The following is a 144,179-nucleotide window of genomic DNA, read 5'->3' as shown; positions in this document are numbered from 1 at the left end:
GTACATCTTCCTGAAAGATTTACAACGCTCCTGTGATTATTGTGGTTTTGCAGGAGATTATCAGTGACGGTGATTGCTTATCACCAGGTGCCTAGTGTTCTTGTTTGACGTAGTTTCGATAGAATGTACCATAGCAACAGGAGGCTCGCTTGCACTAGGTAGGCTGCTCAGAATTTTTGAGACTTTCAAGAATCCTGAGCGGCCCTGCATTGTAATAGGCAGGACGTATCAATTACCATCAGCTGAACGTCCTGCTCATCTCGTCCCTTATTTTCCAAAAAAAACGGATGTAGAAGATAGCGTAACCGTCATAATACAAAAACACTAAAATTTAAATAAAAACATATATTATTTCAATAAAATGCCATTCCCTTTTATTTTAATCCATTATTGTACTGGACCAAAAAATGGGAATGTAGATAATACAAAGTTAAAAGTTAAAAATTACTTAATTATAAAATATAATTTTCAAGAAGTGGATACGCTTTCTAATTCAGATTAGATTTATTTACTTTTTTATTTTATCACTTTATTAAAATAAATGAAAAAACAAACAGAAAATATGTGTTGAGTTTAGCAAAACATTTCAAAAATCCTAGTAGGTGCGAATTCGAATGGAAAAGTCACTCCGTTTTATTATTTCGCGTCATTCGAAGTTTCCAGAATTCCAAACGTGTCGTGTTCAGACAGTGTTTGCCTTGTGCTCTAGGTGCGAAATAAATTTGAATGTACGTTTCCTTCACACTTGATGTTTTGTTATTTGCAAATGTATCGGGGGTATTTGTGTTAAAGAAGCCAAACTAGTTTCATTGCATATTCATTTCATATATTTCCTATTTCTGGGACTATAAAGTAACATATAATATAACCATCCTCCTCGTACGTCCCAGTCAAAATAATTATTATGTTATAGTTCCGCGATGATAAAAGTTTTAAAACATAAATGTAATAACGTATGGCACGTGACAATTGGTTATAAACCCGCGCTCTCGCTCTCGCGCTCAGCTGGCATTAGATTAGCCAATCAGATAGCAATGCATCTGTTGTCTATAGGTATCTCTCTATTATCTACAGGAATCTATCTGCACTATAGTTTGCTATATCAAAAATTACAACAAAGAGTATAGACAATTGTGGCGCTACTAACATAATATTATTTACAGTCATATACCGGTAGCTGCAAACATTTATATGATGAATATGAATGTTTGTTTCCGAGTTATGATTAGGATGTTTATATGTATTGTTTAAGTAAGTATATTTTAATGAAGTCATCCGCAGGGCATTTGCCGCTCTACCTGATGTTTTAGAGCCAAATGGTATTATCCGATGCGATGGCAAGCGTCCTGATGGAATGACGCTGGTGGCTTGGGCACGGGGAAGGGCACTGGTGTGGGACGCAATTGCGTTGACACTCTAGCACCTTCTTCTGTCCAAGTTACGTCAGTTGGTGCTGGGGCTGCTGCTTCGACTGCCGAAGACGGCAAGCGTCGCAAATATGTTGGTCTCAGTGAGTCGTCATCTTTGTGCCCTTTGGTGTCGAGACACTTGGCCCCTGGGGCTCAGAGTCGCGGAGAATGTTCAAAATACTATCTTCGCGCCTCAATAAGGCTACTGGAAACCCAAGCGCTGGCAGCTATATCGGTCAACGGATCAGCCTAGCTATCCAACGCAAAAATGCTGCCAGTATTTTGGGTATGCTTCCACGTAATGATAGTTTTAATTTTATGCAGTAATAGTATCGTAAATATAGTTATAAGATTTGTTTTGTTTGAATATTGTATTAAATATTATATCGTTGTCTAGTACCCATGGTACAAGGCAGTGCCTAGTTTGGGCCAAGATAATTTGTGTAAAAGTTTGGCAATAAAAACAAATTCATCATATCATCGGTGAATAGTGTAAATTAGTTAATATCAATAACATGATATTGAAACACTTTATTATTTGTTGATGATTGCTGAGGCTTCTTTACCATTTCGCAGTGTTCCACAATTTTTTCCTTTTTACTAATGAGTCTAAGATATAGACTCTTTGTAATGTGAATAGCATGATGCGGGTTGTTTGTTACGGCTTACCATAAACATGGGAACAAAATGTTTTCAGTTCTTTTGAGTAATAAGAGGAACTTTTAATTAGGAACTGTTTACGCTTTTAATGATTCTATTTTTCGGAATAAAAACGATGAAATATTTGCAACAATAACGCATAATATATTTATTCTATTTCATTTGTATAATTGATAGTAACGCAACGCGTTACGGCGCAGGTCTGTCTGGCTTCCTTTTCACTCACGCTTACGGTAGAGGTAGGGAGCCTCCTCTCTCACTCTAAGTACACACAACTAAGTAACACTCAGAGTTAGTTAGAAATATTTCAACTTAGATTGTTTTTATGGAAAAGGACAAACGAGCGTACGGGTCCTGGTGTTAAGTGATCACCGCCGCCCACACTCTCCTGCAACACCAGAGGAATCACAGGAGCGTTTTCATACCCATGTCGTATCGTCCCGAAAACACCGAGCAAGGAAGTTCATTCCACAGATTTGTTAGAGCCAAATGGTATTATCCGATGCGATGGCAAGCGTCCTGATGGAATGACGCTGGTGGCTTGGGCACGGGGACCCTTCCCCGCTGGTGTGGGACGCAATTGCGTTGACACTCTAGCACCTTCTCCTGTCCAAGTTACGTCAGTTGGTGCTGGGGCTGCTGCTTCGACTGCCGAAGACGGCAAGCGTCGCAAATATGTTGGTCTCAGTGAGTCGTCATCTTTGTGCCCTTTGGTGTCGAGACACTTGGCCCCTGGGGCTCAGAGTCGCGGAGAATGTTCAAAATACTATCTTCGCGCCTCAATAAGGCTACTGGAAACCCAAGCGCTGGCAGCTATATCGGTCAACGGATCAGCCTAGCTATCCAACGCGAAAATGCTGCCAGTATTTTGGGTATGCTTCCACGTAATGATAGTTTTAATTTTATGCAGTCATAGTATCGTAAATATAGTTATAAGATTTGTTTTGTTTGAATATTGTATTAAATATTATATCGTTGTCTAGTATCCATGGTACAAGGCAGTGCCTAGTTTGGGCCAAGATAATTTGTGTAAAAGTTTGGCAATAAAAACAAATTCATCATATCATCGGTGAATAGTGTAAATTAGTTAAAATCAATAACATGATATTGAAACACTTTTATTGTTTGTTGATGATTGCTGAGGCTTCTTTAGCATTTCGCAGTGTTCCACAATTTTTTCCTTTTTACTAATGAGTCTAAGATATAGACTCTTTGTAATGTGAATAGCATGATGCGGGTTGTTTGTTACGGCTTACCATAAACATGGGAACAAAATGTTTTCAGTTCTTTTGAGTAAGAAGAGGAACTTTTAATTAGGAACTGTTTACGCTTTTAATGATTCTATTTTTCGGAATAAAAAACGATGAAATATTTGCAACAATAACGCATAATATATTTATTCTATTTCATTTGTATAATTGATAGTAACGCAACGCGTTACGGCGCAGGTCTGTCTGGCTTCCTTTTCACTCACGCTTACGGTAGAGGTAGGGAGCCTCCTCTCTCACTCTAAGTACACACAACTAAGTAACACTCAGAGTTAGTTAGAAATATTTCAACTTAGATTGTTTTTATGGAAAAGGACAAACGAGCGTACGGGTCCTGGTGTTAAGTGATCACCGCCGCCCACACTCTCCTGCAACACCAGAGGAATCACAGGAGCGTTTTCATACCCATGTCGTATCGTCCCGAAAACACCGAGCAAGGAAGTTCATTCCACAGATTTGTTAGAGCCAAATGGTATTATCCGATGCGATGGCAAGCGTCCTGATGGAATGACGCTGGTGGCTTGGGCACGGGGACCCTTCCCCGCTGGTGTGGGACGCAATTGCGTTGACACTTTAGCACCTTCTCCTGTCCAAGTTACGTCAGTTGGTGCTGGGGCTGCTGCTTCGACTGCCGAAGACGGCAAGCGTCGCAAATATGTTGGTCTCAGTGAGTCGTCATCTTTGTGCCCTTTGGTGTCGAGACACTTGGCCCCTGGGGCTCAGAGTCGCGGAGAATGTTCAAAATACTATCTTCGCGCCTCAATAAGGCTACTGGAAACCCAAGCGCTGGCAGCTATATCGGTCAACGGATCAGCCTAGCTATCCAACGCGAAAATGCTGCCAGTATTTTGGGTATGCTTCCACGTAATGATAGTTTTAATTTTATGCAGTCATAGTATCGTAAATATAGTTATAAGATTTGTTTTGTTTGAATATTGTATTAAATATTATATCGTTGTCTAGTACCCATGGTACAGGCAGTGCCTAGTTTGGGCCAAGATAATTTGTGTAAAAGTTTGGCAATAAAAACAAATTCATCATATCATCGGTGAATAGTGAAAATTAGTTAAAATCAATAACATGATATTGAAACACTTTTATTATTTGTTGATGATTGCTAGCTACAGCGCCCTTCAGGCCGAAACACAGTAGTGTTTACACATTACTGCTTTGCGGCAGAAAAAGGAACCGTTGTGGTAACCATAATCTAGCCAGCATCCTGTGCAAAGTAACGTAAAGTGCCTCCCACTGGTAAATAATAAAGTAATTATTAAATTTAAAATATAAAGTATTAAACATCATTTACTGCAATTAGTTACTTAGAATTGAGTAGCTATTAATAACTATATAATCGAATTTAAATTACAAATAAAAAAAAGTATGAAATAAGATTAATCGATTATCGATTCACTTCATTTATACTAAATCGTACTTTTGTTCAATTTAGATATTATATCTACTTCAAGACTACCATTTGAGGATTATAATTTGAACTGTTTAGTTATTTAATATATATAGATTTTTCAGCTTATTTTTATGCAAAACAACACTAGAGGAGCGACATGTATTGCATGCGTATATTGCCTTTATTTTGAATATCCTGATTCATATGAACTTGGAAAAACCGGGAAAATGTTTTCTTCCTCCATAAAATTAGGGTGATATTTTTACTTATGATTCGAGGATTTACAAACAGCTATCTTAAAACATTTTAACGAATGAATTTGAATTATGAAGTGTTAAAAGCAATTTTATATCCGGCTTACATTGAATCTCAGTAATCCGGTTCTAATTCCATCCTGGTTCATTAAATATTCAAATTGAAAGGATAATGAAATGTTTAACAAACGATTAATTGGGATGAAGCTTGATCTGTTAGAAGTTAACATGAATTTAAACCATGGTATTCTTTGTTTACTGAGAGAGGAATGTATGTAGGCGAGGATTATTCATGTCCCGAATTTGCAATAACCCACACACATCTGTATCACATGATATTTTTCATTACAGTTGTGGGAAATATAAAAAACAATTGCTTTTATTTATTATGACAGGCAGTCGCCTGTCAGCTCTAGTATGTAGCTGTGGTTTTCATTTTACGAACAATCATTATTTCCTACAGCAGGTTGATAATAAACGCATTTCTTACATACAGACATTGACAGTGCTCTAGTGGACAGCAATTGTAATAAAATTCAAAAGTTTTGCAGTGATATCTAAAGCGGGTGGACCTCTGGTGGAGATATGATCCATTTATACATTTTGCGTTTCAGCGAGCGAATTATTTCATTAAGCTCTTTTCAGACTACGCTATAATATAATAACATTTAGTTCATAGCACAAAAATATCACGCACCATACATTATTAAGGACACGTTCACACTTCACTTTACGATATATTATTGTTTTACTATACGTAATAAAATTGATCGTGTGCTGAGTTCATGCTGTGCTATATCGTGAGTCGCCCTCTTCCTCCTTCTTACATCTTCAAAAAGTTTTAAGGCACCACGTTCTCCTCTAAACATCTCAACTTTGTATCATTTGATATACAGGGTCTGGCATTTTTCTTCTTTCGTAGCATTTATGACAAGATAGTGTCAAATTCCGCACTGTCATCATCATTCGGTGAGTTTTCAAGACCATCCAGTATTAAATCCATTGTGTTGATCGTGTGCACACTCTTCAAAGATCGCGGTCAACTGAGCTTGCCAATTAATATAAATACTCGCTATTATATCGCGTAATGTGAACATTAGGTCCTTATTTGCTATACTATATTAATATATCACAATTGTATAGCGTAGTCTGAAAAGAGCTTAAGACTGAGCAAAAATGAACGACCAATCCCGTAAGTTGATCGCACGTAGCTGGATTATTTCACAAAGTCCAACTTTAATTTAGAGCCTCTGTGTAAGGGCGATATCTATTTGGAACCGGGCACTATTACCGACACTATCCTATTGCCATGTTATTGCGGTCCTTGTCGATAAATGGTTTGGGAAGGGTTGGCGAAACTAAATTGAGTGAGGGATATTGTTTGAAGGCTAAATAAACACAACATTATACAAAATAAGAGTTAAGATTTTTTTTTGTGTAAAATATTAAGTTATTCTTGTTGACATGATAATATTTTCGGGGTTGTCGTCTGGGATATACGTATAGTAAAATATTGACTAGTAAATATTGAACTTGAATTATTTATCGAAAATGTGAAATAAAACTTGTGCGTCTCGAGACTTCCAACAGAAGTTTTCCTCCACGTAGTGAAATTACTGGGCAAATGAGACTTAACATCTTATGTCTCAAGGTGACGAGCGCAATTGAAATGCCGCTCATCATTTTTGGGCTTTTCAAGAATCCTGAACGGCACTGCGTTGTGATGGTCAGGTTGTATCAATTACCGTCCTGCTTGTCTCGTCCCTTATTTTCATAAAAAAAAAATACTTTAATAATATGTGCAGTAGGAACAATTTTCCAGTTTTATATATAAACTCTAAATGTATAAAAGTAGCGGCGGTTTCAATCTACAAAGTGAATGAGCTGATAAAAGGAGCAATAGATACTGAACAGCGGTGACGAGATAAAACACCCGCAAGTTTTATAATTAAAGTAAAATTCCGTTCTCCAAGTTTATAAAAGGAAAACGAAACTTTAGTCGCAAGAATAAAGTCTGTTACTTTATCCCAGTATAGTTTCACATCATTTATTTTTCATGTTATATTAGAGCATTCGAACAACTGCGATTAGAAATTTAAACAAATAAACGAGATGGATACCCTTTCATACATTATTGGGCCTAGATGTAAAAGGATGAAATTAAAAGCTTATAAATTAACAAAGCATCACTGAAAATTTGAGGAAATTCGGCAATCTGAAGGCAGAGTTAGAGCAGATTTTGTCAAAGTGAGGTTATGCAATATACTGACAAAACCTATAATATGCAGCTGGATTTTTAAATGGGATTGTTATTTTGTTTTAACGGACAGGTTGTTTATTACAATATTGAAATAGAAAGTAGTGTATTTATTTACCATAGGGAGTGACAATACCATAACATATTACAACAACACATGGTACACGTCATGAAGCTACATCAGTTCGTAAATGGGCATTGTCATGGGGAGAAGAACTGATAGAAACTCGCATGCCACCTGTTAAATCATATAACAACGTAGCCTACTCAATAAAACAACGGGAAACTCAATACGCGCTCGCAAATAAACTTTTTGCTCGTGAAAAAGACATAGATGCATTTTTAATGGTTGACACCTATGCGGTTACAATTATAATAGCAGTCTATTTAAATCGGCTTGCAGTTTAGAACAGTCCAAATTATCTTTGATTGTCATAAAGATTTTATTATCATCGGGATACATGAGGAACTTTGCATAGTGAAAACATTTACTTATATCATAAAGATAGCAAGCATATAAAAGGAGACCCAGAATTGAGCCTTGAGGGACACCCGATGGTGTATGGTATAAAACGAGTGACTGACATTCTAGAGTCTAGACCAGTTAAAAACGTATTCTGTAGCTGTCACTGTCAGCACAGATTTCAAATACAGATCGATAATCAGAATCGACTTTTTGTTCGATCGATTTCTTTATAATGTTGATATTTTTTTTAAACTACAGATAATGTTGTAATTGCAATGTATTTATTTAGGTCCTTTTTGAATCTTTCATCTGGTGCAAGTGGTTTTGGGTTCAATTGTTTAAACTCATTCACATTAATCGATTATAGTAATCGACATCTTAATTTAATCGTGAATTTGAAGATAATGAAAACTTAATTTTAAGGTTTCCCGTCTTCTAGATTGTGGATTAGGCAAATTTTTAATATTTTGAATTAGAAATTATCTCAACTTATTACATTTTTGCCCAGAAATACCCGTCTCCTTTCTACATTTAGGCACTAAGCGTCAGCTAAGGATAGTGTTATTTTCTATTTAGCGTTATAGCCTGGGGCTATAGCTTTAGGGCTGAATTGCTTCTATCAAAATAATCCAGCACTACTAATGAATATTCATGGATAATTTATAGAAATATTATATTTATTTACCATAGGGAGTGACAGTAACATGACATATTGAAACAACACTCGGCAAACGTTATGAAGCTTCATCAGTACTTAACGGAGCTTTGATATGGGGACATGAACTGTTAAGAAACTCCCAGCTCATCTTTTGAATCATATAACAAGTTAGCCTATTTAATCTAATATTATACAATTTAAGGTGGCCTGCGTAGAACCAGACAAGAACCATGCGTCATTATCCTCTATAATATTATAATCTACTATACTATAGTAAGTCTTCCTTGTCAAAGAAGATAAATCTTCTTTAGCACAAATTCGTGCTATTTTTTACGACGTATTCACAGCTGTCACAGTATATCTAGATGTATAAATTATTTAAAAGATTATTTCATACTGAGCTCTATAAGTAATACGTGGCAGATAAGAAAGCTTAACTTACTGACAATAACAGGGGTGTGAAAACTGGTTTGACACGGTTGGCATAAAAGACTTGTAGGCTCTGAACCAAAAATACAAGCGTGCATTCCTGGAGCGACAATTAGACACGATGAATCGCCGAGTAGCTTTCAATATAAAAATAATTTAGAACTAGACTCGTTTCAAAGTATTGTGCATAACATGACCGAAATAAAAAAAGAAAGGTTGTGCCACTCAGAATTCCACTCCAGGAACTGAAGCGTGAAAGATAAGTCTTAGTTTTGAATTTTACTTTTCCAAACGTCCTCATAGATCTAGTTGTTAACAGTTGATGGAGATGAGTAATTGTGAAAGTTACTCGTAGTTTTAGATATGAAACAAGAGCATTTGCTTAAACTAATTGTTTCCCTTATTATATATGTAGTCTAAAATACATAATACATTATCTTTACTGTATAATATCATTGTAATAGATAGAACAGAAAATAGGTCATAAAGATATTTATTTTTCCTTTAAGAGTGAAAGCGCCCTTTAACCACAATTTCCTAAAGCCCTCCAATATATTATATTATACCGAAACATTCTTGAAGATGGGAAGGCCTACACAAATCTGTGGTAGGTACAACCGGAAAAGTAACCGAACACCAGGCTATTTTTCTGAAGCTACATTAACTAGTTTTAACTACAAATAAATTTTAGAACTTTCTTACAACAAGATTCTTTCTACAAAAGGTGGCCAATTACTTGTGAAGTCATACTTCCTCTAATCGCGGTATGAAAAAAATAATGAGAGTGAAATTTTAAGATGCGCGCGCCTCACTAACACAAAAGTGGACAGGACGTTGAAGTTGGTTCCTAAAGTTTTCTGACGTTTTCGTCATTCGTTATTTTTGAAGTTATACTTCTTTAGGCGCGTTATGAAAAAATGATGAAAGTGAAAATTGAAGACGCGCTCGCATCACTGTAACACAAAAGTAACAGGTTGGTTCCTAAAATTTTCTGACGTTTGCGACATTTGGTATGTTTTTGTTTGGTTTCTTCGTCCATTATTAGGATGGGCAAAGGGTACAAACCCGTACAGCCGTATTCATAATTTAATAATTAATTGTCAAACCCATGGTTACAAGATTTTTACAATATTGTTCTTTCTACAAACAAAGAATAGCACGAGGAATAAATAATTTCAAGGATTTTTGCTTTGTTAGGCCAAAGAAGCATAACTTCTTGCGTGCATACATAAGTACACACACACTTTCTTATTTTATTGTATAATTGTTTTAAAAACAAATATTGGCGGAATTAACACTAAAGAAGACTTAAATCATTTGGATTTCCACAAAGTAAAGCCTAATTCAATAAATTTTCTTATTATTTAAATTTTATAATTATTTGTATAAAGTAGTAAAAGTAAAAATTTCGGCATAGCTAGTAAAAGTAAAGGACGTTTATAATCTTATACAGGAATTTTTTTATTCTTTTATTCTAAAATAATTTTGGCGTATAATTTTGTCTTTTACATATTATCGTAGAGAAAATTTACCATTGTATTTTATTATTTTGAAGATATTCTAGCAAAGAGATTATACTAATCAAAAATGCATGAAGGAGTAAAACATTTTACATATTTTATCTTTTGATCTGTTGAGCCACCGACGTACTGTTTTATTCTATGGTTTGAGCACATGAGAGAGGGAGGCCGTGGGGTACGGGTATCAATACTTACATGTCCTCCAATGTAATTTAACGAAAAAAAAATATCTCGTAAAAAACAATTGTACAAATTACCAATTTACCAGTGGGAGCCTCCCACTCCCTAGCACAGGATGCCGTTAAGATTATGGGTACCTTGTGGTAAACGGCGCCTATTTCTGCACTTTTTTTTTCATTAGCATAACTGTATTTTAGTCTGAAAGGCGCTGTAGCTAGTGTAATTACTGGGAAAATGAGACTTTACATCTAAGATAAGATCTATGATCATCTATGATCTCTTTACATTTACGTAAGTCGGTACTGGCAAGGAGCCGATCTAATTCTTAGCCAACAGATATGTTTGAAGCGTTTTAGCAAGAAGCAATCATATATCGTAACTATAATGTCAAATGTCAAGATGTTAGGTGACGAGCGCAATTGTAGTATCGCTCAGAATTTTTGGGTTTTTCAAGAATCCTGGGTGGCACTGCATTGTAATTGGCAGTGGGTATCAATTACCATCAGCTGAACGTCGTGCTCCTATGGTGCCATATTTTCATAAAAAATACCAACAACTAGCTGTAATATCGATTGACAACGTGAACTTCCCAAATTATCTATCGGCAACTGCCAGTGTTGACGAAAGACAAATTATTTTCGATTATTACTACTGAATATGACGGGAGCATCAGGTGTTTGAAATATCAAACACTTAGATTAAGGATTAGTCTCCACTGTCCTCCAACTAGATACCGCACTAGCTAAGAACAATAGCTTCTTTATCGCGGAAATTTATAGATGCTTATGTGCGTGGCATCTTGACAATCAATGGCATCTTTAAAATTTTGTAACATACGTTTCGTGTTATTTTACATTGAAATTAATAAAATACAAAAACTTTCTGATGATATGTGATACCAGTGTATTTCTTATTTCTTGTAGTATTATTTTTACAAAATTTTACGACGCAACCCGGCATTTTATTTTCAATTATAAGCAAAGTTTAACAGCAACATGTGGCACGTCAACGTCACATATTATTCTAGACTGGCTTGAGTACGCTCACTTGGGCGTAGTAATTAACACATTGCGACTACGCCTGCGGTATCTAGTTGGAGCGCAACTGAGACCAATCCTTAATGTAAGATCAACAATTATAGTTTGAATAGAAAAGGCATTTCCAGTCAAGTTCTGGATTATGTAACGTCAACGGATCTCCGAACATTTGGACGTTTTCACATGCCCAGTCACCGCTCCTGGCTTCATTCCAACTCTGATGTTGGATTCGTCCCTCCGAAGTGTGTAGATAATATTGAAAAAATATTTGGAAGATATTAAATATATTGCTTGAAGTAGGAAAATGTTGTTGTTATAATATATTATTAAATGCCATAGTTATAAGCTACTTATATGTACACAGCAGTTGGCGTTACGTAGAGACATCGCTGCATTGTGTGTCTCTGTAGCGAGAGAACCTGGTGTTAAGTGATCAACGTCGCTCACATTTTCTTGCAACATCAGAGGAATCACAGGAGCGTTGCCGGCCCTTAAGGAAGGTGTACGTGCTTTTTTTTTAAAGGTACCCATGTCGTATCGTCCCGAAAACACCGCACAAAGAAGCTTATTCCACAACTTTCTAGTACGTGGAAGAAAGCTCCTTGAAAACCGCACTGAGAAGGATCACCATACATCCAGACGGTGGGGATGATATTCTTATTTGTGGCGTGTCATGCAAAGGTTAAATTCTGCGGCAGGAATCAGGTGAAACAGCTCTTCATAATACTCCCCGTGATAAATGCGGTAGAAGACACACAATAAAGCGATGTCTCTACACAACGCCAAGTGATCCAGCCGTTCACAGAGCAGTAGGTCCCCGACAAGTCGAGCTGCTCTTTGCGCGCGGTCTAATGTACCGAGCTGATAGAGATGACAGCAATACTTCATATGTGGCCAGACCTGGGCTTTGTAGAGCGCTAGAATGTGGGCCGGCTTGAAGAATTGCCGTGCTCTATTAATGACACCCAGCTTCTTCGAATCCAATTTGGCTTTGTCCTCCTGATGACCACAGAATTAGCAATAGCTTGAAATTTCGAGACTCAGTATCCCGATACTAGGCGAGGCTTTAAGGGAAGTTTGGAAGGGTTGAGAGCGGTGATACGAAAAATGTGAACATAATATACCACCTACCAAAGACTGACCTACTCAGCCCTAAGTCAAACTATACTTACCCTAAGTATATACTTAATTAACTAAACTGCTGTCAGTAGTATCTAGATTCACTTTTTTTATTGACTCTTTTCCTTGAAGTATGGGGATGTATGTTGTCTTAGGCAGTCTCGTGCATAATGCATTCACAATATCAATGAGAGTGAAACGATTGTTCGCAGATACCGATTCCTTATTTGTTACCAACTAATTAAACTAATTTCGCTTGGAAAACTTTATTTAAGGCAAATTCGTTTCATTCTATCTCTATAGTCCAAGTTGCTTTCTTTTTATTTTAATAATAGAAGAGTTATTTGTGAAAAGTTCACTGAATGCTTGATTGTATTAAAACAGAATACAAAATTTTCATTCTTGGAATTACTCCGTCGCTAAGTAAAAATAAAATGAATGTTTACCAATTAGCAAATATATATTGTGTCCATTCTAAAGAAACAATTATTGAGAGTACGAGAATTATATACACTCGTTTTGGCAAAGCAGCTTATCAGTATTGGTATAACGATAACAAAGTCTCTGGCGCTGAGCCACAATCAACTCTTCGTTGGTAATATGGTTTGCAAAACAACTGAGGTTTCCTTCTTTGTAGGAAATATATTGTTCCATTTCAATTTCTTAAATTGATTGTTGGCGCGACATACTGAGACGCTTTACCTATTCATTACATTATTTTCAACATACATTATTAATGTTCTATTCTTATTTTGCAGTCCTATTGCAAATTAAAATAACTTTACCAATGGTTGGCTTCTTTGCTAAGGATGCCGGCTAGATGAGGCCGGATACGCAGTAGCGCAGTAATGTGTACGCATTATTGTGTTTCGGTTTGAAGGGCGCCGTAGCTAGTGAAATTATTGGTCACTTTTATTTCTCAAGGTAACGAGCGCAATTATAGTGCTGCTCAGAATTATTGGGTTTTACAATAATCCTGAGCGGCATTGCTCATGTCATCCCTTATTGTCAAAACTTAGTTATACAAATAATCTTACAAATTTCTATATAACCATATCAAAGAACTAATAAATACAAAATTAATTCAATATAATGAATTTAAAAGGCAAGGGAGTAGAAGTGATCACCTTCTTTTTTCATAATATAACCATGATTGCTTCCCCCTATTCCATAAACCTCAAAATAATACTAGAAAAAGTTCAACAACAGATACCGTTCGGACAATGAAAGTTAAATAATAAAAATAATAATTTTATGCATTTTAAGTAGGAATAAAAAAAACGTATAAATATAATAATAAAATTTAAGAGCCACCTCAATTACTCATTAGATCAATGGAGATGTACTCTTTCAAGAAATATTCCTAATCGTTCCACAAGTTCTGAGATAACAGACATTAAACGTACACATGACTTGATAAAGGTCTCTTTTATTAAAGTCCGCTAAAAGCTAATACCCTCAGTTCACATTTTGTTCAATTTGTAATATATTATTTACCCATAACCAGTTTTTTAAGACAGTAGAAAGGGAACTCGTCGATACTGAAGGCCAAAAATTATACCGGCCTTACAAATAAACTTGGTATAAAGTTATAACTGACGATATACAAAGAAAATGCAAAATGTTTACAATATCGTTGACAACACTGTCAATACAATGATAATTCTGAAGTTTTCCGAATGACAAGCTGCCTTGCAAATAAACGCGGGAAACGATACACGTCCGAACAAACCATTCGTAAGCAAAATGTTTATTGTCTATTATGCTTTCTTCCACGTACCACAAAGCTGTGGAATGATTTTCCTTGTGCGGTGTTTCCGGGATGATATTACATGGGTACTTTCTAAAAAGCGCGTACACCTTCCTTAAAGGCCGGCAACTCTCCTGTGATTCCTCTGGTGTTGCAAGAGATTGTGGGCGGCGGTGATCACTTAACAACAGGTGACCTGTACGCCCGTTTGTCCTCCTATTCCAAAAAACAAAAAAAAATGTTTATTTGTAAACATTTTACACATTCATGGTTAATGATTAGTTATAGCTTTATGCTAATTTTATTTGTAAGGCCGTAAGAGTTTATCATTAGAGTATGCATAAATTAATCTTGTAACCCTTTTCGGTTACAAAATACAAACTGGCAGTTGATTTTGACAGGTGACAGTAGAAAGACGACGGTCGACAAGATTGAAGCTTTGTATTATGAACACGTTATTAATTGTGATTTTAATTAACAAGTGAGAAATTATCACAATCATAGATATTGTAATTAGTTTTGAGACATTCTATTTACAACTTCAAATATTACAATTTCAAATATTTTTATTCATTAAACTTACACTTTTTGGACGTCAAAAACTACAACGCTTTTTCAAATGTATGCCTTACGACTTTTTTTAATTACATTTGGTTACATCATTAAGAGTGTAATTTATGTTAAAAATTAAAACAATTTTTTTTAACTGTTGTATTGCGTAACAAATAGCTATGTATTTTTTTCTGGGATCATAATATTGTAAAAGCATAATTTTAGATCACCCAACAAAAGAATTACTTACTTGAATTAACCGAGCAGTAGGCATAACAAGTCTATGCTTTGTGCAGATTCATTATGATTATCACAGTTTCTAGAAAATTTGCTTATGTGCTTATATACATTATATATACATTACATTATCTAGAATATATTGATTGGAATATATTGAGTAATTATTTAAATTTTACTCTAAATAATTAGTCTCTCACTTTGTTACTTTTATACATAATACATGAAACATAATATTATCCCCACGGATTGAAAATGAACTAGCGAGCGTGTCGCCGCTTGGCAAGAGGAGGGGACAGAGTCCGGGGGTAATCTAATATCAAGAGACATTAATGATTTCGGGGCGGAAGAGGAGGTTGAATTCTCCTGGGTCGCGATGCGCTTTGACTAGCGCTTCTTCCTGGATTGAAACAGTTCGAATGAATCGTCAGAGCGACGATAGGAACGGAGGGAGGTATTAACTACGGAATCGGTGAGTGTTCAGTTATCAGAGTCCTTCGAGGAGGAATGGACTGGCCGCTTGCGGCTGCAGGAGGTGGAGTCTGAAAACTCCATGTCCGCAGGGACTAGGGCATGAGCAAAGGGCTCGTCGAGGGACGCGGGGGAGTCAGCGACAGCCTAACTGGGAATGATGGCCGAGCGGAAGTTGTTCTCGTCAAATTGGAAGTTGTGCGACTTTAATACAGATATAAAGTCAAATAACATGGAGTGCAATAAATCCGTTGATGGATTCATTGTGAAGGGAGCCTCCCCGCTGAGGGCAGGGAGCAACAGGGGTCGGAACCGTCACCCTTGGGAAAGCCCAAGTGCAATGGGATCGGGTCGTCCGGTTTCTCTCAGGCCTGGAGGCCTGAGAAACGCACCGGGTAAACGTTAGCTGAGTTAGTTGACACCGTTAGGTATCCTTCAGCTCGAACGTGATGACACGCAACTCACTACAATAAAAATTGCAGCAAACAAGCTGCGGGCCGGTACGATTCGACGTAACCAGTCGAACTTTACGGAGAATACTTCGTAGCACACTTAGCGGAGCTGCGTAGCATAGCACTGGGCATAGCTTGGCGGCGTAGCGGAGTGAGCACAGGCAGTTGTAGGTGACTGTTTGGCGCGGGGGCCGAGACAGGAATACCACGCACGATATAACGTGGGAGAAAATGAGATATAAACATTATACAGTGTTTTTGGAACCAGGTGATCATAGTTTAAGAAGAGATTGTCTTATTTATGACGTGCGTATACCTGAATACATGAACATAAGTATAGTAGCGGTGATAGTTATGTCTTTCATAGCGATTGAAATCATGTACCAGGACTTCATATGCAGTTACAGGTTCATGTACAATGCGGGTTTCTCTTCTAAGATGTTTTTTTTGTACGCACCCAATGTTTTTTTTATTTTAGCATCGATCAATATTTTAAGAAACTGGAGTAAATGCGGCAATGTCTTATGTCGGCTCATTGGCTTACTTAATAAAACACTAACGGTGTTTTTACAAAAATATTATATAAACATGGCTTAGACACGTGTTTTGTTAGAAACAATAACGACATCTAAAATGGAGTTTATCTTTTTCCATTAGCTTGTGTTTTACAAAAATAAAGGAACACACGTTATTTTTGTCAGCTGTCATCATATAATCTAAATCTTTCAAGAATATAATATACCCGCTAGACACACCTTAGACAAGCTTCGACTCGTGTTTAAATATAAGAAGCGTCTAAAGATGCTGAATGCTAAATAACAGAAAGAGATAGATTTGTCATAGAACTTTTTTAAAAGTAATATTCAACACATGTTTAACTTTTTTATAATAACACATAAATATTTTAAAGCAATTAATATATTCTAGCACAAAGCGAGGAGGATTCGATTATAGTTTATGCCTTTACATTTCAGCTTAAAGAGTATTTTATACAAAAGCGTTGTAAATAGGACCTTTTTATTAAACTGGAATATTGTACTGATAAGAAATAATGAAAGAACCTTTTTTGATGAAACCTCGATATTATGTCAAAAACCCATAAAGGATCTACTGAATATAGCAATCGAGGAGATTGAATCGCGAGTCTTTTGATGCTATTTATTATCTCAAGAAAAACTAACTTGACTCTCTCTCTCTCAGACATCTTTTTCAAAGTATACGTACCTCAGAGTGAAATACTGTCGTCTGTTAAGATGACTGATGACTAACGCGAGTGTTACACATTTTAATAAAATTCTTTTTAAGAGATTAAAATGCACAAATTATTTAAATCAATTAATTATACCAGAAGTGAGAATGATCTCTTTAAAAAATAACAAATTGTTGAGATTTGCAAGAGCGACATCTTGAATAATACAATGCAAATGCTATGCAAATATTGGAGATGAGCAGGTTATCAACTGTAAAGTAGATCCCGTAAATCAAGCCATAACGTGAGAGCTGGACAAGACATATAAAAGATTTATCAACGATACGTCACTCGAACGGTTTGCTCAGTGGAAGAGTTCTCGCACGGAACGCGAGAGGTCGCGGCTTCAAGTCCCGCATCGTTCATAAATTTTGATTATAAATTTAATTTGTGTTATTAACCTCAGAAGTAACCCTCACTTTAAAAAATAAAAATTGTTTAGACAAAAGATAGTAGGAGATAGTAAAAGATAATAATAGATAAAACGCGTGTATTTGTTACTGCATTTTTACATCTGGGTTTTACGTAAAAGAAAGATTTCAATTATTATTTCAATTTAGTCCCATCACCTTTGTTACGTATCTCTTCCGGAGGTAATACGTCACAACAGCCGACCAATCACAGCGCGTCATTTCACGGACGAGGGTATAAAAGAGCGGCTTCCGGCTCATTTGATTCAGTCTCGTGCCAGATTTTGGCGAGACAATACGTCCTGAGGATGCCTCGTGTAGAGACGAAACACGTGTCGAATTGTTTCGTGACCTTTAAAGAGCACATTTTCAGGGGGAAACAGTGCCAATATAACCATATTGGCTATATAGAATAACCATTCTCAGTAGCCCAGTAATATTCCAGCTACGGCGCCTTTCAGTCACCCAAGTAATGTTAACACTGTTTTAGGCTAGAAAAATCCTGTGCAAAGAAGTCTGGTACTAGCAAGACTTTAAGTAAGCTTTAGTTCATTTTATATTTCTTTCACTTCTACCAAATTTATTGTATTATCGCTCGTGTATAACCGAAGCATAAACAAAAACCGATTTCGTTTGGTTCAGAATTAATTTAGCTTCGCTAAGCCGCACAGCCATTATCTCACTAGTTTTTGTTGATACATTAGCCAGATGGTCGCAAATTGATAGTTTATAGCCGCAGTTAATATGTAATTAGCAAAAGGTTAGTATAATATCATTGCACAAATAAAATTTGAAAACAAAATTTGATGAACGATACGGGGCTCGAACCCACGACCTCTCGCGTTCCGTGTGAGTGCTATTCCAACTGAGTGCATCGTTCCACTGACGCATCGTCATAAAATCTTGTGTGCTTTGTTCAACTCTCAAGTTGTGGCTGTGTCAAGATCTACTTTACAGTTGATAACCTGCTCAACCCCAATATTTGCATATTAGGAAATTGACTTCAGATGTTGCTCTTGCACATCTATACAATTTGTTATGTTTTTTAAAGTGATAAACCTCATTTCTAGGATTAATACCCAAAAAAAATATGAAAACAAAATTGTATGAACGATGCGGGTCTCGAAACCACGACCTCTCGTGCGAGTGCTCTTCCACCTGAGCTAACCGTTCGTATGACGCATGGTCATAAAATCTTATCCTATCTTATCTCTATCTATCTATCTTAGCTATCCACATCTTACTGTGTAAAACTCTGTGGTATAAAATGCTAAGTACATAGAAAAAGTGTTTATATAATACAAAACTAATTGAAATTAAATAGAAATAAATAATGTTCTAAATTATGACTAGTTGGAGTAAATTAAATTTACAACAATTAAACTATTAACAAAAAAAAATGGAAATTATTATCAACAAATATAAACTATATTATGACTATATTTACAATGATATTAACATAAAGTACTTATGATGTTTAGTAGGTATTTAAATGTATGTACGTATATTCCAGTGGGAGGCTCGTTTGCACAGGATGCCGGCTAGATTATGGGTACCACAACAGCACCTATTTCTGCCGTGAAGCAGTAATGTGTAAACATTACTGTGTTTCGGAGTGAATGGCGTCGTAGCTAAAGAAATTACTGGGCAAATGATATTTGACACCTTATATCTCAAGGTGACGAGCGCGGTTGTAGTGCCGCTCAGAATTTTTTGGTTTTTCAAGAATCCTGAGCGGCACTGCATTGTAATGGGTAAGGCGTATCAATTACCATCAGCTGAACGTCCTGCTCGTCTCGTCCCTTATGATCATAGAAAAAATATATAAAATCAGAAATTATCCAGTATTTTTTTTAATTTGGCACTTGAACTGGCTCGAGGATGAATGCAAAATATCACCACTAACAATATCTTGGTAGTAATTGTCAACTAATTGATGCACAGATGATCTTAGTCTTGCATGTGTGCGAAATTTACCATTTCCAGAAAGGATATAAAAAAAAGGTTTAGTGGCTCTTTTTGTTACTTTGACAGTAAATTGTATAAAGTCAGTTTTTCATATTTAAATATTACAAAATTTATTGAAGTAGGCGTTACTTTGCGGAAATCCATAATTATATAAATGATTTGAGTTTTCTTTAGTGTTAATTCCGCCAATATTTGTCTTTAAACAATTTGACACGTATTTCGCCTCTACACGAGGCATCCTCAGGACGTGTTGTCTCGCCTGGCACTGATCTGGCACAAATCTGGCACGAGACTGCCTAAATCATTTATATATTACAAATTTGACTATAAATAATCATATAATTGCGAAATTTTGCACCAGATCTCTCAGAGCACACCATGCGTAGCTTCCCTTTAATTTGGGTCAGTGTTTAGTGTAAAGCCGCTTTGATTTAGTAGATATTAAGCAAATCAGGTCATCTTGAGGTTGAGGCAAGGTGAAGCTTTATCCAAATTAAACAGACATTAAAACAATGAAATACCTTAGAATTAAATTGATTTATGGCGCCTTGTTTTGATATTATTAAGGTTTATGTAAGTTATGAAACGTTGTGATCTGAAAGATGTGACAAAAATTGAGAAAGGTATGCTGAGATGGTTTGGACATCGAGAGAATAAATGAAGAACGATTGACGAAGAAAGTGTATAAGGCCAGTATGAATGCATGCGTTGGAAGGGGTAGACCTAGGCGGATCGGTTTCAAGATCAAATCAGGGACGTCTTGAAAAAAGGCCAGGTCAAGAGTACCCTAAACCGGAGAGCATGTATGAAAGGAATAATGAAAGAGGACGAAGCGAAACAAGTATGTAAGGATCGTAGCAAGTGGAAAGAAGTGGTCTCTACCCCTACGGGAAAGAGGCGTGGTTTTATGTATGTATGTATGTAAATTATGAAGCAGTTACGCGAATTGGTCCATGGCAAATATAATTCGGTAATCTTTGCATATTCCAAGGAGACAAGTATTATTGTATGTATGTGTGTAATTTTTTGTTGATTAAAAGTTTAATATCCTGCTTTGTTTGCTTTGAAGAAATTTATTATAAGCTTTACAAAGCCACGGAAGACTAAAAAAAAGGAGGACTCCGTGTCACCTGACATAACAGTGAAGCACCAAAACAAGCCTGTAAACGAGTAAATACATAGGCCCCACGAATACACTTACACTAATACAAGCCGATCGGCCGCAATTATGAGATTTGCCATCAAAATATCTAAAAATGTCGTTGTGCGTTGTGAAAAAGTGTAAAACGATACTATAAAAGTATTTGTGGCCATTATTTAAGGGAAAAAAAAATTGTAACTGGTATCCCCCGTAACCGCACACACACCAGCATAATATAAGTGCTCCACTTGCTTATATCACGGCGCGGAGTCCTTCTTTTTTTAATTTTCCGTGTACAAATCATGATCATCTCTAACGAGATATTATTCCAGTGTATCTCTCAGTAGTATTGTTTCAAAACAACAGTAGATATTTTCGGAAACTTATTTCATATGTTTGATCGTATATATTATAAATTAATGTAGAAAAGAGATCATAATTATAGCATGTGAAGTAATACATGCTGCTGTACTATTCGGCAAAAGTAGGTAAAATTGCCAGTTTTTTCTTAAATAAATTAATTTATTTAGTGAAATACAAACACATTTATAGTTAATATTATACAATATTTTCATGAAAAATTACATTAAAATTGGTCTTGAAATGTACGTTTACGGGTAAATATGTATCTTATTGGAAACCGTTAAAAATGTCATAGAATAATAACTACTACAACTGAATAGTCAGCGAATAAAAATTCATTCATAGTGGACAAAACGAAAAAAAAAGTATGGATGAAAGTTGATTTTTCTGAGAGATAAACTTTTTAATATAAGAAAATTGTAATAGTTCTGAAGTGTTAATTGTTTTATGTAATTTATATAAATTGTCATTTTTGTGTACGATAGCGCGATAGGTATTTAACTACATAAATGCTAGTACTTTTAAACTGATGGATGTGTGCGAAATAATTCCCTAACCATTCCAAAATATTCAAAAATGCACAATGTTAATGTTCATGTATTCACTCCGGGAGTGCAGGCAAAAGTGACGTATTTTGTGGTGTGACCCGTATTTTTGATCTTCATATGAGTACCTTTACATCAAGTCCTCGTGTATTTTCAGTGTCTCACCGCATGACTGGTGTATAGCTGACCCCACAGACGTTGTTCTGTAAATAATAAATAAAATACAGATTTTTTATGAATTTGTCAATAATATTTCATAACATCACGAATTATTTCGTAAAATACATCCTGTTATTATAATGAAATTGTTTCACAGCAGAACTGTCAAACCGTGCGTCCATAAATTCTGTCATAGAAAATATGTCCATACAAAACAAATATTGGAATTAAAAATAATTATAGGTCTCAAATCGAAATATAAAGTATCCTATCTCTCAAGTTGGACTAAACTGCACTCGATGAAGTAATTCCCATTAAAATCCGTTCATTAGTTTAGGAGTCCAACGCGTACAATCAACGTGTCACGTAATTTATATATATCAAGATATATATACGTACACACTATAACATGTAAATACTATACATCACTATCAATACTATCATCAGTAAATATTATTATCTTATAAATCAAGTCTTATACACAATATTCCATAGTTACATAATCTGACACTTCTGTAATTCCAACAGAGCGTGCAATTATAGCAACAACTCAAAAGCAATAAGGACAACTTTAGTGTGAGCCTTTCACTAAATGGCGTGAAGGATCGTTAAATCTAATGGCGTTATTTTTCCGGCTTTATATCAAACTGGCGACTTTCCGACTGACATTACCGAAAATCGTATTAAGTTTACTTGAAACACTTGTATGAGCTAAAACGGTTTCCAAATGAATTTGTGAAATAGTTGACTTCAATGTAACTGGTATGTTACATACTTGATGTTTTCGTTGTCTGAGGGCTATAAATGCTACGGGTTCCATACCCATTAGGAAACACGTATCTGATGCACGTTACTTTTGTCCACTTTTTGAGGTTTTACATTTTTTAAGTATAAGAAATGTTTCATCAATAAATTTCTAAGACTATACCTCCAGTACCTAATAACAGCTTAAATATAAGTGGAAAAGTCTACTAAAAACTAATGTTATACATAGACAAACACGTAATTTTTTTTAAATTTTCGAGTAAAAGTGATTCTGTAAGTAGGCTATTTTGTTCCAAATATTTCAAATTGTATTTTTTTTAATTTTACGAATTTAGAGCAGCTTCGTTGTTATTTCAGACACTTAATTGTAATTTGGCAAGCAGTTGATGTAAAGTTTTGCTAAACTCTCTCTTTTTTCTTCGCAACTCACGATCTCAGGGGTCGTTTGCTAAAGTAGTATATTTTATATGTATTCTTTATAAACATTGATACGCTACTATACAATTATAGGAAAAATAATGTAGAGATTAATTTACCCGGATGTAAACCGTAATTTAAAGATTGATGATGCGCAGTTTGGTTTTCGTCCCGGACTCTCAACGGATTCTGCTATATTTGCTCTCAAATTGACAGTTAGCCACTACACACGTAGGGACACCGCTGTATACGCATGCTTCTTAGATCTGAGCCGAGCTTTTGATCTGGTAAACTACCAATTACTATGGCAAAAACACACCTGGTCGAATGTACCGCAAAAAACTGTAGATCTGTTGAGATACTGATACCAAAACCAAACAAATTATGTAAAATGGGGCGACGCCATCTCTAATGACTTTAGATTAGAGTGCGGCGTGCGTCAAGGAGGGCTAACCTCTCCGGACCTCTTTAGCCTTTATGTCAATGATCTGATTGTGGAACTTAGGAATGCCGGAGTTGGCTGTCACATAGGGAAAACGTGCGTGAATAACTTCAGCTACGCTGACGATATGGTGCTTCTAAGTCCCTCAATCAGAGGCCTCAGGAAACTGCTGGGTATCTGTGAAAAATATGCAGGGCAGCATGGCCTCAAATATAATGTACAAAAAACACAAATGATGGTGTTTCCGGATAAGAAAGGTCTGGAGATAATTCCAATGGTCTTTTTAGACGGTGTATCCATAGATAGAGTGGACCGATTCAGGTACTTGGGGCATATCCTAACTGAGAATTTGTGTGATAGCGAAAACATAGAACGCGAGCGAAGGGCTCTGGCTGTTTGATGCAATATGCTCGCACGCCGGTTTGCACGGTGCAGTCCTGAGGCGAAGCTGACACTGTTTAGAGCATATTGTCAATGCTTCTACACGTGTCAGCTTTGGGTCAACTGCACTAAAACTGCACGAAGCAGCATCAGAGTGCAGTATAATAATTTATACCGTATTCTGATGAGACTGCCCAAATATTTCAGTGCGTCAGGCATGTTTGCCGACGCCAGAAACCCTGATTATTTTTGGTCTCGCATTCGCGAATCCTATACTCCATTACTGGCTTTCGGTGCTTCATGACATTAACCGGAAATAGTATTATCAGTACATTACTTTTTGTACGAATCCCCCTTTGGGGCAATTTATAGTTTTAAGTTATTTAATTATTAAGTACTGTGATGTATACAATTTTATTTTATTTTAAGTACATCTTATTCTATTTTATTCAATTCACTGTAATGGGTTTAAAATTCCTGAAATAAATATCATATTTTTATTATTATTATTCAGAACAACATAAATTACAAGATGCAACAATTCACTTTACAACACATTTTTCATTCTTTCATCAATACTTTGTGTTCCTTAAAACTTTTACGAAACAATTTGAAATACCGTAGCTGCAGGAAACTTACTTCGAATGAAGTCAAGTGGATATAACAAAAGGGCCGAAATGAAATAAGTTTCCCCCAAAACTTAACTACTTTCGGTTCTATTAAATCTTTTTACTTGCTGTTCATGTTAGTTTGCGTGAATTCTTAAAATCATTACTAATTTCAACTTTTTTCGAAAAGCCTTATTAAAACTATAACTGAATTTATACTATTTTGTGAGTATTAATATTGACTGTATTTAATTACTTTTTTCGTCCCAAGTTTTTTGTCCCAAATTATACCTATTCAATATAATTTCTGTTGAATAATGCCCTGTACTATCCCCGGGGCGTAAAAAAAATAGGGGAGTCCCAGGCCCAAGGGTGTCGTAAGAGGCGACTAAGGGCTTTTTAGAAGTGGGAGAGTCACGCTGCCGTCCTATGACGTCAGCACAATCGGGCCAGACTCGTCCGGGCTACGTCGGTTTTTGCAATGTCAGGGGAATTTATTCCAATTTAAACGCCTCGTAGTCTTGGGTGATTTCAACGGGCACAATGCCGAATGGCTTGGATCACGTACCACAGACTACGCAGGGCGTTCTGTGCATAGTTTCGCATTGGCGTATGGTCTGTCCCAATTGGTTGAGTGGCCAACGCGGCTCCCGCATGTCCTTGATCCTTATTGGATCTTCTGCTGACTACACATCCCAAAAGTTACCAGGTCTCTGTCGACGCCCCTCTCGGAACGTCCGACCATTGCCTGGTCAGGAGTGTAGTGCCTATCCGTCTATCAGGAGTCAGTGCCCCTGGGCACTAGATTTTTAGATACACCAAACCAAGTGTGCCGTACGGCACCCAATTCCCTCACCAAGATCTGGCCCTTATTTTGTTCATCAGATGGTTTCTTTTGCTTGGTCTTTTAGCTTGTTTCAATAGCTTTTAGATAAATTCACTCAAATCATCCTATTATAAACAATCTATTTATATTTTTTCATAGTATTATGTCCTATGGTATATTGTTATGGGGCAGTGCGGCCGATATTAATACTATCTTTGTGCTGCAGAAGAGGGCTATTCGCGCGATTTATAACCTAGGTCCTAAAGAATCATTAAGAGAAAAATTTAAAGAAATAAACATTTTGACTGTTGCTTCTCAATACATTTTTGATAATGTTTTGTATGTTCATAAGCTCATTGAGGAATTTTCTAGAAACTGTGACATTCATAATGTTAACACGAGGAACAAACATAAACTTGTTATGCCTACTACTCGGTTGGGTCGAGTTAGTAAGTCTTTTATTGGGCGGTGTATATGCTTCTACAATATGATCCCAGAAAATGTACAAAACAAATGTGTTACGAAATTAAAAAGAATTGTTAAAAAACGTTTGTGTGGGTAAGGTTATTATAGCATAAACGATTTTCTTAATGACACCACGGACTGGGATTAAAGCGAACACCCTCAGGCTCTTTAATTATAAATGTTTATTGTACGATATTACATTGTAATCCATATTTTATATAAAAAAAAAAGCCCGATGAGTTTCTTGCGCCCATCCTTCTCAGGTCTGAGGCAGTCTCTTTCAATGGGTGGTAGATTTTGACGTTCAATAAGTGATTATAAATCCTATTTTGAATAAAAATATTTGAATTTGAATTTGAATTACTACACTTAAAATAATACGCATCGACAGAACGCTGCACGAGCGCCAAAATCGCGCAGTTCTACATACCGCGCGCCGCGCGCGGTTCAGACCTGTTCAGCCTGCAGCCGATTCGCTTAGGTTAGTCGACTCGAGCTCACCTTATCCAAACGAGCGTTGCATAAACGAACGTGACAGCTGAGTCTCATTAAATGAACCAACAAAAGTGCTCAGTAAGCGAAAAGAAGTATTGTAGTACCATTTCATAAATCGGGCATGTTTCAAGGTACTCTCACCGTGGTTAAATTTTAAATCCATGAAAAATAGTTTGCTTTGCTGTTTTCATATATTTAACCATTGGGAGGCTCCTTTGCACAGGATACCGACTATATTATGGGTACTATAACGGCGTCTATTTCTACCGTGAAGCAGTAATGTGTAAACATTATCGTGTTTCGGTCTGAAGAGCATTGTAGCTAGTGAAATTACTGGGCAAATGAAACTTAACATCTTATGTCTCAAGTTGACATGCGCAATTTTAGTGTCACATAGGGAAAACGTGCGTGAATAACTTCAGCTATGCTGACGATATGGTGCTTCTAAGTCCCTCAATCAGAGGCCTCAGGAAACTGCTGGGTATCTGTGAAAAATATGCAGGGCAGCATGGCCTCAAATATAATGTAAAAAAAACACAAATGATGGTGTTTCCGGATAAGAAAGGTCTGGAGATAATTCCAATGGTCTTTTTAGACGGTGTATCCATAGATAGAGTGGACCGATTCAGGTAGGTCCGACCATTGCCTGGTCAGGAGTGTAGTGCCTATCCGCCTATCAGGAGTCAGTGCCCCTGGGCACTAGATTTTTAGATACACCAAAACCAAGTGTGCCGTACGGCACCCAATTCCCTCACCAAGATCTGGCCCTTATTTTGTTCATAAGATGGTTTCTTTTGCTTGGTCTTTTAGCTTGTTTCAATAGCTTTTAGATAAATTCACTCAAATCATCCTATTATAAAAAATCTATTTATATTTTTTCATAGTATTATGTCCTATGGTATATTGTTATGGGGCAGTGCGGCCGATATTAATACTATCTTTGTGCTGCAGAAGAGGGCTATTCGTGCGATTTATAACCTAGGTCCTAAAGAATCATTAAGAGAAAAATTTAAAGAAATAAACATTTTGACTGTTGCTTCTCAATATATTTTTGATAATGTTTTGTATGTTCATAAGCTCATTGAGGAATTTTCTAGAAACTGTGACATTCATAATGTTAACACGAGGAACAAACATAAACTTGTTATGCCTACTACTCGGTTGGGTCGAGTTAGTAAGTCTTTTATTGGGCGGTGTATATGCTTCTACAATATGATCCCAGAAAATGTACAAAACTAATGTGTTACGAAATTAAAAAGAATTGTTAAAAAACGTTTGTGTGGGTAAGGTTATTATAGCATAAACGATTTTCTTAATGACACCACGGACTGGGATTAAAGCGAACACCCTCAGGCTCTTTAATTATAAATGTTTATTGTACGATATTACATTGTAATCCATATTTTATATTAAAAAAAAAGCCCGCTGAGTTTCTTGCGCCCATTCTTCTCAGGTCTGAGGCAGTCTCTTTCAATTTTGGAGGTGGTAGATTTTGACGTTCAATAAGTGATTATAAATCCTATTTTGAATAAAAATATTTGAATTTGAATATGAATTACTACACTTAAAATAATACGCATCGACAGAACGCTGCACGAGCGCCAAAATCGCGCAGTTCTACATACCGCGCGCCGCGCGCGGTTCAGACCGCCTGCAGCCGATTCGCTTAGGTTAGTCGACTCGAGCTCACCTTATCCAAACGAGCGTTGCATAAACGAACGTGACAGGTGAGTCTCATTAAATGAACCAACAAAAGTGCTCAGTAAGCGAAAATAGCAGCATAAAAGCATTTCATAAATCGGGCATGTTTCAAGGTACTCTCACCGTGGTTAAATTTTAAATCCATGAAAAATAGTTTGCTTTGCTGTTTTCATATATTTAACCATTGGGAGGCTCCTTTGCACAGGATACCGACTATATTATGGGTACTACAACGGCGTCTATTTCTACCGTGAAGCAGTAATGTGTAAACATTATCGTGTTTCGGTCTGAAGAGCATTGTAGCTAGTGAAATTACTGGGCAAATGAAACTTAACATCTTATGTCTCAAGTTGACGTGCGCAATTTTAGTGTCGCTCAGAATATTTGGGTTTTTCAAGAATCCTGAGTGGCACTGCATTATTAAAAGGCAGGGCGTATCAATTACCATCAGCTGAACGTCCAGCGCATTCTGTTCTTTATTTTCATGAAATTTAAATTAACTAATCTAAGTCACAAACAGACAGACACACAGACATGGTGAAAATAAGGATCCCTTGTTATTTACGTCACCTCATTATTGATTCTATAATTGAATAGGATGTTTCGGAAGTGACGCATTTTTATGTAAAAGCTGGCCCGGAATCTCATTGTAGAGAGTTGGAGAAATGTGGAGGCCAACAGGAAAATATAGTTAGGCATGTCGCCAGTGTAACGTTACAGATTTATGAACCATTTCATTAGAGAACTATGTGGCTGTATGTTACACCGTATGCAAATAAAATTATTTAAGAAATGGATACTGTCAGGAGAAACTAAAAAAACACTTTCTAAATAGATCGTTTGTTATTTTTCCGTGCAAGCATTTATATGATGAATATGGATGTTTGTTTCCGAGTCATGGATGTTTAAATGTATTTATGTATGTTTATATGAATTTATGTATGCTTAAGTAAGTATATGGTATTAAATATATCATTGTCTTGTAACCCATAACACAGGCTATATATGCTTAACTTGGGGCAAGATAATTTGTGTAAAAAGTGTGTCAATATTATTTTTATTATTATTTTGCAAGTGATATCCCTCAGTTCTAGTAACTTACTATTAAGTAGATCCTGTAGATGGAGCCACAACCTGAGAGTTGAACAAAACATACCAACATTAAGGAACCATACGTAACTTGAATTAGCTCAGTTGGAAGGACGCTAGGACGGAATCCGAAAGGTGGTGGTGGGTTCGAATCCAGCATTGTTCATAAATTTTGGTTACAGATTTAAATTACTTAATAACTATACTAGATCTACACTTATAATAATAAATCGTCTTTACACTTTTTAATCTATCACATGTTCGGAATAAATTGAGCTCGATGAGACGAATACACGAGAAATTCATTGGCCTCTATTTAGTATTATAATGTTCAACTATTTTAATAATTTTAGTGTGAGCACATTTGTAGTAAGGTTGTATATATTATATTGGATATTTAAACAGATTTACACATTAATTTTAATGTTAGTGTCAAGTTAAACATAAAATTTAGGACATTTAATGTTAAAACAGTCGACGGCACAGTAAATAGAACCGTTGGCTCTCTCTACAGTGTCCCCGGTTCGATCCTCGCTGGCCATGTACCAATGTGTTAGTTGTCTACGTTTATTCGACGTTTCCCGATTCGTTTGGTGTAAGAAGAGATTATTTGCCACAGTAATCATAAAACATCTGTTGATCCGATCCGTATTATCATATACTGTTTGCTCTACATCTTCCACAAAAAATATTGTTATGTATGTATGTATTGCTAATGCGATATAATATATTGGTTTCAGGTAGTCGTAGAAGAAATATTGAAATATTTTAGAGAAAATTTTGTTGTTATAATTTTTTTACCATGTTTTAAATGTTTATAATATAATTTTATTACATTTAAATCTTAATTAATTATAATTTAATTATAGAGTACCAAATAATATTGTTTGGTACTATATAATAATTAATATGATAAAGAAAAGCATGAAATAATATGACTCAAATAAAACTATCAAAATTATAGCGAGAGATAGTTACTACATCTACATCCGTCATCTTCTAATCTGATCTGATAGCACAATCTCATTAAAAGTCCGTTAATTGCGTTGGTTGAAGTACTTGTAGTGTGGTTATCTAGTCGTGACGCGGAAAAAAATTTAAGGGAGAAGTTTAATGGCCATTTTCGGTTTTCTCATAAGCTTCACATGTTTCAAAATGCTTTTTGGAATGAAAAAGTAAGACAGTAAAAAGAGACAGACACAATATAAATTCATAAGTGGGAGAATAGGAGATAGGAAGCATTATACAGTGTTGTGGCACCAGTCAATCACAGTTGAAGAAGAGAATGTCATATATATGTCTCGAGTATACCTATATTCTGACGTCATGCGCACGATGTATTTCTACGTAGACCAGGAGAACATAAATATGGTAGCAGTGATAGATATGTCTTTCATAGCGGTTGAAATCATGTGTCATCCTAGCAACATGTACCGTGCCAGGTTCTTGAACAAAGCAGTTTTGACTTCTCGCATGAGTACTTTGTACGCACGCATTTTTTTTCTTGCAGATGCTTGGTTTGTTGTTGGAAATCTTGTAACCGTTTTAATATATATTCCTTCAATTTCATAGATGTCATCTTCAAATCAATTAAGAAATAATTTAATCAAAAAGGTCAATATGTTATGACAATTATTAGTGTCAAAGCTATACATATTAGATACTAGCTGACACAGCAAACGTTGTTTTGCCACAATTGTATTGATCTTTTGCTTGCTAGTTGATAAGAGATGGCGCTAGTTGTATTCATTAGCAACAATCACACTTCTTTTATATTTTGTATAATTCAAACTATAGTTTTATAAATTATAGCCTATTTGTTATTCTGGTGTGTAAGCTATATTATTGTAAAGTTTCATCAAAATCTATTCAGTAGATTTTGCGTTAAAGAAGTTCAAAAATACATCCAGACATACAAACTTTCACATTTATAATATTACTAGGATTAATACCATTTCAGAAAGTTTGAGCTTTAATGAGTAGTTTCAACGTCGAAGCTCCAGCTACTTAAAGCGTCGATAACCTAATTTCATGCATATTACATTATATATATATATATATATATATGGAAAAGGAGGACAAACGAGCATACGGGTCATCTGGTGTTAAGTGATCACCGCTGCACATATTCTCTTGCAACACCATGGAATCACAGGAGCGTTGCCGGTCTTTAAGGAAGTTGTACGCGCATTTTATGAAGATATCCATGTCGTATCGTCCTTGGAACACCGCACAAGGAAGTTAGTTCATTCCACAGCTTTGTAGCACGTGGAAGAAAGCTCCTTGAAAACCGCAATGTGGACGACGGCCACACATCCATATCGTGGGGATGATACCCTAACTTGTGGCGTGTCGTGCGAGGGTGGAATTCAGCGGTAGGAATAAAGTGAAACAGCTCTTCGAAACACTCCCCGTGTAAAATGCGATAGAAGATACACAATGAAGTGCGTCTCTACGCAACGCTTAGTGATTCATCCAAGGGATATATTTATTTGGATAAATAATGGATTGGCTAGACGGCCTACTATTATTAGGTGATACTATCTACCCATTGCAGTGACAATAACATGATCTAAATAGCGTACGATAGTCTAGTCTAGTCATGTTGCCCTACGTCTGACACTCTGACACCTACACACCCTGATCTTAATATTATTATTATTACAAAGATTATTCCAAAGACTATTCCGAACTACAAGTTTATTGTCAACAGAAATCGATACATTAAAATTGAATTATGCAGTTTGCATTAAACTTTGTTACGCCTCTGTGTACCAGGCGGCTTCGACACAGTAATTGGCAGTCTCGTGCATAATGCATGCGCTATGTTTCTGCGGGAAGTTTGTAGTGACTGAGTCATCACTTACCGCAACCCATACGGGCCTACATTGGTGTTAGCGTCGAACGCGTTATTCATATTATATGGGATATTTGAGCCAATTATATTTGGGAAAACTTGGTGCGTGTAATTTCATTATAATTTGTTCTGAGATTTAACGTTGGGACTGGTAATATACATGCATGCATGCATGTTATTAGGTTACGGTTATGTTTATGTTACCAGTGGGAGGCTCCTTGACACAGGAAGCCGGCTAGATTATGGGTACCACAATTTCTGCCGTGAAGCAGTAATGTGTAAGCATTATTGTGGTTCGGTCTGAAGGGCGCCGTAGCTAGTGAAATTACTGGGCAAATGATACTTAACATCTTGTGTCTCAAGGAGATGAGCGCTATTGTGCTAGTGCGCTCAGAATTTTTGGGTTTTTCGAGAATCCTGAGCGGCAATGCATTGTAATGGGTAGGGCGTATCAATTACCATCAGCTGAACGTCCTGCTCGTCTCGTCCCTTATTGTCATATTTTTTTTTGCAAAATAGAGTCTTGTCTTTGTAAAATCTTTGTACATAGTATTATACGAGGTATGTATAGTTCATGTATAAGTTTTAGGTTGTTTTTGATAAAAATTCCCTCTCAATCCACAGAAGCAAATTAGATGTTTTTTTTTAATGTCTGAGTTTGATGATTTAGAATTTAGATTAAATACAACTACTTGGGTGTATTCGATTCAAAATTGGATGTGGTAGATAACAATAGAACAATTGTATATTATTTCTTTGACTCTTCGCATATCTCCATTACCATTTTTACTTTGTTTGCTAATATACGTCACTCAGTTCGTTTTATCTAAGAATAATTCAGTGAATTTAAGCCACCAATAGTCAGTTATAATCAGATTTCATCCAATTTATTTTAAATTAAAGTGCGTAAAAGTACGGTGTCAAACTAGTTTTTAAATGAAAAGGTCAGCATAAAATTACCTTGATAAATCAAATTCAGGTAAGTTAGTCGTATTTAGGTCACAGGGCAGAGATGAGGGAGGAATCATAATTTTAATTTAAAACTTGAGTGTTTTATCTGATCGCTGCCACAATCTGTGATTGAATCCTGAACTCTGAGGAAACAATGGGATTTTCTCCTGCGACCAAGATATATTATATTCACCATTTTTTTAAATAACATAACTTCATTTTTATAATCTATACTAATATTACAAAAAAAATATCAATTAAAACCAACCGACTTCAAAATACTATTTCAAAACAATAAAATAATATAATATTCACTAATAAGTAAAAAATTATTGTGTATTCTTATACAATTTAATTAATTAATCATTAGATTAACTAGTTAAGATTTTTGTTATTTTTGGAAGTGGTGTCCTCCCGCCGCGGCCCTGCTCTCGCCTCTCGCCTAGTCACGTCGTGCGACTCAAGCACATCTCATCTATAATGTAGTTACAAAACTACCTTGGCTGACACCGACTTACGCAACCTTACTGTATGTCGTTAAGAAGTTCCATTGATCATTATATTCGTCTACGACAATTACTTGACCATAACGACGTTACGACATAAATATCCGGATAGCGTAAAAAAGATTCGGCCGAGTATCGTTAATTTGCTCCTAAGAAGTGAAGAGTTCCGTTACTTTTCCATGGATCACACGGGAAGTACCAGCATTCAAATAAAAAAAAAACTATTGAAATCAGTTCACCCAGTCGAAACTTCTGAGGTAACAAACATAAAAAAAACACACCGACAAACTGAGAGCCTCCTCCTTTTTTGAAATCAGTTCAAATTAAAAGATTTGATTGTTTGTTTGCATTGAATAGACTACGAAAGTACTGAACCGATTTGAGAAATTAGTTCACTGTTGGGAAACTTCACTACCCCAGGGTGACATAGGCTATAATATTATATTTTCAATAAAATTAGGGATCCTCATTAAAACTCCCAATAATGAAACTCAATGTGTAATAAAATGACCTAAAATATTATTTACATCACGTGCGCTGCGAAAACTATTTATGCTAGAATAAAATAATGTACGACGACTTTGTAGAATACATCATTGATTACAAAAAGTGTCGCGACAGTATGTGTTATACGAGTTGTTTTATTATAGATAAATTTTAATTGAAATGTCGCTACTACAGGCACAGTTACAAAGTTTTTCCGGCTAGATTATGGGCACCACCGTGAATCAGTTACAGGCGTTGGAGCTAGTGAAATTACTGGGCAAATGAGACTGAACATATGTCTCAAGGGATTTTCAAAACTCCTGAGCGGTATTGCATTGTAACGGGCATCAATTACCATCAGCTGAACGTCCTGCTCGTCTCGTCCTTTTTTTTCATAATAAAAAAAGTCCTGTGTGAACGCGGATAAATTGTAACATTTTAATAACTAAGGAAAAACACCTCATGACTAGCAGGAATAGTTTAATTTTACCGAAAGTATTTTCCTGCCCATTCACTTAATACCTACATACCCTAATAAAAGTTGACAATAAGCTTAATAAATTACGGTCTGTTGGAAAACAACTTTAGGTATTACGCCTCATTAACGCCACGTTAAATTACGTTAAATTTTTAGTTTTCTGTATTTATAACGGTTGAATTTTATATTTATACAAAAGTCAAAACATTGTTATATTGTTATTCTTATAATAATAATAATAATAGCCTTTAATAACAATCTTTACATAGTTTTCGATTTACATTTAGTTTGCAGTAGACATCGGCACAGATTGTTTTGCTTTCGCATAGGCCTCCCCCAGGCTCTTCCACTGTTCTCGGTCATGACATGATCTGCTCCACGTCACACCAGCGGCATCTTTTAAATCGTCGCTCCATCTACGACTCGGTCTCCCTCTCTGTCTTTTTCCTTCTCTAGGATACCATTCTGTTACTATTTTGGCCCATTTTTCTTGTTTGCCTCGTATTAGGTGTCCTGCCCATTGCCATTTGAGTTTACTAATAGTTTGTGATACGTCTGCAATGTTTGTCCTTTTTCTTATTTCTTTTAAGTTTATTGTTATTCTTACGTTATCTAAATAAGTATTGTTTTTATAATATTTTGATACTATATTTTATTTGAAAATTCCAAAGGTTATAAGTTTTCACTGTTGTCAATGGTCCCCATAATTTTGCCTTTGTATTTTTTATTTTTAATATTCCAAACTGTTTTATAACCTAAGTTTTTAAGTACAACATCACTCGAAGATTTGGTATCTATAACTCATAAAACTTATCTTAAGATTTAATTGAATGGAACTGTATAGTTTAAACTTGCATAATTTGATAAAAGTTTTGAATTCATAATATTTTCTGCATCTCCAACCCCAAGGGTGTGAAACTGCATATAAATTGTTACGTTGAGATAGCTAAATTACGTAAGGGATTTAAGAGTGTGAAATGTTAGTTGAAATATTGTTGAATGAATTAAAATGTGATACAACTTCCAATAAAATATAAAATATGTCAATTAGTGGATTTTTCAGTATAGTTTTATTGTTAAAAACTATGAAATTTCATATTATGTCTAACTATGGCAAATCAGCGCTTGCTGTCCCATCCCAGCCTCAGAAAGTGGTGCTGCATCGGTACAAGTGTTGGTGTGTCGGTGTGGCTACCCATCACAATGTTTTAGGATAGTATATTTCCTAAGTATTTTTGTCCTGTTAATATAGTTGCTAAGGTATTTATTGTTTTCAGATTTGTCTTCTGCACATAGCAACGCGCAGTTCGTGTCATTCGCGGACCAATAGTTGAGCTTGTGTGTGAAGTGACTGTTAAATGGACCAATAGTGAATAGTGAATTAATGAGTGAAAATAATCAAAACATAAACAATGTTTGTAGCCAAGCCAGTGATCTTGTGAAATGTGACCTATGCTCTCCTACATGTTATTTTAGAGGTGCAAGAGGCTTAAAAATTCACACCGGTAAAAAGCACAGTTCCGCGTTAGTTTCGGCTATACATCATAGCACCTTGCCCTCGACAAATAACGCATATCATGTTGCAACAAATTTTTCGGAATTATTAGGAAAATTAAAGAATTCGGTTCCAGTAGTAAAGCGAATTCCAAAAGGGGCTCGCATTACTGTTGCAACTACACTCTCCAAAGTCATTTAATCTACAGTAAACCAAAATTCAAAAGATAGTTGGGAGCATTTGTTCATGTTCGCATATTCAACTTTACATGCAAAAAAAAATGACCACAGTTCACTCACACAGAAAATAAAATCAAATTGTTCTGACCCAAATATCTTTGGTAATATTTTAAATAGTAACCAAAATTCAAAATTCAACATTTTTCGAAAAGTAGAACAGAAAGTTAATGACGGTGACGTTAAAGGTGCTGCATCTATACGTTTTTCAAATGATCCTGGCACCCGACTCAAATGAAACACTTTTGGCTTTACAAAGTAAACACCCATCACCAGATGCTAATTGTGTTATTCCGGAACCATCTTTTTCCGATAATCATCTACGGGCTAATGACGGTGATGTAGTAAAAGCAATAATGTCCTTCAAGGCTGGTCCTGCCGGCGGCCCCGATGGACTGACACCCCAGCATCTTAAAGATCTGGTATGTCCTTCCACAGGGGATGCGGGTAGAGCGTTGCTTGAGGATATTGTTCTCTTAGTAAATCTCATGCTTTCTGGAAAAGTTAAAACCGAAATTACCGAAATTTTATATGGTGCGAATATATGTGCTCTTAAAAAAAAATATGGTGGTATTCGTCCTATAGCCGTGGGCTGCACATTTCGACGCCTTGTTTCTAAAATTTGTTGTAAACATATTTTTCCTTTCCTATCAACTTAATTCATTCCAACTCAGTTGGGTTTCGGCTGCAAAAGTGGTTGCGAAGCTGCAGTCCACGCTGCGCGAACTTTTTTGGAGAGGAACTCTGGTGATGTCTTTCTAAAATTAGATGTGAAGAATGCTTTTAATTCTGTTGATAGGGGAGCTCTGCTGAGAGAAGTTAAAAATTCAATTCCTTCAATCTATCATTATATTTGGCAATGTTATAGTAAACCATCCAAATTATTATTCAAAAATCATAATATTTGGTCTTCCGTTGGCTGTCAGCAAGGCGACCCTCTTGGTCCGGCAATATTTAGTCTTGTCATTCATTCCGCCATAACAAAACTAAAATCAAAATTTAATGTTTGGTACTTGGATGATGGTACTTTGGGTGGTGAAGTGGACTCTGTTTAAGATGATTTGAAAGTTGTAATAGAAAGTTTTAGCTCAATCGGCCTTGAGTTAAATTTTTCGAAATGCGAGCTTTTTATCGGCGAAAATTTCCAAATTTCAGACCGGGTTGATATTACCAATAATTTTAATGTTCTGGCCCCCAATATTAAAGTTTTGGATAAGAATTCATTTCACCTTCTTGGAGCTCCATTATTTCCTGTTTCAATTCCAACGATCTAAAACGATCATATTAAAAAAAAAATAATAATTAACAGATTATTGAAAATTAATTCTCATATGGCCTTAACTATTATTCGGTCTTGTTTATTTGTTCCAAAATTTACGTACCTCTTAAAGTCTAGCCCGTTATGGAAATTTCCAAATTTGCTTGATGTGATTGATATTACACTTAAAAATATTTTAGAAACCGTTTTGAATTGCGCGTTTACAGATCGTGCATGGTCTCAAGCCTCTTTACCGATACGATTGGGTGGTTTGGGTACTCGCAAAGTTTCGGGCGTTGCCTTACCAGCATTTCTGTCTTCAGTTCATAGTGCGCAGCCTTTGGTTACTAGAATTGTAAATCATGTACCAGATAACTCAGAGATTGTGTATTTGAACGAAGCTAAGAATGTTTGGCTAAATATTGCAAACATTCAAAATTTTCCAGACGATTTAAAGTGTCAAAAAGCATGGGACGCATTTCTTTGTAAGTCAGCCTTTGATGATCTTTTGATCGCATCTACTAACATAACAGAGCGTGCTCGTCTTTTGGCCGTGACACACAATGAGTCGGGCTTTTCGTTACAAGCCTTGCCTTCTGCGCCGATTGGAACGCAACTTGACAATATGACATTGTCAATATGCGTATCACTCCGGCTAGGTATAAAACTGAATGAACCACATCAATGTAGATGTGGCGTTCGGGTAGATACTCTTGGACGCCACGGGTTATCCTGCCTAAAATCGGCAGGCCGTATCAGTCGTCACGCCAGCATTAATGAAGTCATCCGCAGGGCATTTGCCGCTCTTAATATACCAGCTGTTTTTGAGCCAAATGGTATTACCCGCCGCGATGGCAAGCGTCCTGATGGAATGACGCTGGTGGCTTGGGCACGGGGTAGGGCGCTGGTGTGGGACGCTACTTGCGTCGACACTCTGGCTCCTTCTCATGTCCAAGTTACGTCAGTTGGTGCTGGGGCTGCTGCTTCGACTGTCGAAGACAGCAAGCGTCGCAAATATGTTGGTCTCAGTGAGTCATACATCTTTGTGCCGTTTGGTGTCGAGACACTTGGCCCGTGGGGCCCAGAGGCGCGAAGAATGTTCAAAATACTATCTTCAATAAGGCTACTGGAAGCCCAAGCGCTGGCTGGCAGCTATTTCGGTCAACGGATCAGTCTTGCTATCCAACGCGGTAATGCTGCCAGTATTCTTGGTACGCTTCCACGTAATGATAGTTTTAATTTTATGTAGTCGTAGTATTGTAAATATAGTTATAAGATTTGTTTTGATTAAATAAATTCTAATGTCTAACTTCATTTCAAACTATTAATGAGGTCAGAAATGTCAGATACTGACATTTCGAACACTGACGTAAAGTTAATGTCAGTGTGTTGTCACCAATGGTTGCGACCTGTATAAATGCCACTGGACAGGCTGTTCCATATCTTTGACAGCAAATATTTTGTGCCTTTTTGAAGCGCCACGCTCGCGCGTCCTGAGAACTAATTTTGACGTATAATACAAATGGCTGCGAAGGAACGTACAATACTCTGAAGTATTTTTATATTTTGAATTAACTTCGTTTGTTTTCCATTTAACTTATACTTCAAGAATCAACGTAATAGAGTACACAATTTCGTTTTCTAAATAGTTTCCCGCCAGATGGTTCTTTCAGTTCATTCATCTATCGATGTTGGCTGAGGTTGTCTTCAGTAGTTTTAGTACCGCAGACTCTCGCTACATGGCCAACAGCGCCAAAATGGCGAATATCAAACAGGCACAAAAGCACTTTGACAGCTGCCAGTCCTGTGATATATAGAAGAGTTTAGTGGGTTGTGTACTTCTAACATGTTAATGTTTTTAGCAGTGTGCTGAATGTGACAAGAACACTGCAAAAATATTACCGGGTTTAGTTTACATAAGTAAATGTACATACAGATCCAATTTATGCCAAATTGAATGATAAATACCGAAATATTCTCAGCAACTCATTGATCATGAAGCGAGCGAAACTGCAACGAATTTATGAAAAATGAATCTTTACCAGGGGAAAGCTGCTTTTGTGGAAAAGGATTATGGGTACATGTGGCACATATTTGTACCGTGAAGCAGTAATGTGTAAACATTACTGTGTTTCGGTCTGAAGGGCGCCGTAGCTAGTGAAATTACTGTGAAAATGAGACTTAACATCTTAATTATGTCTCAAGGTGACGAGCGCAATTGTAGTGCAGCGCAGAATTTTTGAGTTTTTCAAGAATCCTGAGTGGCAATGCAATGTGCAGGGTGTATCCATGACTATCAGCTGAACGTCTCGTCCCTTTATTTTCATAAAAAAGTCTCATAATCACCTTTTATTACAAATAAAGTTGATTCTGAAAGTAAAGAATCGATTGCAAATGAGCCACTAAATACGGAAAGCAAATACAAGATACTAGTTGGGATCTTAAAGAAAACGTGACCAGAGGAATTCAGAAACTTTCTAAGCGAACTACTAATTACTATTGAGCATTCTCTGAAATACTTTTTTGCTTCATGTTATAATTATTCGTATTGTAAATGTAGTTTTAGGAAGCATTGTTGAATTATTTGTATATTAAAACTAGCTGACCCAGCAAACGTTGTATTGCCGATATTAAAATCGCGATACAAAAGTAACTGTTAACCGTAGATGAGTGAAAATTTGAAGTTGTATGTATTTTTTAATACTGACTCATAATCAAACAAACTTAAAAAAAAATGTAAAAATAAAAACATGTGGACCACCCTTAACATTTAGGGGGATGAAAAATAGATGTTGTCCGATTCTCAAACCTACCCAATATGCACTCAAAATTTCATGAGAATCGGTCAAGCCCTTTCGGAGGACTTCAATGTTTAACACCATGACACGAGAATTTTATATATTAGATTTTAATTTCAGTTTAGTAAAACACTCGATAGTTTGGCTTGGTGACGTACCAACAGGAGAGTCCTAAACTCCCCGTTATAGTAACAATAATGGCATAGATACTACAAAAACATGGACAGGAGTTGGCCATTCAACCAAATAAGCTTTACTAGAGCCGTTAATGAATTGCGTCACAAATAATTGCAGCGGAAGCGGCTAATCCTTGTCCGCAGTGTTGGCTTCTAGGGTTGACACTTTATTTTAATAAAATAAGTAAATTATTTTAAATAATAACTGTTTTACCGTTTTCGCATACCAACATTTATCAATTTTTTAACCATATGCAGTAGACACATGAAAGGCAGTGGAAACATGGACTGTCAAAGAACGAGAGAGACAAAGGATTGACGCACTAGAAATGTGGTGTTGGAGACGAATGCTACGAGTATCTTGGACACAACGCCGCACAAACGTCTCGATACTTGAAGAGCTCAAGGTGAAAGAAAGGCTTTCATCTATAGTCAGAGATACGGGCTCTGACTATAGATGAAAGCCTCAGATACTTCGGACATACCACGCGACGTGGAGAGCATGCCATAGAGAGACTTGTTGTTCAGGGACGGGTCAACGGCAGTAGGTCAAGAGGACCCTATGCGCTGGACAGACCAGATCAAAGCCCTAACCAATACTCCCCTCAACACATGTGCCAGAGAAGCAACAGCCAGGGATAACTGGCGTAGAATCGTTCGTCGTTCGACGTGATCACGACTGCTCTGTCAAGAGTAATCCGACGAAGAAGAAGAAGAAGTAGACAGTTCAAGGATGGTACATTTACAATAATCCAGGTGTAATCTTTAAGTGTGACCAGGGGATTATGCCGTACTTTTTTTGTTATGAAAATAAGGGACAAGATGAGCAGGACGTTCAGCACTGCCCATTACAATGCAGTGCCGCTCAGGATTCTTGAAAAACCCCAAAAATTTTGAGTGGCACTACAACTGCGCTCATCACCTTGAGACATAAGATGTTAAGTCTCATTTGCCACTGGGCGCCGTAGCTAGTGAAACTACTGAGTTTCACTAGCTACGGCGCCCTTCAGACCGAAACGCAGTAATGTCTAGTCATTACTGCTTCACGACAGAAATAGGCGCCGATGTGGTATCCATAATCTAGCCGGCATCCTGTGCAAAGAAACCTTCTACTGGTACTGTTACAGATATCAAAAAACATTAAATGATTTAATTTTAAATGATCAATAACTTTTTAAAAAATCATACATATTAGTATGAGATTGGTCATCTGAATTGGAATCTTAACGATAACATCCCGTATAGTACATAATGTCTGCAACATTCTAAACGTCAATGTTTACGGAAAGAGTAATACATAATTTTTTTTGTGTGTGAATATTTGCAGTCTAATCTTTCAAATGCGATTATAAAGTACTAGCTGACCCGACAGACGTTGTTTTGTACATAATAAATAAAATACTGATTTTTTATGAATTTCTCAATAATATTTCATAACATCAAGAATTATTATATCGTAAAATATGCTTCCAGATCTTATAATGAAATTGTGTCACAGCAGAACTGTCAAACCGTGCGTCAATAAATTCTCTTATAGAAAATATGTCCATACAAAACAAATATTGGAAATATACGTGGAAATCTCTTATATATATATAGATTTCATTTCTAAGATATTTATATTGAATTACCTGTTCCATGTTCGTAACACAGCCCTGACACTCCAGTGTCGTCTGGCTCAACATTTCAAAGAGCTTTACAGTAATTTAAACTGAAGAGGTTATATTGTATAAATCTGTTTATTTGTCAGCACGTAGCATTGTTTCGTTAACATTACATAGAAGGTTGAGATGTAACTCAAGCAAGAAAAAAACTGCAATTTGGCTGTCTTTTTTGAGGAATATTTAAACAATACGACAGCAAAAGCTTATACACTACAAAAATATTCAGACAGGGAAATTATTTTAAAAATATTCACGCTTTTAATTCTAATGTAGGCCATGTTTAGAATATGCTTCGACTGCTTGGAACCCCGACATATTTCATATCATATATTTTATGCAATAGAACATAGTCAAAATGTAAAGATTAAATTATAAGTTTTAAAATTGCAATACTCAATTTCAAATTTCAATTAAATTATTAATCTTTAAAACAGCTTAGAGAATATGGAAGTCAAGTTTTCCTTTTCAATATATTACATAGCTTAATGGATTTATATCGTATTTTCAGTAACATTAAACTTAACTGTCCAAAACATTATACGCGTTCTAAAGATATATTCTTTATTACTTTTTATAGAACTAATTACACGGGCAATTGTTTTATTAAATGAGCAGCAACATTCATAATAATATATAAAAATTAATTGCTGTTCGTTAGTCTCGCTAAAACCCGAGAACGGCTGGACCGATTTGGCTAATTTTGGTCTTGAATTATTTGTGGAAGTCCAGAGAAGGTTTAAAAGTTGAATTAATATGAAAATGCATGGAATTAAATAAAAACAACAATTTCATTTTTCAATAAAAAAACAAAAAGAAACTTAATTTTAACTAACTTTAGTTGGTAGATTACTTACAGTTGTTAACTATCTATCAGATTATTTTTATATAAATTGATATTTTTTTTTATGGACTAGGAGGATAAACGAGCGTACGGGTCAGCTGGTGTTAAGTGATCACCGCCGCCCACATTCTCTTGCAACACCAGAGGAATCACAAGAGCGTTGCGGGTCTTTATGACGATATTTTCATTTAATATAAAGTTAATAAAGTTTTAGGAAATAAACATTTTTATAAGTACTACGTGCTTAGTCATGTGTGTACGTTGACGAAGTCGCGGGTGACAGCTAGTTCATAATAATTATTTACAGACAATATCTTGAACAACCTTTTAATATGTTAAACCGGTAAATTTGGTAACTTTTGTTTCACTTGTATCTCTGTTTTGTTTTTTAGCCTTATGTTTATTTGTATAACATCAAATTATATTTAAGGAATTACTCTTGCTTTGTTTCAATCTATTAGCATGTGTTTTAAATTATGTGATACTCACTAAGTAAGTTACTTAACAAAAGTTGTTTGTTTTCCAATATATAAATAAATATAAGGAACTAAGCGGACCTCTATGTGTTTGTAAATAAAATTATGTTTCAATGATTTTAATTTTTGTAACGAAACACATTATTTTAGTTCAAGTCTTAATCGTGGGCGTCCAGTGATAAATTCTCTAGGACTGCTTAGTTTTGTACCAGGATGGAGTAGAATTTTCTGTTAGTGTTGTCATTTGTGTATGGAATAGGCCTCCAGATAGCCCACAGACCAAACGTGATACAGCGGCTTGGCCGCTGATGTTTTTAAATTTTAAATGGGGACTGGTACCTATGTAGTGTGACGACTCAATTCTGTTGTATCTAACACAACGGTGGGCAGTGGGCAGGGCACATAGTTTGACGAACAAATGGCCGGTGAAGCAGAAAAGTTCGCGAATGGCGACCACGTACCGGAAGACGAAGTGTTGGTAGGCCCCCCACAAGATGAACCGACGATCTGGTCAAAATCGCCGGAATACGTTGGATTAGGGCTGTGCAGGACCAATCGTCGTGGAGATCTTTGGGTGATGATGATTGACACAACATAGCACTGCCACTCATGAACTTAATTCCGCTCATTAGCTCTTATATTCTAGGAATTCAGAATTAGGAACATAAGCGCTGCCGGCCAGTGAAAATAAAAAAGATAATCTACCGTAAAATGCAGCACACCAGATAACTGTCGAGGATTAAAGGATGAAAGTAACTCACGGATCGATAGTTCAAAACACTTGAACATCTCAGCTAAAGCGTAAATAATAAACTTTCAATCCTCCGCAGCTAGTTCCCTCCGCCGGCGTTGTATCTCTGAATAATAAGCATCTGTTTGAATAATAACTGAGCTCAGCGCACAGATCGCAGCGTCTGTCTGGATATTATACAGTAACAAGTTGCCAAGCCAGCAATCAGTTATTACGTTGGATATTATTTGTGAACACTTCTCATGGTTCCGCACGTAGAGGGTAACCGAAGGCATACCATCTCTCTACATGCTGTATTTTTTTCTAGTGTTACTAGCTGACCCGACAGACGTTGTTCTGTACATAATGAATAAATAGTATGTTACGCCCCTAGGGAGAAAAGAAGATTATTCTCATCCTCCGCGGATGAGTATAATCTTAATCTAAAATTCTTCGCGAGTACAATAAGTTAAACGTTGCCAATTCAGAACTTGATATATTCGGTAGTGGGCTGGTCAGGTTTAAAGAAAGTGTTGTTAGACACTTAGCTGGTACTCAGTCTGCATTTGTGAAATAAGTAGTTTTTCTTTTTTTTTCGACTTCATTATTTTAATAAGTTAAAGTTAGAATTTGTACTTTCATTTTTTTTGTTTATATTATAGCTTAGATAGTATTAGTTCTATTTTTCAGAAGTAATTAGGGAGTATTGTTTGTATTTTTTGTAATTTTTATGTTCACCATAATTGTCGTATACTTTAGAACTACTAATTGTAACATTAGATTAAGAAAATTGTATTGTATATGATGTGGTGTGCTTTAATAAATAAATCACAGAGGTAGGAAAAAATACTGTTTTTCTGAATTTGTCAATACTATTTCATAACATCAAGAATTATCTCGTAAAATATGCTCCCTGTTGTTATAGTAAAATTGTTTTACTGCAGAACTGTCAAATAGTGCATCAATAAATTATCTCATAGAAAATATGTCCATATAAAAGAAATATTGGAAATAAAAATAATTATGGGTCCCAGATCGAAACAAAACTGTTCTATCTCTCAGGATGGATGTAACTGCACTCTATGAAGAAATCCCCATTAAAATCCATTCATTAGTTTAGGAGTTCACTGGAAACAAACATCATGACGCTGGAATTATATATATATATATATGTATCATAATTTATAAAGTACATTCAGGCTATGTCTAGTTTAGGGCAAGATACTTTATGTAAGTGATAACTGATAAATTTTCGTGTTTGAGTTCCTTTCATACTAGCATAGACTGGCTGAATTGGAATCAAAAGATGTTCTGCATCACATGCACACGTGACAGCGCTTCCTCACCTCCCCATATACCGGTTACGCTGGAAAAGCTGTATTAATCTACCAGCCAGATTAACGTTTTAAAAGATATTCCTTCAATTACTCATAGAATTCATCATATTCAAATCAAATCGATTCATCTATAATCTAATCAAAAAGTTCAATATATTATGACACTTATTAGTTTCAAAGCTATACATATTATAAGATATTTATACCATTTCGGAAAGATTGGGCTTTAATGAGTAGTGACAACGTCGAAGCTCCAGCTACTTAAAACGTCGATAACCTATTTGCATATTACATTACATATCTCGGAGATTTATTTGGATTTACAATCGGGCGTCACGGTGTTGGTATCCACCATGTTGTATTAAGTCGATCGGTGCGCACAACCGGCGCGGGCGCTAGCTTGAAGACGAATGCGACTTCTCAATGAGCGCTCTACTGATGGACAATAATAACTAACTTCAATCCCGTCACCGACAGTGACGTACACAGTGACAACTTCAAACACACTTTGAAAGATGACGTTCGCCATCAGTTCAGCCCAATACACAGAGTAGAATATAATCATACAGGCCATATTACTTTTATATTCTAATTCTCCGACAAAATATATATATATATATATATATATATATATATATATATTTTGTCGGAGATATATATATATATATATTTTGTTTTTTATGGAAAAAGAGGACAAACGACCGTACGGGTAACCAGGTGTTAAGTGATCACCGCCGCCCACATTCTCTTACAACACCAGAGGAATTGCAGGAGCGTTGCTGGCCGTTAAGGAAGGTGTACGCGCTTTTTTTAAGGGTACCCATGTCGCAACGTCCCGGAAACACTGCACAAGGAAGCTCATTCCACAGCTTTGTAGTACGTGGAAGAAGCTCCTTGAAAAGCGAACAGTGCAAGACCGCGTTCAGAATCAGTATGTGTTAGGTATACCTGAAGATGACCTGCCGATCGACCTTGGCGAAAACCGTACTGTCGGTCGTTGATCAACTGGTGAGCCTCTAGGTATACCAAGAGCTGGCGGTTAATTATGGTCTCCATGATTTTGCAAGGGAGGTAATAGCTATAGGCCTGTAGTTTACCGGATCCCAACTGTCACCTTTTTTTGGATAGGATGGACAAGAGCTGACTTCCATGAGTCAGGGACTACGCCTTTTGTATATGAGTGCCGGAATAAACACGTTAGCACCGGCGTCAACTCAGGGGCACACGTTATAAGCACGATTGGAGAAATGCCATCAGGCCCGCTTGACTTCCTGACGTCCAACGAAAACAGAGCTCGCCTAACAGTTTTCTGTCTGAACTGTATTTCAGGCATAGAGCTCTGACACCGCGGGATGGTCGACGGTGTTTTTCTGTTGTCGTCAAGAGTCGAGTTGGAGGCAAAAAGAGCGCACAGAAGATCGATTTTCTCTTTTACCGTATGGGCCAGGGTGTCATTCCTCATGTGCAACGGCGGCAGGGACGGCTCGTTGAAGTTACCAAGAGCAGCTTTCGACAACGACCAGAACTTGTGAGTTCCGGTCGGGTAACTGGAAAGCTGCTCGCCGATTTTGACGGCGTGCTTCGACTTCGCACGGGGGATTTGCTGCTTAAAAAATCTGAAGGCACGGTTATATTTCCTCTTGAGAACTTTGCAGTTCGGATCCTTTGAGCCCAGCGCCGCAACCCAAGTTCGATACTTTATATATTTTTTTTTATATTTTGCAGTCAGATGCTGCTTTAACTGACGCATCGAACCAGGGCTGTGATCTGCCACCGATCGATACTACAACACGCATCCAGATGGTGGGTATGGTTTTAACAATTGAAAGGTAATTATTTATCGAAATGATTAATAACCTCATGTGACGTACACAATTTTGTTAATTTACAGGGGAACTTACTTGTAATACGACACTCCATCATTTTAAAGTTTGGATATGCTGTTATTTGGACAGTTTTTCACTGAACACTGTTGTGTTTGCGCGGCTTTGCATTCAAAGCGCGGTCGTAACACAACTGAATGAAAACTCTGATTAATAGACGGGTAGGCAGAGTCTTGCTTCAGACGTTATTTAACGTGATTGTGGTCTAGTAATAATTTATTATAATAATTAATAAATTTTGATCTGACTACTTCCATGCATAGCTCACCTCTGTATTGTCAGCCCTGTCCATAACCCTCCTTAGGTGTAACTCAAGCGCAGCCGCTTTCTCGTCAACCATCCGCTGTTCCCTCTCCAGTGCTTCCACCTCGCTTGATATGTAGCTGCTATGAGCACCAATCTGGAACCGATTTTCTACTTTAATATGCACTTTTACTAACAAACACGGTTCCAGCCGGGTCGTCCCCTTCCTTAAAATATGTGCGAAGGCAACGATGGCTGGTCCATGCGTTAAATAGTGAACTGGTGCTGCTTTGGTGCCAGGTCAACCTGTTATAATAAAACAAACCATCGCATTTGTTGGATGCAATTACTGATTATGACAGTAACCACGAGCATCGTGTTCGGAATTGTGTGTGAATTCGGAATCGTGGAATTCGCCGGTGAATCAGATCAAACAGCTCTTTGGAAAACTGCCCATGATAAATGCGGTAGAAGATGCGCAATGAAGCGACATCTCTACGCAACGCCTTGTGATCCAGCCGTTCACAGAGCACTGAGTCGCCGACATATTTAAATAATCCAAATCTCTGCTCATTACCATTAGGCCACAAGATCACACATAATCTGTCTCAGTTATTTAGACGTCAAGCAACAGGAAGTCTCCATGAATAATGTATGGCGGGCTGATTGTTAAATTCTGCTGACGTGATAACGTCATCAACTTTCGCGTAGTATGGTACTACGCTGTACGTAATTTGACTTATATGAATAGATAAGCTTTATACCTTTTTGATATATTTCATCGTATGAATTAGAAGTATGGTTATAATTTTGAATAACAAATTTGTTTCTTGTATTAGAATTTCTCAGAAATATTAACAAATATAATTTAATATTAAATATTTTAAAGTGTAACTCTTCGAGCTCAAAACAACACAAATAGTAGATATAAAAGAGTTAGCTGTTCTTTGTTTTTGAGCTCCTCGGCCACAAAATTCTGGTAAAGCAAACGCAGTTTTTTTAACCTCATAAAAAATCTTTGAGTTTCAATTGATTGAACTCTTAATGTCGAAGTAATTCCGAAAAAACACATTTTTCGGTTTTCTTTCGTCAACGATAACTCACGAATGAATCAATCGATTTTGACCGGCTTGGAGGCGATCGACGTGGTTTTGTTGATTTTAAGAGCTGATTTGGATTTTTGAAATCGATTGGTAACGCAGTTTAAAAGTTATTCCAATAAGGCAACATGAAAAAAAAATTCGTAGTTTTTTTGAGATTTCTTTAAATCTACCAAATAGTCCGAATCGGACCGAATTGAATTCAAAATCTAAGTTTGGCCGAGCCGTTCAAAAATTATAAGAATTATTAAAAAATTAACAAAAAAACAACCGACTTCAAAAACACTATTCCAAAACAATAGATATAATATGCACTAAAATAATAAATATAATACATAATGTAGCATTACTTGAAACACCCTGGATCTTTACAAATTGAAATTATAATATTTTTTCCCATGCAAACATATTGTACAAACCGACTATTATTATTTAAAATTATTCTGAAAATATTGGAAAATAAATTAATATTACCTTTTTGTTATGGCCAAATAACGTGTCTATTGCCAATTTATTTTTTATTTTTTTCTTTCTTCTTATTCTCTTTATATCCTGTGTCCGCGAAGTTTACATTTTTCAACAATAAACTATGACTGTAGTTGTGTTATAAAAATTTATTATTTATTTTGCTAATATAGTTATAAAGTTTTGCTTTTAGTGTAGAAATTAAATTGTAATTTAAGATGTAGGAAGTATTTGTATACCGCAGTCGCTGTCCGTGCTGCGTAACACGGTGCCTACTGAAAATCAGTGTCGAGTCTCTGAAGGCTCGACGTATACTGAGTGGGCCTCCGATTGGCAATACTAAAGTGATTGCACTGCTCCTCAATCTAATTGTTTTATTTATTTTAATTTTACTAGGTCTGTTTTAATTATTTTTTAGTGGTTTTTATAGTTTAAGTTCATAATTTTGTTAACTTATAATTTTAACCTAAATATTTTACGTTAAAATTACTTGTTTGTTAAAGTTATTATATTATAAACTATGACCTATTTTAGCAGTGTAAATATGTTGCCAATAAAGTTTATTATTATTATTATTATTATTATTATTATTAAAAAGTCGAAAGTTTTGAGATAACAACATAAAAAAAAATACCGACGAATTGAGAACCTCCTCCTTTTTTGAAGTCGATTAAAAACGGGGTAAAACCAATAACTTCTCAAATTTATTTATTATTTATTCCGAAGTGGTAAAGTAATAAGTAATTAAATGTATTAAGTTGGCAATTATATGTCTATTGAATGCATGTATTTGAATTTTTAAATTTAATCTTCACTAATTTGTCTCATTGGCATAAATCCTCTCATATGACGAAAACTCACGACTCCAATAACGCTTTCACCAAATAGTGTTCGTCTGCCAAAATATTATCGATACAATATATTGTACCGGGAATGTAAGATTGAAATACATACGTCAGAACAAAGTGGTTAGATTTAGGTGTATTTTATAGACAGGTACAAGTCTTACTCATGCTATACCAGTGGGAGGCTCCTTTGCACAGGTTGCCGGCTAGATTATGGGTACCACAACGGCGCATATTTCTGCCGTGAAGCAGTAATGTGTAAACATTACTGTGTTTCGGTCTGAAGGGCGCCGTAGCTACTGAAGTTACGGACGAATAAATTGAATTATTGACGAGCGCATTTGTAGTGCCAATCAAGAATCCTGAGCGACTCCACATTACAATAGGCAGGGTGTAACACTTACCATGAATTGAACGTCAGGCTCATCTTGTGGATTGTTCTTAGAAGAAAATTGCAATCCATTATTTTCTATAATCATTTGACCACACACAAACGCAGTCAATTGGGAATGATATGAACACGTTCAGTTGAGAATGTGGTGTAGAAAGTCGCTCGTCACCTTGAGGCATAAGATGTTAAGTCTCATTTGCCCAGTAATTTCAGTAGCTACGGCGCCCTTCAGACCGAAACACAATAATGTTTACACATAACTGCTGCAGAAATATGCGCCGTTTTAGTACCCACAATCTAGCCCGCAGCCTGTGCAAAGGAGCCTCCCACTCCCACATTAAACAATTTTACAAATTCTGCACAATTTAGACTTCATTTGTTGCAAGAAATCATCTAAAAGTGACATTCTAAGACAATATATATAAAATACGACGAAAATATATTTAATCTAGCAATATATTTAAGCGGGGGATGGCGCCACTGACTTGGACGCGCCGCAACCAATGTGTTTTGGCAGAGGTACCGCATTGATTGTAATACTTGCACGGATTACTTTGAGACTTATATTTTGTATCAAAAGAATGACAGATATGTGTTTATCATTTATGGTATTATTCTAGATAAAAAAAAATATAGTATTACAAAACTTATATTAAAACAAATAGATTTTATCTACTTGAACAACATTGGTAGAGTGAGTAATTAAAAAAAAATATTTAGTACAAATGATTTAAGTTTTCTTTAGTGTTAATGTACCAAATTATGGAAGGAGCTTCCATAGATTGGTACATAAAAAAAAGGATTGTGTGGCTTTATGAAACCGCGGTAAAAGTGAAACTTTTTTTCTCATTATAGACATTTAACTAAAAATTTTTGTTGTCAGCTGCTGCGAACTATATAAGCCGCCCGACGACGACGTCACGCGACATGCAACACACAGATGAAACAGTTTGAGACGATTTAACAAAAGTTTCACTTTAAAACGATTAGTTTAAGCCTAATTGAATAAAGTTTATTTGACTTTGACTTAAAGGTAAGTATTTTGGACTAACTTATTATCCACAAATTTGCTACCTTTTGAACGCGATTTTCAAGGAACTAATTTCTACTTGCAACCAAACTATGATATTGACACACTTTTACACAAATTAACTTACCCCAAATTAGGAATGAGCTTTCACAGAAATGGGTACATTAAAAACATCGCGTATACTTTTCTTAAAGGATGGCAACGCTCCTGTGATCTTCTGGCGTTTGAAGAGATTGTGAGCGGCGGTGATCACTTCCAGTTGTGTGATTTTGCTCATCCATAAATGACAGTCTGAGAAAACACTCCGTCGAATAGATTTGACACTTGCATTAGTCATTATTTGATTTAATATTACGAGTATTACAATGCTGAAAATTATAATATTATAGTCTTCATCGTTATCGTTGTCTATTACGTCGTTAAACATGTTTATAAAATTATAATTATTTCCATTATAGTTTCAAGAATTCAGTACTTTGTAGACAGTTAATTGTAGTAACATCTACAAAAGAAACAAACTTTCCTTTATAGCTATAGATATATGGTATGTTTATTCTTTCACCATTTTTGCGTCAAATGACAGATTTCGATGGTGCCTATTTTTAGTAAAATTCAATGAGATATCATCAATTATACAAATATGCAAGTTAGAAATCAGTGGACCAATAGATAGAACCTTTGACTCTCTCCACAGTGTTTTCGGTTCTATCCCCACCCGCCAGATTTTTAAATTCACATTTCCATTTATTGCAATGCCTCATTTAGTTGATAACGCTCATGTTATTCTTCTGTTGTTACAGTACAAAGTGCTGTTCTATAAGTGTTCCATTTATTATCTATGGAGTTAATTAGATCTCCTGTTTTAGATTCTAGTACAAAGAGTTTTTCATTCAGCATCATTTATACTACATTTTTATATATTTTATAATTATCATTTCATTACTAATAACTTAATATTCGTGACTAATACAGCACTTCAATGTGAATGCATCCTTACCAAGCGGGCAGATGACAATAGCATCTAGGACGAGCCTCGGGCAAAGCTATATCTCAAATTCATTTCGTAAAGAACTTGCAAGATGAAACTCAAACATAATAAAGCAAGGCTTGCTACGTAATGAACGTAGCCCTTGCTACGTAGGTATGCATCGCTACGCGCTACGTTGCATTACGTATTGCTTCACAGATGAGTTGGAAGAGGAACAGTCCACGAGCTTTCAGTACCATTTACGAGCGCTCTGGGTGAAGACGTGTACTACGTAGCGTCCATGCTAAAGTGGCTTACGCGATGTTGTAGAACGCGTTGTGAAGATATTATTGGATAAATCTGTGCAAGTGTGTATTAGTGCAGATGAGTAACTGAAATTAATTTAACCATTAAAATTAATTTTAATTACCAATCGTGTGCAAGATGAGAAGGATCTGCCACCTAGCTTACTTTATGCTGGTTCTCCTCGACGGTGAGTTCTTAAACAATATTAAAAATTAAGAATCATTGTAATATTAATAATAAAATGTTTTGAAATTGTAAAATCAAATGAGATTTATTTAATTCGATCAACAATGACACTTATTAATAGCAAAATTCATACGTTTTACCATTTACCAGCGCTTTAATGAGAAGAAGTAGCAAGAAACTCATTGCCACTCTCTTAAATCAATATTAACAGCTCCATCAAAATTAATTTTAATCACAATCTATGTGAAAATATAAAATATTTAAGAGTATAAGAACCCACAACACTTATTGAGTGATAAAATATATTTTATTATAACAATGAGTATTTATACTTATTAAAATTTATTATAAAATAAAATTCTTGCTACTATTTATAACAATTATTAAATTTTAAAATAAACAGTATTTAGCAGAGTATTTGATGGCAAAATACTTTAATAAGTAATAATTTAATACAATATTATACAGCGCATTTACTAGTGGGAGGCTCCTTTGTACAGGATGCTGGCTAGATTATGGTTACCATAAGGGCGCCTTTTTCAGTTGTGAAGAAGTAATGTGTAAACATTGTTGTGTCTCGGTCTGAAGGGCGCCGTAGCTAGTAAAATTACTGGGTAAATGAGACTTAACATCTTATGTCTCAAGGTGACGAGCGCAATTGTAGTGCCGCTCAGAATTTGTGTGTTTTTTCAAGAATCCTGAGTGGCACTGCATTGTAATGGACAACAGTGATTTGAGATGTTGCTCTTTGCAAATATTGGGGTTGAGTAGGTTTTCAAATGTAAAGTAGATCCTTCAGATGAAGCCACAACCTGAGAGTTGAACAAAGCCCACAAGATTTTATGACAATACGTCACTCGAACGGTTAGCTCAGTTGGAAGAGCACTCGCATGGAACGTGAGAGGTCACGCCCGGGTTCGAGTCTCGCATCGTTTATAAGATTTTGTTTTCAAATTTTATTTGTGTACTAATCCCAGAAGTGAGAGTTATCACTTTAAAACATAACAAATTGCTTAGAGACAATTGTGGTAATTCTAGGTTTTGAACATCCTATCTTGCATCACTATACTTAGTGATATCCTTGATAATGTTATATATGTATATAGGCACGTTAGTGATTTTGATAGATGTTGTTAACATAAGGATTAAACATAAACTTATTATGCCTACTGCTCGGCTAAGTAGAGTTGGTAAGACTTTTGTGGAGCGATTTATATGCTTTTACAACAGGAGCCCAGAAGATGTTCAAAACAAATGTATTACGAAATTTAAAATAATTGTTCTAAAATGTTTGTGTGGTAAAGGTTACTATAAAATTAATAACTTTCTTAATAATACCACACATTGGGAATGGACCGACCGCCCTCAGGCTATTAAATAATAGATTTTATTGTATCACTACACTGAAATGATATTATTATGAAGAAATTGGAAGCATAGGCATATTTTTTCGTATGTGGTTTTTGACTTTCAATAAGTGATTTTATGTCCTATTTAAAATAAAAATATTTGAATTTGAATTGTATTAAGGTTATCAATATTGTAGGTTTTGGGCATCATTTCTTGCATGACTATACTGAGATACATACTTCCTTTAACAGTGTGTCTAAATTATTTCCAAAAGCCGACATCCACCTTATACGTCACATTTCGCTGGTGTTGCCCTCGAGCTTGGGCATCAGTAATTATTCAACAGAACAGCCCTTCCATAACTTAAATTTCGTGCTGTGTGGGCAAGACTTCCGTTAATAGGAATTTAAGATACAAGCAATAAGATATTTGGAGAATAAAATAGGTTGTTAAATTCCTATTTTATACTAGCTGACCTGGCAAACGTTGTTATATAAATGATTTATGTAAACCTTCCTTGAGCTTCAACGAATCTATTACAAAAGATTTCATTGAGATTGGTCGAATAGTTTGGGAGTTATTAGGGTACATACAAACATACATTCTCTTTTATGTATATAGATATACGCCCTCTTAATCCCTGTTTTAAATTTGTGTGTAAAAAGTTACACTTAACTCCATTATTATGCGAGTATATTTTGTACATCACATCAAGTTTTAACTTTAATTCTATAGCGAATATTGTTAAGAAAATTCACGCAATTTGGTATAAAAATATGAATAAACATGAAAATGTTTAATGGTTTTGAAGTTTAACCATTTTCAAATTACTACCCAGAAAGTTTTCATGGTTCATCAAGTTGGATGTACCGTGATGTATTTTACCAGTTAGTGTTCATTTATACATTATTAATAATTATATATTTATAAAATATAATTTAAATATATTAATATAGATAAAAAAACATATCAATTATTCGTATTATTAGCCTTTCGTATTAGTAAAGAATATATTTATAATTAATTGTATTTAAAATTGGAAATCTTAGGAAAGGATTATTATTTTTTGCATTCTATATACTTACTATGCCTGTATTACCAAAATTCAAACAGAATATACTTGCATCTTTCTGCAAAAAAATATTTCTTGAAATATAATTTTAAATAAATTTACTAGTAAACATAATTAAGCTTTGGAATAAGTTAAGTACAGATTACTGTACTCTACCATCTATCATGATTCTATTCTATTATTTCTATTGTGGCTTCTTTGGAAAGGGTATCATACTTCAGATCTGATCATATACCATCCCAATAAATAAACACTTGACATTGACAAATAACAAGAGCAAACATGTGAACCCTGACACATTTATCAAACTCACATCGGTTAATCAAGCGACTCAAATGAGTTTCAGAATTCTCATTTGATAAAACATAATTCTTCGCCAGTAAAACAACCCCCTCGTTCAAAATGAAAAGGACAATGACAATAAATCCACCCACATTATAACAATTAACACTCCGCGTCTGTTCTCCCGCCGCTTGCGAGAGACAGTTACAAATGAAACGAATCCACTCCGTTATGTTTTCATTTCCTCTCACAAACGAAACATTTCTGTTAAGCACTTAACAAGTTTGTATGTCATTGTGGATCGTGACTCACTTGTTAACGAAATGTATTAACTTGTTAGTATCAGTTTTCTTTGCAGTGTTAGCTTTGAATGAAAAACTTTGTTTATAGTTTGGCTGCACAAAGAATCATGGCAAAATCGTACTAAATGACGTGATTTCAATAACGTATCATACATTATTCTTTCTTATAGATTTTTAAGTGTACACTTTTTATTCCACCAAGTCACAATTATTAAAAACATGATTCAGAATTTCATTATTTTGATATTACACAAATGAAACTGAAAAACATTTTTTATGAACAACGTGGGACTCGAACTCGCGACCGCGTTCCGTGCGATTGCTCTTACCAACTGAGCAAATCGTTCGAGTGACGTATCGCTTATTAAATCTTGTATGCTTTGGTTGCAACTCTCAAGTTGTGGCTCTCTCGGGTGTAATTAATCACAGAAGTGAAGGTTTACACTTTGAAAAATAACAGCATATTATATTTCAGCATATTTATAAGCTTTTTTAAACATTTATAACTTTTCATGAAAAAAGGAAAAGTATTTTTTACTGCATATTTTTTATTTTATTGACATGCTTTTGCCCTTGACATCTGTTTTTTTTAGAAATAAAATTGAAACTCAGTATTAATTCAAGCTGGATTCACTCGTTTTGTATAAGTGAAGACGTAAAATAAAATTTACTCATCGGGTTTATAGAAAAATCTTTATAAAAATATAACATTTAACTAACTCCCCTTAAAAGTTAATTACCCAAAACTCATTGAGAACATAGTAAGTGAGGAAAAAACTTCAAACACATGTGTCGAATATAATTCAATTGAACTGATAATAATGATTCAAATTGATGATGATTTATGTTATCAAACGGCAAACGAGTGAAAATTAATATAAGTGCTCCCGTCATGAAATAATCCTAGAGTATTTCAAAAATCATTTTCAAAATAGTAATTGCGATAATATCATAATATTCAATGTACAATAATTATTGAAATCATTTTAATCACAGATAAAGTTTCAATAGAAAGTTTGTCAATCTGTTATGTTCTCCATTTGGACTCTACCAGTGGGAGGCTCCTTTGCACAGGTTGCCGGCTAGATTATGGATACCACAACGGTGCCTATTTCTGCCGTGAAGTAGTAATGTGTGAGCATTACTGTTTTTCGACCTGAATGGCGCCGTAGCTAGGGAAATTTCTGGGCAAATGAGACTAAACATCTTATGTCTCAAGGTGACGAGCGCAGTTGTAGTGTCCCTCAGAATTTTTAGGTTTTTCAAGAATACTGAGCAGCACTGCATTGTAATGGGCAGGGGGTATCAATTACCATCAGCTGAACGTCCTGCTCGTCTCATCCCTTAGTTTTATTAAAAATTGGTATGTTGGGTTCCTGTTTCCGAATTTTATCTAGTAGATGCTCAGTTATTGATATGTGCCCTGTGTACTACCCACTAATAGAATACCAGACCATACTCAAATTCAAATTCAAATTCAAATATTTTTATTCAAAATAGGATGTGAAGTCACTTATTGAAAGTAAAAAAAAAAACCACCCATTCCAAAATGAATGCCTCAGGCCTGAGAAGAATGGGCGCAACAAACTCAGCGGGCTTTTTTTTCATCAAAAATATGTTTTACAACTAAAGTAACATTTACAAAGTAACATAGTACAATTAAAGTTATTATTTAATAGCCTGAGGGCGGTCGCTCCATTCCCAATCTGTGGTATCATTAAGAAAGTCATTTATGTTGTAGTAACCTTTACCACACAAACGTTTTTTAACAATTCTTTTGAATAACGCAATACTTTTGTTTTGAACATTTTCTGGGATCTTGTTGTAAAAGCATATACATCGCCCCACAAAAGACTTACTAACTCGACTTAGCCGAGTAGTAGGCATCACCAGTTTATGTCTGTTCCTGGTGTTAACATTATGGTTATGACAGTTTCTGGCAAATTCACTTATGTGCCTATGAACATACATTACATTATCAAGAATATATTGAGAAGCAACAGTCAAGATGTTAATTTCTTTGAATTTTGCTCTCAATGATTATCTAGGACCTAGGTTATAAATAGCGCGAATAGCCCTCTTCTGCAGCACAAATATTGTATTAATAACGGCAGCGTTGCCCCATAACAATATACCATAGGACATAATACTATGGAAATAACTAAAGTATACTAGTCGCGCCGTATCTGTGTCAGCTAATTGACTATCAGGAAACACTCACAAAATTTCAGCTATTGAATTATTTATGTATTGGTTCCCGTCCATTATCCTTCAGGTTGATAAAAATAATCAATGTAGTTTATATTTATTTACAATAATATATGTTTATCAATTCTATTAATTACTACCTAGTTGCCTAAACAAAGGAGGCGCCCCGTTGGGAAAACCGGGCCTATTCGTTTTCAACGCTCTCTCTGACTTTCATCATCATGTCATCTTTCATAATAATGTCTATAATGTATATAAATTGAAATTTTGTATCAAACAAAGGCTCAATATATTAAAATATTGTATAATATGGTCTAACTCTACTTTCATAAATCACTCGAGATAACTAAGTACATTTTATGAAGTTGTTAAGGAGCTGAGGTCAAGGTGATTTGAGAGTCGGAATTACTGACGAGAATTGAAAAAATTGCTTGATCTGAGCGGATCAGTTCTGTTCCACTTTATGTAAGCTGTTAATAGTTGAATCTAACACAATAACACCTTTTATATATTAAATGGTAAATTTCATTGTCATGTATATCTCAGACTGTATGATAAAGTTATATTATAAGAGTTGTTAGTAGGTTTAGTTGATAGTTTTAACTATGTATTTGAATTTCACAAATATAACTCCGATTTTGGATGTTTCTGAACTTAATAATAGTATTAATCTGTTATTTTGTAATAAGTCAAAGGAAACTTGTATTATTTAACATTTCAGAAAATGAAAGAAATTATTAGTTTTTAAAAATTTATTTTAATAAAAGATAAATTATTGTTTCATGCAGGCGCGGTAATCTCATTCCTACTCGTCCCAATTATTGAAGTGCGCCTTCGGCTTGGTTGAAGGAGGAGATATAACAAAATTTCTACAATGTACTACTGAAAGTAGACCTTAGGCTCTAAGGAATTACGTCCCTTTGAGAGTAAACCTATTATGATAACGCTCAATAATAAGTATCATCATCAGCTGGAAGACATCAACTGCAGGACAAAGGCCTCCCCCAAAGATCGCAATGACGAACGGTCTTGCGCTGACCTCATCCAACGTATTCCGGCGATCTTGACCAGAACGTCGGTCCATCTTGGCCATCAATAATTATTAAATAAATATTATTATAAAAAATTAGGTATATTGAAAATACATAAAAAAATACATATTAAATCGTTGCTGCTATATGATATCATAATCTAAACTGGAAGATATGAAATATAAATTGTGGACTTGATTTTTTTTTCGAAATACGTAGTATTGTAATACAATTTTTTTTTCTCTTATGCAAGCATAACAAGCCTTCCTTTTCTCTGACAATAATATAAATTTTTAATTACTGAGCGTCAAATAACTGTTTATCATAGTTAACTTTTTTAACAGAATATGTTTCGTTATTGTATATCTAATAATATATAAAATTCTCATGTCGCGGTGTTTGTAGTTATATAAATTTTGAGTGCATATTGGGTAGGTCTGAGAATCGGACAACATAAATGTTAAGGGTGGTCCACGCAAATTTTTATTTTTTATTAATTTGTTTGATTATGAGTCAGCATTAAAAAATACATACAACTTCAAATTTTCACCCATCTACGATCAACAGTTACTTTTGTATCGCGATTACAATATCGGCAATACAACGTTTGCTGGGTCAGCTAGTAAAAATATAAAAAAGATAACGAAATGTAAACACTTTATATATTACATTGGATAATGAACTGACGATGTGACATTGAACTTTATTAGAGATAAAATCACACTACCAATAATTATTTTTGAGTTATCATTATGAAATTTGGTGACGCAACTATGCGATGTTTTTTTTTAAATTTGCGAGATTTGTTACCAAAGTTTGGGAAACGGTGATAGTGATTCAACTAAAGTCATAATGGTTGGAGTTTTAAATATTCAAGAGAAAACTGATCAAGATAATCTGATGCTTTGTTAATGTATTCAACTGAGTTAAGAGTTGAATTAGTTATTCACAATTTCCTGTAAATGTCTTAGCTTTGCTATTAGTTTAACAGTAATGTATTTTATTATTTACACAAAACAAACTTTACATCATATTTACAATACTATGATTACATTAAATTAAAACTATCATTACGTGGAAGAGTACTTAGAATACTGGCATTACCGCGTTCGATAGCTAGGCTGATCCTTTGGGTTTCCTTTTGGGTAGCCTTATTAAGGCGCGTAGATACTGTACATTCTCCGTGCCTCTGGGCCGCACGAGCCAAGTGCCTCGACACCAAACGGCACAAAATGTATGACTCACTGAGACAACAGCTGAGACCGAGATATTTGCGACGCTTGCTGTCTTCGGCACTCAAAGCTGCAGCCCCAGCACCAACTGAAGTAACTTGGACATGACATGACATGGCAATGTTATGTATTTTTTATTAAATAATATTATATCGTATCAGGAGCCCAGGAAATACGAAGTTTCGGTTAACGGATCGTCGATTTTCCTATTACGAAAGTTTTTCGAATCCAAAGATCGATATGAACTTCGCGATAAGACATTTTGTCTTTCGTTTACTGATTACGTTATTTAATTCGAAGTTATTAGTTCTTTCGTTTAGGACCGAAACTTCGGCTTTCTTTACAGGCTATGCCTAGTTTAGAGCTAGATAATTTAAGTGAAAGCAGTCAGTTATTATTATTTATTATATATCTAGACCAACTATAAAGGTCATGAGTTCTTATTTATGTCATTCGGCATTGTTGCTATCTACAATATTATTTATTGCATTGTTCGAACCACTAAGCTATTACGATAAGCAAGCCGGAACAAACTGCTGACTAAACAGTAGTTCGTTGTTATGAGATAAGCACGTTTTCTTTGTTATCGCGGCATGATTCTCTTCAACTCGACTGATTAACAGAACAGATTATGAATTTATTCAGGGAAAGAACCTTATCTGTATTTATGGCGACGAAATTAAACTAAAACATATAAACGAAGTTTGTAATTCTTTATTTTTAGCATTATTTTGTATCCACGTGCTATATTCGGCTTTGGGATAAAACAAATCTGAAATTTTGTTTATTTTAAACATAATTGTACTTAAATCATCTTAACGGTGTTAAATGAATATCTGTGATTGTGAGTTCCCAAGCCATTTCTGCCCAATACGTTTTATAATGATATGCCGTCCAGAGATCTTTCTTCCACGTACTACATAGCTGTGGAAAGAGCTTCCTTGTGCGGTGTCTCCAGGACGATACGACATAGGTACCTTCAAAAAATCGCGTACACCTTCTTTAAAGGCCAGCAACGCTCCTATTATTCTTGTGGTGTTGCAAGAGAATGTGGGTGCGGTGATCACTTAACACCAAGTGACCCGTATACTCGTTGCGCGCGCAGCGTTTACTTTTGCGCATTTATTTTACGTGTATTAATCGATTGCTTATAATAACGATGGTATGAGAGAATATATTATAAAACTATTGAAAAATATATTATCTTATCAACAAAATGAGAGTCAAAACTTGGTCAGAGCGTAGTGTGCCGAACGGCACTTCCGATTTTTGTGTAAATGAAAGATGTAGTGCCAAATGGCACTGGTCGATTTCCCGTATCGGTAATCCCTATATTGGGCTGTTTTTTGTTATTTATTTGTCACTTCTATTGGTATATCTCTATAGTATTGGAGTGTTTTTTGTTATTCTACTCGTACAGTTCTAAGTTTTTACTTCTTTCGACAATTCATACGTTGGCACGTTTTTATGTTATTTTATAATTTTATGTTTTCAGTGCTATTAGCAGTGCAATATTTCAAGGCACTTTCTTCTGCGTACTATGAAACTATAGGTTAATGAACCCTTTAATAATCTGTTCCTTCTGTTACTCGTATAAAAATGAAAAGAAATCCACAAAATAACATTGGTTATTACAAATCACGGCTATTAAATTTTCAATTAAAAAAAAACAAAATCGCAGGCAATAAATAGTAGAATATAAAAGTTTCTTAACGTAACGAAACAATTTATTAGACAAACTTCGAGAAGAAATGAAGCAAATAACCCAGATAGACTTAATACTGTTATTGTAACAGTTACGTAAGTTACTCTTGCAAGACGTGACGAGGGTTTCGCTAATCGCCCTCATTCAATCAAGGGAAGCGTAATGCGTGTTGATCGACAAGCTACTTCATGGAAACTAAAACACCATGTTGGTACTGTATTAGCGCGTGCGTAGGAAAACATATTATAATATTAATACACTTGCAAACCCATTATGGCTAAGTAATAGGCCTACGTACCTGAGATTCAGAGGCTCAATGGTCTGCAGCTTGGGTCCCCGCTAATCCTCTAGGAACTCCTCGTGTTAAGGTGCGTGTTACTTCCTCTCATTACTTACTCGTTACTTGCACTGGATTCTGGCTAGATTATGAGTACCACAACGGCACCTATTTCTCCCTTGAAGCAGTAATGTGTAAGCATTATTTTGTTGCGCTCTGAAGGGCGCCGTAGCTTAGTAGCGTAGTGAAATTGCTGGGCAAATGAGACTTAACATGAGTACCACAACGGCACCTATTTCTCCCATGAAGCAGTAATGTGAAAGCATTATTTTGTTGGCGCCGTAGCTAGTGAAATTACTGGGCAAATGAGACTTAACATGTTATGTCTCAAGGTGACGAGCGCAACTGTAGTGTCGCTAAGCATTTGGGTTTCTCAAGAATCTTGAGCGTCACTGCATTATAATGATCAGGGCCTATCTATTACCATCAGCTGAACATCCTGCTCGTCTCGTCCCTTTCTGTCATAAAAAAAAACTTTTGGTACCAAACATAACCTAGAAAACACTGATAGGTAGGATACACAAATAGGTTTTAAAACTAGCAGCAACTATTAAGTACATAAGTGCTAGGTGAGGCAGATTAAAACTGGGATGGCTGACTAGACTGACCTAGACTGCCGACAGTTTTAATTGAAACCCAACACCAGTTAACATTTAAATACTGGTTCCTTTGTAGGTACAGTTGTAAACTTGTAGTTTCCTTTTTATTTCTGCTTTGAATTTATTCACGCTGATGTTAATCAAGAATCGACATAGAGATGACTTCATGGCATTGCTTGCGACCATCTCCTTCCCTTAATTCTTTTTTATGAAAATGACGACGAGCAGGACGTTCAGCTGATGGTAATTTATACGCCCTGCCCATTACAATGCAGTGCCGCTCAGGATGTATGAAAAACCCGAATATTCTGAGTCACTACAATAGCGCTCGTCTCCTTGAGACGTAAGATGTTAAGTCTCATTTGCCCAGTAAGTTAACTAGCTACGGCGCCCTTCAGACCGAAACACGGTAATGCATACACATCACTGCTTCATGGCCGAAATAGGCGCCGTTGTGGTACCCATTATCTAGCAGTGCAAAGGCACAGGATGCCTCCAACTGGTAAGGTGCTGCTTGTGGTGCCAGGTCACCTGGTCGACCTGTCATAGTTATTAAATCATTGAATTTGTTGGATACAATTACTAATTATGACTGTCATCACGACCATCATGAAGCATCCTTACACAGACAACAAATTCAAGATATAAAGGATGAAGCATCCAACATACGATAATTTATATTTACACAGTTTATACTTTATTATATGATGCAGCACCTTACAAACAATTTTATTATGTTTAATAGCCATTGTAAAATACACTATATAATTGAAAAGAGTGCCATTGAGTTTCTTGTATGTTTTTCTCACGAGCTCTACTTTGTCCGAAGATATATAGATTCAGTTATTCAAAGTAGTTAAATATTTTCAAAAGCGCTTAGTTTAAGCCTAATTGAATAAAGTTTATTTAACTTTGAGTTTGACTAAGTGTGTTTTGTCAAGACGTTCTCCTGCTGGTTAGAGATACGCCCCACAGATTACAATGTAGTGCCGCTTAGGATGGCGGATTAGTATAATGAGTGGCATCCCGTCAATTTGAAACGAAATGGCTAGCAACGGTGATTTTAAAACTCAAACAATAGCTTACATATTACTGCTCCACTGCAGAAGAACGCGTCGCTTTTGTATTTTGCCTAGCATCATGTGCAAAGAAGCCTTCCACTGGTACGAACTGTATTTAAAAGAGGCAAAATATACACACAGAGACGCCCAGTTTGCCAAAATAATATAAGCCTTAGTATATTCCCCGTGCCAATATAATATTATTAGCTTTCATTTATTATCATTAAATTCCTGTATCCCCTAGCTGGGGCAGGGGGCATCCACAGTGCATTTCCATCGCTATCGGTCGTGACCATCTCTCTTAATTTCACTCCAGGTCTTTCCAATGTCCTTCGCTTTGTCAATGACAGTCCGCCACCAGGTTTGCTTTGGACGGCCACGTTGCGTTTTCCTTGAAGGTTCCAATCTACGGCTTGCCTCGGTATATGGTTGGGATCCCTCCGGAGTGTGTGGCCTATCCAGCTCCATTTGCGGCGTTTTATTTGTTGGTCGATTGGGACTTCATGACAGCGTTGCCAAAGATGATCGTTGAAAATTTTGTCGAGCCAGTGAATACCGAGGATATTTCGAAGGCATCGGTTAGCAAAGACCTGAAGTTGATGAGAGATGGGCTTGGTGACCTTCCGCGTCTCACACCCATACATCAATACGGTCTTAACGTTAGACCGGAATATTTTGAGCTTAATAATTACCTTTGGGCGTTAGAAAATAGTAACAATGACAGATATTATGCGCTATGCGACGTGGTGATCCTAAATTTTGATTTTCCAACAATGTATGGCTTGCCGTTACTTCTTAGTACCCCTGACCCTGACTACTAAGCTAGGATCCCGGGTTCTAATCCCGGTAAGCAAAAATGTGTGTCAATAATATTATTATACCTAAAAAATCTGAATAAACCATTTCAAGCTGTATAATGAATTCTATCTATTATTTACGACCATCTTTAACATTGATTATGTCACAAATAATTTGAACATAATCAATATTATATATATTATGTATTTGTTCAATATTATATTATGTTCGTACGGTACTAATGAAAACCGGTACGTTTAACTAACACAGAAAGGTTCAGAATAATTTAGAAACTTCCTGCAAGCCCGCCAACCGGGTCACGTATATTATTAAGAGCAATTCGTACTAACATTATGAATAATACACTAAAATGTCAGCTGCAATGCGTGACTTTATTTAAGCTGTAGCTTTATGTCACTCAAATTTTACAAAAAGTGTGTTTTGGAATCTCGTATGCAAAATATTTGGCAAAGAGAAAATATTCAAAACTATTTTTGGAACAATTTCAAGTTATGGAATGTGTCAGGTTAGATACAGATGCTTGTAACATGTGAGCCAAGTCCTTGATAATTTCTCGGTGGCACGTTCACATTAACTATATTTATTCTGGTGACATTAATTAAGAGTAACTCTTATCCACTGAAAGAATGCGAAACGGATGATTTTTATATTTTATGTAAATGCATTATGACGATCATTAATTATCATGATAATGATAGAAATATCAATATTTAATCATCTAATGCTTTTGGCATTTCAATAACTAATAGAATATGTAGAACGTTTTGGGGTTAATTATTTTCAAGTCAAATATGGGACAACGTCCTTGTATTTTTGAACTGGAGTACAAATTATCATAAATTAATAATTATTAACGTTAATTAACGTAAAAAAAAATTTATTGAATTAGGCGTTACTTTGCGGAAGTCCATAATTATACAAATTATTTAAGTTTTCTTCAGTGTTAATTCCGCCAATATTTGTCTTTAAAACAATTCGACACGTGTTTCGCCTCTACACGAGGCATCCTCAGGACGTGTTGTCTCGCCAAAATCTGGCACGAGACTGAATCAAATGAGCCGGAAGCCGCTCTTTTATACCCTCGTCCCATGAAATGACGCGCTGTGATTGGTCGGCTGTTGTGACGTATTACCCCCGGAAGAGACACGTAACAAAGGTGATGGGACTAAATTTGTTTGTTCATTCAACAATGTAAACATATTGTTATTTTTGTGTTTTATTATTTCTAATTGCTCTAACACATTTAAGCGAAATCCCTTTTCACATGTATGCAAAATATTAAAATTATTATTGTTTCCGAGTGAGTGACCTGTATCAATTAAATGTTTCGCGAAGTTTGATTTTTCGGGATGATTATTCGTAAATGCGGCAATATGTTCCTTTAATCTAATTTCGAAATTTCGACCTGTTTGACCTATATATACCCCTGAGGATGCCTCGTGTAGAGGCGAAACACGTGTCGAATTGTTTTAAAGACAAATATTGGCGGAATTAACACTGAAGAAAACTTAAATAATTTGTTAATTAACGTATTTTGGAGACCATCTGCTATAAACGATATGCTGTCACCGAGTCGCAGTACGTGAACCATGAAATCGTTTCCAGATTCCGAATAGATTTCATTTTTATTCTTAGCATGATAGCAAAAGTGCCATCTAGCCCGCTCAAATTCAATTCAAAACGTCCGAGGAAAACAGACCTCGCCCAATAGTTTTCTGTTTGAATTGTATTTGTGGCATAGCGTTGAATTGGAGGCAAATAGTACTCAGGTGATCAGTTGTTTCTTATGCCGTCTGGGCCAGGGCATAAGAAACAACTGATGTTGATTGAAACAACTGAAACAAATGATTCCCTACGTGCAGCAACGGCTGGGAAGACTAGTTGTAGTTTTTAAGGGCAGCTTTTAACAACGACCAACACTTGCATGTTACATAGGTCATTTGAAAGCTGCTTGACAAGTTTTGATGACGGGATAAAACGGTGCACGGGTGATTTATAAAAGGATCTGGAGGACGGTTTTATGTTTGCCCCTTGCCAGCCTAGGTTTGAAATGGCTTTTTTTGCAGTTAGATGCTGCTTAAACTGACACATATCTAGTACTGTGATCTACCACTGATTGCCACTACAAACAATGGTTTGGAAATATCTATACCCTATATTATCATGTCGAAATTGACCTGGTAACTACCGGAATGTATAGTCAACATAAGATCCAATTAAAACAGAATGTGGCTTGACATGTTTGGGAGCCGTGTAGGCGACTCAATCAATTGGGACAGACCATACGTCTATGCAAAATTATGCGCAAATCACCCTACGTAGTGAGTGCGTGTCTCAAGTCATTCGGTATCATGCCCATTAAAGACACTCAAGATAATAATTTCAGCGAAGGGAAACTGTGCAATTACGTCGTTAATTGCCGATTGACTGCTTCAGAAGTGAAGAGATGACAGGTCTCTCAAAATTGCCAAGATTGCGATACCAGATAACCTCTATAGCAAACACACATAACCCGCAAAAATTAGGCTCAACTATGTCGTTGGGTCGCGTCAAGGATCATGTTATTCATGGACGGCGTTTAAGTTGGAGTGGATTGGGGTGCCGTAATGTAATTGCCTCATCTGTCATCGGTAAAAGGCGGTTATTTGCCGTCCTCAGAATATAACGGGCAGCTCGAGCGAGAATTCTCTAGGATCCCTGGTACTGGAAGAGCCGAAATCCCTCCTTGGTTAATATTCCTTGAAAGACCACTGACATATTCTGGTGGAGCAATTGGGGGCAACATAGTGGCACCTGGTCACTTCCCGCCGGTATTCAGTGAGTTAATCCGGTAGAATCTGGCACGTTCGTGCTGTCGTCATAGAGCGGCGTGGCTGTACCACATCGAAAAGCCCTTAGTCGCCTTATACGACACCCTTAGGCCTGGGCCTCCCCTTTTCTTACTATCCCATGAGAAAACAAGGGGCTGTTATATTACTGAGACTAAAATAAATTAATAATTAAATAAAGAATAATAAAATTAAGTTAAAATTACATTACGTCATAGATTTTTTTTTATTTCTAACAGAACTTATCAGAATAGGTTAAACTAGGTATAATAGAATTAATAGAACCTCTTGTGTTTGATCACTTACAGATATTGAATCAAACAAATCAATACTTCGGTAAATAGAGACTCGAATAAGCAAAGTCAACAAATGGATACCGCAAAGGAATTGTACAACAAAAATATTGCTGCCTTTGTTTCGTAAACAATCCAATTAGTGTTTGAGAAAAGACGTCGTTGTGGAGAAAAGTATTGGCGAAAGGAGAAGGCTGAACGGGATGGAAGGGGATGAGGTGGGTGACGATCAAACTGTGAATTGTAATATTATTATGGCAAAACTAAGTGCTTGTCCAGCTACAGGTTATTAATGAAATTAAATGTGTGTTGAGAGAAAAGTTCTTTAAATGCATTGAGCAGATTCATTACTGAAAACAAACTTTACATTTATATATAATATCTTTGGCCAAAACTATTACTGGACTTTTAACGGGTCCTTAATGTAAATACGAATACTCTAAAAAAGATTGTAATGACAATCTCATCAAGGCGAAGTTATATGTAATAAAGCTATGCTCAACAAGCGTGTCTTCCTTAGTTGCCTCGAACTGACTTTATCCGTACGCGCGTCACATATCTTAGATTTAGATTAGAGTTACGATTATAATTAGTACGAATGTCACTATTTTATAAGATAATCTGCGTCCTATCTTCTGGTCTCATATTTAAATAATAGGATTTAGAGGATCGATTTGAATGGCAAGAGTCCTCCTGGTACTCTTCTCTGTATGGTGGTACCACAAGGGTCTATTTTCGGACCCTTCCTCTTCCTTATTGATAGAAATGATTCTTGTAGAAAAAAGCACAAGGTAGTATTGTTTGCGGATGACACTTCACACATATTCAAAGTGAAAAGAAGCCAAGTTTATATGACGAAGTAAACAATGCTCTATCTGGCATTGTGTACTAGTTTAGCGCTAATAAATTTTGTTAAATAGTCATAAGACTAAAAATAATAAATTTACCGTTCCAAACGTCAAAAATGTAGACGCTGATATTATTATTATTAAATTTATTAAGTGGACAGGTGGTAAAACCAGTTGAATCAGCAATATTTCTTGGCATTACTCTTGATTCCAAATTGAAAAACAGAAAAAAGGGTAAACAATTTCTTAATGATACCACAGACTGGGAATGAAGCGAACACCCTCAGGCTCTTTAATTATAAATGTTCATTGTACGTTATTACATTGTAATCCATATTTTTATTAAAAAAAAAGCCCGCTGAGTTTCTTGCGCCTGTTCTTCTCAGGCCTGAGCGAGTCTATTTTAATGGGTGGTAGTTTTTACGTTCAGTAAGTGATTTTTAATCCTATTTTGAATAATAATATTTGAATTTGAATGTTATAATATATCATGACTGTTGAATTTCGTGCAGTCCACAAAGATATAATTTATCGGTCAATTTCAGCATTATAATTCTGATTGAGGATAGTCTGCTTAGCTTAGCGTCATAGTTACGTATTAATACCATTTCTCACAGGTATCGTCGCTAATAGCCTATTTCCAGCATGATGAGACTAAGGGTGCAAATTAGTCTCTGTCTATTGCGTGTTTAGGAGACTCAAATACCTATTTAACAATACTAATGCTAAATATATAATATTATATTATGATTAGCTGATCCAGCAAACGTTGTATTGCCTATATTAAAATCGCGATACAAAAGTAACTGTTGATCGTATATGGGTGAAAATTTGAAGTTATATGTATTTTTTAATGCTGACTCATAATCAAACAAATTAAAAAAAAATTAAAAAAAAAATCGTGTGGACCACCCTTAACATTTAAGGGGATAAAAAATAGATGTTGGCCGATTCTCAGACCTATCTAATATGCACTCCAAATTTCATGAGAATCGGTCAAGCCGTTTCGGAGGAGTTCAAAGTTTAACACCATGACACGAGAATTTTATATATTAGAATTTACGTAAAGCTATTGCATAACCTCAATTTACGCATGAAATTGAGACAGTATTTTAATATATTCCTCCAAATTTTGACTTAAAACTGTGGAATGGGTTTCATTGCATGGTGTTTCCAGGACGATACCGAATGTGAGCGGCGGTGATCACTTAACTCCAAGGGGCTTGAATGCTTGTTATCTTCCACTTTCATAAAAAAAATCTATAAACTCAAATCAAAAGTCCATATATTTATTGTGGTCATATATGAAGTTTAAAGTGATAGATATATTTTGCCACCACTTTGGAGTAGTTGAGCATCAATGAGCACAATTGGCAACAAAATCATAACCATTCTTAGATTTAGGATTGGTCTCCACTGCGCTCCAACTAGATCAGGACGTATCAATTACCATCAGATGAACGTCTGGCTCCTTCAGTTATGTTACAAATAATTTTAGCAGATTTGTACTGCATTGTACGAAAACTGTAAAAAAAATGTAAAAACGCATTTTTCCAGCCCCTTGACTGTTTCGCTCATTCGAAAGCCCTATGTTTTATATACATATCTTTCTAAAACAAATCCTATAGCTATATTAAATACACAATTATGATTATATAAATTAAAACTATCGTTACGAGGAAGTATAATAAATACTGGCAGCATTTCCGCATTGGATACCGAGGCTGATCCGTTGATCGAAACAGCTGCCAGCACTTGGGTTTCCGGTAGCCTTATTGAGGCACGTAGATAGTACTTTGTACATTCTACGCGCCTATGGGCCCCACGGTCCAAGTATCTCGACAACAAACGGCACAAAGATGTAAGACCGATATACATACGACGTTTGCTGTGTTCGGCAGTCGAAGCAGCAGAACCAGTAAATCCCTTTTGTTAGGAAGGTTACCACGCGTTTAGGCGTACGTCTGTACTGCTTCAATATGTTTTGAATGTATGTCGTAGGTATTTAAAATTGTAAAAAAATAATAAGAACATTATATCGTTGCCTTGCTATTATTTTGACAAATATTGTCTGTAAAAAATCTCACTAAGAAGTTTTTACGGTAAAGCTGCTTTGAATAGCCCTAATGAAGGAGGGGAGAATATATTAAGAAAATTTTTTGTTATAAACTTTTTTGAAGCAGGAAAGTCTCAAGTATTTTCAGGAGAGTGTTTGGTTTTCGCTGAAAATAAATATAATAAATGTTAATTTGAATGATTGTTCTTAAAAAATTTAAACGTATTGTTAGTGTTTGACGTTGGCTGGCATGATCCTCGTAAAAAGCATCTGTTACTCGTAAATAGATATTTTATTTTATTAAAGCTACACGTCTTAATTTTATTTATTTGGCACTTCGACATATTACAAACTTACACGTTTACCAACAAAATTTGACTTTACATAGTTTTTTGTATAGATTAAAAAGGTAATTGTAATAACCTTAGGTAATAACCTTATGGTAAGTAATCTCTACTTTCCACACTCGTATCAGGGAAAAACGAGAACAGGAGAGTTGCTGGCCTTTTAGGAAGGCTTACATTTTTTGTTAAACACCATGCAAGAAAATCAAGATCAAGAATCTCTTCTATTTTCCATGCAAGAAAGTTCAAAACAGCAAGTAGGTATGATATGACATCTAGATGGTGAGAACTAAATTTAAGTTGTGGCGTGTAGCTCGGTGTTGAAGTCGGTGGTAGGAGCAGGGGCGTGCATATCATATAGGCAATTAGGCAGTGTTAAAGTTAATTAAGTTTATGTTTCGTTATTTTATAACCAAAGTTCTATTGAACACCTACTAATAGGAAATTTATAGAACAATACATACTAAATACCTACGGTAAACAATTTACAGGTTTCATATTCCAAAGCTCAACTACGACTAGTTAAATCTACAGTACCTACCTTGTTAGAAAACCAATGGACACCACTGGGTAGGAGTTAGGTCTAAAAATCAAGCCGTGCATGGAATCCTCCGATCCGAAAATTCTCGATGATTCGAGCATCAGCTGTATAAGTGCTGTCGAAAAGCGATGATATGCCAACTAGCTGATCTGATAAGCGTAGTTTTGACAGTCAAACTATGATGTTAAGTAAATTATTAAACATCAAACGCTATAAAATATAAGGCTGCAAAATATATTCGAATCGAATTCGACTTTTTTTCTCTTCCTTCGAGTTTTTTCTCAAATCAGCAAGCTTTTGCTACAAATAAATGTAATTTACTTTTATTCTGTATATGTATAGATTCGTTAATTCCTCAGTGGATTTTATATCGATTAAGTAAATTCCGAGGCCCGGAACTGAGAACAAACGGAGCCTTTTGGAATTTGATTTCCGTGATTGATGCAAACTTTTACGAGCTACATATAATATTATATTATATTTTAGTTCAGTCACACAAAACAAATCTTATAACTATATTTACAATACCTCGACTACATAAAATTAAAACTATCATTACGTGGAAGCGTACCAAGAATATTGGCAGCATTACCGCTTTGGATAGCAAGGCTGATCCGTTGACCGAAATAGCTGCCAGCGCTTGGGTTTCCAGTAGCCTTATTGAGGCGCGAAGATAGTATTTTGAACATTCTCCACGCCTCTGGGCCCCACGGGCCAAGTGTCTCGACACCACACGGCCCAAAGATGTGTGACTCACTGAGACCAACATATTTGCGACGCTTGCTGTCTTCGGCAGTCGAAGCGGCAGCCCCAGCACCGACTGACGTACACTTGCACCGACAGAGTGTCGACGCAAGTAGCGTCCCACACCAGCGCCCTTCCCCGTGCTCAAAGTTAAAGCTTAGTTCAGTTGTATGCAAGTGTCTTATTATATTAAAAACCAGTATAGTACGATATTCACTTCATCACTCAGGGTCAGATTCTATGGCACTAATGAAAAGTATGTTATAAAATATATATTTTTTTAAATATTTTACCCTGTTTTTTTATGTAAATAAAGGACGAGACGAGCGTCCTGTTCAGGTAATGTTAATTGATACGCCCTGCCCATAACAATTCAGTGCCGCTCAGGATTCTAGAAAAACTCCAATGTTCTGAGCGGCACTATAACTGCGCTCGTCACCTTGAGACATAAGATGTTAAGTCTCATTTGCCCAGTAATTTCACTTGCTACGGCGCCCTTCAGACCGAAACACAGAAATGCTTACACATTACTGCTTCACAGCAGAAACAGGCGCTGTTTTGTTAGTCTGTATTATAACTTAATCACTCATTTATTTATAATAACGCAAATAAAAATTTACTTATTGGTTTACAAAATTAAAATGGAAAATATATCTGTACTACGAAATTAATTTGAATTTAAATGTGATAACCATAAGTAGAGGGAGCCCCTAGCTTTTCTTGTAACTGAGTCTAGGCTGTTTACAAAAGAGAACAGTACAACAAAGACTTCAAAATATTGACCTAATTGTATATGACGGCGCGACACATGACATTTGACGTCGACGACGTCGGAACAGAATGGCACCATGACAGATGTCAGCTGTCAGCTGCCACTCTTGCGGAACGTCACACCGGTGGGAGCGGGGCGGCCATCTTGGTCACTTGTGGATCGAGAACCGCCAACGCACCACGCGCTCGACGAATCGCTTATTTCCGACGCCATGTTTAACAGTTTCTGATTTGATTTAATAGAGTATCATTATCTGTACCTAATTAAAGTGTTTTAGAGTTATATTATTTTGTTAATCTGTGAAGTTAAGAAGAAATAAATCACTGGAGAACTAATTTGTGACTTTGTACGATTTTCTGATCCACGTGAAACATGGAAGATTCAGATATAGGCCATCCTAAGTCTATATATATAATAATATAATATTATGTGTTTGTGAGTTTATTCGTTTGTCACGCCTCCACATCTTTCCTAAAGAACCAAACATAAAATTTTGCTCTTAATTTTCTTTCCTTCTGGAAGGAAAAGAGGGTACATTTTATACCGAAATTTAAGAGTACGACCTCGTTACGATTTCAATGAAACGGACAATTTGGCAAAAAAAAAATAGGCTTATTATAAAGAATAACTACAATATTCGTTTTTCTACATTCAAATTTATAATTCCTAATTCCTGTACTTTTTAAAACAAAATTCTAATATAGATACGAAAACGAAACATCCATTTGAACTTGGGGGATATTAAGGAAGTAAGGACACAACTGTGAAAATCGAAATACGTAACATAGGGATGGCACCTCTTTAGAGAGGATATCGGAAAATAACTTAGCTTAAATAATATTAAATCTTCTAGAAAATCTGTTAGTATGATGTTCATATATTAGCCTAACTACGACACGCCACAAGTTATGATACCATCTTCACTATCTGGATGTGTGGCGGTCCTCCACAGTGCGGTTTTCAAGGAGCTTTCTTCCACGTACTACAAAGCTGTGGAATGAGCTTCCTTGTGCGGTGGTTCCGGGATGATACGACATGGGTAACCTTAAAAAAAGCGCATACACCTTCCTTAAACCCCGGCAACGCTCCTGTGATTTCTCTGGTGTTGCAAGAGAATGTGTGCGGTGGTGATCACCTAACACCAGGTGACCAGTTTGTACTACTTTTTCATAAAAAAAATACTCCTGAAACAAACTTCTAACTACCATGTCTTTGTAGTCAATAAAACAAATGATAATGATTTATAATATCAGTACTAACAAAGTGAACATTCAGTAAAATGAATTAATATCAACAGATGTCGCTGTCGTCGCAAGTGACAACATCCTACAATATAATATAATATCGTGATCATAGTATCTTTTGCCTTTTTATAATGATAAATGCAAACATTTATTTTGTATGTCAAAGTATATTAATTTTATTGAAGTATTTACCCTCGTAACATGTCTGTCACCTCATAAGAACTTCATTTATATCTAGACGGTAGACCCCTAGGGACCTGGTTTCAAAAAACTCCTTGAAGGCATATTGTATTGATATTTGAGAAGAAATTTTTTGCCATGTAAGAAATTATCTTAATTCAGTAATAAATAGTAGTCGGTTGGGGCCACTTCTAGCAAATACGAAGGATGCCAGAGGGTATCTAAATGTACATAATATAGAGTACAAACGGTTTTTCGAGCGGTGTGAGGTGTTGCGTTACCATGGAGTACGAGCGGTGAAGATCGGCTAACGGGTCGGGGCTGTCTCACAAAGAGTTTGACCAAAAAGCTTGATATGGTTCTAGGTGCTATCTTCATCTCCCGAGATTAGAACTTTTGCTTTCGGACAGGATTTCTTTGAATTCTTCCCCTTACTGCTTTGACCACCTTTTTCGTACGAACACTGCGTGGACGGCCAGATCTTTTTCTGTCACAAGCAGAGGAGGTTGTACCTATTAATAGACCGGTATACAAAAATTTTACTAATACCAAGCGTATGGAAGGTTTTGATTTGTGTAATGCAATCAGTGATTCGGTTCTGTTTATCACCCTACTCCATTTTAATATTGCAAAACTTGTACAATGTATTGGCGCCAAAATGAGAAAACTCAATGAACAGTCATATAAAAATGACAGATTCCAAATTCAAATGTAATAAATTATCTATTATAAATACGGCTTTACTCACGTTCTTGTCGGTGTCGGTACCGACTAGTTTCGGACCATTCGGACGTTCTTCATCAGGGTGACTGTGGTGGGTTCGCGATAACGTCCCACCTCTTACTGCGGACTTGAGCTCGTAGTGAGCGGCTGGACAGAGCGGGGGGTGCGGGGGGCACGGGGTGCGCCGGTGATGACGAGCACGGTATCACTAACACTGTGTCACTATTGGTGTCCACGGGTTCACAGAATGTACTCACAATGTCTACTACGTGATCATCGGCGCTGTGGGTCTTATTGCGAGACGCGTTTTGTAACACAGGCTTCCAACTTGGTGGCAGAGCCAAACCCTTGTCTCTGTTAAAATTAGGTCGACAGTCAATTTCTATGGCTTCTAGCAGCTTGCGAGACACAAAGTTTTTATTGCGAGCCAATACTTTCATCTTATCGAACCTAATATAATGTGACGTGTCGAAGTTTAGAGCGTGCTCTGCCACTGCCGAGGTATTGCTATCGAACTTATGTACTCTGCGGACGTGCTCGGTGAGTCTGGTTTTTATGTTGCGTCCCGTTTCACAATGTAGCTTTTGCCGCACTCACATGGAATTTCGTAGACGCCAGGGCTCTTCAGAGGGTCCCGATCCTTAGGAGATCGTAGAAGACTACCAATCTGCATCAGGGGGCGAAAAATTGTCCTAATACTATATCTACGGCGTAATAGGTGTCCAATTTGATCCCTTACCCCTCTCATATATGCTAGATATGCCAGGACCCGCTCCACATGTTAAGGCCGCTGTTTGATGGTCGGGTTTGCCAGTCGATAACAATGTCGCCGGATGTAACCATTGCTCTCCAACACTTGCCGCACGTGTCTCAATTCTGACTCAATGAATTGCGAACCGCATAAACGAAGGGCGTTATTAATGAGAGTGCGTGGTACAGACGACAAGTGCGATGGATGGTGATGGGAATCCGCTTTTAGGTACTGATCGGTGGTGGTATGTGTGGGTTTTCTAAATACCGAAAGCACCAGACTACCACTGGATTCGAGTTTCACCAGTACATCCAAAAATGGGAGGGTTCCATCTTTTTCTTCCTCTATAGTAAAACCTATCTTCGGATGCATTTTGTTCAGGTGGTCCAGTAGTGTCCTTAAGCCTTTCCTGGGAACTAGTCAGTACCGATACCGACAAAAACGTGAGTAAAGCCGTATTAATAGATAATTTAATAACGAGTCACGAAAATTTCAATAATTCAAATGTAATATTTTGTTTATTTTTAATTGTAACAGTATTTATGGGCAGACTGAGCACAACGTGAGAAAAAATAAAATATGTAAGCGAAATAATAAAATAAATGTTAGTTATTATAACGTATAATTGGTAACCCTATATTTACCTCTATCTCCCTCGCAGCCGTTACCTCAACGCTCTCAACACCCTTTTGTAAAATAAACTGAAAAATCTGAACATGACCGCTCGCTACGGACTTTATTTTAAAACGAATTCTAGCTGAGTGTTCGTAAATAAACGGCTTTTTACTCCAGACTGTGAGGTTTGTTTTTGTATTGGAAATAGACGTGTGAAAGTAGCGTGACCTTATCTTAATATATATAAATTACGTGACACGTTGTTTGTCCGCGATGGACTCCTAAACTAATGAATGGATTTTAATGGGGATTACTTCATCGATGCAGTTTGGTGCAATTTGAGAGAAAGGATAGGTTTTATTTCGATTTGGGACCCATAATTATTTTTATTTTCAATGTTTGTTTTGTGTGGACATATTTTCTATGAGAGAATTTAGTGACGCACGGTTTGACAGTTCTGCTGTGAAACAATTTCATTATAACAATAGGGAGCATTATGAAATATTAATGATAAATTCATAAAAACAGTATTTTATTTATTATGAACAGAACAGCGTCTATTGATTCAGCTAGTATTCATATATAATATGACATTGATTTCGGATTAGCTGAACGTGGAAAGAAAAACAAAATCCAAATTTTTGAAGTGACACGCTTAGGGAATAACAGTGTATGTATACTTATGTTTTCCGTTCTCATATTAATTTGTACGTTTATTAAACGCTTTATAATGTCGGCAACTTATATATTACATGTCATCAGGTGAACCGTATGTGTGCTTGTTTCTGCTCAATGAAAAAAAAAACATGGAGCGCTTTTATTTGCCAGAATAATAATAGAAGCATTTGTGAACTGGCCATACAACATTTTAACTTATATACTATTCATATAAAACATAGGTAGCCTAAATTCTGCATTTCCATATTAACCTTTGGTCAAACCGTGGGTTAAAACATAAGAAAATATTTCATCTAATGGTCTTGTTCAGAACAATAGTATGATTAACACAAACACATAACACAAAGAACATTAAATGAATGTGCAGTCACTGAAGAATTTCATACTCAGAGGCGTCGTGTATTTGAAATTAACCTGATTTGAATCACGGGCCCCGGTTTTTGATAAAGACAAACTATAATTGTGGTGCGGTCATTGTTTTAGCAAAACCACCACTACTAGATTATATTTTGTTGGTTTTATTATCAGACAGTGCTGTATAACACGACAGGATTGCAAAATCTAAAAAGAAAATCGAATTAGTGACTTCTGTATATTATGTATATATGACGACCTATATAGCCGAGTGGCTAGCGACCCTTCCTACTAAGCTAGAGGTCCCGGGTTCTAATCCCGGTAGGTGCAAGCATTTATATGATGAATATGGATGTTTGTTGCCGAGTCATGGATGTTTATTCATAACACAGGCTATGCCTAATTTGGGGCAAAATAATTTGTGTAAAAGTGTCAATATAATTACTATTATGTTGTATTTCGGCGTTTAAAATTTTCGTTTATTCATCAAATATACTTTGCAACATAACAAAACTTTTATTTTAGGATTCCTTCATAATTTCTATATTTCATTATTTTACGGATAAGTTTTGTATAGTTTTACTTGCGTGTTTAAATATTATTATTAAAGATTCGAATCATTAGTTTTATAGAACTGGAGCTAACGAAATTACTGGGCAAATTATCATTTGCCTCTAGAAGACTGTACTGCCGCTCAGAATTTTGGGTTTTCCAAGAACTGCACTTTGGCACTGTATTGTAATGGGCAGGGCGTATCAATTACCATCAGTTGAACGTCCTGATCGTCTCGTCGCTTACTTTCATAAAGAAACTTTTCATGCAGAAATATAAAACCTTAAACAATTGTACGATATTAATGTAAATAGTTTTTACTAAAGTTAGTTATGACAAGATATTAGTTCTGAAAAACACTTTAAAACAAATACAGTACAAATGATATTGGACTAAAACATTATTATAATAAAATATTACTATTAATATTCGTATTTTTCGTTCGTTTGTAAGGTTAATGTTTGTTTTATTCGTTCCGAAGTAGAGATAATTCGAAATAAAGTGCAGTTCATTTTATAACAATGAAACAAAGAGATAAAAAATAATCTTTGATAAACGAGATGTATTTTTCACAATTTCTGGGCACTAGAAAAAAAAGAAGGACTCCGCGCCGTGATATTAGCAAGTGAAGCACCTTTATGCTAGTGTGTGTGCGGTTACGGGGTATACCAGTTACACAATTTTTTCTCCCTTAAATAATCATATATCCACAAATACTTTTATATTATTGTTTTTACACGTTTTCACAACGCACGACGGCATTTTTAAAATATTTTATTGCGACGCAAACTGATGTGTCACAGACGATGGCAAATCTCATAATGGCGGCCGATCGGCTTGTTTTAGTGTAAGTGTATGCGTGGGGCTATGTATTTGCACGTTTACTGGCTTGGTTTGGTGCCTCGCTGTTATGTAAGCTGACACGGAGTCCTTATTTTTTTATTCGTCCGTGTTTCTGGGATCCTTTTGTTAAAACATACCGAAAAAATAATCACTAAGTTGTCTTTACTTGTTACATGGCAAGTTTATATATTATTATTTTGCCGGCCAAACCCAATTTTAGGACAAACTAGTTTTTCCTAGGCCAAACAAGTTCTTCCTGTGTCTTATGAATAATAAATAATGAGAGGCAAAAATAAATATTTAATTAGTTTAATTATATGTAAGTCTTAATATCGGCTGTATTGCCCCATAATAATAAATTATATCGTATAACATAACACTATGAAAATATTTAAAGATAACTAGGCGAGCCGTGTCTTATTGTATCTATTCTGAAGAAATATAATGCCAAGAAATGTAGTATATTTTACAGTTTTTCTTTTCGCTAAGCTAAAAGCACTGTCGTTGTAAATTTAATGTGGTATTTTTCGTGATATTTTACATCAGTGAGAATTGTTTACTTTTTCATAAGTAACTTGGTTTCTTTTCAATTTTTTTATATGTGTGAAATATGCTTTTATACCTGCAAACTATATTCTTTTTTCTACTAGTTTAGTTAGATTATCATTGTTAGGAAAATGGAACGGTTCGAGAATAGACCCTTGTTGTACGCCAATATTGAGAGGAGTCACAGGTGATCTTCAGCCATTCACATCAACTTTCTGATTACTGTTGTGTAAGTATGAAATTAGAAAATCAAGCGGAGTCCCTTTTAATCCACAGTGGCATAATTTCCTGACCAACACTGAACATTAATCACTATCAAAAGCTTTAGATAAATCACAGAAGTTACAAAAAGCATCCTGTCCTTTCTAAAGACTTCAAAAGTATTTTTGACTTGCTCAACACTTACATAGATAGTTGATATAAATTTTTCATGCAAAGCAAATCATGAGAGTTGTATAGCTATAGAAGCATTAGGTTTAAAATGCTTTTTCGTTTTTTTTTTATTATGGGTTCGTAACACCATAGAGTAGGGACGGATACTTGTGTTTTAAGTTATACTGAAACAAGACGGATCTGAACCGCTTTCCGACTTAAATATAATTATTATTTTACCATGCTATGAAGTTAAGAGTAGGATAAGCTTGAAACTCATCCTAGATGGTTGCACTGGCTTGTTTATCACATTTAACACTCACCCTACATTTGTTTTGATACGATGAAAACCTTTTTAATTTTAACTTTAACTATATTGGCCGGATATAGTTACCGAAATACACCATTTAGCAGTAATTTTCGTGTTAAACGCTGTTACCTGACTTTTGTGATAAAAGAACAACTGAGTTGACTGTCTTACTGTAACAAGTAAATGTGTGAACGAAATTGATTATTATTAATTTGTACAATATTTAATAAAACGCTTTGGTGTTGATATTATAAATAAAATACAAATTTCAGAGTTAAAACTCTCTGACAGAGACAAACCCAATTTGCCTATTACATGAACGAACCTTTTTTTGTGTTAACTCAGTTATAAAACTATATTACTATATTTAACAGGGAAATAAGCTTGTAAATCAATATTAAATCAAAAAGTAATATCAGAATATTAGTGGACTCTGAGGATTATTATTATATTAATTAAATATATTATAATAGTATGAATTTAACAAAGATCTGTATCTACTGGTCGTGGATTGGTCTTATAAATTAATAACAATTTATTCTTCTTAGGTTCAGATAATTTTAGTAATGTTTGTCTTCATACACCCTCAAATAATAATACTTTTATTTCATTTGGGGGTAAAAAGATGTTCTTTAAAATTAAAAATTTTTTGCTTTCGATGACATTCTGTAGTAAGCATATTACATACGGATTTGTACGCTAGTCATTTCTCCTTTTTCATAAAAAACTATTATTTTATATGGATCGATATTTATTCGTTAAAAACAATTTAATTTCATAATATGATAGGTATTAATAAGATTATAATGACTACTACTCGGCTAAGTGTAGTTAGTAAGTCTTTTGTGGGGCGATGTATATGCTTTTACAACAAGATCCCTGAAAATGTTCATAACAAAAGTATAACGTTATTCAAAAGAATTGTTAAAAAACGTTTATGTGGTAAAGGTTACTATAACATAAATAACATAATGATACCACAGATTGGGAATGGAGTGACCACCCTCAAGCTATTATATAATAAGTTTAATTGTACAATATTACATTGTAAACATATTTTTTGATGGAAAAAAAGCCCGCTGAGTTTGTTGCGCCCACATTGTTTGTTCTCATGCCTGAGTCGTTCATTTTGGAATGAGTGGTACTTTTTTTTACTTTTAATAAGTGATATCACATCCTATTTTGAATATAATTTTTTGGATTTGAATAATAAAATTGATTGTCATAATGATCCCACTACAAGTATAAATAAAAATTAGACATAAATTATCAATTATAAGTTTTAAAAGGTACAACACAAGTAATTAAAGCTGTGGAATGAACTTCCTTGTGCGGAGTTTCCGGGACGATACGATATGGGTACCTTCAAAAAAAGCGCGTACACCTTCCTTAAAGGCCGGCAACGCTCCTGTGATTCTCCTGTGACTCCTGTGATGGTGTTGCAAGTGATTGTGGGCGGCGGTGATCACTTAACAACAGGTGACCCGTACGCTCGTTTATCCTCCTATTCCATAAAAAAAAAATCTTAGGGTAAGGAATTTGAAAGTATAAAACGGGTAATACATGTTTCAAGTTTCCCTCGGGGATTGAGCTCGATATGTAAATGGTTTTCTTTGATATTGTTCTAACTTTGTCTTCTTATTTTATGAGATTTTCCAACGTCCATTTTCTCTGCAACCTTTTCTGCCTCATACTATAGATGTGTTATATTTGGATAAAGTTTTCCCGCATAACTGAACCACAACAAGAAGCATGAAATTACTAATTCCACGTACTTGATGAAATATGTTTGAAGCTTCACAAACTTAACGGAGTTGCAGCTGTGAGGTCTTCATAACTTTTGTTCGTCTAGTATAATATTATGTTATATTAATTTAATATTGTTTAAAATCAAAAGAAAATGTTTAATGAAATATGCGGCAGTTCATATGGATAGTTATATTTTAATACGTAAAATTTTATTATATGTAACTTATTTGTATTGTATTAATAATACTTGTAAAATGGAATAAAAGACATTATTGAAACTTAAATCATCAGAAAGAACAATTCTTCCAAATGTTTGTTACATTTAACAAAGTAAAACTACTAGAAATAATACAATTTTATGAATGAATAACACTTAATAAATTGCTCAAAATGCCAGACAATGCAGCTTCTTTTAAACCCCCAAAAAATTACTATATTGATTAGTAATCATTGAAATGTAATCTGTAGGTAAATCTAAAAAAATCATAAAAAATGCATGACCCTACTTTAAACGAAATTTGTTTATGTTATCTAACAAAGCGCTAGCTTGTTTAATAACAGAAGCATTGACGTTCGTTTTTATAAACAAGCCGAAACACTTCAAAAGCAATAAATTTTATTGTGTAACCCGAGCCCGTTGACCTTGGCGTCGGTAACGCGCGGCGGCTTAAGACTGGCCATGGCGCCATGCGCTTTGTGGCATAGGCTGCCCAACGGACGGGTTAAATAAATTCTGCAATTATAAATTCCAGTACAATATAAAACTTTTAGAAAAATATTTTTGTCAATTAAATCAAAATTATACGAGTTTAATAATAATAACTACGACCCAAATATTATATTTATCAGAAGCTTGCACTATGAGGCTGTTCAGTAAAGGCAAGCAGTATTTCATGAGAGAGAGAGAGAGAGAGACTTGAATCCCATGACTATTTATCAAGCAAATGCAGAAAATTCTTTTAAGAGTCAGCATTTGGTTGATCTGATCGTCTAATTGATTATTCCTCAAATATGGGGATAAAATACTTTTCAAGTGATACATAAATAAATCTTTATATGATATAATTTGGAGATACATTAAATATATTTTATTCTTCGGTCATTTCGCTTAATTTGCATAATTGCATATAAAACAATTACACACATTTCAAGCAAATTAAAATATATTTTTAAATATTCGTAATCATGTTTACAAAAGAACAAAAAATATATGGCAATAGCAAAAAATATATTATATCAATATAATATATAAGATGTAACGGATTCGAGATTAGTTACGTCAACAAATAGTGCAGTACTACAATAGTTGCTACACACCGAAAAATTTCAGTGAAATTCAATAATGTTCGAGAAATTTATAATCTATAAAAATATGTACCTAATTATCAAATAAAAAACAAGTCATTCACATAAATAAAGTTGATTGTCAATCACAATTCTATAAAATAACAGAAATAGCTAACAACGAAGAGGGTGAAACATTCATGAGCACATTGTTATTCTAGTCCGCGAGTGGCAAATGCGACACCGACACCTTGATAAAGGAAAAATTGTGAATTCACTCGAGATTCTTATTTTATTGTGAATCTGAGACCGCAATATTGACGAAGCGACCGGAAGCGACCGCGACACACAGCCATAGAATTGGAAACATCAATACGAAGTCTATGCCATTTTCACGTAGCAAAGGTGACTTCAATCAAAGCTTTAAGCTTAAATTGTATTTTTTTTATTTGACTTCATTCGGAATTGAGTTTTCGTCAATGCTTAAATCTAATTGAGTAAAGTAAATTGAAATTCTGTTAATATTATGTGATAACAAATCTAATGTCAAAAGAATCTTATTATGTTATAATGCCATATCCTCGAAGCGTGGCACAGTAAGTAGAACCGGTGACCCTTTTCACGTTCGATTTTCGAATTCATACATCCGTTATTCGATTCAAATTCAAATATTTTTATTCAAAATAGAATTAAAATCACTTATTGAACGTCAAAACTACCACCCATTCGAAGGAGACTGCCTCAGACCTGAGAAGAATGGGCGCAAGAAACTGAGCGGGCTTTTTTTTTAAATTATTTTATTATAATTAGCTTATAAAATATGGATTACAATGTGATATCGTACAATAAACATTTAATATTAAAGAGCCTGACGATGTTCGCTTTATTCCCAGTCCGTGGTGTCATTAAGAAAATCGCTTATGCTATAATAACCTTTCCCACACAAAGGTTTTTTAACAATTCTTTTAAATTTCGTAACACATTTGTTTTGTACATTTTCTGGGATCATATTTTAGAAGCATATACATCGCCCAAAAGACTTACTAACTCGACCCAACCGAGTAGTAGGCATAACAAGTTTATGTTTGTTCCTCGTGCTAACATTATGAATGTCACAGTTTCTAGAGAATTCCTCAATGTGCTTATGAACATACAGAACATTTTCAAAAATGTATTGAGAAGCAACAGTCAAAATGTTTATTTCTTTAAATTTTTCTCTTAATGATTCTCTAGGACCTAGGTTATAAATCGCGCGAATAGCCCTCTTCTGCAGCACAAAGATGGTATTAATATCGGCCGCACTGCCCCATAACGATGCGATATAAGGTCAGCAACACTGTTGTGATCCCTATGGTTTCACCAGTGATATATCACATACCATCACGTGATCCGTATGTATGCTTGTATGTCCTCCTTTTCCAAAAAAAATTAAGTTTAGTTAACAGCTCTATAAAGTATTCTAATTACAATTGATTCTTACTTGCTTGCCCATTACTATTTGAGACAAACAATTGTCTAGCTACTAATATCAACATTACAGCTACTTGTATGTTATAATAATTGCTGGTTGCACCGAACTGTCTATTCTATTTGTTCTAATTTTTTATTATGGCAAACTATAGTGCAGATAGTTCCTAAGAATTACACAGATACCTATAGACAAAAGACGCATTGGTATATGATTGGCTAATCTAATACCAATTTACTCTCGCTCCGGTTAATAACCAATATTCACCGAGCACCGGCACAGTTCGCACACATATTCATTCATCAGTGGTCAACGGCCTAATCGCATCGTATCAAAGTACTCGTTGTAACACAATTCATTCACTAAACGCCGAACGAACATAGTAACACACAGTCACACACTCTCAGGAGCGTCCATTGGTTTTCTAGCAGGGTAGGCACTGTAGATCCAACTAGTCGTAGTTGTGTTTTAGTCCGACAGTACGACATAAGTTGTATGAAACGCTACTTGCTTCGTATATGCAATATGTATACTGCCTACCGTAGGCAGTATTTTAACCTTAAAACTAGTTCTAAATTTATTTAGGTTCATAACGTAGTAGGCACTGCCTAATTGCCTATATGATATGCACGCCCTTGCACTCTTCAGACCATCGACAGACGCAGACCATCTCTTCCTCGAACCTCAGGTATGTCTGTATATCGTTTTGCCATAACTCATTTTAATTTTTAATATCATATGTTTTTGTATGCATGCGCACACGCTTATACAGTTGCCATAATTGAATATTTTACATGGATTATGGTAAGAGTCCTTATATTATTCATCTTCATCTATTTTAATTATAAAAAAAGACGTGTGGCACTCGGGGACTGCCGCGGTAAAGTTAATTATAATTGCATAGCATTTTTTATCAACTTATGCAATTATAATTATTTATTTATGCAGTATTTTTCTTTTGATAAAATTAATTTTAAAAAAAGCAAACGGGAAGTGAGTAAAATTTAACTTGCAAGACTTTATTACAGACAGACAACGGGACAGGTGAAACTAAATAAAAATGCTTGTCATAATAATAAAAATTTAAAAACGTGATAAAAAAAATAAAGAAATATAAAAAATCGAGATGAACCCCAGGCTCGAACCTGGTACCTTCTGCACAAAAGGCATACGTGATAACCGCTGTTCCACGACAACGGTAATGACCGTGCCGAAATATCTATATACATCTAGTAAGTTAGTGTTAGGTTATTTTCGTTACGGAATTTTTGGATTCGGTCTCCACGCTCAAGGCCCGTGAAAGAAGTTATGCAATAGCTTAATAATATTATCTTTTATGGAAGAATAATACACATTTATGATTATCGAACAAAGCTGGTTGCGTTGAGTTAATTTGCTTTACGATGGTATAGAGATTACTCTCGGTCGGTGGTCGCACTAATTGTATGGGAGATACTACGACGGGTCTTCTAAAGCTATATGTACTATAGTTATTATGTAGAAATCTGAATAATAATAATAAATTTGTTACCAAAATTAAGATACATGCAAATTAATTAAAGTTAACACGATACACTTGATCTTAATTGTGAATTATTGAGTATATTAAAAATCTATACAGAAACAAAAATTATGACAATCAGACAATTATACACACACACTACATGCTTACTCATTTACAAGGTTTCAAATAAAAAAAAACACACTAACACATCCTTCTTTAAAAAAAGGAATTTAACCAGAACTGTTACACGAAGAGCTAGTCATATTGAGCTGCCAATGGTGAGAAGTAATTATGGAAAATAGACAATAACCTTTGAGGGAATTCAGATATATAACAACCTGCCCTCAGAAATAAGAAATGCTAATACTTTGACTTCTTTTAAGGCGAGCCTTCAAAGGCACATACTCAATAATTATGAAATCTTTCAATAACATAATATGTAGGTTGTTTTATGTCTTATCTGTTTGCCTAACATTGAATTGCATTCTGTACCTACCAAAATCATTGTTGGTAAGTACCTACTTTAATTTGTAAAATATTAATTTCTCATGTAAGTGACAATAGGTCTTAATGAGAATAAAGTTTTTTAAAGCTATATTGAAGTCTGTTTGACTTACAGGTGGCTCTGCACTGAACAAGGAGCATGTAACACAGAAGCAGGGAAATACAGTTACTAAAAAAATAGTTACTTCTATTTGACTCGCGGAACATAGCATGGAGATAGTAGAAAAATAATAGTAAATGTAAAATAATAGTAAAATAAATGAAATAAAATTACTAACAAACAATAATATTACTCTCTCTAATTTCATGAAACAAGCTCCTGAACCTTTCTCTTTCGTACCTTTTACTGAAAGTGATGTCAGGAATAACTTACTATCTATTTCCTCAAGAGCCATAGGAAGCGACTGTGTAGGCCGAAACATGATTATTCCAATTATTGACATTCTTCTTCCTATAATAACCCACATCCTTAATTTTTCGATTAAATCTAATACTTTCCCAGAAACATGGAAAGAAGCTCACTTAATTCCTTTACCAAAAATTTCAAACCCTCTGACTTTTCGCGACTATCGCCCAATATCTATACTCCCTTTCCTTTCTAAATTACTGGAACGGTTAGTTTATAAACAACTTAGTTATTTCCTTAATAAATACTGTCTTCTAAGCCCCGTGCAGTCAGGTTTTCGTCCTGGACACAGCACAGAGACCGCTTTGGTCAAAGTTGCGGACGATATTCGTCTCGCTATGGATAACCAACAGCTTACTATCTTAACCTTACTTGATTTTAGTAACGCATTTGGTTCTGTCGATTTCGACATCTTAGTGAAATCATTATCTTCTTTAAATTTATCAGCAGATGCCGAGAGTTGGTTCCATAGCTATTTGATAGGGCGACGACAGCGTATTAAAGTTGCGGATATACAATCATCCTGGGTTCAGGTTTCTGCCGGTGTTCCACAGGGAGGTGTCCTTTCTCCCTTGCTTTTTTCAATATTTATAAACTCTATCACTAGCAATCTAAATTCTTCTTTCCACTTATATGCTGATGATGTTCAAATTTATAGGCACTCCACGTTATCTGATTTACAATCTACAGTTCATAGTCTTAATAAGGATCTCGCTACCATATGCGAGTGGTGTAAAAATTATGGTGTAGTGATAAATCCAGGAAAAACGCAGGCAATTATCATAGGCAGGCAACATCTGATCTCTAAAATTGACTGGGATGTACTGCCTAGACCTCGTATCAATGATGTTTTAATCCCTTTTAGTAGTAATGTCAAAAATCTAGGCTTACATATAGATTCAAATTTTTCTTGGCAGACGCAACTGAATGAATTAAGTAAAAAAGTTTTCTCCGCACATGGATCCCTGCGCCGGTTACGTAATCTTCTCCCAGTACCTAGTAAAATATGTCTTGCGCAGACTTGCCTGCTCTCCATTCGAGGCTCAGCTGGATAAACTCGAACGCCTACAAAATTTATGTATTCGCTTCATTTTTAACCTACGTAAATACGATCATGTCTCCTCCTACCGAAAAAAACTCAACTGGCTTCCTATACGTCTACGTCGCAATTCCCACATTCTACACCTTCTTTACTCCATAATTTTTCACCAAAACACTCCTCTTTACCTTAAAGACAGATTTGTGCTACTAGGGTCTCAGCATGAGCTTTCGTTGCGCTCTGCTGCGAAACAAATACTAAATGTTCCTTTCCATAAATCTGATAGCTATCACTCTTCTTTCACCATTAATGCCATCACTCTTTGGAATCAACTGCCGCTTACTATCCGACAAGCACAATCATTAGCATCCTTTAAAAATCAACTAAAAAAACATTATCTGTCCTCTATTTGATAGAATCTATCTGTATGTATATTTTAGTATAGTATATATTATGCGTGTCTATATTTTTGACACTTCTTACCGTTTTAATGTACTGCCGTTCTCTTTTATTGTATTACAAATGGTTGCCTGGAAGAGATCACTATACAGTGATAAGGCCGCCATTTGCACCATATCATGTAATTATGTATGTTAGTAATTAAGTTATATTTTGTTAATGTGGTGTCAAAAAAGTGTAATAAATAAATATATAAATAAAATAATATGTGTGTGTGTGTGTGTTAATGTGTGTGTGGATGTGTTAGTGATTGTGTGTGAGAGTTTCAATCCATGTTATAAAGTTGTCTGAATGATGTTTTCAGTTTCTTGATAATCTAGTCTCATTAAGTATATTTATGCAATATATATATACAATTTTTCGTTTTGAATCGCAGGTGGTAAGTTTTTTTTAGATTTAAAATACGGCAAAGTTTATTGTATATATGTGGCAGATGAAAGTATGGTAATCTTTTGATAAAAGTGCTATTAACTTGGGGGTTAGAGATTTTATGGATTCGTTGTTTGATTAGATCATTGTAATAAATTGTGGTTTTGTATGGGGCTTCATCACCAAATGCAGAAATCATCCGGTCAACACACTGTTTTTGGTGTTAAACCACTTCGAAAGTCATAATAAATCATCGCTCTAGAATTTTCTTGAGTCAATTCCATTTTCTCATCGACTAAACAAGTTTGACAAGACCTTGTGACAAGACCGAGAATCTTTTTTTAAATAAATAAATGGTATTCGATTTTTAAAACCGAGGAGTTTTCAATTAAAAAGATTTTAATATGACAGGAACAGTGGAAATATTCCATTCCCGATACTTTGTATTGCGGAGAATTTAAAACTGTGCTGTGAGTTGTAAGTGTTGCTCTCAGAATGAACAGTTGACGTACGCGAAGAACGTTACTCTCTTTATATAACAAGTCGGTACTGTATCTATACTTTTTACGTAACATTACCATAAAGACTGCCCGTTGTGCTCTTTCCAGATTTATGAAAAGAGTTTGATCGGTACCGATCCAAACACTTGGCGTTGCGTAGAGACGTCGCTTCATTGTGTGTCTTCTACCGCATTTATACGGGGAGTGTTCAGAAAAGTTGTTTAACCTGATTCCTGCCGCCGAATTCCAACTTCGCACGACAGGCCACAAGTTAGGATATCATCCCCACCATCTGGATGTGTGGCGGTCCTCCACAGTGCGGTTTTCAAGGAGCTTTCTTCCACGTACTACAAAGCATGTGTGGAATGAGCTTCCTTGTGCGGTGTTTCCGGGACGATACGACATGGGTACCTTCAAAAATAGTGCGTACACCTTCCTTAAAGGCCGGCAACGCTCTTGTGATTCCTCTGGTGTTGCAAGAGAATGTGGGCAGCGGTGATCACTTAACACCAGGTGACCCGTACGCTCGTTTGTCCTCCTTTACCATAAAAAAACAGTTATGCAGTAAGTATTACTTGGCACAAGGTTTTGTTAACTAAAATTAAAGTATCTTTCCCAGCAGAGTATCTTAGTTTTTTTTACAATCATGATTATTTTTCGAACCCGTCGATGAGAGATTATTTATTATTTGAAAAATTTGATACAGGTGTTCATCTATTCTAATTCCAAGGTACTTTATATTGCTGATTTGGTCTATTGTTTTAAATATATCAAGAGATGTTTTAGTATAAGCTTGAATTGTACCGATGGCTTAAATGACCAAAATAATTTATAACTTATACTTTATTTACGTAACATACTAAGTTAATACCTGTATAATTCTTCTTTTACTTGAATTAATTCATGAAACACTGACAGTAGGTTGACCAAATATACAGCTAGATAGAAAGTAGCGGTAGATGAAATGTTGAAAGACCGTTCTACATCTGATGTTATAATTAATAAAAACTGGCACTGTAGGGGAAGTTACAAAAGAACTTTATATAAAATAAGTCCCAGATCTCATAATTTGAAGAAACTAACAATTGTGCTAATTAGAAAATAAAAAATACAATGATTAAATTATTATTACAATCAGTGGGAGGCTCCTTTGCACAGGGTGTCGGCTAGATTATGGGTACCACAACGGCGCCTATTTCTGCCGTGAATCAGTAATATGTAAACATTAGTAGCTAGTGAAATTACTAGGCAAATGAGACTTAACGCAATTGTAGTGCCACTCAGAATTTTTGGGTTTTCAAGAATCCTGAGTGGCACTGCATTGTAATGGGCAGTATCAATTACAATAAGCTGAACGTCCTGCTCATGTCGTCCCTTATTTTCATTAAAAAAAAAATCAAACTTACTCTATTTTATATAGATACAGGTATACTATTTCAAGAACAGTCTATAGTGGAAGAAAATGTTAAGATAGACTTTTAGAATATACTTCATGAAGTACGCGGAATCAGCAATTTGGTGCTCTTTGTTGTTTGAGTTTACCAGACAAACTTTACCAAATTGAATCACGTCTATGTTTATAGTTGTAAAAACTTATATGGTAGCAGAGTGAACGGTAGTTCTTATCTGTGTGTTTGAAAGTATATAATTACGGACAATTATATTACTAAGCACAATAATTATGGACAAAGTAGAGAAAATAGAAAGAATGGAAAAATTATTCGAAATCAAATAAACTTTATTCAATTAGGCTTAACCTAAGCGCCTTTGAACCACCATTATAAAAAATTTCTTTTAAATAACTGAATTTACCATCACATGTTCGTAAAAAGTTGAGCTTATCACTAAACATACAATAAACTCAACGACCACTCCTTTCAATTAAATAGAGTATTTTACAATGGCTGTGATATACTAGATAGATACAATAGGCGAATGGAGAAATATAGAGGCAATGTTTCAGAAAAACTCTCAAACTTGTATTTGAATTATAACAGTACTCCAAATGAGATGTATGGTAAGTTATTTAAAATAATTAAAACAGAGTTTGCTTCTATATTTACTTCAAAGACAGTCAACTCGGGTGGTCTCTTGTCATTTAACAACTGGGCAACAGCTGGTATTCATAGGAGCAGACAACGGTTATATGAACTATATTGTGAGAGATCATCATGTAATCATGATGCATCTTTCCTTGTATATGTGAAAAATTATTCAAAATTATTTAAGAAAGTATGTACTATTGCTAAGTCAATGCATATTAGAGAAATAATTAAAAATGCTTCAAATAAAATAAAAATGACTTGGAAAGTTATTAACTGGGAATCTGGAAGAGCGAAAGACTGCAAGTTTGAATATAATCTAATAATAAACAATACAAAAATCCACTCTGAGCAGGAAGTAGCTTCTGCTTTTGAGAATTTTTTTTCTGACATTCCAGTTTCCATCTCAAGCACCCTTGTCTCCTCCACCAGTGTTGCCGAGTCACTTCTTTTGGAAAATGTTAAGGAATGTAAACAAAATTTCAAATTCAGTGTTGTTAGCCCAGCAGAAATAATTAAGACTTTCAGATCCTTAGAAATTAAAAAAAACTGCTGATATATGGGGCATATCTGTAAAAATAATAAGTTCTGTTATTGACGTCATAGCACCATATCTAGCACTAGTTTTTAATAGCTGTATTGAACATGGCGTGTTTCCTGACCTTCAGAAGTATAGTTAAATTACACCAATATTTAAATCGGGACTCACTTCTGACCCGAATAACTATCGCCCTGTTTCAGTGTTGCCGACCCTTAGTAGAATTTTTGAAAAAATTATTTTAAGCCAAATGCTTACTCATTTTAACACTTATAAGTTACTTCATATAAAACAATTTGGCTTTACAGATTTTTTTTTTATTTAATTTAAAAGATATAAACATTTAAAGATATAAACATTTTGACTGTTGCTTCTCAATACATTTTTGATAATGTTTTGTATGTTCATAAGCACATTGAGGAGTTTTCTAGAAACTGTGACATTCATAATGTTAACACGAGGAACAAACATAAACTTGTTATGCCTACTACTCAGTTGGGTCGAGTTAGTCATTCTTTTGTTGGGCGATGTATATGCTTCTACAATATAATCCTAGAAAATGTACAAAACAAATGTGTTACGAAATTTAAAAGAATTGTTAAAAAACGTTTGTGTGGGAAAGTAGCATAAACGATTTTCTTAATGACACCACGGACTGGGATTAAAGCGAGCACATTTATATAAAAAAAAGCCCGCTGAGTTTCTTGCGCCCATTCTTCTCAGGTCTGAGGCAGTCTCTTTTGAATGGGTGGTAGATTTTGACGTTCAATAAGTGATTATAAATCCTATTTTGAATAAAAATATTTGAATTTGAATTTGAATATACGTAACCAATTAGTTTGTAAGGTACTGCATCCTATATATGATTCGTGTTTGAATAATATTAATTATTTCATGCAAAGTAATAACGAATTAAATGTATAAATATAAATTATCGAATATTGGATGCATCACCTTTATAGTTTGAACTCATTGTTTGTGTAATGTGATGCTTCGTGAACATGATCGCCGTGATTACTGTCACAATTAGTAATTGCATCCAACAACAAAAGCAAGCACATTAAAGAAAATCATTATCATAAACATCGGTCGAGTGAGTTTGGTATGCTTGTATAAGTAGCTGTTATATCTATTATCTATCGATAAGTGAATAGCGACGAGATAGAAATTACCGATGGATGTGGCAGATGAGGGTCACCCTGAACTCCGAAACTTCATTCATATTAATTTATATTATATCTTTAATTTAAAATGACATTATAAATAAATGATTATAAATCGCTGCAGAACTAATTATTTTAGCCAATCTTTAAATATGTATTTGCAATTCGAAATAGAGTGAAAATATTGCAGATTTCACCAGTTTTACAGTATTTACGTTTGGAACGATAAGTTTTATATTGATGCAAAAGATGTCAAACTATAATAAAAGGATTTTATATGATTTTTTTAATCATTTAAGTATACAATGCGTGAACTCTCAAGATTTAGATTAAGATCGGGACTAGACGACGCCCATACTTCAGCTCTGATGAAGTCCGTAACGTTCATTTCCAACCAAGACTGCGTAGACCGAGCTTTATGACCCGGCGCCGAGTCTTGCTGGAAGGAACATTCTTGGTTATTGAACATGGTTTTGTTAAGAGACATCACTACCTTCTCAAGAATGGTATCTTGATACACTTGTGCCGATGTTTTGATACCTTTTTCACAAAAATATGGCTCTGTCGACTAATTGGAAAGCTTTCACAAAGCATTGAGCATTACGGTCATTTTGCTCAATTGTAAAAAAAATCTCATATGTAAACAATTTTTTTCTGTGACCTCCCCTTGCGTACCGCTTCAGTAGTTGTTTCGATTTTACCACCCTATTATTTTGTAAATTATCAGTTAAGAAATGACAACTCCTAAGTCATCTTTAAAAATAAGCGACGTGGTATTAGGTGCTATCTTTATCTCCTAAGATAAAATCCTTTGCCTTCGGACAGGATTTCTTCGAATTCTTTCCTGCTTTGACTACCTATTTCGTACGAACACTTACGGGACGGCCAGATCTTTTTCTGTCACAAACAGAGGAGGTCTCATTGTACCTATTAATACACGGTACAAGAACATTTTACTAATACCAAGCGTATGGAGAGTTTTAAAAATTGCATTTGGCTCCATACCTACTTTGTGTAATGCAATCACAGCGATTCAGTTCTCTTTATCACCCCACTCCATTTTATTATCGCAAAATATTGTACAATGTATTGGCGCAAAAATGAGGAAATTCAATGAACAATTACATAAAAATGACAGATTCCAAATTCAAATGTAATATTTGAAAAATTTTTAATTGTAACAGTATTAATGGCCAGGCTAAGTATATTCATATGATCCTTTCTATTGGTTCAAACTGTTTTGTGGTCAATTCTCAGTTATTTATCTTTGTTGAAATTGCTGATACGATCTGGCTCAACTATTTTATAAATGGCGTCTATTCTATCGTAATCGTCTAGTCGTAACAGGGCAAGTATAAGAGTGAATGTTTAATATCAAAATTCCGGGATTGAAAACGCTTACGCCAACCTTGTTTTACTAACACTATATTGGGTCCATAAACATCACAATTTTTTTTGACACAAAATGGGAAAATGTGTGCTGCGTAACCGTTTTCCCTTTTTTGTAATAAAACTTTACTAATTAGTTTTTGGAAATGTAACTATTTTTAATGTCATCAAAACCAGCTACCAGATACAAATATTACGACCAAAGAGATTTTTTTACAAGTTAACACTTACTATTATATGCAAAAATACTTTTTCCCCGACCTATTATAAAGCCTGTAAATATATTAGTCCAAGTTTTGGACGTAGTTAGAATCTCCCCAGCGCTTGAGGTTAAGATAAAAGCTACATCGACGGTGCATTATTAATCATTGTGAGCGAAGGCTTATCTCCTTTCAACTGAAAGGCTCAATAACTATTGAGCCTTTGTTTGTCCGTTGTTAACTGATATATAAAAAAACAAGTCAAGTGAGTACGACTTGAACATGAAGGGAACCATATAAGGAAACAAAATTTTAAAGCATTTATATAAAATATAGCGGCCATTACAGTTCGTAGTTCGAAATAGCTATCTAGACTTTTATCAATTATTATAATACTGGCAGTTGATATACATACTTAATGAAATGGACAACAGTACTAAGAAGTAATACAGTTCCCGATCCCTACTCTTCGGGAACGGGCTCCTAGAAACCGGGATAAGTAGAAGACTGCTTATATTACCATATAACTGAAGCGGCTACTGATTTAAAGCCGACGAAGGGATGTGATATATATACACTTGGTGCTGCTGATTTTAATTTGAAATAGAGGCCTTTATAAATTCGATTTAGAACTGGTAGTTGGCTCACGGAGAAGCCATTTAGATCCGTTTAGATCGAGTAAAAAACATGTACTTTTTGTCCAACTCACTTTAGCTCTTTTTAAATGATTCTTCACAGAGTCTTGCTGAGTATAAATTTATATAATTGCAAAATGCCACGATTTTCCGACACCCAGAATATCTTAATTGAATAGAAAATGACACTGCTCAATACGTAACAGGACGTAACTATTGTAGCCAATACTTATAATAATAGTACTCTAGAGTTTTGTATTCAGAATAGTTTTAACATCTCTTGTGGCCACATTGTCGCGATAAGGCGAAGATAAGTGATGTGGCAATACGTTTAGACAAGCATCATGCTTATGTAAAAGTTCTGGAGCTATATTTCGCGTGCGTTTACAAAAATTTTGTGACCATTTGAGTTAATCTTCTACACTGATGTTTAGCTTTCGCAATTAATAATTTTGGCAGACATACAAAGCAAACACAGTCAATAACCAATAGGTTGATGATAATCCTATAAAGACATTAACATAACATTAGTGAGCCAGTAGAACATGGTGCTAATTAACCACTGGGTAACAAATCAATCGAGATTGTTGATTGCGAGTTAATTAGAACATCAAACCAACCGGACGTAACGAGCTGACAATAGACTAGAATGTTACCCGGGCTATACTTATTTGAGCAAAGTTAGGAATTATGCTGCGTTTTTTTTATTTTTGTTTTGTATTTTTCTTTACGTTTTGTAAATAAGTTTATGATTTGAGAGTTAGCGTAGATAGCAACTACAATCGCCTTAACCTAACCTATGCTCTCACGTCCTGCCCCTTGAGATGTTATAGCCACTTGTGTTTACATTAGCCGAGGTATCATTATACGGTTTATTATTTACTAGTTGACCCGACAGACGTTGTTCTGTTCATAATAAAAAAAAAACTTGGACTTTCGTAAAATCCGCTTCTTAGCTGACCTCTACTCGGTGAAAAGAATATTCCTACCAAATTTCAAGTCTTTAGCTCTTATGGTTCCAGAGATATCGCGATGAGTGACTATATACGTGGATATATATCTCTTTTATATATAATATAGATTACTAGATAAACAAGCTTGGTTATTGTAAACAAAAACGTGATTTGTGATAGATTCATGCTGTGATATCAACGCTCTTTCAGAGTGGTACAAGAAATTGTGACTATTTTGCTAAACGCGTCAAAATAAAAATACTGCAATTTAATTCTTTGTATTTTTACTATATTCTACACATTATAAATAAATCTTAGGATTTCTTTCAAAAACATATATTTTTTCCAATAAAAATTTGCAAAAACTAATGTTCCCGATGTATGCCAAACAAAAATGGCCGCCGCCATCTAAATTCAAATAAATACTAAAATATTTTGTCTTCAAAAGAGTTCCGCTTTGTTTTATGGCTTTTAGAACCAAGATCAATATAATATAATACACCCGGTAAAACATACGGTTCTCTACGGTATTTTTTTCTATGGATAAGTAGATATTGGTAGTTTTTTGACGACTGTCTTGCCGTGTCCACGTGGATACGAGAGCAATTGGGAGTATTAATCATTGCCAGTTTTCAGATTCATGTATGCGTTTGTTAGACGTTTTTGAAAATTAAATGAAATAAAAAATGAATAAAAACTGACACTTAATGAGAACAAAATATATGCTTAATCTAATACTTAAACTTTCTTAACTTAATACACTTTTCTTACTTAATATTACAAAAGAAACAAAAGCAAAACTTAATGTGGCAGTGGTCTTCCAAAACTGGAGTCCACTCAGTTATAGTTGTGTCGATACATTATGAGCACAACACTGAATTTCAGTGACCCCATTGTGTGAAGTTTGGAGCTGAACTGACATATTTTAAAAGCAGAATATAATTAATTGTGGCACTAAAATAAATATTATAAAAAAAAAATTACTAACAAAAAAATTTTACTAAAAATAAATAATGACAATAATAAATATAATAAAAAACGTATGTGTGTAAATATATAAGGAAGAAAAAATAATAAATACGAGAAGCTAGTTTATATAATACAATGAAATTTAAACAGTGCTCACCAAGGCAGGAGATGTAGGGAGGTATTGGTCATTAATATGTATTTTTTGTATTTTTTTCTAAAATTCGAGACTGTATATAAACCCCGTAGCGGCGGTGGTAAATTATTCCAGCACTTGCTGGCATTGTACTTGAAACTTCCCCTGAAAGCCGCAGTGTGATGCTTGGGAGGACAAAACTTAGACTTTACAATGTTCCTTGTTATAACATTCAACACCCTGCCCTCATTTGCCCATAACAAATTCGAATAGAGATATGCTGGCGTTTTTGTCTTTATAATTCGTCGTCTTTATAAATCATACAAGCGAAGTGTAGCCGTCTGCGGCTTTCCATGTTCAGAATATTGGCTTCTCTAAGATACGGACTTACATGAGATCTGTGTGGAATATTCCAACAAAACCGGGCGCAGGCATTTTGCACTCGCTGTATAGTACTTTTGGTGCGGGCTCGTAGTCTAGGACCATACGTAGTGTCATTATAATTAATTTTGAGAGTACCAAAGCGTCACACAACCTGATACGAAGATTTGTATTTAAATAGTTCCTAATGCAATAGAGTACTTTCAAACGATAAAAACAGTTCGCAACAGTAGAGTTTATATGTTTCTCAAACCTAATATTCTCTTCAAATATTAATCCTATTTTTTTTAAGGTCCGTAATGCTCTTGTGATTACTCTGATGTGATAAGACAATGTATTTCACTGTGATCGCATACCATCAGGTAACCCGTACGTATTCTTGTTTATCCTCCTTCCATTAAAAAACATAGTTCAACTTCAAGTTTTAACCTTCTGTAATCAGCAAGTGCCCCCGAGCCGTGGTATGCCTTAGATCGGCGCGATTTTGGCGGCCTGTCAATACGTATTATTTTACGTGTATTAATAGATTGCTTGTAATTAGGATGATTTGAGAGAATGTATAAGAAAGCTATTGAAACAAGAAATAAGACCATGCAAAATAAACCATCTTATAAACCAAATGAGGATCAGAACTTGGTCAGGATGTAGTGTGCCGTATGGCACTTCCGATTTTTGTGTATCTGAAAAATCTAGTGACATATTGTACTTCCCGATTTCGGAAGGTGATTCCATTAATTAATTTGATGAGTCATATTAATTGATGACAAAACTAAGGTGGTAATAATTATAGTTATTTTAATTGAAGTAAGTAAAGACCTTATTTATAATAATGAAATTCAGCGTTGTTTGGTAAAGTTTGGATTGAAGAGTCAATTACGTGTGGGGGATTTCATTAAAACTATGAAATGAAGTTGGATAGAATTTGAACACAAAATTTATAGCAGTGAAATTAACTTGGTGGACAATTTGCACAATTTATCTTTTAAGAATGAAATCGAGGTAAAATTTTATATAGATTATATACAATGTATTATAGTTAAAATATACAATAAAAACTGACAAAGGTGCGGTGAAATGCTTCAAAGTGCACATTAAATTTGAACGGACGCTATTTCAATTTAAATTTATTTAATAAAAAAATATATATCAGTAGCTGATCCGACAGACGTTGTTCTTTATATAATAAATAAAATAATGTTTTTAAATGAATTTGTCAATAATATATCATAACATCAACAATTACTTCGTAAAATATGCGCCCTGCTGTCGTAATGAAATTGTTTCACAGGAGAACTGTCAAACCGTGCGTCAATAAATTCTCTCATAGAAATTATGTATGGACACATCAAAGTAAAAACAAATTTGTTGTTTTTATTTAAATATCCGGACGACCGAGCCTTGCTCGGATTTTTTAGAATGTACAAAACTTGAACAAAAAAAAACTAATAGGACATCTGGATTCGAACCGGGGTCTTCTGCTTTCCGGATCACCCAATGTCCCATCTGAGCTATAATAGTCTTGTATATAGTGGCGAAATTTACCTTTGTATTCTAATGTTATTGTAGCTGTTTCTCATTCAAACATGGATAAAACCATTTTTTTTAAATTGAACCCTAGCTAGATCGATTTATCACCCCCGAAATCCCCTGCATACTTAATTTTATGAAAATCGTTGGAGCCGTTTCTGAGATTCAGATTATATATATATATATATATACACAAGAATTGCTCGTTTAAAGATATAAGATTAAGCAGCATTTTCCTATTTATTCACCTTTTAAATCTTTTCTGGACTTCCACAAATAATTCAAGTCCGAAATTAGCCAAATCGGTCCAGACGTTCTCGAGTTTTAGCGAGACTAATGAACAGCAATTCATTTTTATGTATATAGATAGATAGATATCATACAATTAAAATTATGTTAATATCTTTGAAATATACTCTAGATGTATTTAAAAAAATAGCAATTTACAAAATATTGGGTAAAACTATGAAAAAAAAAATCTGCGAACTTCAGTATCACGTCCGTGGTCGATAAAATCTGAAGTTCCCGCACCCTCTTCAAGTAAGTCCGTTAACTTATGTGAGCCAACATCCCAAAGTCTCTATTCATATTTTTACAGAATTTAACGGACTTTTCAAAGTAAAATAGCTATACCTAATAACAAAATAAGGCGAGAAATTGAATGAGGTCGTGTGGCTTTCGTCGTTGAGCCATAATATGTATTATCGGTGTCTCGTTTTCGTTACTACTTTAGTATATATGGCATATTTTATAACTTATACATATTTTATATAACTATTTCACACATAATTTAGCATGCGGTATTCACCTTAAAAGGTAATGCATTTAGTAATAAAACCCTTGTAAATTAGCACAATAATTATAAATGTATTATTGTAATTACCACTGGTGAATCTAAATAAATAAATATTAGTACACGAAAAAGAAAAAAATGTCAAAAAACAGTGTCTTTCCGTCACATGACCATACTCGTTAAAAATCTACGGGTGGCGCTAAACGCTACTATGAGTTTCGTTGAAAATATCGATGTGGTACGTAAAATATCTCGTTTCGTTTTCAGTTCGATGATGAACTACTACATGACTAAGTACAGTCATCGTACGTTCGATCAGGTCAAATTAGGTGTATGCGCATAGACACTGATGGCCCGTGATATGTCCAGAAAGTAGATTTCCACCGTTATCTTAATCGGACACCCATCGCTTATTATTTCAAAGAGCTATCACTAAGCTTCATCGAATCTATTACATTGGTCAGGAACAATAACAAAGTTACATTCACATTTATAGTATTAGTAAGGATGTACTATCAGAACCATCATTATAACTTTTAACTACAGTGTCATCTTCCATAGATGTTACCCGAACTGAAATATGATATATAAATATATATTTTCATCAATTTTACTTTTATTAGTTTATTATTATAAAAAGCATGTGGTTCCATTCCACCTTCGCACGACACGCCTCAAGTTACGATATCATCCCCACCATCTGGATGTGTGGCGGTCCTCCACAGAGCGGTTTTCAAGGAGCTTTCTTCCTCGTACTACGAAGCTGTGGAATGAGCTTCCTTGTGTGGTGTTTCCAGGACGATACGACATGGATACCTTCAAAAAAGCGCTTACACCTTCCTTAAAGGCCGGCAACGCTCTTGTGATCCCTCTGGTGTTGCAAGAGAATGTGGGCGGCGGTGATCACTTAACACCAGGTGACCCGTACGCTCGTTTGTCCTCCTATTCCATAAAAAAGTGGTACATTTACAGATATACTATAAAATAACTACTATTACCAAAGTAAAATTTATATATAAGTAACATCAAGTAAGACAAGTACTATTATTTTTATACAGATAATAACATCTTTTTTACTTCGTAAATTAATTAGCATATTATTAGGAACGTATTTAGCATCAGATTAAAGGACCTATTTACTTTATATTATTAGATATTCTCTCAAAGAAAAATTTAAAGAAATGAATATTATGACTGTTCATTGTCAGTACATTTATGAAAATTTAAAAAATGTTCACAAAAATCATCATGTTTTTGCTCTAAATAGTGATTTTCATTATTATAACACTAGAAATAAGGGACTGCTTGTAACTAAATCTAGTAAGGTAAGTGTATATATAATTTTATAATATAGTCCCAGCTACTATTCATACATTATCCATAAATAAATTTAATGTTTTTTTTTTAAATGACTTTGTCGTAAATCCTACTACTTCAAAGTTGAATATCTATGTGATCCGACAGCCTGGTACAATAGATTATGTTTATTTTATAGCAACAGCAATCACAGTACAATATTGAATATATCATTAAAAAGAGCGCAAAAAAAAAGAATGCTGGAAGAGTTTCTTGCGCTTTCTACTTCTCTCTCTGAGTGCCATTTGTTTCCGAAGCGGTAGTAGTGTCTAGTATATTAGAAATTACATCCAAAGAATTCTAAAAGAATCAATTTTAAGAAAAGAAATCATCATCATCAGCCGGAAGACGTCCACTGCTGGACAAAGGCCTCCCCCAAAGATTTCCACGACGATCGGTCCTGCGCTGCCCTCATCCAACGTATTCCGGCGATCTTGATCAGATCGTCGGTCCATCTTGTGGGGGGCCTACCAACACTACGTCTTCCGTTACGTGGTCGCCGTTCGAGGACTTTACAGCCCCAATGGCCATCTATCCGTCGAACTATGTGCCCTGCCCACTGCCACTTCAGTTTCACAATCATTTGATCTATATTTTGTATTTATTACACAAATAGTAATAGGGTCCCAAATGGGTTCCCTACAGGTAATAATGGTACTCTAAAAAGCGAGGGTTTTAAATATGTTGAATAACGAGCGTAAAGCGTAGGATGTAATATGATCCACGTCACGAGAAGATGCTATGAAAAATATAATAAGGAAGAAAGTATTTATATGACTGGAAGTATATGTGAGATGTTTTGGCATCATTATATATAATGAGAGCACATTATTCATTGTGTTGAGTGTATTGTTGGTAGACGTGTAAATTGACGGCTACACATTGGCTTGAGAATATGTGAAATTTTAGCTGAGGAAATACTGTGCTGTATAATATTTGTTTTAACGATATTAATGTGTTCATGCTATACCTACGTTATGGACCACTAATATAAATTATTCAAATAAGGCTGATATTTATGTGGAATAGATAGAATCACCGCCGCCAAGCATACTTGTAGTTTACTTTTGTTTTTGGAGTCGGTGGCAAGGTAGGTATGTAACTACATACATAGTTATAGGTGAGATGTGCTTGTTTCGTACGCGTGACGCGACAAGGTGAGAGGCGAGCGCGGGGCCGCGGCGGTAGGACACCAATTGCAAAAATAATAATTGTAACTACATTATATTGATTATTAAGTTCTAGAAGAATACGCAATTATTTTTTTACTTTTAAGTGCATATTATATTGTTTTGGACGGGATGATTAGAGGGTATTGGAAAGGTTTACTGGAGGCCTTAGCCGTTTTGCCTCAACTACTACTTAATTTACTTATCATAGTTAATTCAGTAATAATTAATATTAAATATTATATCTAAGTTAATCTTAAGTATTTTTTTTTGTCAAAATTGGAAAGTATTAGAAACAAAATCTTTTCTTTTTTTCTTTATGTATTTTTTTCTCTATTAAAACCTTGAATTTATGAAAGAAAACAAACATGATTTGTGAACAAAATCCGATTCAGTTATCAAATTTAAACGAACTTCACGCCGGTGAAGTCTCGCGCTGCTACTAGTATTTCATAAGACAGCGGTTCCATGACGATATAAAAGCTATCTCGGGTAATAATTGCCAATAATAGGTTGTTGGTTGCTCTGGATATTGAGTTAGACTTCACTTAACAAGAAGTCGAATGAAAATGATTTGTCTTCGAGAAAAATAACCTTCTCTTCTTCGAAATTCTATTAAAGGAGGTTGCACACTGAGACGTGTTAACGTTCAACTTACCTTTCTTACATTCCTTTTCAAACGACTTCAAATAGGAGAGGAAATTTGTACTGTATGTTGTTGTTTCTTTGTGTATTTTTTACGTCGAGATAATCTCCGGCATCGTTTGAAGGGATATCACCATCATCAGCTGGAAGACATCCATTGCTGAAAAACCGCCTCCCTCAAAGATCTCATGAAGATCGGTCCTGCACTGCCCTCATCCATCGTATTCTGTTGATCTTGATCAGATCGTCAGCCCATTTTGTGGCGGGCCTATCAACATTGCGTCTTTCGGTACGTGGTCGCCAATCGAGAGATATATATAATTATTAAATTTGTATTTTAAACATTATTAATTTCATTTAAATATCGTAAGACGACTAGGAAGATTATTATAGTTTTTCATACTGCAAAACCTTGAAATTTTTAACACATAATCTTGCTCTAAGTTACTCAGTGTACCACCGACGCGATCGTTTGCAACAAATGGCAGCACATTGTAAGTCCATTCCCTCATTGATGACGTCATTACCTCACATCGCACACACAGCCTTACATGCGTCTCTTAACATGAAATGGAGTTCGCATCAAGTATCACTTGAGGTATGATGGCGGACGATTTACAGCTGATTGAGATACCACACGAGAGCTCGTTTACCAACCATTTGAGAATAAGATAAGTATAGTAATAGCAAAAAATTAGTCATAATATTTTAGTAAGTATTTCGTTACGAATTCTGTGTGGATCTTAAAATAGCTTTATTAAAACTAGCTGTAAGCGGTCATCTAGTGGTTATAATCTAATATATAAAATTCTCGTGACGCGGTGTTTGTAATTAAACTCCTTCGAAACCGCTTGACCGATTCTTATGAAATTTTGAGTGCATATTGGGTAGGTCTGAGAATCGGACAAAATCTTTTTTTTTCATCCCCCTACATGTTAAGGGTGGTCTACGCCATTTTTTTTATTTTTTTTTTTAATTTGCTTGATTATGAGTCAGCATTAAAAAATACATACAACTTCAAATTTTCACCAATCTAAGATCAACAGTTACTTTTGTATCGCGATTTTAATATCGGCAATACAACGTTTGCTGGGTCAGCTAGTTATCTTAATAATATTATCCCCTGATAACATTACAAGAATTAAATATCTCTGAAATTATATATTTTGGGGGATAAGACATTACTGTGCTTACAACTAATTACAAAATATTTTGCGAGGAAACTGGGAAATGGCTTATTGCGAATCAAAAAAAAATATGTGAAGAATAATAATACTAGAAACTATATATCTACTAAATTGGCTAAGCTTTATGTAAATAAATACATTTAGTTTATTTATTGCTCCAACAGGTTGAACACCAATACAATTCTAAAAAAAACTAGCTCCATGGGCTGAATTTCCATGAGACCAAGAATTTTACACAATAAAACAACTTAATAAATATATACAAATCATAATAACATATCTAAACACACACACACTCACACACACACTCACACACACACACACACACACACACACACACACACACACACACAAACACACACATTCTTAGAAGTTATACTTTTATTTTATTTTATCTGATTTTGATAATTTGATTGACTATGTAGGTAATGATGTCTTGTACCGAGAAGTCTCTGACAGCTGAAACACAGTTCATACTAGTTTAGCTGTATTTGCTCCCTATTTTGTATGTAAATAATTAATAATATAATTTAGAACTATTTGTAACTTGTAACTACTAACTATTATTAATTATTGTAATGTTTGGGAAATAAAGTTATTATTATTTAGGCAAAACCCCAATTATAGGTGCAAATCGAGATCAAATAACAAAACGGATGTTAACAATGCATCAAATACGCAAATTTATATTAATTATTAAATAAGAAAAAAAATATTGAAAGAGACAAGAGAAAAGTTGGAGGATGTAACATCAACAACAGATTCTTCTACAATAAATAATATAAATTTAAATTTTACATTGTTGTGTTTCAGTAGCCATAAGATTTACAAGAGGTTTACGGTAGCTGAAGAAGGATGCAATTGGTCTAGTTGACCAGCTAATATCAGGATGTCTAATTCAGGATTCGGTGTGGGCGTCCATCGTAAAAATTCACTTTTTTTTTCGATTATTTGAAATCAATTTATCAAATGTATGTAGTTTTATTAGTAAAATTTTTTTCAAATATAAAAATTACATGAAAATACTGTAATGTTTGTTTGAGTATTTCCCTCGTAAAAGTGCACTGAACAAGGTAAGAATATTACGTATGATGAAATGATTGTGTTAAAACACATTATTGTAAATACTTAATAAATAATCACTAAATTCTGGCACGAGACTCATGAGTATCAACATCTCCTGAGGATACCTCTTGTAGAGGCGATCTAAGCAGAATTTACACTCATGAAGACTCATTTCACAACAATTGGATAATTATGGATTACTGCAAAATAACGCCTCATTCAACAAATTTTCTTAAAACGCACTAACAGTATTTTGATTAGGTACTATATAAACTTAAAGTGGGTTATACAAAACATTACCAACAAAAGGGTAGCAGGTGCAAAGTTATTAATGACCCACACCTGTCCTGTCACTTCACAAACTGGGAACTCGAGTGACAATGTGACAGGGGACGTGAAATCCTGGCGATTTAAACGTAAATGATAGCCGTATACGGAATATGGCGCCGGGGGTTGGATATGTCGCCGCCTGTCAGCTCTCATACATTGTTGAATAAATTGTGAGATCTGTTAAGAGTTTAATTTCTCCTGAAAGGGAATAATTTTATTGTTACAATGAATACACGACATTCGTGTCAAATGTTTATAATGAAACTTCTATCCAGTTCTGTGTTGAAAATTTTATAGATATAAATTTAAGATCGATTTAGCTCGATTTTCGTATTGTAATTGCAATCAAGATGTCATTCTAATAAAAGTGAGAATTAAAAGCATTCATATTTAGATTTAATTGTCAGATAACATCTGAAATAAAAATTATAATTTCATAAAAATTATAATTTCATAAATTGTAAAGTATGTGGTAAGAACTTCAGTCACACTCATGATTTGAAGGTACACAATAGAATACATACTGGTGAAAAGCCATATTCTTGTAAAGTATGTGGTAAGAGCTTCAGTCACACTCATGTTTTGAAGGTACACAATAGTATACATACTAGTGGTTATTCTTCTAACGTATGAAGTAAGAGCTTCAGAAAATCTGGTAATTTGAAGATACACAATAGAATACATACTGATGAGAAGCCATATTCTTGTAAAAAATATGGTATGAATTTCAGTCAATTTGTATATTTGATAAGGCATATTAGAAGCCATACTGGTGAAGAGCCATATTCTTGTAAAGATTGTGGTAAGAGCTGCAATCAATCTGATGAATTGAAAAACCACAATAGAAAACATACTGGTGAGAAGTTATATTCTTGAAAAAAAGGTGGTAAGAACTTCAGTCAATCTGGTAATTTGAAGATGCATAATAGAATACGAACTGGTGAAAAGCCATATTCTTGTAACAAATGTGGTAAGAGCTTCAGAAAATCTGGTAATCTGGTAATAAAACTTTAATTAAGAGTAGAATTTGAAAAAAAAATTGCTATTTTTGATATTTCATAATATTGTACCACAGGTTTTAAATTAAGACAGTGAAATGTTTACTATGTGACATTGTCAAAAAAAAGGTGCATAAGAGCTGCAGCTGGTATAGGGCCCTTCGATAGCTGCAAACCACTATTTTTAAGTTTTAACATACTGACTGTTGCCAAATTTATATACTAGAGGCTAGTTTATTTGTTAAGAAAAATATAAATTTATTCACTCGGCTGGGTAACTGTTCCTTGTTTTCATCGCGTGATCCTACTAGACTTCCTGTACGCTACATTAGAACCACTTTGTACCAAAAAACTGTCATGCTATGTGTGTAAAAATATTTAATAAATTACCGAAAGCAATAAGAGAGGACACAGTGTTGAATAGATTTAAATTTAAATAATTAACACTATTAAAGAAATATTTTTTTTATTCAATAAACGAATATTATCAAACGAAGTGGTAACTGACACCAATACTATTTTTACCAATAATATTATACTTTTTGTGATTATTTCATACTACATTATCTCTTAGCATTTCATTAATTATTGTAATTGTGTATTGTAGGATCATTTAGGTATGCCTTTACGATGGTCTAATTAAATGTTGCCGTAGTTATTGATTGGTAGGTTTATAATATTGTGAAGCGAAGCCACAAAAATATTTGCATGTCTGTCAAGACCAAACATTTGCCTGCTCTTGAATTTGTAACAACTTTACTTGTGGATGTTTCTGGCAAATAAAGAACTTTCACTTTGACTTTGTTCGGTACGGTAAATCTCCCTCTAGTATAGTGTGAAGTGATATTTGGTTAAGTGTAAAAAACGATTTATCTCGATTTCGGGTAAAACTACAATTCCTATGGAATAAAGTATGAAACCAAAGTTATAGGTAATAAAAAAATATACAGCTATTGTATTTACACTTTTTTCACAAAACCTCAAAATTAATGTAAAAAATTCAAATACTTCCATTACAATTTGTGCAGCGTAGGATTCTTGAAAAACCCAAAAATTCTGAGCGGCACAACAATTGCGCTCGTTACCTTGAGGCATAATATGTTAAGTATCATTTGCCCAGTAATTTCACTTGCTACTACATCTTTCAGACTGAAACACAATAATGCTTACATTACTGCTTCACGGCAGAAAAAGGCGTCGTTGAGGAACCCATAATCTAGCCGGTCCTGTGCAAAGAACTCTCCCACTTGTAAACTGTAACATTATAACTGTTTGTTTTAGGTGGAGTATGGTCTCTTCGCAATCTGACTATCTCTGTCCCTCGCGCGGTGCTATCGGGAGAGGGTGAGTCGGCAGTAATGCGATGTTCATACGACTTAGAGGGCGCCGCGCTGTACTCAATACGATGGTATCGCGCCGAGACAGAGTTCTACAGATATGTGCCCAGGGAACTGCCTCCTACTATGGTGTTTCCCTTACCCGGAGCAAGCGTTGATGTAAGTAACCATAATTATTACGTCTTGATACTTGTTATCAGGTTTGAAATTCATTCAGTTTACGAAACTACTAACCACATTATACGTAGGTCACACTAAAAGTTTTGCATAACTTACAAAAACAAGATGTTATAACCAAACTACTATGTTTATTGCTTTTCAAAATACTCTTTTACTTCTGGCTTTCTTTCTTGATTTATCTTCTTGCTTTACATTTTAAACATTTTTTCATGCAATCAAACCATTTTTAAAACAGCAAGACCACAGATCTGAAGGCATGTTTTCTACGTGTTGATTGAACGCTATCACTGTCTCTTCGGAATTGGTAAAAGTGAAACCTCTCATCAAATCTTTGATTTTGGGAAAAATACAGAAATCACAGGGTAGGTCGGGGCTATGTGAAGGATGGGTGACGAGTTATACTTTTTTGGAAGCTAAAAATGACTTAGTTTTGTTGGCCGTGTGTGAAGAAGCGTTGTCTTGATGTAGCAGAACGCGGCTTTTTGATCATCTTTCGTGAACTTTTATTAACACCCTGGGTAAACAAATGGTAGAATAACACTCGGCATTAACACTCTTTAAATCTTCAAGTGGAATTGTGCAGATGGGACCCGTAGCTGAGAAAAAAATGCTATCATTCTTTTACAAACATTTCTCGCCTGCCTCACTTTCATTGGCCTGTTCTCATTTTCAAACACCCATTCACAAGGTTGCTGTTATTTTTCGGGTTCAAAACAATAAATCCACGTTTCGTCTCCTGTGACAATGTCATAAACAGCATTAGAATGTCCGTGGTCGTACTTCATTAGCATTTGTGAGCACCATTCCACTCGAGCCCGCTTCTGCTCCGCTGTCATTTCATGAGGGATCCAACGACAACAAAGTTTCCGAACTTTCAATTCTTCGTGTAAAATTTTCTGTATTTGGCTCATAGCAATTCCCAACAGTCCTCGAATTGTCTCATAGGTAATCCGCGGGTTTTCTTCAATAAGCCGCTTAACAGTAGCCACATTATTTTCGTTGACGGCAGTTGAGGGCCGTACTTTACGAAATTCATCATGTAAAGAAAGCCGATCTCTTTCAAATTCAGCAAACCATCGCCTCACGGTGCTCAAGCAAGGTGCTGCTCTCCCAAAAGCATTTTGAAGAAGAGCAGCACAGTCTTGCGGAGAAAAAGAACTTTTAAAATCATAAAAAATCATCGCTCTAAAATCTTTTCGACTTAATTTCATTTTTGTTGCGGACGTAGAACTTTGATGTGTGTTAAGAAACAATTGACAAAAGATTTCCCGCCAATTGTTTTCTTTTTATTTCTAAGAAGGTTGCAACGTTTCAAAAAATATAACATTCGAAATTCAAATAGTTCCGATTATCTAGCAGTGCAAAACTTTTAGTGTGCCCCATGTATTAAAATACATTATATAAAAATTATAATATATGTTAATTTTTGTGCCAATAATTTTATATCGAACAAGACTACTAAATAATTGATTCAGACTGGTTATTGAGTGTCCAGATCATACAACTAATAAAAGATATTATGATGTGAAAATAATTATATAATAGTAACAGATGACGCCAAAAAAAACATTCGATAATTTTCAACAAATACATATTCCACATAAGTTAATTTCCATTTATTTTGTTTCAGCTTATATTCCGCTATTATTTCAATAAAGAGAAATCGAATTGTCTCATAACTCAACTAAATAAGCAAATTTATTGAAGTAGGCGTTACTTTGTGGAAATCCATAATTGGCGGAATTAACACTAAAGAAAACTCAAATCATTTATATCAACTAAATAACTCTTTTCTGTTTTACTTCCAATTGGCTACATACTAACTTAATTATTTCTGTACAAGCTTTTTGTCACTTTTTACTAACCACAAACCTTTGAATTTGCAATCAGTTGGCGCAGTCAGACCACCACCAAGTGAGAATTGTAAATTTGAACAGACGTCTAAGCGGTGACTACCAGTGCGAGGTGTCTGCAGACGCTCCGCTCTTCCACACAGACATACGATCAGCTCCGCTCACTGTTGTTGGTTAGTATCTTGGATTTTATTAAAATATTTACAAATCTTATAACTATATTTACAATACTACGACTACATAAAATTAAAACTATCATTACGTGGAAGCGTACCAAGAATACTGGCAGCATTACCGCGTTGGATAGCAAGGCTGATCCGTTGACCGAAATAGCTGCCAGCGCTTGGGTTTCCAGTAGCCTTATTGAGGCGCGAAGATAGTATTTTGGTTAGTATTGTGTACTAAGTGGTGACTACCAGTGCGAGGTATCTGTAGACGTTCCGCTCTTCCACACAGACATACGAACGACATCGGAAATGGATAAAATTATAAAACCCTGCTAGTTTTATATAAATAAAGTGAGAAATTTAAAACAATTTGTAATTATTATTCAACAATTTAAGATCATTTCACTCATTGCACTAGCTCTCTTTATTCTCTTTACCATTTCTATCTATAAATACAAATTTCAAATTTTCTACTTTGAAATTCCGTTAAAAAAATACTAATTAAAGATGTAGCCTTACGGCCTTACAAATAAACTTGGTATAAAGTTATAACTGATGATAAACAAAGAAAATGCAAAACGTTTACAATATCGTTGACAACACTGTCAATACAATGATAATTCTGAAGTTTTCCAAATGACAAGCTGCCTTGCAAATAAACGCGGGAAACGTTATACGTCCGAACAAACCATTCGTAAGCAAAATGTCTATTTGTAAACATTTTACATATTCTTGGTTTATTGTTAGTTATAATTTTATGCCAATTTTATTTGTAAGGCCGATTGTGTTTATATCAATGGAATAAATAATTAATAACACAAAAGGTAAACTTTAAGTCTACTTCAAACCACAACTGCTGAACTGAAATTAAATTTCTCTCCGAATGAGTAAACTCTCCTCTTGAACTACAATTTAGAGTTAAGTTGAAAGTGAGGTATGCTTCAGAGTGCAAATTAATTTTAAAGTTGATTGTGAGCCGTAATGATTCGCTTCAGGCTTATTTTTTTTTTAATGAATAGTATTACAACCGCATTCTTTGGTAGTTTAATAATAATTATATTTAATTGAATGCTTATTTCTTGTTATGTCCCTAGTATTAATTATTTACACAGTGGTTGGGTTTGTATTATTGTTGCTTAATTAAACAAGGTTTAAGTATCTCAAATTATAACTTCTAATTAATAAAACAATATAGGAGATATTATGTTGATTATTAAACGGCGCTTATTTCTGCCGAGAAGCAGTAATATGTAAGCATTACTGTGTTTCGGTTCGAAGGGCGCTGTAGCTAGTGATATTACTGGGCACATGAGATTTGACATCTTATGTCTCAAGGTGAGGAGCGGAGTTGTAGTGCCACTCAGAATTCTTGGGTATTTCAGTGGCACTACATTGTTATGGGCAGGGCGTATCAATAAACATTAACTGAACGTCCTGCTCATATCGACCCTTATTTTCGTTTAAAAAAAAGCTAGACGAGACTTGGCCTTTTGGTAAAGACTTCGCCTTATAGAGTAAACTGTTGCAGATCGGTTTCTGCTGGGAACTTTACATATTTTTGCACTTACTCGTGATGGTAGTTGAGTAGGTAACATTATACCCGATAGATCCCTGATAGGGATAATTATTTTTAGTGTGAGGATCATTATTAATTTCAGCCGGAGGACGTCCACTGCTGGAAAGAGGCCTCCCCCAAAGCTCACCATGACGATCGGTCTTGCGCTGCCCTCATCCAACCTATTCCGGCAATCTAATCATCGGTCTATCTTGTGGGAGGCCTACCAGCACTGCGCTTTCCAGTACGTGGTCGCCATTCGAGGAATTGACTGCCCCAACGGCCATCTGTCCGTCGAGCAATGTGCCCTGCCTACTGCCACTTCAGTTTCGCAACCATCTGGGCTATGTTGATGACCTTGGTTCTCCTACGGATCTCATTATTCCTGATTCGTTCTCGCAGGGAAACTCTAAGCATAGCCCTCTCCATTGCCCTCTGAACGACCATAAACTTCCTCTTAAGGCCCATATTTAGCGACCACGTCTGCGTTCCGTATGTCATCACTGACAACACACTCTGCATGAAAACCTTCGTCAGAGGATTGCCATTCCACAACTGTAAGGACCAAGATGTGTCTTTTTTGATCTTGTTTGATCTTATGTAGTTTGTGAATCGCGTAAACTAATAATTTCTGAAGTCATTACTTCATTAGCCCATTAGCTGGGTTGATTTTTCCTTCATATCAACTCAATGCTCGTCCAATATTTGAACGGGTGAAACAAACGAGTACGAAGTTAAGGAAGAAGAAGAAGTGATGTGAAAGCTTGAGGCTCCAGTAAGTTCTTGATCCCGTAACAAAGTAAAATTCACACAAGCTGTATTAATTTCACTTTTGAATCGTGATTAAATTAAGTTTACCGGCTTCAGAAAAGGAAGAAATCTTTTGGATGTTTTAAATCATAGATCTGCGCCGTTTTTGGATTTCATTTATAACAATGTTTCCTGATTGGTCTTGAAAAATATTGTAGAGACTTCATTTTAATATTAAAATTTTAGTAAGCTGTGAGAAAAACATCCAAAACTCTCACTGCCCACTTTATGATCATAGAATTATGGAATTAAATATTACAGACCCACCGTTCCGCGCACCTCTGCTGACTGTTCCACAGCGAAACTTTGCAAGAGGTGACGTCATCAAAGCCAACTGCTCCGTCGACGAAGCATACCCTGCTCCTAATATTACCTGGATTCTGGACGATCACAAAGTAAGTATATTGTTATGGGACAGTGCAGCTGATATTAATACCAACTTAATGCTGCAGAAGAGTGCTATACGCTATTTTTTTTTTGTCACCTGGTGTTAATTGATCACCGCCGCCCACATTCTCTTGCAACACCAGAGGAATCACAAGAGCGTTGCCGGCCTTTAAGGAAGGTGTACGCGCTTTTTTTGAAGGTACCCATGTCGTATCGTCCCGGAAACATCGCACAAGGAAGCTCATTCCACAGCTTTGTAGTACGTGGAAGAAAGCTCTTTGAAAACCACACTGTGGAGGAACACCATACATCCAGATGGTGGGGATGATATCCTAACTTGTGACGTGTCGTGCGAAGGTGGAATGTGCGAAGGTGTGAAGAATCATTAAGAGAAAATTTTAAAGAAATAAACATTTTGACTGTTGCTTCTCAATATATTCTTGATAATGTTTTAAATGTTCATAAGCACATTGAGGAATTTGCTAGAAACTGTGACAATAATAATTTTAACACGAGGAACAGACATAAACTTGTTATGCCTACTACTCGGCTAAGTCGAGTTTTTAAGTCTTTTGTGGAGCGATGTATAATATGGTTTTACAATAAGATTCCAGAAAATGTTCAAAACAAAAGTATTACGATCTTCAAAAGAATTGTTAATCGTTTGTGTGGTAAAAGTTACTATAACATAAATGACTTTCTTAATTATTCCACAGATTGGGAATGGAGTGACCACCCTCAGGCTATTAAATAATAAGTTTAGTTTTACAATATTACTTTGTACACATATTGTTTTATGAAAAAAAAGCCTGCTGAGTTTGTTGCGCCCATGCTTCTCAGTCTTTTTGGAATGGGTGGTAGTTTTTGACATTCAATAAGTGATGTCACATCCAATTTTGAAAAAAATATTTGAATTTGAATTTGTAAGTATAAACTATATCTTTATGTAAATTAACGAAGAAAAAGCGGGTACACCTTCCTTAAAGGCCGGCAACGCTCCTGTGATTCCTCTAGTGTTGCAAGAGAATGTGGGTGGCGGTGATAACCTAACACAAGGTGACAAGTACGCTCGTTCGTCCTCTTTTTCCATAAAAAAGAGTAAACAAAACAAACATTAAAACTTAGAAAATAATGTTTCAGAAGAGAGAATGATAACTAAGTAAATTTTATGTATTAAAAGCAATTTCAGAGCCACTTATGATAAAAAGGCTTCATAATCTATATATATCGTATTTGTATCAAAATTTTATTTAATATTCTAGAGAGGCTCTTTCACTTAGATCAAAGTACCTAATGAAAATAGTGTTTTGTCATCGGTCTTTGAAACGTTCCAAATTTTATGTAAATATTTCAATCTTTATATATATATTTCTTGTGTGCGTGTGTATGTCACTGAACTCCTCCTAGACGGCTGGACCGATTTTGATGAAATTTTTTATGTGAGTTCAAGGGGAATCGAGGATGGTTTAGATTCACAATTGAACTACCTCCTAAACGGCTGGACCGATTTTGATGTTATTTTTTGTGTTCCAGTGAATTTGAGATTGGTGTGTGTCTTCAGGTGGATTCGAAAATGGTTTAGATTCACAATTAAACTACCTCCTAAACGGCTGGACCGATTTTGATGACTTTTTTGTTTGTTTCAGTGAATTTGAGATTGGTTTAGATTCTCAATTCCGCCCATATAATATAATTCTCCTGCTCATGTGTATGTTAGTGAACTGCTCCTAACGGCTGGACCGATTTTTCAAATTTAAGACATGTGTACAGGACAACGTCTGTTGGGTCCACTAGTACATATATAAATACATACAAGTCAAGCTAATATAAATGTAGTTCTCTCAATGTTTCTATCAATAATCCATTTAAAATACCTTCATCATTTATTGTATCTCTCTTTGCATTTCTGTTTCATTCAACTTCTCAACACGTACGAGTAAAAGTGAGTGAGAAAATAATCACAGAGCATAATAATAAGACTTCTGTATAAATAAAGGTTTCATTTGTCCCCATAATGTGATAAAAAAGAAACAAATATTTATCATGATCCTTTTAAGAATATTTTAAAATAACTCTTATCTCATAATAGTGATAACTAAATCGATCGTCCATAAATTCATCGTTCATAAAATTTCGTATCTGTACTTTTTGCCGTCGAAGATTACCATAAAAATTATAGTCATCGCAGTGACGCAACAGTTAAAATTTCAGCTTAATCAGTTCAGGTTCATTATCATTATCTTCATCAGCCGGAAGACATTCACTGCTGGACAAAGGCCTCCCACAAAGATCTCTACGATGATCGGTCCTGCACTGCCCTCATCCAACGTGTTCCGGCGATCTTGACAAATCGTCGGTCCATCTTGTGGGGGGCCTACCAACACTGCGTCTTCCGGTACGTGGTCGCCATTCAAGGACTTTTCTGCCCCACCGGCCAACTGTCCGTCGAACCAACAAAACAACGTCGAAAAAAATACAAAAGACCTATGGGGACCATTCGACTAATATTGTAAAATACATACTTGACATTATAGCACCTGAATTAGCAATAATATTTAATGAATGCATAGATGAGGGTGTGTTCCCTGACCTCATGAAATACAGCAAAGTTATACCTTTTTTTAAATCGGACAGTTCTTTTGACCCTGCTAATTTCAGACCTATTTCAGTGCTGCCTGTTTTTAGTAAAATATTTGAAAAACTTTTGCTTCAACAGCTACAAATGCATTTTTGTAAATTAATGAACAAAAATCAGTTTGGTTTCACTAGGGGCTTATCAACAATTAATGCGGGTACTAGACTCATTGAGCACATCTTTGACGCCTGGGAAGAGTCACTGGATGCATTGGGCATTTTTTGTGATTTGTCAAAAGCATTTGACTGCGTCCACCATGAAACTTTACTCCTAAAACTAAAGCATTATGGAGTGAAAAATAGAGCCCTAAATCTGTTAAAATCATATTTAAGCGAAACAGTTCAGATAGTCGATGTAAATGGCAAACGGTCTTCGGGTAAACCTGTGGAAATAGGTGTTCCACAGGGTTCTATTCTCAGTCCTTTCTTGTTTCTTATATATATTAACGATCTACCGTTTGTGGTAGATGATAGCCATGAGATTGTATTGTTTGCTGATGATACTTCACTTATTTTTAAAGTGAAGCGACGTGCGGATATTGATGACGAGGTAAGCAATGCACTCTCAAAGATAGTGCGTTGGTTTGAGACGAATAATCTGCACTTAAACAGTAAAAAAACAAAGTGTTTACGGTTCATTACACCAAACACAGTGGAGGTACAAACCAAAGTACTTATAAATGACCAGAGATTGGAACTTGTGGACACTACGGTCTTCTTGGGTATCACGTTAGATAAAAAGCTTCAGTGGGGTCCACATATTGCCCATCTAGCAGATAGACTCAGCTCTGCGGCATATGCAGTTAGAAAAATTAGAGAGTACACGAATGTTGCGACCGCTAGATTAGTATACTTTAGTTATTTTCACAGCATCATGACGTACGGTATATTACTATGGGGTCATGCTGCTGACATTGATATAGTGTTTGCACTGCAAAAGAGAGCTGTTCGTGCTATATATCAGCTTGGTTATAGACAGTCTCTCAAAGAAAAATTTAAAGAAATAAATATTATGACTGTTCATTGTCAGTACATTTATGAAAATTTAATATATGTTCACAAAAATCGTCACCTTTTTGCTCTTAATAGTGATTTTAATAATTATAACACTAGAAATAAGGGATTGCTTGTAACTAATTCTAGTAGGCTTCATAAGATACATAATAGCTTCAAGGGTAAATGTATACACTTCTACAATAAAGTCCCAGCCACTGTTCAGGCATTATCTATAAATAAATTTAAATGTTTTATAAAAAATGGCTTTGTCGTAAATCCTTTTACTCCACTGCTGAATATCTAAATGATCGGACAGCCTGGGACTAGATTGTGATTATTTTATAGCGATAGAAATGACTGTACAATATTTTATATTTTTATTGAAAAGAGCGCAATAAAAAGAATGCTGGGAGAGTTTTTTGCGCCGCTTCTTCTCTCTCAGAGCGCCATTTGTTTCCGAAGCGGTAGTAGTATCTAGTAGTATAAGAAATGACATCAAAAAGAATTCTAAAGGAATCAATTTTGAGAAAATAAATGCCTTTTATGCCTTTTAACCAAATCAGGAATTAGATCCAAATAAATATATTATATTGAAAAAGTCGGTAGCGCGATTATATATATTATATTATATATAAAGCCTAGTGGTTAGCGATGCTACATACAAAACTAGAGGTCCCGGGTTCGAATCCCGGTAGGTGCAAGCATTTATATGATGAATACGGATCATGGTTTCCGAGTCATCGATGTTTAAATCTATTTATGTATGTTTGTATGAATTTATGTATGTTTAAGTAATCCTCACCCACCACGTATCAGTATGCTTTCAGAATGGTTTCTGAATTCATATCTACGTTAATTAGACGTTTTGTATAAGATCAGTAATGCTCTTGTGATTCCTCTGTTGTTAAACAAATATACAATTAAGTAAAGACTTCTATTATCCAAGAATTCCATTCCTCATGCATATAAAATACATTTTGTAAGTATCGACCAAACTAAAACTTTATTAATTATTTTTTTCTGCAGATAGCGGAAAAAGTATCGTGGCACCCTGCTGAGCTGGACTTCAAGGAACGAGGAGCGTTCAGTCAGCTGCATCTAACTGTTCTGGAGACTGAGCATTACAAGGTTGGGTTGAGCTACACCAGCTCAAACTTGGACGCAGTGTTTCACCAGAATTATGTCTCCAATGGAGCACAATCCAAGGACGATACAATAATAAGGTATGACAATATAAAAAAAAAACCCCGAAAATTTATTTAATTAATCGTTATTTTGGGAAAATCCATAATTATCCAAATGTTGTGAGTTTTCTCAAGTATAAATTCCGCTGTGATCTGTTTTCAATCAATTCAACACGTGTTTCGCCTTTATCAATTCGATACGAGGCATCCTCAGGAGATATTGACTCGCCAAATGCTGGCAAGAGACTAACTAGAGACATAGATTTACGCGAACGCGTAGCAGATTCGAAATCTGAATAAAATTGCAGATAACGAAATTTGATGTAAAAATCATCAAAATTGGTTCATGCTTTTAGTCTCGAATAGGAACAAACATAGACTGATTAAAACTACCCTCGTTTTTGTCACGTAATTGGTTTAACAATATACAGCATTCGTACTTATTTTTACTTTTAAGTTATTTTTTATGCATTTGTTAAAAATATCGAAGAAATTTCATTTAACAAAATAGTTTTATAAATATTAAGAAACGCGTTTAGTTATAACTGAATTACTAATTTTATATTGCTGAGAAGTAACAAAATATAAAGAAAATATTCTTCTAATTGAATGATAAAAACATTGAGTATAATAAATAAATCCTACTAATATTATAAATGTGAAAGTTTGTATGTCTGGATGTATGTTTGAACTTCTTTAACGCAAAATCTACTGAATATATTTTAATGAGACTTTACAATAATATAGCTTACCCACCAGATTAACATATAGGCTATAATTTATAAAATTATAGTGTGAATTATATAAAATATTAAAGAAGTGTGATTGTTACTAATGAATACAACTAGCGCTTCAACATGTCAGTTTTTTATTATCATTTATCTATATATATAAAAATGAATTGTTGTTTTTTGCTAATTTTGGTCTTGAATTATTTGTGGAAGTACAGGGAAGGTTTAAAAGGTGAATAAATAGGAAAATGCTCGGAATTAAATAAAAACAACATATCTGTTTTTCCATTGATGCGTACCCCGTCGAATTTATTGACGCAACGGTTAGACAGTTACGCTGTGAAACAATTTCATTACAACAACAGGGTGCATTTTTACGAAGCAATTCTTGATGTTATGATATATTATTGACAAATTCGTAAAAAAAAAACATAATTTTATTTATTTTATACAGAACAACGTCTGTCGGGTCAGCTAGTCTTTTATAAAAATCTTCAGATTAAAGCACTTCAGTTGTAATCAACATTAATTATGAAAGTCATTCAGTTTCAAAAATTTTGAAAGTATGCTGAAATTGGTTCCAACTTCTAAATCTGTACGAAATTATCACTAATATTATTTTTTTAAACATTTACAACTTGGTTACAAAAGCAAAGGAAGGAAAGGTGAAGGTGCAAATGCTCTTAATCTTATATGTTTTAAATTATAGCTACATGATCACACCACCAGAAAGTGGACAGTTTACTCTGGGGTGTGTTGCCACGATACACGACATCTACGCTCGACAGAGTGAAGTAGCCACCATAAGAGAAGATACTCCAAGGCCAGCTTCTGTGACTGGAGAAGATTCCGCAGGTAATAGTTGCCCAAATTTTTTATTGACAATAAGAGACGAGACGAGCAGCACATTCAGATGATGGTAATTGATATGCCCTGCTTATTACAATGCAGTGCCACTCTTGAAGTAAGGATTCTTGAATCAAACTCTAAAATTTTGAGCTGCACTACAAATGCGCTCATCACCTTGAGACATGAGAGGTTAAATCTTATTTGCTCAGTAATTTCACTAGCTACGGCGCCCTTCAGACCGAAACACAGTAAAACTTACACAATACTTCTTCACGGCAGAATAAAGCGCTGTTGTGGTACCCATAATACTAGCCGGTTTATTTAAAAGAATTGTTAAAAAACGTTTGTGTGGGAAAGGTTACTATAGCATAAACGATTTTCTTAATGACACCACGAAATGGGAATACAGCGAACACCCTCAGGCTCTTTAATTATAAATGTTTATTGTACGATATCATATTGTAATCCATATTTTATATTTAAAAAAAAACTCGCTGAGTTTCTTGCGCCCATTCTTCTCAGGTCTGAGGCAGTGTCTTTTGAATTGGTGGTAGTTTTTGACGTTCAATAAGTGACTTTAAATATTATTTTGAATAAAAAAAATATTTGAATTTGAATCCTGTGCAAAGAAGCCTTCGACTGGTAATTTTACTAGCATGTGAAAACTAATGTGTGTTTTGGTTGGAAAGGCGCCGTAGGTAGTGGGACTTAACATTTTATGTGACGAGCGCAATCTTGATGTAAAATAAACGGTTAATGATATATTTCATTTCAAATCTTTAAACCATGAAACACATAACAATAAATAAATAGTCCATGCCAAGATTCATAAACGTTCAGGATTACAGGTTAAATTATCGAATCATGGCTGGCAGCTTGTGTCCACTATATGAATGAAACTGTAAAAATAAATGTAGTTTAGGTTTTTATTGTATTCATGTTCTAAAAATTATATATTAAAATAAAATCATAATATTTATTCATTAATATCGGCTTAAAGACTGAGAAAGGGATGCAGAAATGGTTTGGACACGTGGAGCGAACGAGTGAAGAAAGAATGACCCATCAAATATATAAGGCAAGTGTGTGTGGGCAAGTCGGTCGTGGGTAACCTCGTAGAATATTCGTTGACCAAATTGGGGACGTTTTGAGTTTTTAATGTAGAGGAAGCGCGTGAGGTTTGTAAGGATAAAAGCAAGTGGTATTCTATTGTCTCTGCTTACCCCGACGGGAACGAGGCGTATGTATGTAATATCAGCTTATTACACTAAATAACAACATTCTAAATACTCCGTTAAAGAACCAAGATCTTCCAAGTCGTTACACTCGTTGATAATTTACATGTAAAACTGTTAATTTTTTTTGCAGGTACTGCTCGAAGTGTCAGTATGGCTCTAACATCGGCTTGTGTCAGCGCAGCACTCATCTACTCATTATGATAGCTATACGAATCTCACGAGTAATTTAGAAAACTAAATGTTGTGATATAAATTAATTATCTTAAGGTGCAAGAAAACCATGTATTGATATTATGTACGAAACTGTGCCAATTATCGCTTTACATAATTATTTGTGTCTCGTTCAAATATTTGTAGCTATGGGATTATCGTGTCTGCATAATATGATTACATCTCTTGTTTTTGAATCTCATTTTCGACTGTATAATAGAAAATATTTGTTGTTTTTATATACTTTGGAGGCTTATTATAGTGTTGTACAAATTAAGATTGAACATAATTGGCTTACATGATTTTATTTGTATTAAACGCTTTTTATTAGCTTCACCTGTATGTACGTTTATTTGTAACTGGGGCGCGATTTTGACCCACTTTAAACGGCCAGATTTCGTTCAAAATTCGTAGATTTCTCGAGGACGAATGATGACATTATTCCGTTTTTCAATTTGCGAAATAAGACTTTTGTTAATTTATATTATTTTTATCTATCGTCTATAAGGCAGGAATTGATGTTAATTTTAAATTTCAGAATAAATTTTCTATTTTTTAGTTCATTCTTTTATAAAAAGCATGTTTTTTAGTTTTTTCTTAACTACTATTTATTGTTATTGCCGCTTTTGAAGTTTACTTAACGGCGCTTACCATCCCTTTACCCGGTTGCAGTCCATTGTTATTCCTTCGATTTCAAATTTATGGTATATTAAAAAATATATAATAAAACATGTAAGAAGCATCTATAAGTAACATTTACAGGTAGGTAGTAGTACACAAACATGTAGTTTGAGTTGATATCAACAAAAACAGCGGAATATTTATTAAAGTTTATGTGCATTGGAATGTTTCAATAAATTATAAATGTTTTTAGCATACCTAGTTACAAAATACAAGATAATCTCGATATTTTAGTGATACATGGTGTAAGTCAGGGTTACATGACTTCTCTGTATGAACCGTTGAAAATTGTTTTAGTAAAATTGGCTTATAAATGTAAGAGAGTGCCTCCCAGCTCGCTTTTAATTAGCAAAGACTCGATCTTCTATGGAGTACATGTGAGGTTGGATCCAGATGTACCGAACGACGATAAAGAGTGTGTGAGGCAAGGTTGTTAAAAGAGATTGCAGACTTTGCTGAGTTTCGTTCGCTGTATGTGGACGATGCTTTATACAAACCCCGGTGTTAAGTGTAAATTTACGTAAATGTTTAAATCGCCAATATACAGCTATATATATATAGTTATATATATTATAATGCTTGTCAAAATAAAAATATGGCAACCAATATTATGACAATATTGTACGAGTCAATTTATAGAAAACATTTTTGTGAGAAATCGTGTGAAATGTTTGTAGTGGTAAGAAATGAAAATTATGCACAGTTGTAAAATAAAATGATTGTTCTAAAATATTTTTTAATTTGTCTATATTTTATGTGAATATGTAAATAAATTGGTTATCTAAGTTCTTGTATTATTATTGGCACACCCAAGTTATATTATCCAAAATTTATACAAATGTAATTTGTACCATAATTTATCCGCTAGCTCTAATTTACCAATTTGTAAGTCAGAAGTGGGAGGTTTTCTAAGGAAATGGTAAGCCATCTATAAAAACCTATTGTTGCGTTTTAACGAAACCATAACATGACCCATAAACTCTTTTGTACTCGCCCTTTTCCTCGTTTTCCTATTAAAATTGAGATTTTCATTGATATTAATTCAAAGATTATAATAAAGTGCCTTGGTATTGCTATGACAACTAGGGCAAAAGTACTTCTTTTTAAAGTTGGCAGATTATTCTTTACGATATTCCGTTTTTTTTTTTACATAAAATGACTACACGTTTTTATGAAAATAAGGGACGAGACAAGCCGGACGTTCAGCTGATGGTAATTGATATGACCTGCCCATTACAATGCAGTGCCACTCAGGATTATTGAAAAACACAAAAAATCTGAGCGGCACTACAATTGCGCTCGTCACCTTGAAACATAAGTTGGCAAGTCTCATTTGCCCAGTAATTTCAGTAGCTACGGCGCCCTTCAGACTGAAACACAGTAATGCCTTCACATTACTGCTTTACGGCAGAAATAGGTACTACTCATAATCTAGCCGGCACACGGTGTAAAGGAGCATGCCACAAAATTATTTGACTAATTTTGACATTTTCATTTACATTTAATTTCTTTATATTTATTACTTTATTTTCATATTTACTCAGCATCATCACCAGATCAGTTTGTTGGTTCATTAATAAAACCCTTTGAATTTTGTTGGTAATAGTCACTTGATGAAAATAATCATGTACTCTTTGTATTAGTAGAAGTAAAGGCTTTTCAAAGTGTACTGCGCAGTTCTTAAAAAACGAATTAAAGAGAAACATAAATACATGAATTAGTTGAAATTATATAGAAATAAGTATGTGGAATAAGCCTTTGAATATTTATGGACTCAGAAAAAAATTTTAGAAGAAGAATTTCATATTGTAAATTTATTTCATGGGTTAAAAGTCTTTATTTGCGTTTATTGATGAAATCTTTTGGTAATTTTTGAAAATTAAATCAAAATAACAGTCTTTTAGAAATAATACAGATACTATACTAAGTGCAGGTGAAAATATATGGTATTTCTGATTTCTTCTAGCAAGTTCTGCTCTCCGTCTTCTGTAACTACTTAAAACAATGAACATTTTGTCTCATTCATCTCAAATATTGAGGTTAACTATACATAACATATAAAAAATTTCGTTAAATTTAACTCCCTCCATAATATCTGCAGATCCAGATGACGTGCCAGTCGTCTTTTCTATTAATTACGTATCTACTATACCTTTGTACATTATCTTATCAACACGAATTAAAAAATAGGTATCCTTCTACAAATTTCATTTTAGATTATTCTGCTATTACTGATGCGATGGATGGGTGGGATGTAGTTTACACTGACTACAGCAAAGCTATTGACAAGATAGCTCTATTTACTTATTGACAAAGTAAAAACATAGGCATCATCTATGATTTATGGCGATGGTTCACATCATATCATCATATGCTCACAACCATACTTAAGCTTTGATCATTAAAAATTATATATCTAGGTGGGTTCCTATCCCAAACGGCATCCTACAAGGTTCCCTTAAAGGTCCGCTACGTTTTGTTATAGTTGTTAACGACGTAGATAAATGCCTAATCTGCTCTCAACTTCTTTGATTTGTGATTTACCTACGGAATGAATCAGAACTAAAAACGTCAAAGTAAAACAAGCAATCGAAAGCGTTGTTTGACTATATTGAATTTGAATAGGCTTAAAAATACTAAACTTCAACATGCTGTGTTTTACCAAGATTTGATGATATTTTTTCATATTAAATTTACGTAATAATTAATAAAGCTTCTAAAGTTTGTGGTCATCATACGTAACACTTAAGACTTCAAAAATATCAAAATTTTTAAATTTAACTTTCGCAAGAAAGAAATTAGAAGAAGATTTTTTTATTTCAAACAGTGCAAATATACAAATGTAGAACCTTCTCCTTTCTTGCAGTCAGTTGAAAATAACGAATATCGAATAACATTATCAACGGCCTCACAAAATTACAGGCATGAAAAAGTACAAACAATATCTTATGTTATAGTCTCGTGACAAACTCATAACTGGAATGGATTCTGATTGAACAGTAAGTTTACGAGTAAGTCGCACAAAGTTGGAATTGTATGAGATATCAATATATTTTCGCGTATTTCGATATGAAGCGCTTACTGCTTTATTTATTGGACGTTACGTTGAAAATATGATAAGACAGTGAATATAACATGTTACTGGTTTTATGATTATATCTATAATATTATATTTTTTTTATTGCTCCAACAGGGTGAGCACCAATACAATTCTTAATAGCTATCACAGATATATCTATTTAGATGACACCCCAATTGTAGGTGCAAATCGAGATCAAGTAACAAAATGGACATAAACAGAGCATTACATACGTTTTATCAAATTAATATTTAAACATTAAAAAAAATATTGAAAGAGAAAACAGAAAAAATTAAGGATAACATCAACAAATCAAATATTAATATAAGGTTTTTGAAACTCAAACTCATACCAAATATTTATCTATTACGTAGTAGGTACTTGTAAATGACAAAACTATACATTAACAATTAACCACCACTTCGGAAAAGATGCAGTTTAATGAGAAGTTTATGTAAGTCGTATAACCAGTGAGTACTAGAGAGTATACTTCAAATGTAACAATAAAACCTGGGCTCAAAATAGAACTAAGTTAAGCACGACGTAGGTAATTTCTTAATTAATTTAAAGGATCTAATTCAGTGTTTCCCAACCTTTTTTAGGCTACCTTAGGCTACCCCACCTTAACATTTCTAATATTTTTACGTTCCCCCCCCCCTTTAAAAATTGTTTTGTTCCCTTAAACAATATAAATGATAATTTTTAGGAAGAAATAAGAGAAAAGAACATCGGTAATTTCAAAACATAATATAATGAAAAACTTTACTTCAAAATTTTAAAATTGATTTTTCTCCAAAGACCGATATAACCCGTGGTTGCGAAACTGAAGTGGGCAGAGGACATATCGCCGTTGTGGAATTAACTACTACAACGGAATGACAATCACGTAACGAAGACGTTGTGTTAGTAGTCCGACGATCTGGTCAAAATCACCGGAATTGGTTAGATGAGGGCAGCGCAGTACCGATCGTCATGGTGATCTTGGAGGAGAACTTTCTCCAGCAGTGGACGTCTTCTGGCTGAAATGATGATTATAGCAAGATGACAAGAAAAATCGAGTATGAATGTGGTGGAAAACTTCAAAACTAAAGATTATTCATACCCGAAGCGAAATAATGCATTTTCAAATTTCCAGAAGGAAATTCGTGCAGAAAATGTCTCTGTTTTACTATCCTGGAATACCCTCGGAAATATTTTATTATAAATTTGCTACTTACCGCGACTCTTCTTCACGGATGCCAAGCGATAGTTGCTCAAATATACTAATGACCTAAGGGAGAGTCCTCGGTGAGCCCAGGTGTCTGGCCCAATATTTTGTTCACACTTAAGCGCTCCAGGCTAATGGGTGTAGCCATCTTTTCTTCCTCCATGCAAGCCCTGGGGACTGTCGGTGAAGCTTTTATTAAACAGATACAGATATAGTTAAAAAGGCCGTGACCTGTTATCCACATCTGCATCCACACACCTGCATCCAGTATTTATTGTGGCGTCATTTCCATTAACTTGAACCAACCTCCAATCGTATGATTTTCTAACACATGTACAGTCGCAATCACAAACAACTTTTTCTTCTTCTGATAAACTTATTACATCGACGACAGCTGCACGTGCTGTGACGTCATGGCTCGCAGGTATTAAATTAGTAAGCCTTCATGTTATTATTTGTAAATCATAAAGAAGTAAATTACACTGTATAAAACCTAATGTAAATAATTGAAAGTTAAAAAAATTATGTTTTGAGATCTTAAAACTAAAAAGTAGCTTATTTATATTTTAAATACAGTCAATACAGTCAATAGGAGCTTGTTCCTGATTGGCTGTTATAGCTAGGTTTGCTAACCTGTCTACTGAGGTTTCGGTTGGTGCAGCATGGCTAAATATATTTTAGATGAGTCACATTTGGCTGGTAGCTACTTCACGGAACGGACACGTGAGAGTAAAATACTTAACTGTTATAATAATTATTCGTTATTTTCTACTATTTTCTGTTCAGATATTGCTATCCCTTCAAGTATCTAATAATAATCTAATAGCGTTACCCCTTGTGAATATTAAAGAGGCTAGTAAGTGTTATTTTAGTGTTTTTACATAAGTACAGTTTATTAAAGATTCCTCAACTTGTTGGACGTATGATATACACATAAAATTAGTTCCGTGAGTGATAAATTACCGTATATGTAAGATCTTCTCCCCGTGTCTAAGTGATTTTACGAACTCATATAGCTGAATGATGTTTAAATGAATATATTTCTAAAATCATAGTATTTTACTTTAATATCAAGGTTATATCATTAAATTACTTTCATATTCACTTAACTTTATAGTATATGAATACTTACTTACTTACATATACTATATTTCTAGCAGCAATTCTATTAGTATACCGAGAATTAATTAACAATACTGAAAGATCAAGTATCAACTTCGTGACCAACCTGGTCACTTAACACCGTTAATATTCAAATTATACCTTGCATTCAATTCTCAAATTGTTAAACGAAGGGATCAGAAACAACCTATTTTTAAATAGGGAATTCACAGCTAAACATACGTTATTAAGTGTATAATCATAAGTTTATTGTAATAAATAATTGTAAGTGTGATATTTTTAATTAAAAACATAATTCAATTATTAACACTGTGGCGTTCTTCTACAGTGCGGTTTTCAAGGAACTTTGTTCTACGTACAACCAGGCTGTGGAATGAGCTTCTTTGTGCGGCGTTACCGGGACGAAACGACTTTTCTAAAAGGCCGGATATAAAATATAAGCACTTCTCTTGCCGGTGATCACTTAACATCAGGTAACTCATACGCTGCCTCATTCTCTTCCGTACAAAAAAATATTATGTAGCTCCGAGGTATGTTGTCTTATGTCTGAAGCTGTCCTTCCAAAAGAGAGTGGGACTCAGAGAAATGTAAACTTAAATAATTGTAATTATATTATTGATATTCTCGAAAAATCCTATCCGGCGCCTATTTTTACCGTGAAGCAGTAATGTGTTAAAGGTTCGTAAAAATGTCTCGGTGACGTTGTGTGTAAGTATTTTGTTTCAACAATTGAAATGTAATTATTTAGCAAAATGACTAAAAATGTCAAGTTCCACAATTTTGTTAATTTACCTGAAATTCAACTCTAAGTTTGGACATGCTGTTATTTGGACAGTTTTCACTGAACACTTTGACAATGCGTGGCGTTGCGTTTAAAGCGCGGTCAATACATAATTTAAAACTCTGCCTAATAGACACATAGTTTTGCTTCAGACAATTTTTGAGCGCGATTGTGAGTCTAGTTGTTTTTTGACACGCTTTATATTAACCAGTGGGAGGCTCCTTTGCACAGGATGCCGGATAGATAAGCAGTAATGTGTAAGCATTACTGTGTTTTGGTCTGAAGGGCGCCGTAGCTAGTGAAATTACTGGGCAAATGAGACTTAACATCTTATGTCTCAAGGTGACGAGCGCAGTTGTAGTGCCGCTCAGAATTTTTGCGGGTTTTTCAAGAATCCTGAGCGGCACTGCATTGTAATGGGCAGGGCGTATCAATTGCCATCAACTGGACGTCCTGCTCGTCTCGTCCCTTATTTTCATTAAAAAAAAAATCCTTTCTAAGTGTTCTTACAATATTTTCATAAGATATAGTCATTATATTGTTCTACATTTTTAATTTTAACGGAAGAGCGATCTTTATAATCTCCGCTTGTCGTACGATACATTTATACTTAAATATTATGTTGAGTTTTCAGGTTTTGAAAGGTGAACTTTAATATATTTCTCGAAACATTTCTCGGAGAAGTGCTAATAGGATTGCTTTGAAAACAAAATGAAATCTTCAAAGGAAAATTGCTCTTAATATTTCTATAGTACATCACAGAGTTACATTGAAATCGTAGCGTTCTCGGAACGTTTTAGTTAGAATGTAAGGTATCTAAAGAAAGAAACTACTTTATATTGCGATGAAAAGAGCTCAAAGTTTCAAGTATATTTTTGGAATAAAATTCAGATGAAATATCTTCTATTCAAATTCAAATATTTTTATTCAAAATAGGATGTGACATCACTTATTGAATGCATCAGGCCTGAGAAGAACGGGCGCAACAAACTCAGCGAGCTTTTTTTTTCATCAATAAATATGTTGTACAATTAAAGTTACATTAACAAAGTAACAAAGTATCTTTGTAAGAAGTATTATTAAGGAAGTAATTTATGTTATAGTAACCTTTACCACACAAAAGTTTTTTAAAAATTCTTTTGAATAACGTAATACTTTTGTTTTGAACACGTTCTGGAATCTTGTTCTAAAAGCATATACATCGCCCCACAAAAGACTTGCTAACTCGACTTAGCCGGGTAGTAGGCATTATAAGCTTATGTATAGTCCTGGTGTTTTTCAAATTCAAATTCAAATATTTTTATTCAAAATAGGATTTATAATCACTTATTGGACGTCAAAATCCACCCATTCAAAAGAGACTGCCTCAGACCTGAGAAGAATGGGCGCAAGAAACTCAGCGGGCTTTTTTTTTTATATAAAATATGGATTACAATGTAATATCGTACAATAAACATTTATAATTAAAGAGCCTGAGGGTGTTCGCTTTAATACCAGTCCGTGGTGTCATTAAGAAAATCGTTTATGCTATAATAACCTTTCCCACACAAACGTTTTTTAACAATTCTTTTAAATTTCGTAGCACATTTGTTTTGTACATTTTCTGGGATCATATTGTAGAAGCATATACATCGCCCAACAAAAGACTTACTAACTCGACCCAACCGAGTAGTAGGCATAACAAGTTTATGTTTGTTCCTCGTGTTAACATTATGAATGTCACAGTTTCTAGAAAATTCCTCAATGTGCTTATGAACATACAAAACGTTATCAAAAACATTATGGTTATGACAGTTTCTAGCAAATTCACTTATATGCCTATGAACATTCTATTCGGAAATACTTCTAAATGTTATTATATACCTATTGACAAAAACCGCCTTTATAGATCGATTCTTTATTTTATAACTGTAACGCTTCTTCTTAAATATTTGTAATAAATTGTTTATATAATCACGAAAGAGAGACGAAAAAAAAAAGAAACTTATTATTTACTATCAGGTATGTTGACGAGGAAACGAGGAAAAATGAGAATGAATAGTGAATATTAGTTAATTGGCGCGATCAATCAACTATCAACAATAAATATATAATTTGATTAATTATTATGATTGTTAATTAATATTAAATAAACAATATATCCTTCATGTTTTGTTAAAAATATGTATACTCTGCAAGAGAATAATATCCAGCTTCTCTGTGAAACAGAATCCCAATATTGAGAGCCATCTGTTTCATCGAAATATTACATTTGTTTGTTTACTCCGCTCTGTGTTTACAAAGCAATATTTAATTTACGATGATTGTTAATGGTTGATTGTAATTAACGTAGCATTTCAGCTTGTATTCCATTACCTTGAATGGATAAAAATGATACAATTCTCAAAATTTAAAATAATATTTTTGCATAGTTTTCACAATTATTATGCTATTCATTCTTACGCAGAATCTGCGAAATGCAAGACACTGCAATATTATATTTTTGCTTACACATCATATTATATAATATAATACCAATAATTAATTATTAAATAAATACTGAAGACTCTATATCCAAATATAATCTAAGTATTTATATTTTTATAAGTACGTTGTATTTTATTTTTAATTTTAAATTGAAGGTTAGAATAATTCAAATCTAACTAAATATATTTATACAATTAAAAGGTTTCATATTAATAATTATATTTTATATCGCAAATGATCGATTGAATATTTTCTTGGATCGAATATAGTTGTGGTTATTTATTAGGTATATCTAAATACAATAGATTTTATATCTAATGAAATTTAAAATACTGATGCTAACATAATAAAAATTACAAAAACTGTTACGAGAAAGAAAAATCAACATTCAAGAGAGTCATTTCAAAATATTTTGTTTATAAGCGACTATTGCGTCCTCGCACAACAATTCGCATATCTTTCCACCTTTTACTTTAGGTACATTAATAATTTTATATACTATGTGCTACAGCTGTATTTCTGGAATTATATTTTCCCGAGGAGAATAATATTGGGAAAATAAGATATATCTTTAAGAAGTTGATGTTATAATTTAATTTAATTTCTTTTCAGTTAATAAAATATTAAAACGTAGAGATTTCTCATATTGTATATTCTTTATGAAAATTGTGTTTTTTGCTATTAACAACTCCTACGTATTTCGTTGATCCTCGAGGAAGTAATTTCGGTGTTAAATTACTTTTATTATTAATAAAATTCCATATTCATTATACTTAAAATTTTATATTATAACAGCTAATCCCGGCCACACTTCCCTATGGCTCAATCTCGATCATTTTTTTTTTTAATTTTTATTTATTGTAAGACTGACAGCATAAATATTATAAATGATCATAAGGGAACAAATTATACAAAATTAAATTTAAACAAATACCAAAGCATCAATGGGATTTAAAAAATAGTAGATTTTATGTGCATGGAACGGTCATAGTCAGTATCCCGATATTTTCAGAAGTTTTTAAGTGACGTTTAGTTTTATAATACAGGACCTATGTGGATGTCCCACATACATATTTCTGTACTATGAAATTTATAATGATTTGTACAGTTCATTATTAGCTTGCGAAACTGAAGTGGCAGTGGGCAGGGCACATATTTCGACGTACAGGTGGCCATTGGAGCAGTGAACTCCTCGAATGGCGACCACGTACCGGAAGGCGTAGTGTTGGTAGGTCCCCCACAAGATGGACTGACGATCTGGTCAAGATCGCCGGAATACTTTGGATGAGGGCAGCGCAGGACCGATCATCGTGGCGATCTTTGGGGCAGGCCTTTGTCCAGCTGTGGACGACTTCCGGCTGAAACGAACGAAATATTAGCGTGCTTTTGCGCCTACCTTTGTACGTGTGTCTATTGTGTTAGTACAAAATTAAATTATTTTTTTAAATTTGTGTATTAAAGACCTTAATATAATAGTAAAACTATGCAAACCATTGGAAATACTTGTTACTAATTGTGATTAATTATTATTATTATTACGAATTACGAGGTTGTAAAAATGTGTTATAAGAATATAACCCTATAACGCGGAACCACACTACCTCGTTATAGAAAGCATTACCTGTCTATAAATAGCCGAATGCCTAATGCAAGATGTCACAACAGTATTGTTTCAATCTTACATAATTACGTTTCGATAGACTGTGACAGTTGTGAACAGTTCGAAAAATAGAGGGGAAACTTTTACCTCAACAAAATGACTGACGTATCGCAAGAGTAAGACGTAGCTGGCCTGTTTTCAAGCGTTACTTAACAGCAAGAGACTCTATCTATCGTTTAAATTATCTATGGTTTCAATCTATTTCTTTAATCGAATCGGATATTACATTGCCGACACAAGTCGAGATTTAATACATTTATTATGTTTGATACACAAAGAGTTACGCTTTTATGGATAGTTGAAAAACAGTGTTACGATGATGAAATATTTTATAGCTTGTACGTCTTTCTTTATGTTCATTAATATTCAAAAGCTTAATGTATTGTATATCGTTGTTATTTATAACCTTAGATACTTTATATGATTTTCAATGTAGTACTTACAACACAAACAGATATTGATAAAAATTATTAAATAAAATACAACTGTACTTTATAGTGTTCCGCAGTAAAATGGCAAAAAACGGAACCCTTATATGTTCGTCATGTCTGTCCGTCCATATGTCACAGGCAATTTTTTCCGAAACTATAAGAACTATGCTATTGAAACTTGGTAAATAGATATATTCTGTAGATCGCATTAAGATTTTTACACAAAAATAGAAAAAAAAGATAATAACTTTTGGGAGTTACCCTTAAGATACTTAGAACTGTAACTCAATTTTTTTTTTATCAAACGTGTGCAAAAATGATATTGAGGTTCTTAATATATCATTTTTCTAAACTGAATAGTATGCGCGAGAGACACTTCCAAAGGTAAAGCTAGTTAGTAGTTTTTTTACAACGTCATAAATCGGAAACCTACAAGAACTTTTATATTATGTTACTTGCTGCTACGGAACCCTTCATGGGCGAGTCCGATTTGCACTTGTCTTCTTTTATAAGTCAACGTAATTTTGGAAATTTTTTCTTACTGAAACAAGAAAACTATAAAATTGTCTTCGACCATGCTGATTTTGAATACCGAGGGAGCGAAGGATTATGTAATTCATTCAATCTTTGTTACCATCCTGAGCCAGGTGAGGTATTCAAAGGCACAAGAAATTAAAAACTTGGATCTCGTGTGACACAAAACTTATTACTTGAAAAATATATAGTAACCATATTATTCATTAAACCATTTTATTATTGAATATTTTTTTTTTCATATTTTATATTCTCTGTAGGAACTAGGAAAGGTAAAAATAAAATTACAAATTACTTATTCTCATCGGTTTCATGCAGCAAATGAGCTTTATGAGTTTTATAGTTTTTGAGCTAAATTTGATATGAATTAAACTGTGAAAACAAAAGTACAAAAGATGTTATTGAATGGTATCCTTGACGCGGGAAAAGAAATAGAGGAAGACAAATAAGCAGATGGGAATAAAATTTAAAAAAAAGTGGTAGGACCCACCTGAAAAGAACTGCTATGGATGAACAGACATGGAAGGACAAAGAGGGGGCCTATGTTGTAAGACCAGCGGACAGTGAAGAAACCAGAGAGTAAAACAATTGCCACATTATTGTACTGTAGTGTTTGCAAATAAAGGCTTTCATTCATTCATTCAAACTTTAGAAACTCAAAAGTGCATAATTAAATAACAAAAAGCAACAAGATCCCTAGATAAACCTAACTGTCTCAAATATTAACCCTGATGCACTGATATGTATTGCTCGATATTTTTTTATGACAATAAGGGACGAGACAAACAGGACGTTCAGCTGATGGTTATTGATACGCCCTGCCCATTACAATGCAGTGCCGCTCAGGATTCTTGAAAAACCCAAAAAATGAGCGGCACTACAATTGCGCTTGTCTGCTTGTGACATAAGATGTTAAATCTAATGCCCAGTAATTTCACTAGCTACGGCGCCCTTATGACCGAAACACAATAATGCTTACACATTACTGCAACACGGCAGGCATAGGCGCCGTTGTAATACCCATAATCAAGCCGGCATCCTGTGCAAAGGAGCCTTCCTCTGGTAAATATAATAATAATACGCGAACATGAAACGCTTAGACCCATTTTATTGGAATTCTCTGTAAGTGAGACGATATTTGAACTACACTCAAGTAATATTATGTAATAGTCTCTGTTCCGAGCCGGGGTTCAGATCACACAAGCAGCCCGCATCTCATCACTATAGAACTGTCGACAGGCAGCGTCTTACCTATTTGCATTATTTAACAATTCTGTGTCTTCGAGAATTCTTTTAACAGCTGATTGAATCTACATTCTTTCTCTTATCAGCACATAAAGCTTTATCACTAAAGACAACCAATTTTATACAGGACTAGCTGATCCAGCAATTGCCATATTGTATTGACATATGCCAATACAAGGTTAAAAAGAAAGTATAAAAAAAATTCAATAGTTAAAATTTTTGGGGTTTAAAAAATAGATGACGACCGATTCTCAGACCTACCAAAGATATCGTACATAAAATTCATCGTACTAAAATAATCATTATATTCGATTGCCATCTTTCAACTCTTTTGTGTATCTGTGGATTGATTTGAATAGTTTTAAAACCGCGATACAAAAATAGTTATTGATGAAATAGATATGATATAATAAAAAAAAAATAAAAAAAATATTTAGGGGTGACCCTTATCATTTAGGGTTATGAAAAATAGATGTTGGCTGATTGTCAGACCTACCCGATATACACACAAATTTTCGAACAAATTGGTTTAGCCGTTTTGGAGGAGTTTGGTAATAAACACTGGGACACGAGAATTTTATATATAAGACGAGAATTTTATATATAAGACGAGAATTTTATATATAAGATATAATATGTGGATAATACAAATACAATCGGCAAACAAGATATTCTCGGTTTTATTTTGATATTTCAAGTGAAAATAATTACAAAAACTTTTAAGATATTTTATCCATCACTATTCAAAATAAAAACATAATAATATGTGGCTACGAGCGTTATTACACTATTAAATTAAGCAAAATATGTACCTTAGACTCACTTCAGACTAAATAAAGACATAAAATTTGATTATTAAAACATTTACCCCCATATTCATAATAGTCTGCTAACTTAAAGCATTGCTAATTCTCACTCTGTCTTCTTCTATTGACCTAAGTCAGAATAACAAAAAACACTCCTAAGCGGCTGTTTAAAGTTAGCGGACCATTATGAATAAGGGAGTTAAGATAATAACATAAAGGCTTACTCATAATCGTAAGAATCAATGGATTTTTAGCCGACTTTACAAAAGGAGGAGGTTCTCAATTCGTCAGATTGAATTTTTATGTTTGTTACCTCAGAACATTCGACTGGGTGAATCGATTTTGATAATTCTTCTTTTATTTGAAAGCTGGTGCTTCCTGTGGTCCCATTGCAATTGGTGATGGTCCAGATCTGACATTGGAATCTATGAGACAACCATAAAAGTCTTAAATTTGCAATTATTTTTTAATGGAAATAAGGGACGAGACGAGCAGGACGTTCAATTGAAGGTAACTGAGACGCCGTGCCCATTATAATGCAGTGACACTCAGGATCCTTGAAAATCTCAAATATTCTGAGCGGCACTACAATTGCGCTCGTCACCTTGAGACAAGATGTTAAGTCTCGTTTGCCCAGTAATTTCACTAGCTACGGTGCCTTTCAGACCGAAACACAGTAATGTTTACACATTACTGCTTCACGGCAGAAATAGGCGCCGTTGTGGTACTCATAATCTAGCCGGCATCCTGTGCAAAGGAGCCTTGCACTGGTAATATATTTATATATCTATTTATATACATAGAAAGGAAATAACAATTCATTAATAAAATTATATGTTTATTTTGCTCGTATAATATAGTAACCCTTGGAACAGGAAATAGGCGACAGTAAGATATAGAATAGATAAAAACATTGAGGGTGCTGAGGAGAGAAACAAGAGAGGGAGAGGAGAGGGGTCACACGTAAATTACCAGTCCCGCACCACCATGCGTGCTTCAGGTCATTACTTGTGAAAATATATGAGGGTTTTGTGAACAAAACACATATGCTAATTGAAAATATTATCAATTTATAAACAGAATTTACAACATTGGAAAATTAAAAAGGTTTAATAAAAATAATAAGGTAGTAGTAACAAGCTTTAAATTTTGTCACGTTGAACTAACTCACAAGAAAGAATTATTCACCTTTCATTTCGTATTTATCACTTACAAAAAAAAATGGATTCCAACTCTTTTATTTATGCATCAATCTTCATATTTCTTTAAATATTAATGAAAGGTACCGAGGTTGATTGTTTTTTGTTTTATGGAAAAAGGAGGACATACGAGCGTACGGGTCACCTGGTGTTAAATGATCACCGCCGCCCACATTCTCTTGCAATACCAGATGCGATTTTTTTGAAGGTACCCATGTCGTATTGTCACGGAAACACAAGGAAGCTCTTTCCACAGATTTGTAGTACGTGGAAGAAAGCTCCTTGAAAATCGCGCAGTGGTGGACCGCCACACATCCAGATGGTGGGGATGATATCCTTATTTGTGGCGTGTCGTGCGAAGCTGGAATTTGGCGGCAGGAATCAGGTAAAATAGTTCTTCGGAACACTCCACGTGATAAATGTGGTAGAAGACGCAAAATGAAGCTATGTCTCTACGCAACGCCAAGTGATCCAGTCGTTCACAGAGCACTGGGTTCCCAACAATTTGAGCGGCTCTGCCTTGCACGCGGACAGACCAGTGATGACAGAAATACTCCATATTTGGCAGGACCTGCGCTTCGTAAAGCGCTTGGCCAGTTTGAAGTATTGCCGTGCTCTATTAATGACGCCCAGCTTCTTCGAAGTCAATTTGGCTTTGCCCTCCAGATGAATTCTGATTGTGGTAATAAAAGACGTTATTATTTTCTTTATGTTTTTCAAACTTTTCCATTTAATTCTCATATTATGGGGTTGTTTAGTACTATCTCTTATATATCTTATGCTAACAAGACAAAACAGAAAGTTTATAGAGCGCCTTTGTTAGTGAAGTTACCGATCACAATTTTTTTCAATTTTCTTCAACATAATTCTTGAGAGGCATTGCATTGTAATGGGCAGGGCGTATCACTATATTGTTATTATACAATTGCATGTCCATTTTTAAATGTACTCTATTATAAAGTTGTTCTTAAAATTAGTATCTGGATACAAAAATGACGCTGACCTTTCTCTTGTACGCGATTACAATGATTATAAATATCTTTGTAACAAAATACCTTCTTCAAAGTGGCCATTGTGTAGTTTCACTTTGAAGAGATACAAAAGTTTAAGCCTCTTGGTATGATGTAGATAAAATTAAATGATCTAGTCAATCTTTTGTTTCGTTCATCTTTCATTTACAGTTTAACATTTATGATATTATATAGAGGTAATGCTTGTACATGTTTGTAGGGGCTAATCTCTGGAAATAAGGAAGTGATGTTGGAAATTCTTATACCAATTATAACAGGATATATTAATACTACATTTTTGCTGCACAAGAGCTTATTTATAACCTAGGTTCTTAAAATTAAAAGAAAAATTTGTAGAAATAAACATATTACCTATTGCATCTTAAACAGGTATTATTGTTGTAATGAAAAATTTTCTTCAGCAAACATAAAAATTACGACATTTTGTTCTGTTTCTAACATATTAGCATGAATAACTTACCGAATAGGTAAAAATAGGTACCCCACTCGGGCAAGCCCGAGTGGGGTACTCGGGTTCTCTCTCTTATTTAAAAAAAACAGTCCAGATATGAGGACAATATTTTAGGTGTAACGACGCCTACAACTTATAAATCGCCAGTATGTGGCAAAAACATAATACAAAACTTTACAATAACAACAAACAAATGCAATATTTTTTGTAAACATGTGCAAAATGAATTACGAAAGTAATTAAATCACCAACGTGTACAAAATCTGACACAGGAGAAGCGAGCTTCATTCACACTGGCCTTGAAATAATCAATGTTGATTTTCAAACAATATTTTCAAACTTGGATTAACATGATTTGCGAATTGTGACAAGCTATGTATACATTGGATTACAGTCTGTTAAATTGACTAGTGATGAAGAATCTTCAAGCTCCTATGCTGCAAGAAAGTCCTGGAAAAAACCACATTGCATGGCGCAGCTAATGTTATGTGTTACAATAATATTGAACGTCGATCCTTTGGTGAAACCCAATTACACGTTAACAATGGTCGACCACTGAAACTTTAAATGTAGACTTATAGACGGAGTTGTTTAGGTGTTATTACGCTTCTGCGTTTCTAGAGCCTTAATAACTGCTCGCAAGTTACTTAAGTACTTAACGTGTGTTCAACATTACTCACATCTACCGGTAGTTATAAAGCTACAAATCAATAAGTTTCCAAAGTTAAAACTATTGCTCAAACTGAGGAGTTTGGCAGTGGTAGTTGTAAATAAACGTGATAGATAAAATTCACTCACTAACTATGAGGATGCTCAGTTAAATTTCAATCTACCCTGGAAAATAAGAAATACCAAAACATTGATTTCTTTCAAAGCAAGTCTTCTAATGCATAAACACTATAAACCAACAAATAGTTTAATCTTGGAAGAGAAAGACAAACTGGCCTCTAAAAAGCTTGGTGTACTTAGTAAGGCGAGACAATACTTCACTAAAACCCACCGCCTCCAACATTATAAGGCGCAAATTCGGCCTCAGATGGAGTACTGTTCTACCCTCTGGGCGGGTGCTCCCCAGTACCAGCTTCTTCCATTTGACCGCATACAACGAAGAGCGGTTCGAATCATCGCCGATCAAGCCATCTCCGATCGGCTTGATTCTTTGGCATTGCGTAGCGATCTGGGTTCTCTCTGCATCTTGTACCGCATTTATCACGCGGAGTGCTCAGAGAAGCTGTTCGGGTTGATATCAGCGGCCGAATTCCACCACCGGACATTACGTGCAAAGTACCACCCGCACCACGTAGACGTCTGGCATTCGGCAACCGCACGTTTCGTAAGAAATTTCTTACGTCGCACAGCCACTTTGTGGAATCAATTACCGGCTGCGGTTTTCCCGAACAGGTACGACTTAGGGACCTTGAAGAGCATACTCCAACCTTAAAGACCGGCAACGCATTTCTTGACATACCTGATGTTGCGGATGTCCATGGGTGGTTGCCTCACCTCTCCCCATCCCGTGAGCCTCTTGCCCGTTTGCCCCCCCCATAAAAACATAATATTATGTGAGTTTTTGCTTAAAATATATTAACTTGTGTTGCATTCTTACCTACCAAATCATCTTATCATTGTTTGTAAATACCTACTGTAATTGTTAAGTTGTAAAAGACAAATACATCTTTATGCGAATAAAGTTTATTTCAACCTAATTGTTTGTTTGTTTGTACTTCACCTCTGTTTGCTTTTCTTCATTAGTCATTACAAACTGTTTTCATATTAGTGGCTCCTTAATAAATATCAAAAGATATTTATCTTTATTGTTTAATATCTTCATTGAAACTAGCATTAATCTCCATTTATACAAAAATGTGTTGAAATTCTATGTGGTTCTATTATTACAAATTCTGCTCATAATGGAAATAATAAGACTTTGATTTCAGCTATGTCTGTTACCCTTTCATGTACCTAACTCATATTATATTATTGCATTCAATGTCATAATCTTATAACTAGGCTTAAACTAAACGTTTTTGAAATACTCACATATATCACGATCGATGAAATACAATAGAGATAAATAAATATGAAAAGAGCGATCCTACTCATCCTGAATACGTTGAATAGTAATGAAGGTTTTCCAAAAGTAAAATAGGTATCTGAATAATATAAATATTACGATTTTAACAATTGAAATATTAATTAACAAATGAATCTTGAATTTTATTCTACCCAATTAGTTCAACGCCCGCAGGAAAAAGGATTTACTGAAGGAGGCTTATTATACTATCATATATGCCAATTATAACTTTTAAATTTACTGTTAAGCAAGAATAATTTTTTATTTTATGATATTTAATACTGAGGAATTATAGAAGGAGAATAATAATGAGGAAACATAAGAAACCATAACAAAGACGATCTTAATCGTGACTTTAACCTGGATTTAGTCGTAAAAATAATTCAAAACTATCCAAAAGCTCACGAGCTAAGAATTGACCATCATGTGAACCTGAACCTCAAGACGAGTGAGAAGACTCAAAAGAAGTAAACCTTTTGAGTTAGTGTAGCCAAAACCTAGTGTGATATAGTGCAATAAATAGTTGAAGTAGTAACATTTATTAAGTGTATAGAACACAAGAATAGTGCTCTAATTTTTACTGTACTTTGTAAATCAGGTTGTAATTAAATTGCTTTTTAGGCTAAGGCTGGATTTTAATTAAAATGATGACGAAAGCTTAGGTTTTTATCATAATAGGAATAAATACTTTTTGAAGTAAAATCTTCTTTAGCGTCGTTGTGATTTGAAGGTCGATGAAACGAAAAAGCGAGACAGTAAAAAGAGACAGACACATACATTCATAAGATTTATCGTGGGAGAAAATGAGATAGGAAGCTCTTATTTATGAAGCGAGTATACCTTATACTTATAATATACTCTGAGACGTATTACGCGCGACATATTAGTGCATAGGCACCAGGAGAACATAAATATGGTAGCGGTGATAGTAACGTCTTTCATAGCGGTTGAAATCATATGTCATCCTAGCAACATGTAACAGGACTTCATATGCAGCTTAGAGGTTCATGCACAGTGCAGGTTTCACTTCTGACATGTGTACTTTGTACGCACACATTTTTTACTTGCAGCAGTGCTTTTTCCAGCAGAGGACATATTTCGGCTGTTAAATAAAGTACGTAAAACTCTTATCATCCGCCATTCACCAAGGAAGCGATGTAAAGGTGAGTCCAGAAAAATTCTCTTTAGTTTTTTTTTGTTTTGTTCCTACAAAACGTAAGGCTAAATTTAATTGGTATATCTGAACAGCTTCTACACATAGTATATAAATAATAATAAAAATCTAAGTATGCACGCGTATCTATATGTATCCACATTTAATCATTTGTTTAATAATTATGTGATCGATAAAACACTTTAAAAAAGATATTTCTGCTTAAACATATAATTTATTTTGAGTTTATTATGTTATTATTTGCATGATTATGGTAAAAATGTTGTTAGAAATCATGAAAGCAATAAGCCCATAGATCCATAGTGTTCGAATAAACTGACCTGACAGCCCGAAAATGAAAAAAAAATAGTTTTAAATGCTAAGTAGACCGATTGTACTGTGCTATTTGAGGTTATAAATTTATAAAATTCTTAGGAGTTTGAAGTAGTTTATCGAAGCTACAAACGATTCAAATACATATTATTATACTTAAGTAATAAGAAAGTACACAATACAATTCCACGTCATAATATTATTTATGATCGTGAAATCGATATTAAATTTATGCAACATGTTAAATACATGAAAAGAAAAACAAGATGTTCTATAACTCGGCTTACTTATAAATATTTCAAAACTCAATTTCTTTTTACAACAATGTGTTGCTCTGCAATATAAATGAATTCTTTATTTTTTTATTAACGGCCGTTTTCAATAACGTATCTTTAGTTACGGATACATTGCTGTCACCGTTTAGTGACAGGATCTTATCTATCCATAGTTATGTCCAATATAGTTATAGTCCAATGCTTTATGTTAATAGGTTATTGAAATATAAGTAAGCGTAAAATGATAGATTTGTCTACTTCTAGTAAGTTAAACTCAGGATACATAGGTTATTTAATCGGCCGCTAACCAATAAAGCCGCTATCCTTACAGAGTGACCTATTGTGATAGAGGCTTGACTTAAATTTAAGTATTTAAATTAATATAAACATAAATCTTAGAGCTACTACGTACAATATATACCTACTATACGATATAATTACTATTGCTAGAACATACACCAACTACCCTTATTTTAAACTGGTTCAGTGAGCAAGCAAACAAGCCAATCCTATGTGAAAGTTCGTTTAAATTTTGTAAAGCAACTGTAAAATTTAATTGGCGTGTCTTTCATAATTTAATTACGAATAATTTAATGCAACCAATAGTGTTTATATCTTCTGTAGATTTATAATGAGAGTAAGTGAGATTATTTTTACTTTTTCTATATAGAAGTATTATAAATTAAGACTTTGAACCAAGTCGCGTTTCGGTTCGTACAAACAGCCCGCATCTCATCAAGATCAAACCGTCAACCCGCATTGATTCACTCGGTGATTTTCTAATTCTTAACACTTCGCATTATACAAAAATGGTGTACCTTATCGTATCCTTTGAAGCTTAAATCTTCGTAGCTTCATATTATTATTACTTGTATGATAAGAGATAAGAGACGAGCAAGGCATTCACCTGATTATAATTTCAATAGCTACAGAGCCCTTGTAAGCTTAGTGCTCCGTAGCTAGTTAAATTACTGGGCAAATGAGACTTAACACCTTATGTCTCAAGGTGACCTCAATTTTTGGGATTTTCAAGAATCCTGAGCGGCACTGCATTGTAATGGGTAGGGCGTATCAATTACCATCAGCTGAACGTCCTGCTCGTCATATCGTTCATAAAAAAAACTTCCTGGAGGCATCTTGTTGGCATTCCGCTATGAATGATAGTGGAATGTACGCCCAGAATAACTTTTCCCAATATTTCCATATCCTAGGTAATTTAGGTGAAGTTTAAAATAAGAAATTATATTGTGCTTATAATAATAATAAGTTGCAGATATTTCACACGTCACTATTTATTATTAAAGAGTATAATCATCTAAATGTATAATCTACAAAGTATTCTGAGTCTCGTGCCAGAATTTGGTGAGTCAACATCCTGAGGAGGCCTCGTGTAAGAAACACGTGTCGGATCGATTAAAGACAAAAACTATAGGAATTTACACTCAAGAAAACTCACAACATTTGAATAGTTACGAATTTCCGCAAAATAACGCCTAGTTCAATAAATAGAGCATTATCACATCATTAAATTACCAAAAAGTCAATTAAAATTCTAGAATTACGTATTATTTCTTTTTTTTATATAAGAGGGGGCAGAGGGCAAAAAGGTTACGGGATGGGAAGACGTGAGGCAACCGCCAATGGACATCCGCAACAATATGTGTCAAGAGATGTGTTGATGACCTTTAAGGTGGAAGTATGCTCTTTTATTCAAGGGTACCTGAGTCGTAACAGTTCGGGAAAAACGCAACCGGTAATTAATTCCACAAAGTGGCTGCGCGAGGCAAGACATTTCTTGCAAAACGCGCGGTTGTGGAATGCCAGACGTTAACGTGAAGCGGGAAAACCCAAACCAAATATAATTTTTTAAAAAATCCCGACCAAAGTCATGGACTTCAAACTGAATTAATGTCCATCTTAGCATTGCCGGGGTGTAATTATAAAATCAAAATCAAAATCACTTTATTCATGTAGCTCACGGAAATGACACTTTGATGATGATGAATGATGAATGCAAAAAAAAAAATTTCTTATTGAATCCACCATTACTTCGTAAAGAAGAAGTGGCAAGAAACTTATTGCCACTATATGTAAAGTGGTGCAACAAAACATACTCAAACGTCAAATAGTCAATGCCTTACACGAGTAACGGCAGTACGTGAGCCAATAGATTGTGATCTCCACGAAATTTGTCAATTATGGTTACTATTATTTGATATATATTTAATGTAATATTTATTATTCTTGGAGGGCAAATTATGTTATCCAATTTAGCTTCTTTCGCATATCAAGACAATAATAACTCAATTTTTATATAAAT

General features: G+C 34.8%; 1 protein-coding gene across 1 annotated transcript; it reads left to right on the top strand.

Annotated features, from left to right (window-relative positions):
- The first annotated feature begins 52,631 nt into the window (after nucleotides 1–52,631).
- On the top strand, nucleotides 52,632–122,797 carry LOC126970178 (uncharacterized). Its single transcript, XM_050815959.1, has 7 exons — nucleotides 52,632–52,854; nucleotides 108,482–108,696; nucleotides 110,608–110,743; nucleotides 113,364–113,497; nucleotides 118,146–118,342; nucleotides 119,744–119,889; nucleotides 121,252–122,797. The coding sequence occupies exons 1-7, from the start codon at nucleotides 52,806–52,808 to the stop codon at nucleotides 121,320–121,322; spliced, it is 948 nt and encodes a 315-aa protein (XP_050671916.1). The 5' UTR covers nucleotides 52,632–52,805; the 3' UTR covers nucleotides 121,323–122,797.
- Nucleotides 122,798–144,179: the final 21,382 nt, after the last annotated feature.

Source organism: Leptidea sinapis, chromosome 20 (genome assembly GCF_905404315.1).
Source record: "Leptidea sinapis chromosome 20, ilLepSina1.1, whole genome shotgun sequence".
Lineage (NCBI taxonomy): Eukaryota > Metazoa > Arthropoda > Insecta > Lepidoptera > Pieridae > Leptidea > Leptidea sinapis.
This window is presented reverse-complemented; position numbering and strand designations above follow the sequence as displayed.

Excerpts from the sequence above, each read along its gene's own strand:
- LOC126970178 (XM_050815959.1), top strand. The coding sequence starts at position 52,806 with ATGAGAAGGATCTGCCACCTAGCTTACTTTATGCTGGTTCTCCTCGAC. Across the intron at positions 110,744-113,363 it reads AGCTCCGCTCACTGTTGTTG|ACCCACCGTTCCGCGCACCT; the intron begins GTTAGTATCTTG and ends TAAATATTACAG. Across the intron at positions 118,343-119,743 it reads AAGGACGATACAATAATAAG|CTACATGATCACACCACCAG; the intron begins GTATGACAATAT and ends TTTAAATTATAG.